Source organism: Hyperolius riggenbachi, chromosome 5 (assembly GCF_040937935.1).
Source record: "Hyperolius riggenbachi isolate aHypRig1 chromosome 5, aHypRig1.pri, whole genome shotgun sequence".
Classification (NCBI taxonomy): domain Eukaryota; kingdom Metazoa; phylum Chordata; class Amphibia; order Anura; family Hyperoliidae; genus Hyperolius; species Hyperolius riggenbachi.
This window is the reverse complement of record NC_090650.1, coordinates 139825474-139969652: the sequence shown is the minus strand read 5'-3', so window position 1 is coordinate 139969652 and position 144179 is coordinate 139825474.

Genomic DNA, 144179 nt, shown 5'->3' with positions numbered 1-144179 from the left:
CTGAATCTTGGGCCCAATACCTTGACTTTCCTAACAAAGGGTAGTCTCCAAAGTTCTAACCTAAAGGTTTCCATCCGTCTTCTTCACAGGGTATACTTGACCCCTCTTCAACTGAACTGTATTGATCCCACATGCTCCTCTAGTTGCTTCCGAGGCTGCCAGTTGCAAGGCTCATAGTATCACATTTGGTGGACATGCCCTTTTGTGGCGACTTTCTGGGATAAAGTCCATAATCTACTGTTGAATCTGCTGGGTGTGTCCTTCTTGAAGTTATTATACCTCCTTGGACATAAACCTAGTAGACTCACAAATCCTCAGTTTAAGCTTGCACAATGTCTTATTGTGGCCTCTAAGACCCTTATTGTGGCTAAATGGCATTCTGGCACTCTATCTTTCAATCAGTTCCTTTTAAAAGTAGACTTGTGAAAAAATGAATGCTTTGCTGAGGGATACTATCCCACAATTTCTAAAATGTATGACAGCCTTGGATAGACAGGAGAGCCCAGGAAGCAAGGTTACTTCAGGCTATAATCCCACTACTTATATAACACCTCTCTGTGCTCATTTTAAATTATTTTTCCTGGTATGGGTTTACTGACACCTCATACGTCTCTCTCTCTCTCTCTCTTTTTTAAAATCTCTTTTCACTATATAAGAGGATGACCACTGATTGTTCTGCCATATTATAGCTACTATGCCATATCTTTTTCGATTTTTCATTTTTTCTTTTACTTTGCTGCTGTTAATTTTCAATGTTGTATTCTTATTTTGTTTTTTAAGTATGCTGTAATCAATTTCTAGGCCCGAGGGCCATACTTTTTATGTACCAAAACTGTTGTTTAACTTTTGCCATTTTATGCTGAAAGCATTGCTTTCATCTGACAAGTCAATAAGTCTTTGAAACTAAAAAAGCCAGAAATGTGCTAAAATGCACATTGACAAAGGACAAGAGAGGGAAAACTAAAACTTTTTTGCACACATTACCACACATTACCTCAATCTCTACAGAGGGAAATGAAAAAAAGAGACTTTGAAATAATAGAACTCTGTGCTAACTGTGAAACATGGAGGAGGATCTAATTTGCTATATCTGTCATTGGGTGCATCCAGTCTGTGTAGGGAATAATTAAATATCAAGACTATCAAGAAATTCTGGAGCCTAATTTACAGCCCAGTGTCAGAAACATCTGTCTCAGTCTCTGGTCATGGATCCTTCACCAGAATATTGACCCAAAACTTACAAAAACACTCAAGTCAAGAATATCTAAGACTAAGATTTTAATCTTATCAAACACATTAAAAATAGAAAGAACTAAAATAGGCATCCTTTAAACTTAGCTGTCACCACTGAAGATTAGAAGTTCACTCAAGAAGAATGGGCCAAACTACCTGTTGACAGATACAGAAGTGTCAGTGGGAGCTACATGGATCCCTTGTTTGCAGTATATATATATATATATATATATATATATATATATATATATATATATATATATATATATTTATTTATTTTTTAAAGTTAGCCAATAAATTGTATCATCTTGATTCAAAACATCTTGTTTGCAGTAATTAGCTCTATAGGTTGTGCAATAGAGTAGTGTAAAGGATTGCGGAGATGCCGCCGTGCGGTCTGGTAGCGGGGTGGCTGTCTCCGCGTTCAGACTGGCGGTTTCCGCACAGCAGCATGCGTCTGGTTTGTCTGAGCCTTCTAGTACACACAGATGGAGAGCTACGCGCGCGCGCTGGGAGGCAGGACCTTTATGCCAGGAGGAGAGGGATCAGCTGATCAGGTTAGTCAGCTGATCCCAGAACGGACTGTCATTGGCTGAGTGGCGCTGGGTGGCGCTAAGTAGCGCTGCACTATATATAGAACTCGCCGCTCAGTCTCAAGTTGTCTGCCTTTGTAAATACATGCGTGTTAGCACTCAGACCATAGTCAGATCCCACAGTGTGTTGGAACCAGGTGGACCTGGGAATTCACACTGAGCCAGATTACTCTTGTGTTATTACTGTGTTATACTTTAGACCAGTTCCGGGGTGTTGTGACCAAGGACCACACATCCAAGCTTAGGGATACTGTGTCATTGATGTGTTATACTTTAGACCAGTTCAAGGGTGTTGTGACCAAGGACCTCACACCCAAGCTTAGGGATACTGTGTCATTACTGTGTTATACTTTAGACCAGTTCCAGGGTGTTGTGACCAAGGACCTTACAACCAAGCTTAGGGATACTGTGTCATTGCTGTGTATACCTTAGACCGTTCCGGGGTGTTGTGACCAAGGACCTCACACCCAAGCTTAGGGACTCTGTGTCTATACTGTGTTATACTCTAGACTAGTTACAGGGTGTCGAGATCAAGGAGCTCACACCCCAGTGTAGGATACTGTGATCAGGGCCGGTTTAAGCAACAATGGGGCCCCAGGGCAAAATAAACCTGGGGGGCCCCCCCAACATATACCCCGGAACAAAAATCGGCATTAGGGAACCTTTTTTGCAGCTGGTATAGTCAGGGTGTGAAATCCCAATCGGTCAGAGCTCCACATTCTGGCTATCCCAGCCTGCATGGGGTACAACGGGTTACAAAGTTTCAGGAGGGGGGACCCCACATAATTTAAAAAAAAAAAAAAAAATTCCCACACTCTAAACATAAAAAAAAATTGGGAAAATAGAAAAAAAATACCAGGGATCTTCATACAGCCATATGGCGGCTGTATAGCGATCCCTGGCCAAAGCACTGCGGCTGCGTATAGACCCCCTGGAAACCCCATCAGGAAATTTATTGCGCTTTCGTTTGATGCATGTAAAATTACACTACCGTTAGGTTAGCGACTAAAAGTGACATTTACCGCATTTAAAACTATACTTTTTTCCTTCTAAACTTTAAAATCGATTTTCTCAAAAACTATAAGGTCTTTTTGAAAAATTGTTTTTTCCTCTTATTCCTAATGATCTCCTTAACATATCCTGCAAATTTAGGATTTCTAGCATTTAAGGTGGATTTGCTATTAACCATTAAAGTCGGCAGGTTTTTAAATGTGTTTTTTTTCCCTTTGAAACTTTAAAATCGTTTTTCTCAAAAACTATAAGGCCGATTTGCAAAAAATGTTTTCCTCTTGTAGCCACTGGGGGCCCCTACAAGCTCTGGGGCCCTGGGGCAGCTGCCTCCTTTGCCTTAATGGTAGCGCCGGCCCTGACTGTGATACTGATATGTTATGATCTTTTGCTCTGTCGACCTTTCTCTTGCTTTCTGATTCGGTACCTTGCATATCTGTCTATCTGTTGCCAGACCCAGCCTGTACCTGGTTATCGAATCAGCCTTCTGTGTTTGTACCTTATCTGCTCGTGTGTTGCTGACCCGGCCTGAACGACCCTTCTGGCTGTCACTCTCCCCTTGAGTGTCAGTCTGTCTGTACTACCTGTGACACGACCTTGCTAGTGTCAGGTAGCTGCAGAGACCTCCTGTTACTCAGAGAGGTCTCTCTGCAGTCCAGCCAGGGGCTCTATCCCTTTGGAGTCCTTTGGCTGCAGTAAAGTCTGATTCCCAGTATTACAGGGAATTACTGGATAGCTAGTTATCTCTATCCCCTCTCCCAGTCCCTGCTCTCTCAGGGGCCACCTGCCCCTCAGGTGGTTTGTGCTCCTTTGTTATCATTATCTCCCGCCTCTCGGGAGACAGCTCGCTGTTGCACCAAACACTTACACTTTAACAGGTGTCCAGAGGTTAGTCATACTTGCATTATTGGTGATTCTGCAGATCATCAATAATCGGGTATATATCTGTATTGTTGGTAATACTGCAGATCACCAATAATCAGATTCTTTCTGGTTGCTGACACCTATCGTTACAACTAGGTTAAAAGAAACCGATCACCATTTTTATAAAACTTGTCAAATGAACTTCCCCCTAAGGGAGGTTCATAAACTGTATAAGATTTTTTGGGGGTGTTTGGGGGGGATATAGCAGGCATTCATTTACCTATGGAGGGCTGTTATATAATACCAATTTATATGGTCACTTCTATTTTCTATCCTTGTGCCACAGAGCCGCAGGTTCCCACAGTTTTGTCCTATGTCCCTGGCAGCCGCGATACATGCTGGAAAAGAGGGATGCATGCCAAGATATGTAGTTCCCAGTGATGTAATAAAATCTCTTGGGGCAGATGTAACCACATCAATGAACTACATCTCCTGGTATGCATGGTTCTTCCCCAGCATGCATTGCAGACAGGATATTGGCGTAGTAATTTTAACCTGTGGCACGGGTAGTAAAAAATGGAGGCATCCATTTAGACAAGAAACTACAGAGCAGCCCTCCTAGGTAAATAAATACCTTCTGCACTTCTCCAAAGCCCACACATTTTACAAACCTCACTTAGGGGAAGGTTTGTTTGATAGATTTTTAAGCCAGGCGCACCCAGTTTCTCATTGTGCTTTGAGGGTCTTGTCATTTTTGTTCATGTGATTTACATTCATGTTATCTAGTGAGATAGTCTCTTGTTTCCAAACTGTAAAGCAAAGTCTGATACTTACCCTGCAGATACTATCCGGCATCTACTGATATCCCTCCAGTGTACCGTTTGGCCTCTGCTCCTCTTCAAAGACAGCCAGTCAGCAGCCTCCATTCTAAAAATGGCAACAGCACTGGGAAAACTTCTGTGTCAGTGCTTCTACAGTGCCCAAATTCACGCTCCTGTGATGCCTGTTCATGAGCGGTATGATGTAACAAGATGTATTGGGCATGCATGGCACTAGGGCTCACACATTCTCAGTAATTTCTTGTATGTGCACCTATATAAATGGGAAGTCCCAATGCCAGAATCAAAAGTGCTTCTTTCCAGTTACCAGTTTTGTAGCATCTTTCCAGGTATATGTGACATAAATACAGTTTTAAACAGTTTTCCTCTCTAGCAGCAACCTTGTTTAAAGAGGAACTCCAGCCTAAACAAACATACTGTCATTAAGTTACATTAGTTATGTTAATTAAAATAGATAGGTAATATAATCTCTTACCCACACTGTTTTAAAAGAACAGGCAAATGTTTGATTTCATGATGGCAGCCATCTTTTTGGTTGTAAGGAGGTGACAGGGAGCATGAGACACAGTTCCAACTGTCCTGTGTCCTGATCACCTATCCCAGTTGCTAGGCAACGTGAATAACAACATAGGAAATCCCATCATGCTCTGCACGGCATCAGGGAAAAAAGCCCGGGCTTTTTTTCTTTGATGGGTGGAGCTTAGATAAAAATGCAGCTAAAAATGATGCTTTGGTAAGAAATACAAAGTTCTGATGCTGTGAAACTGTTAAAGAAACACCAAGCCTTTTCAGTTCTGCTGAGTAGATTTTTAGTCAGGAGGTTCACTTTAATGATGAACTACACAGATCCCACTAGCACTAACAGTAATGCTGCAGTTGATGACATGCAGGGCAGTGCAATACAGAGCCAAGTAATGAATTCTAGTTTTCTAATTATACAATCAAATTCCTCATAAATATGTACATTCATAGCCAATAAAAACAATTCTGCTACCTATTATCATGAATTTCTGTGTCTGAAATTCTGTTTCAAACATGTGACATATAGAGTTGGGCCGAACCTCCGATTTTAGGTTCGCGAACCTGGTTCGCGAACTTCCGCGGAAGGTTCGGTTCGCGTTAAAGTTCGCGAACCGCAATAGACTTCAATGGGGATGCGAACTTTGAAAAAAAAAAAAATTATGCTGGCCACAAAAGTGATGGAAAAGATGTTTCAAGGGGTCTAACACCTGGAGGGGGGCATGGCGGAGTGGGATACATGCCAAAAGTCCCGGGGAAAAATCTGGATTTGACGCAAAGCAGCGTTTTAAGGGCAGAAATCACATTGAATGCTAAATGACAGGCCTAAAGTGCTTTCAAACATCTTGCATGTGTATACATCAATCAGGTAGTGTAATTAAGGTACTGCTTCACACTGACACACCAAACTCACCGTGTAACGCACCGCAAACAGCTGTTTGTGTAGTGACGGCCGTGCTGGACTGGTGCGCACCATGGCGAGAGTGCAGGTTTTGGTGGCTTTACAGGTATGCAGTGGCAGTGGCTTTACAGGTATGCAGTGGCAGGTTCACTGAACACAACAGGTATGCAGTGGCGGGTTCACTGAACAGGTATACAGTGGCGGGTCCACTGAACAGAACAGGTATGCAGTGGCGGGTTCACTTAACAGAACAGGTATACAGTGGCGGGTTCACTAAACAGAACAGGTATACAGTGGCGGGTTCACAGAACAGGTATGCAGTGGCAGGTTCACTGAACACAACAGGTATGCAGTGGCGGGTTCACTGAACAGGTATACAGTGGCGGGTCCACTGAACAGAACAGGTATGCAGTGGCGGGTTCACTGAACAGGTATACAGTGGCGGGTCCACTGAACAGAACAGGTATGCAGTGGCGGGTTCACTGAACAGGTATGCAGTGGTGGGTTCACAGAACAGGTATGCAGTGGTGGGTTCACAGCACAGGTATGCAGTGGTGGGTTCAATGAACAGGTATACAGTGGCGGGTCCACTGAACAGAACAGGTATGCAGTGGCAGGTTCACTGAACAGGTATGCAGTGGTGGGTTCACAGCACAGGTATGCAGTGGTGGGTTCACAGAACAGGTATGCAGTGGTGGTATGCAGTGGTGGGTTCAATGAACAGGTATACAGTGGCGGGTCCACTGAACAGAACAGGTATGCAGTGGCAGGTTCACTGAACAGGTATACAGTGGTGGGTTCACAACACAGGTATGCAGTGGTGGGTTCACAGAACAGGTATGCAGTGGTGGGTTCACAGCACAGGTATGCAGTGGTGGGTTCAATGAACAGGTATACAGTGGCGGGTCCACTGAACAGAACAGGTATGCAGTGGCAGGTTCACTGAACAGGTATGCAGTGGTGGGTTCACAGCACAGGTATGCAGTGGTGGGTTCACTGAACAGGTATGCAGTGGTGGGTTCACAGCACAGGTATGCAGTGGTGGGTTCACAGCACAGGTATGCAGTGGTGTGTTCACAGCACAGGTATGCAGTTGTGGGTTCACAGCACAGGTATGCAGTGGGGGGTTCACAGAACAGGTATGCAGCCAGACAGGAACAAGTTAAGCCTAACTAATCTTTCCCTGAGAGACAGTCTGCAGCAGCTCACCCTACTCTCACTAACGCAGGCAGCACACGAGTGACCGTAATGGCCGCCGCTGCCTGCCTTATATAAGGGGGGGTGGGGCTCCAGGGGCTAGTGTAGCCTAATTGGCTACACTGGGCCTGCTGACTGTGATGTAGAGGGTCAAAGTTGACCCTCCATGTGCATTATGGGGCGAACCGAACTTCCGCAAAGGTTCGCCTGCGGGACGCGAACGCGAACCACTGAAGTTCGCATGGAACCGTTCGCAGGCGAACCGTTCGGCCCAACTCTAGTGACATACTGATGTCTAAATATTTGTTAAATATAGCTGAGAAAATGAGAATTAAATGGTATTGTTGTGACTTTTAGCAAATGAACAAGCAATATTTATCTGTATTGGATATTCAGTAAGTGATATCTCTAAAGAGCAGATAATTTCAGCAATCTATACTGCTTCCAGTATTTACTTTCTGACAACCAGAAATGGTATAACAATTCCCTGTAATTGGTATTTTTACTTTCAGTTTGTTTAGTACTGCTTGAGCTGCAAGTATGTATTTTATATAGATTTTGTAACAATTATCAGATGCCATAATCAAGCACTATTATAACACCAATTAAAATCCACTTTGGCTCTCTTAACTAAACTATTCTCATGAGATTTTGCCTTTTTTATATTTTTCTACCTAATGTACATTATGTTTCTTTGAAAAATTATAAAAGTAATATCAAACATTAGCTAAAGGTAATATCTATGAGTTTTGTTTTAAATATTATTTTCCCTCACCAACTGAGCAAACTAGAAATAGCAACATTTTTAAATTAATAGTAATAAACATTTAAAATGTGTTATACCATGAGCTCATGGTCACACAACCATGGGCTTCGCTAAGATGAACTATTGAGATCCAGGACCCTCTAGGACCTTGGCAGTCTGTGCCACACTCTTGGATGTGAGAGAATGGAAATGTGGGCCATGTTCTTTACCAAAAGGTGATTAAAGGGTAAGCTTTAAGTTGGATTTTCAGTTTTAATTCAGTTTTAATTCTAGGGCTTTAACCAAATTATTCTACAAGTGGTTTGAGAATCCCAGCCATTTTTAGGCATAGTTCCATTATTTTCTGGAGCACTGTAAGACCCAGTGGATCCACTGCCCTATATCAGTTTCTATTCCCCAATCTCCTCCACAGTCTTCACCCTGTGTGGTGTTTCCCCACTTAGCCAAGGGATGACAAGTACATTGTCCCAGCACTCAGTAACACCAAGGACTCACTAGGCAGAGACACAGGCAAAATCATAATCAACCAGTTTATACACAGATGACAGGCACACAGAGGGGTGTCCGATATCATAGTCTGCAAGCCAATCATGCACATACAGACAGAATTAGGTACAAAAGGGCAACGGTTGGTCCAGGTGGAAATCAAGGATAGTCAGGTATTCAGGCAAGAGTCAGACAAGGTAACAGGTAATGAGATTAAAGCTAGCTCTAGCAACTTAATGCTATTACAGGCAAGTTGCAAGTTGCAGATCTAAATACCACCAGCAGCCAGTCAGAGATATCTCCTGATTCTGAACTGGCAAACCAATTTAATGTTCAGCCTGCCTCCAGTGATTGATTCAGTGTGATCAGTCACTTCATGGTATCTAGACTGCGCTGGACAGCATACATCAAGCATCATTGTTGCTGGCAATGAAGCCCATCTGCGCTAATCCATTTGGCCCAAGAAGACGCCAACATCACATGGGAAGCCACGCATCCATCTGTGCTGGTTTCCGGAGACCACTGGGACATTGCTGGAGCCAGTCTGAGAAGAGATCATGAGAAGCTCAAAGGTAATTGGACACATTAGCATAATCATAAATACTATACCAATGAACATGTCAATACTTTGGTTACAATTATTTGCCTTAAATCACTGCCTAAAGTCTGGAAAACTGAAGCGAGAGATATATGCAGGCTGATGCAGGGCCGGTTTAAGCAACAATGGGGCCCCAGGGCAAAATAAACCTGGGGGCCCCCCCAACAGATACCCCGGAACAAAAATCGGCATTAAGGGACCTTTTTTGCAGCTATTATAGTCAGGGTGTGAAGCCCCAATCGGTCGGCGCTCCACATTCTGGCTACACCAGCCTGCATGGGGGACAAGGGGTTAAAAAGTTTCAGGAGGGGGGACCCCACATAATTTTTTTTAAAAAAAATTCCCACACTCTAAACATAAAAAAAAAAATTGGGAAAATAGGAAAAAATGCCAGGAATCTTCATACAGCCATATTGCGGCTGTATAGCAATCCCTGGTCAAAGCGCTGCGGCTGCGTATGGACCCCCTGGAAACCCTGTCAGGAAATGTATTGCCCTTTCTTTTGATGCATGTAAAATTACACTACGTTAGGTTTGCTACTAAAAGTGACATTTACCGCATTTAAAAGTATACTTTTTTCCTTCGAAAAACATTTTTTCTCAAAAACTATAAGGTCTTTTTGAAAAATTGTTTTTTCCTCTTATTCCCAATGATCTCCTTAATATATCCTGCAAATTTAGGGTTTCTAGCATTTAAGATGGATTTGCTATTAACCATTAAAGTCGGCAGGTTTTTAAATGTGTATTTTTTTTTCTTTGAAACTTTAAAATCGATTTTCTCAAAAACTATAAGGTCGATTTGAAAAACATTTTTTTCCTCTTGTAGCCACTGGGGGCCCCTACAAGCTCTGGGGCCCTGGGGCACTTGCCCCCTTTGCCTCTATGGTAGCGCCGGCCCTGGGCTTATGCCTTATTTATTTTCTTTTAAACAATACTAGTTTCCTGGAAGTCCTGCAGATCATTCTGGAATCAGTAGTGTCTGCATCACACATTAGTATGTAGCTAATCTTGTCAGATTTTTGTTAGAAACACCTGATCTGTGTACAGTATTTGTTCAGGGTCTATGGCTAGAAGTATTAGAGGCAGAGTACCTCCAGTAGGACAACCAGGCAATGTGTATTATTTAAAATTAAACAAATATGTCAGCCTCTATATCCTTCTCATTTCAGGTTCCCTTTAAATGAGCAGATCGTATATCCCCAAAATTAAAATGCATCTATCTGCTTCCTATCAGCATTACTGCTACCACATTGTTTCATAAATTACAGTGTAAGGATCCGCTCCTCTCGGCCGCAGTATGGTCTGAGGCGACGACTGAGGTGGAGTCAGCTGACACTTAGCAGGGGTTTTATTTAAATATATGAAATAATAGTTTCTGACCCTGCCTGGAATTGAACCCTGGTCTCCCACGTCAGAGGTGGTGAGCTTGACCACTGTGCCATGACTAATACTGTCAGAAAGGTTGCTGGGCAGTATTGGGTGGGTCAGCTGGCCTGTTGTGGTCATCTGTTTTAGCTGACCTCACTGTCAGCTGATTAATGCCTGCGTGTGATTGGCTATTGTGTGCATGTGGCCGGCCACTGATTGGTTGCTTGTAGTATATAAGCCTGCTGAGTGCTTCCTGTCATTGCCCGTGATAGCGTTAGCTTTGGCTAGTTGCTGGGTGCTGTTACACTGCTATGTTATTGGATTCCTGGATTTTGACCTTTGCCTGTACCTTGACCATTCTTGCCTGCTGCCTGCCTTGACTCGGATTGTTACTGGACTCTGTTATTGCCTGCCGCCTGCCCTGACTCAGATTGCTATTAGACTCTGCTATTGCCTACTGCTTTGTACCTTGCATATCTGATCTCACGTATATGACCCTGGACTGTTCTGGACTCGATATATTCTGTGTGTCTGGTTTGGCCTGGAGGTTTTATATGCTCACCCTGCATTCAGCTCCAATACTTTGCACACTTGGCCTGGGTGTAACCGAAGTCAGGTAAGTGTTACTTCCTCACCTCCTGTTCAAGCGGGGACGCGCCACATAGGCTGAAGCGTGTGGTGTTAGATTGGGGCATTGGAGCTGATTTGTGAGCAGGTACTCTGAAGGGCCTTACAGACAGGATATACTACAGACCATGAGATGCTTCTCCCCTAGAGATGGGCCGAACAGTTCGCCGGAGGACAGTATCTGGCGAATTTCAGCTGTTCACGTTCTCTGCAAACTGTGAACATATGGCATGTTTGACCCGCCCCATGTACATCATCATGGAGCCAAACTAAGACCCCTTACCTCACAGTCAGCAGACACATGGCAACCAATCAGCTAGCACCCCCTACTGGACACCCAACCCCTATCAAAAAGCAGTTGCGGTGGCTATATTGGATTCTTTCTCTGCTGACTGTTAGAGCAGGGTCAGACTTGCTGTAGATAGGTAGGAAAAGCATTAGCTAGGCCTGTGTTCTTGTTCCTTACTTGCTGTGAAAGCACCACACACAGCCCTTTTGAGGGCTAGCACATCGGTCTCCTGTGTTGTGTGTGTGTGTGTGTGTGTGTGTGTGTGTATGACACTCCACAGCCCACTGACACCCAGAGCTGTGCATAATACGATTTTTGCTCTTTAGGGATAAAAACCCGACTTTGCGTCAACTCCATAATTTTTGGTGGGACTTTTGGCATGGATCCTCCTCTGGCATGCCACAGTCCAGGTGTTAGACCCCTTGAAAGAACTTTTCCACCACTTTTGTGGCCAGAAACAGTCTTTGTAGGTTTTAAAATTCACCTTCCCATTGAAGTCTATGACGGTTTGCCGAGTCCGCCTGTTCGCAAACATTTTCGGATGTTCGCCGTTCGCGAATGGAAAATTCTGTGTTCACGAAGAATATTGCTGTAGAACTGAGCATTGTTTGAGCTCTGACTTCCACGTCCAAAACGCTGCTGCTGCGGTGCTGTGCGTGCACGCGCGCCTCGTTAGCCCGGAGATCAATGAATGGGAACATTGTTCCCATTCATTGATCTAAGTCCCGGGTAGAAAAACCAACGGCTTCTTTTCAGAGGCCGCGGTCTTTCTGAAAAAAAAAAATCACGTCCTCCTTGTAGTTCCTGTAAGCGAGCATGCTCGCTCACAGGATAGAAAAACAAAAAAATCACTGTGGCCATCTTGTGGCCAAATAGTAAAACTACATGCACAAACATTTTTATTACAAAAAGACAAAATAAATGACATTTAAAATTAACTATTTACCTCCCACACCCAAAAAATACCCAAATAAAATGTTTTACTAAAAAATACAAATTACAATAAAAAAAAATTACATAATTAGTTACCTAAGGGTATGAACTTTTTTAATATGCATGTGAAGAGGGTATACAACGAATATTTTTTAAATTATAAGCTTGTAAATAGTGATGGACGCAAAACTAAAAAATGCACCTTTATTTCCAAATAAAATATTGGCCCCAAACATTGTGATAGGGATATAATTTAAATGGTGTAATAACCGGGACAAATGGGCAAATAAAATACGTAGGTTTTATTTATGGTAGCGTGTATTATTTTAAAACTATAATGGCCGAAACCTGAGAAATAATGATTTTTTTTCCATTTTTTTCTTAATATTCCTGTTAAAATGCATTTTGAAAAAAATAATTCTTAGCAAAATGTACCACCCAAAGAAAGCCTAATTGGTGGTGGAAAAAAACAAGATATAGATCAATTCATTGTGATAATTAGTGATAAAGTTATTGGCGAATTAATGGGAGGTGAAATTTGCTCGGATGCATAAGGTGAAAAATGACTGAAGGCTGATGTGGTTAATTGCAATTTGTAGTAAATTACTATTCTCTTATACAGGTTTTGGTAAAGACACACCAACCTCCTAGAGAACAATCTTGACTAGATGCTGTGTTGTTCGCCATGGAAATAATTCTGTTATCATCCAACACAGTTGTCTTCTGTGGTGATCCAGGCAATTTGACATTGATCAGCTTACCAATAAGTTAGCTCACTTTAAAAAATGTATCAAATTTTTTATTTGACCACTCCTACTATTTCTGCTATAGCTAACTATTAGCATGTACAATAGTGGCTGGATAGCATACTGGTTAAGGGCTCTGCCTTTGACATGGGAGACCAGGGTTTAAATCCTGGCTAGAGTCAGTACCTATTCAGTAAGAAGTCCTTGGGCAAGGCTTCCTAACACTGCAGGGTGGCCCCTTGAGAACACACTTAGTGGCTTCAGCTCTTGAGCGCTTCAAGTCCAACAGGTGAAAAGTGCTATATGTAATAAACATGGAGGAAGCAGCTGCGGGCAGTCTGGCGTCTTCCGCAGCTGCCTCCATTTCTCTGCCTAGTGTGTCACCCGTGCCTCCAGCGTCTAGCACGCAGAGGACGGGTTTGTCAGCCGCGCATAGGGTTGCATTGTCGCGCGCGCGCACAGACAGGACCTTTATGCGGGGAGGAAGCATGTCAGCTGACCAGATGGTCAGCTGACGTCAGAGGAGATGTTCGCCGCTCCTCATTGGCTCAGAGGAGTGGGCGTGCCTATTGGGTCTCCTCTGCTTCTTAAGCCTCTCGGCTTCACTTGCATACTGTCTGCTGTTGCGAATACTACGTGTTAGCGCTCAGACCTTAGAAAGATCCGGTGTGCTTTGATCCGGGAGGAAACCGGGGATTTCAAACTAGATAGGAATATTATTGTTTGAATTACTCTCATTGATATCTGTGTATGACTCTGGCTAGATTCTGACCTCTCTCTCGTTTACTGTCTCTGTACTTCTGCCCATCTGATCCTGTTGCCGACTCAGCCTGTATAACCACCTTCCTATTGCTTTCTGATTCTGTACTGTTATTACCTGTCTGTTGCCGACCTTGCCTGTCTGACCTCGCCTCCCCACCAGAGAGCCCTGATCTTTGGTAAGGGCCTCTGTACTGATAGTACCCACCAGTTCCTCTGGTGAGGGCTCCTGTACTGATAGTACCCACCAGCTCCTCTGGTGAGGGCCTCTGAACTGATAGTACCCACTAGCTCCTCTGGTCAGTGGTGCTCACCGCCAGGTCGTGATCACGCTTACGCGTGGATTCACGACCATTTTGACGCATTTCGCCTCGGACACGAAATTATCTGTGTGTAGTGCAGGCAGGCAGGTTAGTGCAACTGCAGTGTTCACTTGCATATTCCAGTGACAGTTATACACTTGTACTATTTGCAGGCAGCCAGTCACACCGCCGGCGCTGCCACTCTCTGCCAGCGCTGTTCATTCATTCTGTCAGTGACCTTGTGCCATGCCCAGTGCCCACTGCTCGCTCACTGGCATATGAGCATCTCATTACACAGTGTGACATCCTTGTGTGCCCACTGCATCCTTCAGTGACCTAGTTGTATATCCAGTGCCCACTGCTGTGCCCACTGCATCCTTCAGTGACCTTGTACTGTGCCCACTGCATCCTTCAGTGACCTAGTTGTATATCCAGTGCCCACTGCTGTGCCCACTGCATCCTTCAGTGACCTTGTGCTGTGCCCACTGCATCCTTCAGTGACCTAGTTGTATATCCAGTGCCCACTGCTGTGCCCACTGCATCCTTCAGTGACCTTGTACTGTGCCCACTGCATCCTTCAGTGACCTAGTTGTATATCCAGTGCCCACTGCTGTGCCCACTGCATCCTTCAGTGACCTTGTACTGTGCCCACTGCATCCTTCAGTGACCTTGTACTGTGCCCACTGCATCCTTCAGTGACCTAGTTGTATATCCAGTGCCCACTGCTGTGCCCACTGCATCCTTCAGTGACCTTGTACTGTGCCTACTGCATCCTTCAGTGACCTAGTTGTATATCCCGTGCCCACTGCTGTGCCCACTGCATCCTTCAGTGACCTTGTACTGTGCCCACTGCATCCTTCAGTGACCTAGTTGTATATCCAGTGCCCACTGCTGTGCCCACTGCATCCTTCAGTGACCTTGTACTGTGCCCACTGCATCCTTCAGTGACCTTGTACTGTGTCCACTGCATCCTCCAGTGACCTAGTTGTATATCCAGTGCCCACTGCTGTGCCCACTGCATCCTTCAGTGACCTTGTACTGTGCCCACTGCATCCTTCAGTGACCTAGGTGTATATCCAGTGCCCACTGCTGTGCCCACTGCATCCTTCAGTGACCTTGTACTGTGCCCACTGCATCCTTCAGTGACCTAGTTGTATATCCAGTGCCCACTGCTGTGCCCACTGCATCCTTCAGTGACCTTGTGCTGTGCCCACTGCATCCTTCAGTGACCTAGTTGTATATCCAGTGCCCACTGCTGTGCCCACTTCATCCTTCAGTGACCTTGTACTGTGCCCACTGCATCCTTCAGTGACCTAGTTGTATATCCAGTGCCCACTGCTGTGCCCACTGCATCCTTCAGTGACCTTGTACTGTGCCTACTGCATCCTTCAGTGACCTAGTTGTATATCCCGTGCCCACTGCTGTGCCCACTGCATCCTTCAGTGACCTTGTACTGTGCCCACTGCATCCTTCAGTGACCTAGTTGTATATCCAGTGCCCACTGCTGTGCCCACTGCATCCTTCAGTGACCTTGTACTGTGCCCACTGCATCCTTCAGTGACCTAGTTGTATATCCAGTGCCCACTGCTGTGCCCACTGCATCCTTCAGTGACCTTGTACTGTGCCCACTGCATCCTTCAGTGACCTAGTTGTATATCCAGTGCCCACTGCTGTGCCCACTGCATCCTTCAGTGACCTTGTACTGTGCCCACTGCATCCTTCAGTGCCGTTGTACTGTGCCTGGTGCATCCTTCAGTGACCTTGTACTGTGCCCACTGCATCCAGTGATTCATTACTAGCAACATGTCTGGCAGGGTTTCGCGGGGTGAGAGGAAAGGGAGTTCAATTGCCTCAGCCACTTCTGGGACTGCTCCACGTCCAGGGAGAGGACACCCAGCTGTACGTGGTCGTGATGCAGCAGAAAGGGGGGCAGCAAAGCCTGGGCCGAGTCAGCGGACGCTATTGTCCAAATATTTTAAAGTTTCTGGTCCCCGTGTGGTGGTTGAGCAACTGGAACCTGACGTACTCATGGACATCATGACTTCCTCCCAGACCTCTACTGTGAGCACCACTCCAAGCAGCAGCAGCAGCCAACGTCCCACGCTTGTTGTGACATCCACCCCAGCACCCACTGGTCAGCAGCCCTCCCAGGATGACAGCGTTCTGTCCCTCAGTCCGGCTTCTGGGAACCTGCTGATGCAAGAAGCTCAGGACTTACTGGGGACTGATGTGGCAGAGATCGGGCCACAATCACAAGCGTTGTTGAGTTCTGGTGATGAAGAAGAGGGGTCTGTGTCTGGGGATGTAGGGACAGAAGAGGAGGCGGGGGAGTCAGAGGAAGAGCTGGATTATGATGATGCTGCTGATGATGACGACGTTGTGGACCCTAACTATGTGCAGCCTGCTGAGTCCGTGGAAGAATGGTCAGAGGCAGAGCAGGATGATGAGTCACCTCGGCCTAGGCAAGGATATCGCCATATGTCAGGCAGGGGCAGGGGCATCGGCAGCAGTGGGCGTGGAGGAAGTAGACAGGACACTGCTTCAGCCGGCACCACCACCATGCAACCCCCGGCAACTACTACCACACATTGTTCCGCTGCACCCTCTGCTAGTGGGGGCCGCAGTAAATTAAAGTCACCAGTGTGGGATTGCTTTGAGGAATGTACTAATGACAAAAGGTATGCGGTGTGCAGGTTATGCAGCAAAAGATTGAGCCGTTGGAAAAGTCTGAGCAAGATGGGTACCTCATCCCTCCAGGGCCACCTGAGAAGCCGCCACTGCCGCGAGTATGCGGACTTTAAGAGGAAGCAGGCACTGCTGGCAGGGGTTCCTGAGAGCAGAAGGCCCACCAGCGCAGCAGCATCATCCCTCCCTCAGGGTCGTGAATCCCCCACAGCAGCAGCAGTAGTAGCACGCAAGCGCTCTTCCACCTCGGCTACTCAGGACACAGACATTGAGGCTGGCAGCCAGTGTTCGTCTCTCTCCTCTGTCTCCCCTGCATCCCAGCGTCGTCAGACCCTGCTGAGCGACACCTTTCAGGGTCTGACCAAGCCTCTGCCTCCAAGCCACAGGCGGATCCGCAAACTAAATGGCTTGCTGGCCCGGGCCATGGCATCACAGCTGCTTCCCTACTCCCTGGTGCAGGAGGGGAGCGCCATGCGGACGCTGCTCCAATTTGGCATCCCCGAGTGGCAAGTCCCCAGTCGCCACTATTTCAGCAGGAGCGCGATCCCAGCACTCCACAAGTTTGCGGTGGAAAACGTGGCCGTTCCCTGGCCTACTCTGTGGGCAAGCGGGTCCACGTGACCATGGACTCGTGGAGTAGCAGATTTGGGACAGGTCGCTACCTGTCCTTTACGGCCCACTGGGTGACACTGATGGAAGGGAGGGAGGACAAGAGCGCATCAGCCCAGCTAGTGGTGCCACCACGCGGGATCAGGGGGGATGCAGAAGGGTCCTGTCACGACACTCCCTCTGCACCCGGAAAGCAAGCCCGCCTCGGCAGCAGCAGCGCCAAGCCTCGGCACTGCCAAGCCCTTTTAAAATTGGTGACCCTGGGGAAGGAGAGGCTTACGGCCACCAACGTCCTGGCCGCCCTCAGGAAGCAGGAGCGGAGGTGGCTGACCCCCAGAGGCCTGGAAGTGGGGTATGTGGCAGCCGATAACGGGGCCAACCTGGTGGCAGCAGTGCAGCAGGGAAACCTCCAGCACATCCCCTGCTTGGCCCACGTGCTCAATCTTGTGGTGCAGCGCTTCTTGCACACCTACCAGGGGATGAGCGAGCTGCTGCAGGATGCCCGGGCGGTGGTACGCTTTTTCCGCCTGTCAGCCACTGCCTCTGCACTCTTGTCCACCTTACAGCAGCAGTATGGAAGGCCACAACACCGGCTGATCATCGACATGCCAGTTCGCTGGAATTCGACTCTGGCCATGTTGGAGCGGCTGTGTCAGCACAGGCTGGCTCTTAGGGCCTACATGCTAGACCCAAGTGTCCCCAGCAACCAGCAAGTCCCCATGATTACTGCCACTCAGTGGACACTGATGCAGCAAGTATACCTGGTGCTGAGTCCCTTCCTGGAGGCAACCAAGATGGTCAGTGAGGAGCGGGCCTCTGTGTGCCAGTGGGTGCCCTTGGTTTGTCTACTGGAGCAGGCAATGGACAATTTAATTGAGCGTGGGGATGAAGCCCTGAGGCAGTTGGAAGAACAGGAGCAGATGGCAGCACAGTCCAGCTCAGAGGAGGGCTCACAGCAGGTAGTGGAAGAGTTGGAGGTCCCTAACCTGAATGAGGAGGAGCAGAGTGCAGCAGGCATTGTACGTGGATGGCGGTTTGAGGAGGACAACGACATGGCACAGGAAGAGGACAGGCATGCGTTATGGGACAATGGCGAGGACGAGGAAGATCTTGCTGGCAGGGCCCACTTATTTCCCATGGCTGTGCACATGTTGCGCTGCCTTCGCAGGGACCCCCGGGTGATCCAGATGCGTTCAAGGGAGGACATCTGGATTACCTTGATGCTTGATCCCCGTCTGAAGGGGAAGCTGGGAGACTTAATGACGCCATCCACCACCGAGCAACGCACAAGGGAGTTGAAGGAGGCCCTTGTGCGCAGACTACTGGAAGCATTCCCCCAGCCTTCCACCCCCACTGTAACTGCTCTGCCAAGCCAGCAAGAGGTGCCTGCCATTGCCACTAGCAGCACAACAACAACCACCAGCAGCAGCAGCAGCAACTGGCGCCCCGGAGATCTGAAGAGCCTAAGCAAGAGCCTGTATGCAGTGCAGCAGCCCAGAACAGAGGTGCCCGCCACAGCATCCACCACCAACCAGCACAAGCAACGACTGACCACCATGGTGTCTGACTATATGGGGTCATCCAGCGGGCTCAATGACACCGACAGCCCCGTGGACCCCTTGGAGTACTGGGTCAAGAGACTGGACATCTGGAGCGAGCTTTCCCAGTATGCCCTGGAACTCCTATCCTGCCCTCCTTCCAGTGTCCTCTCAGAGAGATGCTTTAGTGCGGCCGGTGGCGTGGTCACAGAGAAGCGCTCTCGGCTCTCCCACGCCTCTGTGGACAAACTCACCTTCCTGAAAATCAACCAGGCTTGGGTGGAAGGTGAGTTCCTGGCCCCTATTGTCGGACACAGGGGAACATGAAGTGGCTGCTGCATGTGCCGTTGTTAACTATGCCTGCCTTTATAAAGACAGTTACTACCTGCCTAGTGCCTACCTTGGTTAATTTTTTGGTGTAATGGTACTACTACCAGTAAGTTGCCATGGTCCTCCTTCTGAGCTGCTGAACTGTGACCGCCCGCTTTGTCCTCCTGACTCAGTCGCTACTACACTCTGCGTTCACACTGCCCGGGTCACTGGGTGCATTTAATTTTTTGGCCAGCACTATGACGCTGTGCTGTTACTGCTACTACTACCACCAGTATGTTGGCATGGTCCTTCTGTGCTGCTGCTGCTGAACTGACCGCCCGCATTGTCCTCCTCCTCCTGACTCAGTCGCTTCCCGCTGCTGCACTCTGCGTTCACACTGCCCGGCTCACCGGGTGCATTTAATCTTTTGGCCAGCACTATGACGCTGTGCTGCTACTACTACCCCCAGTATGTTGCCATGGTCCTTCTGTGCTGCTGCTGCTGCTGCTGAACTGAACGCCCGCTTTGTCCTCCTCCTCCTCCTGACTCAGTCGCTACCACGGTACCACCAATGCACTCTGTCTGCGTTATCACGGCCCAGGTCACCGGGTGCATTTAATTTTTTGGCCAACACTATGACACTGTGCTACTACTACTACTACCACCAGTATGTTGCCATGGTCCTTCTGTGCTGCTGCTGCTGATCTGACCGCCCGCATTGTCCTCCTCCTCCTGACTCAGTCGCTTCCACCAATGTACTCTGTCTGCGTTCACACTGCCCGGGTCACCGGGTGCATTTAATTTTTTGGCCAGCACTATGACGCTGTGCTGCTACTACTACCACCAGTATGTTGCCATGGTCCTTCTGTGCTGCTGAATTGACCGCCGGCATTGTCCTCCTCCTCCTGACTCACTCGCTTCCACCAATGTACTCTGTCTGCGTTCACACTGCCCGGGCCACCGGGTGCATTTAATTTTTTGGCCAGCACTATGACGCTTTGCTGCTACTACTACTACCAGTATGTTGCCGTGGTCCTTCTGTGCTGCTGAACTGACCGCCCGCATAGTCCTTCTCCTGACTCAGTCGCTACCACCACTGCACTCTGCGTTCACACTGCCCGTGTCCACTGACAACTCTGCTGCGATGTCATTGCTAATTGCTGCAAAAAAAAACAAAAAAAAAATTACAAAAACCTCTCTGGGGCCTTTTTGGCGTCAGCCACTCATCCTCCTCCAGCGGTACCTTCGCCGCCAAGTGCCATTGGAACTCGCCTTCACCTCTTTGACTGCTTAACGCGTATATCCCTTTTTAAAACCACTTATTACCAATTAATAGCCCCATTTAAAGTGTTGATTTCACTTTAAAATCCATTTTCTCTAGAAAAAAAAAAATTGGGGGAATTTTTTATGTTGAAGTTATGTTGCCCCTTATCACCTCGATAATCCATGCAATTTGGGGGATTGTAGCATGTATGGGGGCTTTGTTATTAACGTTAAAAGAAAATCCGCCTCCGAGCGGGAATCCACGCGTGATTACGCCATTCACGGCAGAAAATCCGCGTGGTTACGTGGACGCGGACGAAAATCCGCATGCGGCGGGGCCGAATGCGGATTTTTTTTTTTTTTTTTGCAACCACGCGGATTTCCGAATTTGTGGATGAGGCACATCCGAGCATCCCTGCCTCTGGTGAGGGCCTCTGAACTGATAGTACCCACCAGCTCCTCTGGTGAGGGCCTCTGAACTGATAGTACCAACCAGCTCCTCTGGTGAGGGCCTCTGAGCTGATAGTACCCACCAGCTCCTCTGGTGAGGGCTTCTGTGCTGATAGTACCCAAAAGCTCCTCTGGTGAGGGCTTCTGTGCTGATAGTACCCACCAGCTCCTCTGGTGAGGGCTTCTGTGCTGATAGTACCCACCAGCTCCTCTGGTGAGGTATAGCTATCTATCAAGTACTACTGTTGCACCAAGCACTATACATTGTATATCTTCTGTGTGTGGCTACACCTGTTACACCATCTGTATTTGTTGTCACGGCAGCTTCTGATATACCAGCATTATAGGTGATTTTGCAGATCACCTTATAATCAGGTATATTTCTGCATTATAGGTGATACTGCAGATCACCTAATAATCAGAATTCTGCCTCATGCTGACACAGATTGTTACACTATACAAATGTTTGGATTATTATAATAAGTCAACAAGCAGAACAAATTTAAAGGGACCTAAGCTCAAAACACACATGAAGCCAGTGGATAAAGATAACATCCCATTAAATAGAACTACAGGTGTCTGCGACCACCTGTGTCCGTGTGTGCCACTCAGTGCCATCATAAGCAAGTGCAGGGCTGCAGCTGTGCCCGGGTACAGGGGACTGTGTGCATGTGTGTGAACGTCGATGTATGAGCGTGTGGGGCAGTGAACGCGGCCACACGTGTGCGGCGGGAGGCCTCTTAGTACCTGTTAATGGAATGGGCAGAATTACTCGTCTCTAATAAGACAAAGAATGCTGGATCCAGATTTCCATACATAAGGACGAGTCACCGGGTTGTGACAAAGCCAATCTCATACTGTGATACCTAAGCTAATGGGGAACGCAAATGTATCCCACACAAACAATAGGTACATTCAGTAAAGGACATATATTTCAGGGTGGTATTCCCTATATATGTCTATAGAAGTGTCTATAGAAGAGTTTAGCAGACTGGAATCCCCCTATATATGCCTACAGAAGAGTCTGTGGCTGTGAACATAGAATCCCCCTATATATGCCTATGTATCTGCAAGACTTTTCCACATATACTAATGTGCTGAACAACCAGTGTTTTTCTGATTAAAATATGTATTTGATGCATATAATGCACATGTTTGTGTTTGACAAGCTAGTGTAAAACTTCCTGTAAATGTTCCTTTGGCTTTCTCTGAACAATTACAAGTACATAAATATCCTTTCTATGGGAATGATGGTGACATATACTCTGACTCATTCAAATAAACAGCTGCATATTGCAACAGTGTGCATTAAAACAGCAGTAGCTTCTTGGTTTCTTCATATTATCATGCAGGCATTTGTTGTTCTGGCAGAAAACACCTTGTACAACCTATAATCAAGCGGCAGATTCTCCCAGAATGTAATTACTGCTTACAGTAACTGCTGTGACTCAAGGTGAAGCTTCAGTGATGGCTGTGAATCTGTCTGCTGGTGTGCTTATAATTAGAATACAGTACCTTAATATTAGCTCTGGAAGGAGGCACACAGTATGATTTACAGTTACCGCTTCCAAAATTGCAATTTTAAAGTGACTTCATGAATTTAGAAGCTGGGAGAGAAGTAATTCCCTGCTGTGAGTCTCATCTGTTGCATGAAGCAGTTTGGGGCTTTTGTACCAGCTACACTATATTGCCAAAAGCATTGGGATGCCTGCCCTATACACACATATGAATATTAGTGACAACCCATTCTTAATCCACAGGCTTTAATATGGAGGTGTCCCACCCTTTGCAGCTATAACAGCTTCCTTTTTTCTGGGAAGGCTTTTTACAAGGTTTATATGTGTGTTTATGGACAACACTGGTTTTGGATAAAAAGGCCTGGCTAGCACTGCATTTATTTGTATGGGGTCTTTCCAGTGGTGGACATAGACCCATGCAGATTGTGTAGCCACAAAGGGGCCCTATGTCCCTTAGAGCCCATACAGCTGCTGTGCAGCCACACAGGGACCCCTTGTCCTCTAGGGCCCATGCAGCTGCACCCCAGTCAGGGCTAGATTATCCTAGGCTCTTCTCCTTGTCTGTAACCCCCTTTCCACATGGCTATTTCTTCCTCCTTGTATCACTTTCACTCTGTGTCACTAAACACCATATATCTGTCTCTTCCTCTGTCATTAACAGTCCCCTTCCACCTCCCTTGACTTTCAGTCTCACCATTTTTTAATATCCCCTATGTGGCTGTCTCTCTCTATAGGTCACACACATTAGATTTAAACAGCCAGACAGCCAGAGACATGACTGTGTAATCTGTAAAGTGCTGCAGAAGATTTAAGTGCTACATAAATACATAATAATATGGTTGGGCATTAGACTATGACTATGGTAGGATTAGATGGTGAGCTCCTCTGAGGACAGTCAATGACATGACTATGTGCTCTGTAAAGTGCTGCAGAAGACGTCAGTACTATATAAATACAAGAGCTGGGTTGTTATATAGAAGGAAGATGTAATCATTTAATTCACCAAATTGGTACAGAGAGGGTACGAATGTATGATGCAAAATGGTGTCGGAGTGAAAAAGATCTGGTACGTGTGGAGAGGCGGTGATCAATGAATTGTATCGATGTTTGTCGATTGTGAATGTAGCAGAGTAAATGAATAAATATATACACAAACTTGGCCACTAATAATTTAACAAAACAGTGTGCATTGGTTACACAAGCAATAATGTCATTCTCCAGAGATAGTAATAGTGTGGTCACTATGCTTTTTGTTGTTTTTTTTGATTATTCCCTGTTGGATCTTTGCTTATCTACAATAATACTGTAGTACCAAATTTGACCCACTACCCTCGTAAAAAAATGAAGTTAAAGAGACTCTGAAGTCTCATAAAATTCAGGTTTTTATTTTAAATCATCATTGCCCTAACTAAAACGCTGCATTTCCGCGGCTGAACACTAACTAAATCACCCCAAACTCCCCAGCAAAAATCCACGACTTTCTTGGTCATGGATTTTGCTGCTGGAGGAGGCAGAGCTTTCAGCTGCAGCTCTGCCTCCATCAATCCGCGCGTATCTCCGCCTCTCCCCTCTCAGTGAAAGAAGACTGAGAGGGGCGGGCAGAGGCGGCGATCCGAGCTGATGGACGCATGTAGAGGCAGCGCTGCAGCCGAAAGCTCTGCCTCTTCATGGAAGCGTTCCCCGCAATGTGCCCCGGGAAGTTTGGGGGGATTTAGTTAGTGTGCAGCCGTGGGGTTGCAGCGTTTTAGTTAGGGCAATGATGATAAAGAGATTTTTCAAATATTAAAAAGCTGAATTTTTTGAGACTTCAGAGTCTTTTTAGGAGCCTCTGTACCTATTGAATCTGCAGAAAGCTCTGTGTAATGAGCGCCTTAGTATTGACCCCACTAGCAGTTGACAGTGCAATACTAATTTCCTTGCCGGTTATCCCGAGCTCAGCTCAGGGTAACTTGCGTAGGAGGATTTCTCAGGCCCCGCTGGGCCGATATTGCAAAATAAATTTCCGTACACGCAGCTAGCACTTTGCTAGCTGCGTGTGGTACGCGATCGCCGCCGCTACCCGCCGATTCGCCGCTACCTGCCGCGCCGAGCCGCCCCCCCCTCCCCCAGACCCCTGCGCAGCCTGGCCAATCAGTGCCAGGCAGCGCTGAGGGGTGGATCGGGATTCCCTCTGACGTCCCGACGTCCATGACGTCGGTGACGTCCTCCCGCCCCGTCGCCATGGCGACTGGGGAAGCCCAGCAGGAAATCCCATTCTGTACGGGATTTCTTGCTTACTCTGATCGCCAGAGGCGATGGGAGTGGGTGGGGGGATGCCGCTGCTCAGCGGCTATCATGTAGCGAGCCCTGGGCTCGCTACATGATTTAAATTTTTTTTTTTAAAGCGCTCTGCTGCCCCCTTGCCACGGGAATTGGACCGGCAAGGGGGTTAAGTATCATGGAAAAATTCTGAATGGACCTATTGCACAGGTGGAATCCTACAATATCACAGTGACACCCTGGAATTCACTGAGCTCCCAAGAGCAATTTTTATTTTCCAATTATATTTTTATATGAAAACAGAGAAGCTGGTGGGCCCAATCCATACTAAATGATTGGATTAGCAATTATTTCCTTAAAGAGATGGTCGATTGTTGTGGTGGATTTTTCCATAAAAACGATAGTACCTAGTTTAAATATGGTTAAATTCTTTAAAGAACACCTGAGATAAGGAGGGGGGAAAATGTATACATACCTGGGGCTTCTTCCAGCCCCCTTGAGGCTTATTGCTCGCTCACCTTCCCCCTTTGCCTCCTTGTCCTTCTGAAATTGGCGATGGAAAGTCCTCTGATCTCGACGTACTGTGCATGCATGGCCCATACATGTGTGTGCCCACTGTCGCACTCCCGTGGCCAGGAGCATTCTGCACCTGCTAGCCAGTATCAGAGGATCCAGGAGGCGGAGGAGGATGGCAAGGGTACAATAAGCCTGGAGGGGGCCTGGTGGAAGCCCAGGTATGTATAATTTACACCCCTTCATCTCTGGTACACTTTAAGGCTGTGAATCGCTTAAATACGATTTTTTTCCTTTTGACCCAAATGATCTTAATAAATATATGTTCATTTGTTAAAAAGTGATGAAGCTTGTCGGCTGTTGCGCACGGGCAGTGGGCCTGCAATATTTACTTTCCCCGGTCCAGCGCAGGCACAGGGAAGCCTTATTATAATACAGAAACTTCCCCCTTCCAAGGTAAGTACTCCCCAGGGGAAGTTTTCTTTATTAAAAATTTGCGTTAATTCACAAATGTTTATAGAATTAGTCTGCAGGTGAGCAAGCGCCACACCGATGCGAAACGGCTGTTGTGCCATTCTGTCTTCCCCTGGTCACCGGTCTTCCACTCACCCTATCACCACCAACTAATGCAGGTTTGATGTATCTTGTATAGACTGTATGTGAAGCTGTTTATTATTACAAACTTGGTCTGAGCAACAGAATAAAAGTGGTTAAAGGGACAGTGCCTGAACTGCCTTTGTTTAAGCAGTTGAAATAGTATGTTTTCCACTTTTTCTACTGGATGTACGCCCCAACGCTAATGGCACAGACCTATGCACATGTGTGTAAGAGTAAAGAGTGGGTGAAAATACTAGTTTGGTAAACACGCAGGTAATACCATCCATCCCCCGCTGCTGGGTGCTGGGTATCCCTTACTCCAGTGTACTTTTTGGCTCTATTTTATCCACCTGTGGCCATGGAAGTGATTAGAACACCTGCATTTAATGATTTGAAGTTGGAGAGGAGTCTCAATACTTTTGGCAGCATAGTGTACTTGTTGTTTTACTCTGCTTATGGTAATTCATTTTCATATAAAAATGAAGTGTAAATACTATGGGACAAAAAATGGCATATACAACAATTCCAGGCAGTGGCATATCTGGGTAATATAGAGCCTATGGAAAACACTAAAACCGTGCCCCTTCCACCCATCAGAGCCCCCTTCCCCTCTAAAACAGTATCATTTCTTGCATGCATGTGTTATGGTTGACTGTGTTTTTTGGCTCAGGATATTGTTGAAGTTACTTTTTTGGAACTATCTCTTCTTATTTCCCTCTCTGTTCTAACACTAAGCCAAGAGCACCCTACATACATAAGTTAAGTAGCTATGTTCCCCAGATAACAGAATTAATCTGATATGAGGTCTGAGTGATGAGGAGGCATGGGGGCAGGCATGGCAGTGCAGCACAGGGGCAGTCATGGGGCCCTTGGTGCTGTGGCACCCATGGCACGAGCCATGCCTGTACCCCTCTAGATTTGCCTCTGATTCCAGAGCTGTCATGATATCAAGAGGCCCCTCTCACCCTGGCAACCGTTATCTTAATCTTCTCCCCTCAGGCTGCTGCTACAGGTCCTTAACCCACCAGGACCACTATACACAGAAACTCCTTCTTTCCCCAAGCCATTCAACTCCTTAACCTATCCTCCCCATCACACACCCCTTGATCTAATGTTCCCACCTGAGTAGATACCGATGCACATCACATCACATATACTTTGTCTCAACCTGTTGTATCACTGTCCTTCTGTACTACTATTGTATACATTGTTCTACTATTTTATATCTTGTCTGGTGTACTATTGAGTTTGTCTAATTCCATGTAGAAATATCTGTACTTGGCAAATAAACCTGATTCTAATTCCTTGAATAAAGGGTTAGAGCAGTATAAAATGTATCTTTAAACATCTTGAAGGCAGATAAAACTTTAGCATTGCATATTTTATAATATTAATGTAAAACACTGTTGTGAAATTAAATTTCTTTTGCATGCAAAATGATGGTTAATACCCTACATTGTGACTTCCCAGTAATATGTTGTGTTTCCTACCATTGATTTTTTTTCTGTTACATATACATGACACAGCTATGGTAATGTGGGATTTTAGTACTGCTGTTCTCAGGATATCAGTGTGAATCCCACTGGATGTACACTGTATTTCTTTTTCTACCCCATCAATGAGTTAATCAAAGCATGTATGGAGAACAGTTTCACATTTCTGATGGATTGGAAAGGTTTGGTAGATTTCTTATTGTCCTCTGAGGTTGGCTATGCCACCGCATCTGTCAACTCTAAGTAAATAATTAACAAAGTAAGAAAGGCTTTTCAGACTTGTATCAGAGAGCAGATGCTGATATGGATGAGTACAACATCTGGCAAGCAGAAAGTGAACTGTTGTCTGTGACTTTAGATTTAAGCTAGAGGTTCCAATCAATCGGATTATAGAAAGAGGTTTTTAGCAATGATGTGCAATTATTATGCACTCTCATATCCCACAAGTGTGCATGTGTATGTCAAGGCTTGGAGCTATGAGGCTACTGTTATCCCCTGTTAAAATTGGTGGTATCAACCAATTGACATCTAATCTCTAGACACATGTCTTCAATCAGAATATCTGCCTCTTCTACAAGTTTGTTCAAAAAACATGATGTCTAATATGCAGTAGTTCCATATAATAATTCATATTTCATCATACTGTTGAAATATTCACCAAAATGTATCTATTTTGGTTCTACACACAATTGGGCTTGATTCACTAAAGGGTGCTAACACAGTTAGCATGCCTAAAAGCTTTGCACGTGCAAACTAGGATGCTAAGTAGTTTGCATGGCACTGCTGTTACTGTTCTCGTGCTATTTTAGCGCGCGTAATGGTTTACGCGCACAACTTTGCGTGCAAAATCAGCTGCTTTGCGTGCAAAGTATGCTTTTCCCACTACTTAGCACGCGAAGTGGCTGATTTTGCATGTGAAGTAGTGCGCATAAAACTTTAGGCGCGCTAAACTTTATGCGTGCAGCAGTGCGCGAAGAGGCAGTTTGTATGTGATAAGCGGATTTTCACTGGCGTGCTAACACTTAGCACGCTTTTGTAAATCAAGCCCAATGTGAGTAGATAAGGTTAAATTTAAATTAAATATAAATTTTATTGGTGTGTTTTTGGTTTCATGTTAAAACAAATACTTACTCATGGATCTCCGAAAGTATCTATATATATCAGCCCTGTTTTCCACCAGCTCTTGAAGCCCCTTGTTTCTTCCAATAACTACAGTAGGACCACCTTCACCGCACCCTGTTATGGAAATACACAAGCACATGTGTGCTAGTGATTGCACTCTAGCAACTAAGGCGTTATACACATCTGTACACCCCACCACCACCACTTTTTATTTACACATGTCAAGTGATGATCCCAGGCTATCAGCTTAATAGAACTGATATTTCCAGGATTGTGCTGGAGGGTGGGATACAGCTATGCATATGGAGTGACAGCGTTCCCTGTCTGCTAATGCATAATAATCAGTATGCAAGCCCCCTGGTTCTGAAATTCTCAGCCATTCACAGAGGGAGGGGATATACTCCCTCCTCATTTGCCTTTGCATATCGACTCTGACCCCTTTGCAAGATCCTTATAATCAGCAATTCAGTCCACATATGTAGAATTCCAAGCAGGTGTTAATTTGGGTACAGGTATTTTCCAATTTCAAATCAGCCACTTTATGCTGCTTTGGCACCAATTGTTTGATTGACTATCAACACCAAAACCAAACATCTGGTAATAAGTAAAGGTGAGTGTCGGTTAAGGCTAAAATAGGAGTTAGGGGATATGGTTGTTTGGAGGTCATGTGTATCTGTTAGGGTTAAGAAGTTAGGTGTAAGGACGGTCTGTATGTTGGGGGAGGTTTGAGTGAGATTAGGTTTAGGGTACGACATCAGGAATTACAATCTTAAAGGGTACCTGAAATCTAAAAAAAAATGAAAAAAAAGCAAATTCCTGCAAAAAAAAAGCCTGACCTAACAGTAGACTCACCCAACACCAAAATTAACAGGAGTACAAATCTAACATACACTGCAGAGAAAGGGGGCAGTGTTGTGAGCTGCAGGATGCCTGCAGATATTCTGCTGTCTCAACTTGTGCCTGTCCCCAGACACGGCCACTTGTGCCCTTGTCTGAGGGGGATTCTTGGCAGCTGTATTCCCCCCTGCGTTTGCCTATGGGTGTTGTGGGAAGTGTGTGTGCATGAATTAGGAAGAATGAAAGGGGAGTAGGCAGGGGGAAGAGTGGTGGAGAGACAATTGATCACTGAATAGCTTGGAATTGCACTAATCAATGCAATAGTAGCACGTGCAGTGGGTCACCTGTTTTTTTTGTTTTCAGCTGAAAAGTGATTGATATTAATTGGCACAAGGTGGGAAATGTATTGATACGCTGGACAACTGCCAGTCAGTCAGCTATTGACATTAGCATTCCAGCATGTAAAGGGTTTCAGTCATATTACCAACTTTGTTTCTAACCCTCCTTCTTTCCTTGTTACAATTGACTTTGGATGGAGCAGCAGCGTGTGTACAGAGCATGGGGAGCTTAACAGAGTCAAGTATGAGCACAGCCCTGTGCCCTGCTGTGTGAACTTTCTCCTTCATTACCAATGTCAGCTGTCCTCATTATTATCTGTATCTAAACTGCTCCTGATCAATCCCGTTGTTGGTCGGTCGGACGGGAAATTGCATTATGTGTACCCAGCATGATGTCCTGCCATATACTACCATATACCATACTGTATTGTACATCGCTGAGGGAGACCTTTCAGGAATCCCCCCTTCCCCCCTTTAAAATCTTGGGTTTGCCTCTGACACCTGATTACACGTGACTGATAAATTGATTAGAAGTTCATCAATTGGGTTTGCAGGGTTAAACAGATCAATATGATTGAATCAGATAATTACCTGATCAAGTGTATGATGACTTCAGCACTGGGATGTTTACTTAGCTTTAAACACATGAATACTTTTCTGCAGCAGGATTTTAGTTTTTGCTCAGACTTCCACTGTAAGGTATTTAAAAGATTTTAGAGAAACGTTTATCGACTATGCACCATGGTAACTACAACAGCTCCATGGATAGAATGAAGGGCTATAAATGAAAGACAACATTGGAGGAAGGAATTACCCTTAACACACTCTTATATTTTTTCAATTCAATTTTCCTGTCTTTTTGTAGATGGGGCAACTTAGTTTTTTGTGTCTTATACAAATTTAGGACCTATCAAATTATATTTAAAGGACTCCTTGGTTCATTTAAAAGCTAAACATTCCTTTTAATTACTGCTGATTTTATCTCTTGAGGAAAGAGTTCTTGAATACTTGTGACAATGGGATGCCCTTGTGTCTCTGAGCATTAGCATTATAAGACTCACGGGTCATTGCTAATTTTTATATGCTGGAAACTTGAATAATGACGCGTGTCCCTTGTTTTATTTAGAATACTTTGCAGACTTTCTGAAACTAAAGACAATAACTGAGACTTTTAGCAGTTCATTATATACCGGCCCCCTGTAGAAGCATAGTGACATGTGCCGTACAATTTTATAGGCTTGTTTTCCAAAGTTAACAGCGACAGAAAGATTATTACAAGTGTTGTTGTTGTTGTTATTATTATTATTGATTTATAAAGCGCCAACATATTCTATGGCGCTGAATACCTGAATAACACACAGCTCATGCATACAACATGCTGAAATGTCTGTTTGCATGCTGAGTGGCATTGGCTAGAGTAGGAACTAGAGATGGCCAGTCAGATTTATATAGTTCTGAGTTGATTCAGAATTATACAAATTTTGTATGCAAATGTATGCAACTTGAAGTTGGACCAATCAAATTCAATTAAACAAGCAAACAGTTTACCAGCACCAAGGAAATAGAACATATGATCGCTGCCGAGAATGAACAACATCCAAAGCCCACAAAATTAGTATTAAGAAGTCAGCACAGAGTTCAGCCTCAACCAGCTGGTGTTCATCCAATTTTGTAAATCCACTAGACACGCATGTTTGTGATTTCATGGAGGCAGCCATCTTTTTCATGGGGACAGCCATCTTTTTGGTTAAAAGGAGGTAACAGGGAGCATAAGACACAGTTCCAACTGTCCTGTGTCCTGATCACCCCTCCCAGCTGTGCGCGCTGGGCTTCAAATCTCAAATTAAAAATAAAAATAATTGCACCAAAACAGCAGAACGAGAACAACAACATCAGAAATCCCATCTTGCTTTGCACAGCATCAGGGGAAAAATGCCTGGGCAGTTTTCTTCTGTGCAGCTAAAAATGAGACTTGGGAAAGAAAAACAAAGTTCTGATGCTGTGAAACTGTTAAAGAAACACACAGCCCTTTCAGTGCTGCTGAGTAGATTTTTAGTCTGGAGGTTCACTTTAACTATTTGACATTCCTGGACGTGAAACTCACATCCAGGAAGCCATGTGCGCTCCTGCGCGTTCCCGCGGCCGATCGCGCGCGTGCACGCGCGCTCCCGGCCCGCGGTTCGTTAGCCAACGAATCAGTGAATCGGGCCATGGTGCCCGATCACTGATTCCTCTCCCCCGCAGAAAAAGCGACAGCTTCTCTCGGAAGCTGCGCTTTTTCTGCTTCCTACGTCGCTCTAAGCGTACGTGTTACGCTTAGAGTGACGTCACTGTAAACAAACCCATGGCTGCCATCTTGTGGCCAAAAAGTAAACTACATCTAAATGTTAAATGAAAATATAAATACACATATAGTTACAAAAAAAATACAATTTCAATCCCACCCTCCCAAAAATACCCACATAAAATGTTTAATAAAAAAAAAAAAAACAAACCATTACAATAAAAAAAAAAACACAAATATTTACCTAAGGGTCTAAACTTTTTAAATATCTATGTAAAGATGAAATATTTCTATTTTTTTTTTATTATAAGCTTGTAAATAGTGATGAATGCAAAACGGAAAAAATGCACTTTTATTTCCAAATAAAATATTGTCGCCATACATTGTGATAGGGACATAATTTAAATGGTGTAATAACCGGGACAAATGGGCATATACAATACGTGGGTTTTAATTATGGAGGCATGTATTATTTTAAAACTATAATTGCCGAAAAGTGAGAAATGTTTTTTTTTCCGTTTTTTTCTTATTCTTCCTTTTAAAATGCATTTGCAGTAAAGTGGCTCTTAGTAAAATGTACCCCCCAAAGGAAGCCCAATTGGTGGCGGAAAAAACAAGATATAGATCAGTTCATTGTGATAAGTAGTAATAAAGTTATAGGCTAATGAATGGGAGGTGAACATAGCTCGGATGCATAAAGTGAAAAACGACTGAATGCGAACTGGTTAAACATGCAAATGCAGTGCAGATAGATAAAAAAGCACTCTGCAGTGCGGCACAGCCCTTAGAGGTTTTTTTTTTCTTTAAAAAACTACCTGTGGTACAGGTTGCTGTAAGCATGTAATTTTTGAGTGGAAAAGATTAATAATAACTTTATTTAGCCCCTTCCACAGCACCTGCCTTTATCTTTATGTTTTTTCAGGAGTGAGCACATTGCTCTAATGCTAGGTACACACTATGAGATTTTCTGGCAGATTTACTGTCAGATCTATTATTTACAACATATCCAATCTGATTTCAGACCAATTTCTGACCGTTTTCCGATTGATTTCTGATAGAAGTGAATGGCAAAAACTGTCGGAAATCGATCGGTAAATGATTGGAGAAAGAGAGAACCGAGAGCCCAATATAGTGTAGTAAGTATTGGTAAATAGATAAATGAAACAAGTATAGAAGTATACTCAGAAACCAGGGTTACCTCCAGGCAACCACTGTATAAGCAGGTGAGGAGATTATCCTGTCCCCACTCAGGAAGAAGAAATCGCTCTCTGTAGATAGGAGAAGAAAGGGGTATCCCCCTCCACCAGGGGTGGATTTTAATTATAACGTAATGAAGAACAGAGGCACCAAAAGGAAAAAATCAGTTCTTAAAAAGTTAAAAATGCTTAGGAGGCAGTGATGAAGCGGGTTTAGGCCTGCGAAACGCGTTGCGAATAACCCCCCTGGAGTGTACCAATAAATTTACCTTATCTTGAGTACACAGCTTGTTGTGTCTGCTTGGAGGAGGTAAGTCCACCACTGCCTCCTAAGCATTTTTAACTTTTTAAGAACTGATTTTACCCTTTCGGCGCCTTTGTTCTTCATTATGTGGTAAATGATTGGAAATTGATTGGAAATAAGATGGGTCATGTTGGAAATAATCAATCTGACAGTAAATCTGCCAGAAAATCTCATAGTGTGTACCCAGCATTACTCTACATCTTTGAAACAAAAATGTGACATTAACAGAAGTGATGAAGACATCTCTGCACAATTGCATCACTGGCCACTCTATTAAGCAGAGATCATTATTAATAATTGCCAAGAGCCTTTTTACAATCTACACAGTGATTTGGCATTACTGAGACACCTCCAGATATCTCCAGTTGTCACAAGTGGGGTTATGATAAGCAATACACCAAACCTGGACTGGATTTTTAACAGTTGTCTTCTGTTAGGTGCATAAACAGGAACATTTTAATACTTTCCTAACAGTAATTTCCCTTTCCTGGTTTTTCCCCATGTCAGCATACTAATAGGCAAAGTCCAGCCCCCTGTGTAGGACGTCCCCAGATGTTAAAAGCTCCCCCTTTCACCCTTAATGTCAGTCTAAGTTATTAGAATGAGCCAACAGCAATGGATGGGCCCATATGCTGCCATGGAGAAACACCACAAAAGGAAAATTACCATTAGGTAAGTATTACATTTTCCCTGTTTCCCTAGTTTTTCCTCATGACAACATACTAATGGGCAATGACTAGACAAACACAAAGGGTGGGAGTATGATGTAAAAAATAAAATTGAACGAAAAACACAAATATAACAGCAATCAAATGTCAGAGGAAACAGTGGAGGAATTGACTTTCTTTATGAATTCCACCAAAGTCAAAGCTGCTGGATCCACACAATAGTGTTTTATAAATGTGTGACCAGAAGCCCAATTTTCTGCTCTGCATACTGTTTATAGGGAAACCTTCCCCAAGGAGGCCCAAGAAGGAGAAACTTCCTGTAGAACATGCTCCTATATCCTGTGGAGGCTGTAAGCCTTTAGGTTTATACTCTTTTTGAATTCGATTCACAATCCACCTAGCCAGAGTCCTGGTAGATGCCACCTTCCCATTTCTATAGCCTGACGGCATAGTAAAAAGTTAATCCAAATCTCTAAATGGCTCTGTGGTTTGCAGATGATCTTTAACAGAGGTAAAATCGAACAGATGAAATACCGATGGTTTTTGTTGAAGACTGAGAGTAGGTAAAACCCAGTATTGATTGAGATGAAAGATTGTTATTAGAAGGACACTAACCCAAACAAACAGTCGCCAATGCGGATGAGACTGAGAGCAGGCAGATGCAGCAATATGCAGAACAGCTGCCCGCTAGAATGTCCTGCTAGGGCAAAGTGCGGAGGACTTAACCCATTAGTATGCTGCCATGCAAAACACCAGGGAAAGTGACCCATCAGTGAGAGGGATAGTGGAATATGGAGACTGTCTTAATTATTTATTTCCTTTTTAAATAATGCCAACTGCCTAGCTGTCCTGTTTATCCTCTGCCTTCAGTACTTTGAAGCTATGACTAAAGTTTGACCATACTAACTGCATGCTTGTTTCAGATTGTTTGTTGCAGGCAATACTGATGCCAGAAACATCAGCAGGAGAGCGTGACAGTTGACCTTGTTTAAAAGGAAATAAATATGGCAATTTCAATATACCTTCCTCTACAAGGTCACTTGGAACCCTTGCATGGATCCTATTGAAACATAATGAAGCTCCTCCTGAATGGTTTGCAATTTTGAAGAGGGTGCACACTGCTTAATTATGCTTTGCCGGAACATGATGCCTAATTGTGTTGCTTTGAGGGAACAAGCTGCCTTAATATGTTGCTTAGGGGCATTTGGTTCCTAATTCTGTTGTTGGGGGGGCATGTTTATTATTATTATTATTTTGGGAATATGTTTCCTAATTATGGTGTTTGGGGCATTGGGTGGAATATGTTGCCTAATCGTGTTGTTTTGGGGGCCATGCCACCTAATTATGTTGTTTGGGAGGGAACATGTAGCCTCATTGCTTGGGAGATATGCATGCTTAATTATGATATGAAGATCCTAGAAGTGGTTATTATGGAAAGCTGTACATGCACTGTCTATTTTTATTTTGTCTCATACACCTGTTTGTATGGTAGATATGGCTAAAGCTTAATAGGAGGGCAAAGTTTTGCTGGGAAAGGGAGTACCACTGATTTCCTGATTTCTTATTACAACTTATTACAACCCTGGTAGTTTCACATACTGTACATTATTTTACCATGCACACATTATCATCATCATGACCACTTTTTTCCATGATGTGCCCTGCTTACCGCACAATTTCCCTTCCATTGCTGCCCATAGATGTCCCAGATTTTGGGGAGATTCTAGCAACACCATGCCTGCAAGATTACCAGGTATTCCCTGTAATCCTATAAATTGAAGCTCTACTTTCTATAGTGCACCTAAAAGATATATAATACAATAAAAATCCTCAGCAGTCAGGCTTGCTATTCAGCTCTGTAAAATCCCTTTCCTATCACACTGATCACCTCCCTAGCTAGTTACAAACTGATGTAATCGCTTGTCATTTCCTATTTTTCATTGTTTCTCACATCAGTAACCAAGTGTAGAGATGCCACACAGTTCTGAGTTGTTAGTCGGTATCCAGCACACATCACCTGTAGCTTTTCCCAACATCTCCAACTTCACAATGTGCTGTACACCATTTCAAAACCACCTTGTATGTCACTTACAGTTATGCTCATCACAATAATATGGCAACCACATTTCTAATGCACTGCAGGAAAAGAAAGCAGAGTAAAGAAAAATATGCACTTAGTAGGAGCAACATTACAATTCAGTCACTATCACACATACATGGCCTGATGTAATTCCAAAAGATAAGAGGCTTGCATGCCTTTTATCAACCTGCATCACACACAAATTAATAGCAGATTTAATTGTTATCAATCAATGGACCAATGGGAAGACCCAGTGATATATTTAAAGATATTTTTACCAGGGCTGCCTATTATAACGATGCCCAGCAGTGTCAGCAGTGATGCCCAAATGAGTCTTCATCTTCAGTGCTATGACTGCAAACACATAAAATACATATTTAGATACTAGACATTGCTGTGCAAATTTGCAGCAAATATCTGTGAAAGTTTGACAGATAAAGAGCAAAGCATGCATCTATCAGAAATAATTAGAAAATAAAAAAGGAAAACGTCTTCAGAGTAGCATTTCCCTGTACAGTAACTTATTTCTACTTTATTATACATATATAAAAAAATCTTACTCTCACATTTTTTTAAGTTTAGCCTGGACTCAAGACAAAGCCCCATGATAATATTGATGAAGAAGGGGATTGGTCATTTAGGAGGCACAGGCCTTCAATGGTTGAACTCCAAGCTTTGACACTTGGACTGCATAACTGCCATTCAGTAAGTGCTTTTGAAAATATAGAAGAAACCTAAGAATCTCCCATCATGAGGAGATGGGCTCGTTCTAAACTGGTTTTTACAACCTACTGTAAGTGACAGTATTGCATTTTACTCTAGGAGAAATGTACGTTATGCATATGCTTACATATGCTTACACAAGTATTTTAAATTGTACAATTTTTTTTCGAGACAGTGATCCTTTAAGCTGGCAGAAACCAATCCAGTCTGTCACACGACATGTCTTTTATATCAGTACTCTGTCAGCAAGAATAATAACTATGCAGAAAATAGACTCTATAAAACACAGGACCAGTGCTTTCACAAGGTCAAACCGGGCAACTGCCCAAGCTCCTTAGGGGCCCCACAAGTCAGAGACCATAGTGGTCACAAGTTAACTGTCAGCACAGTATGGAAATAACAGGGGCCCATCATTGATTTTTGCCTAAGGCTTCCATTCACCTAAATTCGTCCCCCATGTCATCATGAAAATATATAAGCACAAGTAACATGAAAATTATATCAAATTTATTTCGCAGTGCATTTAAAAAATGATGCTAAATGTATAGCTAGTCAGAAAGAGCAATATGGTTTATTTTTAAAACTGATACAGAACAGTCGCAATGTTATGTAAAAACAGCTTTACCTATGACCACAATCATCATTTTTCAATCTCCATGATATACATGTTCTGGCAACAAGGCAAGAGAGGCAATTTCATTAAAATTAACTTTCAATCCTGCTGAAGCTATTATTTTGACATTTTGACAAAGCAAGACAATCCAGCTTCAATGACCCAATCAATATCACCATTCTCTGTCTTTAACAAGTGGCGGCTGTACCAATTACCTGCCTGCACTTTAATGTATTTTCATCTCTGTACGCAATTAAAAACTGGTGAATGGACAATGACATTTTGTTCCAATAGTGGCTGGATTTCAGGTGGCGTGCAATGCAGTCCTGAATGCAAATCATGCCTTAAGCAAATGGTGTGTTTTTCTAAACAGTTCTTCTATAATGAATGCTTCATGGGGAAATCTGAAAACACAAACTATGTGTTAACCACTTAAGTACCAGAAGTCTCTGCCCCCTTAAGGACCAGAGACCGCTGGTACAATAACGACGGAATCCCAATGAATGGCCGCATATACCCGTCGCAACCGCGGAGAGTGTCCTTTGGTGCAGGGACACTGCAAGTCATAGCACATCGCAAATCCACTCCTTGGGTGCTTGCTTAACACTGATATACCCGTCGCAACCGCCATCACCGCCGCACCCTGGGATCCTAAGGACATCCACTCTGCCGTCTCTTTGACGGCAGAGTCATGTGAGCCAGTCAGGAGTGGCTTTCATTGGCTCCTGACCGTGACTATCAATGTAAGCCTATAGGAGTTGCTTACATTGAGAGACACGGACAGGAACCAGTGAAATCGGCTCCTGACCGGCTCACAGGGCTCTGCCGTCATAGAGACAGGCAGAGCAAGTGAGCTGCAATGGGACACGGCGGGGATGCAGAGGTGAGATCGGTAGGAGTGATGAAAATGGCGGTTGTGCGCTGCGGCGGTGATTGAAATATACTCCCTGCCAGCCAGGTAACCAACAAAACAGGGCGTAGATTTCAATCACCTTGGTCCTAAAGTAGTTAATGTATCATTCAAATACAGATCATTTTAGGCAGGGCCGGGACAAGGTCCCCCACCAATAGAGGCTGGGCTGCCCAAGTGCCCCCTCCCAAGTGCGCCCTTCTTCCCCCGTTTAATGTCCTTCTGTGCCCATGACACATCAGTCGAGGTCCCTTTGGCCAGCAGTGGCGACCATCACAAAGCTGCTCCTGCACATGTGCGGCCCCAAGCCATGCTTACACTGCGCATGTGCACTAGCAATTTTCATAAATGGCAGATGGGGCAAATGCCCCCGGGAGTGCGTTGAGGAGGCCCGCTGCTAGCCAGAGAGTCTTGGACTGGCACCGTGGGCACAGCACAGAAGGACTCCAGGGGGCTGCAAGAAGCCCCAGGTAAGTTAAACTCAAATTTCCTTTAAAGTGGTTATCAGGCAAATATTAAATGAAAAGCTTTACTCACCTGGGTCTTTCTTCAACACCTAGCAGCCGACTGTCCCAAGCTGTCATCTCCACTCCCCGTCGCTGTCCTGGTCTCCATGTTCGGTGCAAACTGCCAAAGTCAATCAAGCCCATGTTGTACACGACTTACTGCGCAGGCGCAGAACTACTGTGCCTGAGCAGTAAGCCGCGTACAACATGGGCTTGATTGACAGCGGCGGCTCACGCATGCGCAGTGCGGATGACCTCGGGGTCGGCTTCCGCACCAAGCACAGAGACCGGGAGAGCGGAGGTGACAGCATAGAACAGTCGGCTGCTGGGGACTGGAAAATGCCCCAGGTGAGTATATCTTTTTTTTAAATATTTGCCTAATAACTACTTTAAGGCATGCAGCATAATTCTGGCCACATGTGTTTATAGGTGTAGAATGAATGATATACTACAGTGGGTTGCAAAAGTATTCAGCCCCCTTGAAGTTTTCCACATTTTGTCACATTACTGCCACAAACATGCATCAATTTTATTGGAATTTCATGTGAAAGACCAATACAAAGTGGTGTACATGTGAGAAGTGGATCGAAAATCATACATCATTCAAAACATGTTTTACAAATAAATAACTGCAAAGTGGGGTGTGCGTAATTATTCGGCCCCCTGAGTCAATACTTTGTAGAACCACCTTTTGCTGCAATTACAGCTGCCAGTCTTTTAGGGTATGTCTCTACCAGCTTTGCACATCTAGAGACTGAAATCCTTGCCCATTCTTCTTTGCAAAACAGCTCCAGCTCAGTCAGATTAGATGGACAGCGTTTGTGAACAGCAGTTTTCAGATCTTGCCACCGATTCTCGATTGGATTTAGATCTGGACTTTGAATGGGCCATTCTAACACATAGATATGTTTTGTTTTAAACCATTCCATTGTTGCCCTGGCTTTATGTTTAGGGTTATTGTCCTGCTGGAAGGTGAACCTCCGCCCCAGTCTCAAGTCTTTTGCAGTCTCCAAGAGGTTTTCTTCCAAGTTTGCCCTGTATTTGGCTCCATCCATCTTCCCATCAACTCTGACCAGCTTCCCTGTCCCTGCTGAAGAGATGCATGATGCTGCCACCACCATATTTGACAGTGGGGATGGTGTGTTCAGAGTGATGTGCAGTGTTAGTTTTCCGCCACACATAGCGTTTTGCATTTTGGCCAAAAAGTTCCATTTTGGTCTCATCTGACCAGAGCACCTTCTTCCACATGGTTGCTGTGTCCCCCACATGGCTTGTGGCAAACTGCAAGCGGGACGTCTTATGCTTTCTGTTAACAATGCCTTTCTTCTTGCCACTCTTCCATAAAGGCCAACTTTGTACAGTGCATGACTAATAGTTGTCCTATGGACAGAGTCTCCCACCTGAGCTTTAGATCTCTGCAGCTCGTCCAGAGTCACCATGGGCCTCTTGACTGCATTTCTGATCATCGCTCTCCTTGTTCGGCCTGTGAGTTTAGGTGGATGGCCTTGTCTTGGTAGGTTTACAGTTGTTCCATACTCCTTCCATTTCTGAATGATCGCTTGAACAGTGCTCCTTGGGATGTTCAAGGCTTTGGAAATCTTTTTGTAGCCTAAGCCTGCTTTAAATTTCTCAATAACTTGATACCTGACCTGTCTTGGACCTGTCTTGTGTGTTCTTTGGACTTCACGGTGTTGTTGCTCTCAATTTTCTCTTAGACAACCTCTGAGGCCCTCACAGAGCAGCTGTATTTGTACTGACATAAGATTACACACAGGTGCACTCTATTTAGTCATTAGCACGCATCAGGCAATGTTTATAGGCAACTGACTGCACTCAGATCAAAGGGGGCCGAATAATTATGCACACCCCACTTTGCACTTATTTATTTGTAAAAAATGTTTGGAATCATGTATGATTTTCGTTCCACTTCTCATGTGTACACCACTTTGTGTTGGTCTTTCATGTGGAATTGCAATAAAATTGATTCATGTTTGTGGCAGCAATATGACAAAATGTGGAAAACTTCAAGGGGGCCGAATACTTTTGCAACCCACTGTATATCCACAAACTCATTCTGCACCTATATACACAGGTGACAGACACTATGCTGCTTGCTCGCAGGCAGATCTCAGTAAACAACTCCCAGGCAGTCAGTCAAGATGGAATCAGGATACTATTCCTCACTCAGTCACTATCTATGTGACACAGACCCTGTAGCAAGCTTACTGTCTTCATTGTACTGACTCGTCTAACTTACTCACTTGATTATTATGGCCGCGGCTGCAGTCCATTCCCCACTATGCAGTCAACTCTGCCAGCCAGAGAAGACGCCTGCGAGGGACGTTACTGATGTCACGTGACCGTCGTGACGTGATGCCTGAGGAAGGGGGGCGGACTCAGCAAGCACAAGCAGACACTGTGACCACATCAAGTGAAGCATACCTCCCAACTTTTGAAGTCTGGAAAGAGGGACACTAAGACACGCCCCTGCATCACTTTTAACCACACCCTAATTTTACATATGCTGTGCCCCCTCACACCGCTATACTGTTCCCTGGTATCTAGTGGCCTCCCACCCCTTATACAAGTTCCTGGGGTTTAGAGATTCCCCTCACTCTCCTATACAGAGTTTCCTCCTTTCCTCCCACCCTCTCATAGGTCACAGGAGCAGGGACGCCACTACAATAAACCATGTGTGGTGCACTAAGGAAGGAATGAAGAAGCATACTGGCCTGACTAGAAAGTGGCATGGTTTGCTACATTGTCACATCACCAGGATTTACCTGTCTGGCAAGCTTGTCCCCTGGGTGACACCTGGTGAGGTGTCAATGCAGTAGACCATGCTACTTACCAATCTGGCCCAGGTGTGCCCCAGTGACAAATGGCAAGATGACGATGCAGCATAGACCATGCCACTGACTAACCAGTTTCTGGCCAGTGTGCTCCTTCCCTGCGTGACCTCTGGTGAGGTGGCAATGCTGCAGACCATGCCACTTACCTTTCTGGCCAGTGCACTTCTCCCCTCCCTGGGTGACACCTGCTGAAGTGACAATGAGTAAAGTGGCATGGTCTGCAGCATTGTCACCTCACCAGAAGTCACGTAGGGAAGGAGCACACGGGTCAGAAAGGTAGGTGGCATGGTCTGCAGCATTGTCACCTCACCAGAAGTCATGCAGGGAAGGAGCACACTGGCCAGAAAGGTAGGTGGCATGGTGTGCTGGATTGTCACCTGCAGTACAATGACCCCTCTCTCTTTCTGCTCCCCCTACTCTCAGAAACTCACAATAGCCTGAGTTTCAACTAATCCCTCTATTTTTATACCTTTGAGGAGGATAAATTAAAATATAACTTTAAAGCTATTTATATTAAAAGTTATATTTTAATTAGTCCTCCTAAAATGTCAAAAATAGTGTGTTAGCCCCTCACAGCAACAACACTGGCAGAGATTCCCAGTAAGCAGGCTGTACGTCAAACATCACGGAGCAGCCAGGGCCAGTGAAGCGCGTCTGTGACAGCACAGCCAGCCTGCTCTTGTCTGTCTGTCTGTCTGAGCAACTGTGCTATCCCTCGGAGGGGGAGGGAGAGGGATCCTCTCAGCCAATACCTTTATCTTGGGGAGAAGACCTGCTGGAATTCATCTGTCTCCCACATGTGCGTTCTTTCTTGAAGTCAGAAGCTGCTTGCTGCTCTCCCATTCAAACTGTGGCTGGTCGCACAGTGAGGGGGCGGGACGGAGTGGATTAAGGTGCAGTCTGTGCCTGTGTAATACACTTTCTAAGCGCCTGCTTCCAGCCCCCTCCACACCTACTATGGACCTTTCCCCACCACTCCACTACTCCTTAGCTTTTGTGTGAGCCGCTTCTCACCTCCTATGCAGTCGAATTAGCTTCTGCATATGGCTTAGCGCGGCTGCACATTACGAGGAGAGTTATGTTCCTAGGGGACTGAGGGGCGGGCTGCAGGCGGGACTCATGCGAGAGCCACGAAGCGTCAGCCACAGTAAGCATGGGCTTACGAGTGAGCTGCACGCTGGGTTGATATAAAGTAACATCATGCCTGGCATCGGCTCTTGAGAGCAGGGGGGGGGGGGGTGCGGGCAGCGTTATTGTAGCCATGGCAACTGTACACTCTCTCAGAGAGAGAGAGAGTGTACAGAGACAAATTCTCGCCACTGCCACCAGCGGCCGGTAAATTGCAGGGTGGGCAGGCCCTTCAGGAAGGATCCGAAGTGCGCTCATGATTTAATTGATTGACAGGCGCCCAGAGGCCGTAGCCTCGTCAGCCTATGTGTCGGCCCGGCTCTGATTTTAGGGTTGAAGCCATTTGGGGTTTAGGCTTCTAGCTAAAGATACTACCCCCTTTCTACAAAAGAACAAAACAAAAAAAACAAAACAAAGATAGCAACAAACACAAACTTGGTATATTTGTCCTTGGGCTTGCCCATGCTTACATTGGTTTTTTTTGCACAACCAGGAACGAAACTAAAGCACCATTTTTCTGTTTGTTAATTATATTATCATATATTATATTAAAAGATGTGATAAGAAAAAATATATAAAGCTCCTACCATCTAAATTTCCATTGTCTTGGTACTGATTCAATCAAAATCAGAAACTTCAGGTCAGTTAGCTGAAAGTTAGGTAATTAACCAGCAGCCAGAGGATTTAACTAATTGGATAAAGCCCCTCTCTGTGTCACTGGAGATTTGCATGATTTTGCTCATCACAATGTATAAAATGAGGGGGTCTACATGACGGCAGTTCAAAACAGAAGACGATGACAAGATCTGTAGTAGGCATTCCTCACAGAGGGAAACAATGTGGGGAATGCAGGAGCCTCTATTGCCTAGTATAGATGTAGAAGGCATGTTGCCCGTCAGGGATTGGGACTTGGTTTGAACTTGACATTGCAAGGCAAAGGCTGTACAGATGTGTCGCTAGCCTGAAGGCTAGCAATGCATTCTGTTGCTATGCAGAGTGGAGGAGGATGGCATGAGGTGGGTCACACAGCGGGTGAGGTGAGTGGGGAGAACAATGCGATCAGCTGAGTTGACCCACTGGGCTGATCGCTGGCCGAGGCATCAGGGGCTGCTGTGCACATGCTACATTCTCGGCAGAAGCAATTGCTGGCGACTGCCTCAGCCAAGTTTTGTCTAGATTGTGTGTGAGACTCATGCTAGGTACACACTATGAGATTTTCTGGCCAATTTACTGTCAGATCGATTATTTCCAACATGTCCGATTTGCTTTCCGATCGATTGCCGAGCATTTTCCGATCGATTTTCATGGGAAATTGATCGGAAAATGCTCAGAAATCAATCGGAAAGCAAATCGGACATGTTGGAAATAATCGATCTGACAGTAAAGGTGGTTGAATGTCCAGTCTGTTATTCTACTGAAGTGAGTTGCCCAGTAGTAATAATCATAGCTTCCAACTGTCCCTCTTTTGGAAGGACAGTCCCTCTTTGGAAGCCCTGTCCCTCTGTCCCTCTTTCCACCTCATTTGTCCCTCTTTCAGGACTTTGTCCCTATATATATATATATATATATATATATATATATATATATATATATATATATATATATATATATATCTACTAAAAAATGTGTTTGTTTGACTGTAAACTTTATTCACATCCTTTAAATTGATATATTACTAATTTTAAAATGTTAAAGCGGAATATAACCCTGCATTTCAACTTTGCTCTAAAACATTATTTACAGTATATTATATGCAACCAGCATTTTTTTTTTTACTAGACCAGCATTGGAAGGGTTACACAGGGCTTTAAAGTCCCTAGAGATTTCTGCAGACGCATCCGAACTTCAGTTAGATACTTTTTGTTTACAAATATGTATCTTTTAAGTGTTTATTGTGACTCATCTCTCTCACTGAGAAGGAGCTTGGAGGACAGCCAAAGAGTGTGTAACTGTTTATCAATAGATACATCTAACTAAACAGAATGTAACTATCTGAACGTCTGCACGGAACTTAAAACCTCTGTGTTTAACCCTTCCAATGCTGGTCTAGTAAAAAAAAAATGCTTTTTGCATATAATATGCTGTAAATAATGTTTTAGAGCAAAGTTGAAATGCAGGGTTATATTCCACTTTAATATGAAGGAAAATGAACCAGGATAGAAAGGACCAGTGTGGTGTGAATTATAAAACATATTTTTCTTATGAAATCTTTATGGTGTGCGTGACTAGGGGTGTGACGGGGGTGTGATCAGGGGTGTGACAGGGTCCCACTTTCTCATCTCAAAAAGTTGGGAGGTATGGTAATAATTTAAATCTGTCATTCCAAGATGACAGCTATCCTTTTTGTTATGTAGTCTTCTATTTTTTTTTTAACTTTCAAAAGATTGTTTATTGATTAACAAAGGTTATCTAGTAACACAAGTGAGCAATTAGTGAGGAAAAGAGAAGCAAGGCTACAGTGAAGCATTAGAACATTAAAACAGCTTAATAGAATAAAATAGGAAGATATAATAAAACCTATCTATAATTATTTCCTTTGAACTGCAGTACTCTAACCTGGGAATCCAACTGAAGGAAACCAATTAGTGCTGTTACATCATAGGTTATTGAAAGGGTGTTAAAGGGTAATCAAAGTTAACAAAGGTAGCAGGTCATAATATGTTATGCTTAGTGAATTACAGTATTTAGGAAGAAGTGTCCAAAATGAATCAGCGTGAATTCTGAGAGAATATATAAGAGTAGGGAGATTTAAGCTAAACTTTCCAAAGAAAGGATGGAGTGTTGCCCTGAATATAACTAGTAAGGTAGTCAGTTTGGCAAATGTAATTGGTATTTATTCACTACTTGATTCCATTTTAAATCTTCAGAAAGCCATTTAACCCCAACCAAGATTCTTTCAGCTGACATAATTTTTATAATTTAAGAAATGTATTCTGCTCAGGTGTTAAAGAATCAATTATTGCATTCAACAGAGCATTTTTGAGTTTAGCATGGATGGAGCAACTAAATAAAAAAAGCTTGCAGTTCTGTGCATTGTTGACTATATCCTTTTGACTTTTGGATATTTCCACCAAGTATGTCAAAAAGTGCCCATGACCTGACAGCCCCTGAAACAGCAAGAATTAATAAAGGGAGAGTATGTAGATATTCTGTCTCGGGTCAGTAAATGTGCAGTGGAAAACTATAATGGACATTTCCATCAGGCTTGTGTTGGCGGAGCATTTAATTGTGTTAGTCTGTATCTTGTTCCATTTATTCTGATTAAGTGACCTCTCCAAGCTGTCTGAGATTTACATTTTTATACAGTAATTGAGATTGTTAAACTACTATAGATGATCAACATGGCTTTATTGAGAAGAGTTTGGGAGATAAATTATTTCTCTAAATAATTCAAAGGTATTAGATTAGAGAGGAAATCTTTAACCTGGATAAAACTGTGTAAACAAATATTTAAGGAATCTCTGAAGGAAGGGAAAGATTTAATTCCCCTATTTATATCATGTCTGAGACTTTCATGATTTTTAAGAGATCGACCATAAATAAAAAATCCCTGAGGAAAAACCATTCCCTGGGGAAATTACCCCAAATTTAGTATAGGGTGGTGCAGGAAATACGTTCCCACTTGCCTGTCACATGCACAAGTATACAGGCAGACACTGGCTGTCAGGTCCCCGCGCACCTTTTACTCTATACCTGCATTGTGTGTCTTTTGAGCCTTATTGAAGCTTGTGTCCCCAACATGTGCTGTTGTATGAGAGTGTTGCTCAAATGTAGGGCTGTTTCTAGCCTTTTTGTTACTCCAAGCAAGAAGTCCTGTGTCACCCCTTCCCCCTCCCTCCCCCCATTTCTCAAAAAAAACTCCCACATGCTAAACAATACAAATCATGTGGTGAATAAAGTGGGGTGGATGTTTATTACAGGGAGTTCCCGAGATACAAACAACCCGCTGATTCTATTGCATTTCATTGCACACGCCCTTCCTGCACTCCCCCAGCTTAGTGTGTAAATGCAGAGTATAGTGCAGCAGAAGCTGTGCTCTCACCTCTCTACTGGAGTCCAGTGCTGTGCTTCTGCCTGTCTTCTCATCCTATTGCCCAGCATCTCCTACTGCTGGTAACACAATTACATGCGACATGATGGGAGTGAGGTGCCAGCACAAGAGGGAGCAGGAGACAAACAGGATGGTTGCACAGGCACAGCACTGGACTCCGATGGGGAAGTGAGAGCACAGCTTCTGCTGAGCTATACTCTGCATTTACACACTGGGCTGGGGGAGTGCAGGAGAGGTACAGGGATGGATAGTGGCAAAAGGGGACATAAGAAGGCACAGGGGGACAGAGGGGAGCACAAAGGGGGAAGAAGGGGCTTAGACACTGGGACAGAGAGATGCACAGGGTAGCATTGGTAGCACAAGAGGACAGAAGGAGTCACAAAGGGGGTCAAAAGGATGCACAAGGGGACTAAAGGAGGCACAGAGTGTGACAGAAGGAGGCACAAAGTGGGGATAGTAGGAGGCACAGGATGACAGAGGTGGCAGAGGGGGGCTGAAGAAGGCACATGGAGACAGAAGGAGACACACAGGGGTGCAAAAAAACACACTAGGGGACTAAAGGAGGCACAGAGGGTGACAGAAGGAGTCACAATGGGGCACAGAAGGAGGCACATGGGGACAGAGGTGGCAGAAGGGGACTGAAGGAGGCACATGGAGACAAAAGGAGGCACACAGGGGGGGGGGGGCAGAAGGAGGCACTGGAGGAAAGGAGGAGGGGGAGTGAGGGAGGATCAGAGGGGAGAGTTAGCACAAGGGGACAGAAGGAGGAACAAGGGGACAAAAGGAGGACAGAGGGAGCAGAGGTGGCACAGGGAGACTGAAGGAGGCATAGGGAAACAGAAGGAGGCACATGGGACAAAAGGAGGCACATGGAACAGAAGGAGGCACAGGGGGACAGAAGGAGGCAAAGGGGGACAGAAGGAGGCATAAGGGGACAGAGGTGGCATGGGGACAGGAGGTGGCAAAAAGGGCAAGAGAAGGAATTACAAATGGGGACAGAAGGAGGCACAGGGGAACAGAGGGATGCATGAGGAGGTGGACATGGAGGGACACAGTGGCGGCTGCCTGCAACTTACACTATCTAGAGGCACCAAAAGTAGGTGATAGAACCCCCATGAGGGCGTGGCTTAGTCCAGGGGAGAGCTTCATTTGGGGGTGTGGCCTAATCCAGGGCCATGGCTCCCCCCCAGGACCAATGGCACTCCAGGCAATGGCCTGTAATGCCTATGCCTAAAAACGGCCCAGCTCATATGGCAGCAAATGCAGAGGACGCAGGCTTCAATAAAGCTGGGGAGGACATAAACAGCAGGGATCGACTAAAAGGGGACTACTGACCAACCAGCGTCTGTCTGTATACTAGCACAGGCAGCCAGACTGGTCCTTCATACGCCACCCTGTATATGATACATTCAGGCTAAAATGTGTGGCTATCTTCAGAGTGAGTCACAACAATTCTACAGGGATACATTAGAAATATTGTGACATGGAAATGTAAAATAGAGACCTATATTGTGCATGAGAAAGGCCGGTTTCTAAAGATGGCCATACATGGTACAATTTTTCATTTTTTTTCGATTAGATAATTTAGTTTGATTATTCCGTTAGAACGAATATAAAGATTTTTCCAGCATGTCCAATCAGATTTTTCTCGAAAAAATGGGATAATCGTTCGAAATTCTTGATCGAAAAAAAAATATTTTCAATTTTCATTCGATGCGATCATTTAGATTAAATAAACGGGAAAATCGAACGGTTTTATTGTATCATGTATGGGCACCATAAGCCTCTATTCATTCTGAATTTTTCAGAAACATTCTTGATATTTTGTATTCAGTTAATGTTTCAAAACTAACAATGAGTTAATTCTGAAAATTGTTTGAATTATATGCCTTTCAATGTTTATTGAGTTTACATAACAATTTTCTGCCTCAGGAGTAGAATTCAAACACCTCTAGCCAAGATGTTTAATTTTGTGCATCACTACATCCCAGTTTTTAATCATCTACTTTAATACATTTTCCCTGCTGTCTGTTATGCACTTTGCAATTGGCAGTGAGGTTGAAGGTTAGTCTAGTAGGCAGCGGAACACTGTGAGTAGATAAGATGCCTCCTTTAATCATTATTTCTAAGGGCACTGAAGCCAGACTGGAGAGACTGTTGGATATGCTGCTCAGTAACTATAATGATTATATAGCAGTGAAATGGTTTAACTATCTGGTTTTGCAATAGACAAAATCAATAGAACATTTTAAAAAGATTAATTTATTATAGTATTATTTTAATGTAAAGATACTTACCGGTATATACGTTACTTCTCTGTATGAAGTAGAATGTCATATCTTTTGATCATTCTGCTGCACACTATTCTCATTTATATAACTTTCTTATTTTAAATTAAAAAATATAATGAAAACGATTTGGTGATCTTGCTATGTGCCTTATGCAAAAACTTCAAGAGCCCTCTTCCATTAGGCACATTGCGATCCAAAAATCGGGTCCCACACATTTTCCAACTTTCAGGAAATCGTAGGGGCACCATGATTAACACAGTAATCGTGGTGTCTTTTTTTCACCCTGTCAATTGTATGTGTTTTGCGATTTTAACCAAAGTATAATCTCCCTGCCTGCTGCCATTTTTGTGTGATTCTGCGTTGGTATAGTCTATGGGAGTGCATGAAAATCGCTTACCAAGTCTGAGTCTCATGGAATTTCCCTATGCAGCATAAAGCCTTGCCCTCTCACCTCCCCAAGGATGCAATTGGACCACACAAAAATGGGAAACATGAAAAATAACGATGCAATGTATGGGAAATGACATTTTCAAAGTGATCCAAATTGCGATTAGAATCACAGCATGATTCTAATCATGATTTGCAAAGAACAAAAGGGCTCTACCAGTTATTATCTCACAGCTTGCTCAGCCAGCCCGCTAGTTATACTGTTTTTTTTAGGCCTCTTTCCCACCAAGACGCTGCGTTTTAGGGGACGTTAAGGGCGCATAACGTGCCCCTAAGGCAACGCCTGGTGGTGTTGAAGTTGGACGTCAGATTGAGCCGCGTTATGTGGCTCTCAAAGCAGCCGCTCCAGGATAGTGATGGGAAGTTCGGATCTTTTTAAGGATTTGGATCATTCGAATCGGATCATTGAAAAGATCCGGATCTTTGAACCGAATCATTTGAATCATTTTACTAGGGAAGCAGACTGGGGGTGAAATGACTAGCAGGACACGCCTTTCCCTGCACTGTACATTCTGTATGTTCCTGTTTCTTCCAGACATCCACTGTGAACCGAACATTGTGATGATCCGACTCACAAAAAAGATCCGGATCAAATGAACGATTCGTTCATGATCCGGACGACACTACAGTCCCACCACAAGTCACCACAGTGCAGTGAATATTAATTAGCCATGTGGCTGGCCACGGAGGAGAAGAGGAGACCTCCAGGGGCGTAGCAATAGGGGTTGCAGAGGTTGCGACCGCATCGGGGCCCTTGGGCCAGAGGGGCCCCGGAGGGCCCTCCCTCAACTACAGTATTAGCTCTCTATCGGTCCTGTGCTCATAATAATCACTTCTATAGATACTTTGAATAGTAGTAATCATTAACAAACTGTTTGCCATCCCCTCCTTGCACCTCTGACACTGTAGTTGCCATTGGCAGGTTTTGGTGCCCCGTATCAATTATGTATAGAGTGCTTGGGGGGCCCCATTGTAAAACCTGCATCGGGGCCGACAGCTCCTTAGCTACGCCACTGGAGACCTCCTTCTCCAACATTACTGAGCATGTGCAAACAGTCTAACGCTGCTTAGCCCAGTATAGGTACAGCATGCAGCACTTTATTTAAACGTGCTGCGTTACTATGTAACGTAATGTGGGCACTGTGAACAGCACATTGATTTTACAGTGCTGTGAGTTAGGCTGCGTTACTTGCTGCTGTAATGTGGGACTTTAACGTCCCACTGTGAAACCAGCCTTAAAGGTCAAGTGAGGCAGAAGAGTTACAAGCTTTTTATTATATATTTATGTTGGATGTTGAGTTTCTTAGTATCCTATCCTAAATAATCTACAAGTCTTTCACAGATGTTACAACTTTTCTTGTTTGGTACCCTCGTGCAATAATATGGGTAAATTATGTAGAAAATACATCTAGGGAGAGTTTGGCGTCAAAATGTACTGATAACACTGTCAACTAGTGTTTAATGTTATTCTTGTGAATGTGCGAGTTTCCTCCAGGTGCTTGGGTGTACTCCCAAAAGTCAAGCAACATACTAGTAGGTTATTTGGTTTACTCTTAAACTTGCATTAAACTTTGGCAGGATGCTCTGTAAATGTTGTTCAATATGTTAGTGCTGTATACATACTGGAAGTAAAATAGTAAGAATCTCACTACGCCAAATGCAAAATTCATAATGCAAATATAACAGGTCAAGTTTCTACAAGTGCATATTAGAAGCAAGTAGTAATGGCGCCTATTAAAAATTATGCCTCATTCACATTAATGCAAATCTTTTCTCAATTGGTGCCAACAACTATATCGCATGTAAAAGGGCACCACGTAAATATAAAATAACTATATCGCTTGTTATCTGTACATTTCATTTCCATACTAGCTTTATCAATTACAGTAAGCCATTATTTAACCAATAATTGTTTCTAAAACTGTATACAGTAATTGTTCCTAAAACTGTCCCCTATGCTTTCTCTGAAAATATTGTTTACATTTCAACTTTTTGCACCACGAGAAGCTTTAATGATTCTCACCTATGTTACAAATTGTTACAAAAAGAACTTACTTCACTCATATACTAATTTGTATTATACAAACAAAAACAGGGGTTTAAGGTTAGGCACTCTCCAGAGGGGGTTAAGGTTAGGCACTCTCCAGAGGGGGTTAAGGTTAGGCACCACCAGAAGGGGCTTAAGGTTAGGCACCACCAGAAGGGGTTGAGGTTAGGCACCACCAGAAGGGGGTTAAGGTTAGGCACCACCAGAAGGGGGTTAAGGTTAGGCACCACCAGAAGGGGGTTAAGGTTAGGCACCACTAGAAGGGGGATAAGGTTAGGCACCACCAGAAGGGGGATAAGGTTAGGCACCACCAGAAGGGGGTTAAGGTTAGGCACCACCAGAAGGGGCTTAAGGTTAGGCACCACCAGAAGGGGTTGAGGTTAGGCACCACCAGAAGGGGGTTAAGGCTAGGCACCACCAGAAGGGGGTTAAGGTTAGGCACCACTAGAAGGGGGATAAGGTTAGGCACCACCAGAAGGGGGATAAGGTTAGGCACCACCAGAAGGGGGTTAAGGGTAGGCAACACCAGAAGGGGCTGAAGGTTAGGCACCACCAGAAGGGGGTTAAGGTCAGGCACCACAAGAAGGAGGTTAAGGGTAGGCAACACCAGAAGGGGGTTACATTTAGGAATTACCATGGGGTGTCATGGTTACGCACCACTGGGAGGGAGGGGTTAACAATAGGCACCACCAAGGCAGGTTAAGGTTAGAAACCAACAGAGGAAGGTTCTCTATGAGAGTAGGAAGAGGTTGAGTTATAGTAAAATATCAGTAAATACTGAAGATCTTTTATTATATGAATTAAGTACCGGTGTAAAGAAACGCGGAAGAGCCACCGCTATAAGTCAGCGGGAGGCGGCTCTTTCCGCGCATGGCATGGCGGGAAACACGGAAAAACCACCTCGTCTGACGCGGCGGTTGGCGCGCATGGGTCTGTTACGGACAATCTGACCCAGCGCGGGGAGGCCGCCGCTGGTGCTGAGGGCGGTGTGACCAACCCCGCGCCCGGGTCAGCAGGCACATTACAAGACAGTACTGGTGTGGCTGGGACTGATAGTCCACCAAGATTCAGGATGACGCGCGTGCGCGCAGAGAGGCAGAACTTATATGGCAGTCAGAAAAGGGTCAGCTGACCAAGCCGGTCAGCTGACAATCCTGCTTCATTTCATTGGTCCAGCACTTAGGGAGGGGCTGGTGAATGGTTTTGTATATATACTGCTGGCTGTTCAGTTGCTGGTTGTCTGGCGTTGCGATCACTATGTGGTAGCACTCAGACCTGAGTCAGATCCTAAAGTGTGCCGGGACCAGCTGGAGCTGTAATCCTACACTTAGCTAGATTCTGTTGATAGTCTAAAGTACTAGTTTGATTGTGATTATCTGTTATGACCTTCTTGCTTGTCTGACCACTCTTCTGAACTCTGATCCTGTACCTTGCTATTCTGATACTCTGTTGCCGAACCCTGGCTCGCCCTGAGATTCTGCCTCCTGATTCTGTACCCCGATATTTCTGATACTCTGTTGCCGAACCCTGCTTGTTTATTAGACCCCGCATCTGCCTTCTGAATCTGTACTGTATCTGTCTGTGTGGTTACGACCTGGTTTGTCCGACCTCGAGAACCGACCTTACTGTTAGAGGCGGTTCCCTATCCTGGTAGTGACACTCCCTCCTGAGTGTCACTCTCGGTTTGTCCTTCCTACTTTCAGCCTGTCTCCTACCCCCGGGAGTGTGCAGGTCTTTGGAAGGAATTTGTGCAGTATTCCCTACTGCTCTGAGGCCTAGTCCTCTAAGTATTACGGTTGCACCAAACACTCCTACTCTACTCAGGTGATCAGAGGTTAGCTTATATATCTGATTATCGGTGATACTGCAGATCATAAATAATCTGGTATATATCTGTATACCCAGTGATACTGCAGATCACCGGTAATCAGATCCTCTCTGTGTTACACCGATCGTTACAACCGGTAGTTCAATATCAGTAAACTGAAATTGTATCACTTTTACTGGTGCCCATTTTTCTAAATGTAAAAATAGAGGTTACAGTGGGGAATAGCAGTCTATAAGTATTATAAACTATATTTTATGACATATTCTGGTGGGCATTTTACTAAACGACTACTTGAATATTGTTCATATCTGGCGTCCTTTTTAACAGGAGTCTTTATTATATGCATGCTCAATATTACCTGTTTAATTCACACTATATGGAAAGTTCCAGAAGAGTTCTAAGACTACAACAAGGCTTTGTAAGACTTTGGGCCCATTTCCACTAGGAGTGGTGTGATGCGGCTACATAGCCGCATCGCACCGCGTGTATGCTGATACACGTGCACGCCAATAGAAGAGTTTCCACTGCGTGCATGTTGTGCAGAGCGGTGCGATCCGAGAATCTGCAGCATGCTGCAGATTCTCGCACGGCCGCATCCGCCCACAGCCGCGTCCTATCTCTTCAATTCACTTCCGCATCGGGAGATGCGGAAGTGACGCGGGCGGCGGCGGAATGCGATGCGGCTAGGAAGCCGCATTCGTATCACTTTAGTAGTGGAAAAATGACTTTACAACTGACTTTACAACTGATTTTAGCAACAACAACAAAAAATCAACCAGACAGAAGCATATACTGCTCATAAGTACATTGTGGTCATAGATATTTCTGTCCCTTTCCTCTACTACTCCCACCTCTCATAGAGGGCAATGTCAAAGAAAAAAATCTGGGGACACTCACTTAGATTGGTTTTATATTTGGACATCTGCAAAATCATTGCTTCTGTTGGCTGACATTATTGCTGCAGCCAAACGTTTTTAGTTTCGTTTTAACCATCAGTAACTGTACAGGAAAAGCCTTATTTGCACAGAAACAGGCTCAAACTTAACTCCTTGGAAAACTAAATGTGTCAAAGTAAATTATAGACATGATGCCTACCTTCACTCTGTTTTTCAGGAAAGATAATGAAGAAGGATGATATCACGCAAGCAACGTACATAAATAAATTACAGCAGTGACTGTGTTTATGGGATTATGTAATTGTATAGCTGATTCACAGTTCTAATGATTTTCAATGAGAGCACAATAGCAGATAATGCATGTAAAAATGTATTTAATTTCATACATTTCATTTAAAGAGAAACTGTGACCAAGAAATGAACTTCATCCCAATCAGTAGCTGATACTCCTGGGGGGCTCTGTATGGCTGATATTGTGGTGAAAACCCTCCTACATTGTGATGTCAGGTCCATGATCCTGGCAGTTTCTTGTCTGTGAACCTCATTGCATTGTGGGAAATAACAGCTTTTTACAGCTGGGTCCAACTGCCAAAAAAGCAAGCAGCATCTCCTTCCACTGACATCACCTGCCAGCAGCAAAAATGTCACCATGTGGTAAGTGTCAGAATGTAAATCAGGGAGAGGAAAGATTTTACAATGGAAAACACTGATTAAATCATTTATACATAATTATTGTAAAAATGAAGCACTTTTTTATTATATTATTTTCACTGGAGTTCCTGTACTCCATCACATAGTCTACAAAAAAATGGTACTATGTATACCTAAGACATATCAGAAATGTTATTTTTTAGCCTGAAAATCCATGGATCTGGAGTCTGAACCATGTGTCATGAGTTTGTATGGGATCTGGGTGAAGGAGTGAAGGATATGGCTCTTTTTTGAAAGGAGATGAAGGCTTGGGGCAGCTGCTGCTTATGTACCCAGCTTTCTCTTCATGGTCATCATGCTCCCATCTTTCTACGAGCATGGCCACATCGAGCTTCTCGCGCCCTGGGACAAAGCCATGCATTAGCGGCTCTATACTACTGCACAGGTGCAGGCAATCCATGTGCCTGTGCTGTGCAATCATGTTTGTATATGGAGGACCGCATGGCAAAGATCAATCTTCAACTTTAAAATGTCAGATTGTTTAGAAAGTCCCAGCACAGGAGGGGTGAAGGAAGACTGGGGAAGTCTCTGGACTATACAAAGGCTTATCCCTAATCTACCTTTTTTTAAATTACTTCAGGTTTACTTTCTTGATAAATGATTTTTACAAAGAAGCCCTCTGTTTAGGTACTAAAAGTGTTCTTTTGCTTTATCTGAAAGATCATCTGTTGGGGCTAAAGCAGGCCCAGTCCACCCATGATGCCAAGTGAGGCGACTTCCTCGGGTGGCAGAAGTCTGGGGGCAGCACCAGGCAGAAATGGGAAGTTAAGAGAATGCCTGGCCAACCTATACTGGGGGCAACTTTACCTGGAAAACCTATACTGGGGGCAACTGTACCTGGATAACCTTTACTGGGGGCAACTGTACCTAGCTACCAAAACTGGGAGCACCTATAACTGGCCACCTACCTATACTGAGTATGTTTTTTGGGGGGCTAACTGCAGCTATAACGTGCAGTGCAAGTGTGATCATTCCAATTCGGGGGTGGGGGCGCATCCTCACAAGTTTGCCTCAGGCAGCACAAAGTCTAGAACTGCCCCTGGGCTAAAGCACATACTCACCTCACCTGGAAGGCTGCTGCTGGTCCTCAGCTCTCTTCTTAATTGGCAGGAGAAATATCCCTGGAATAGCTATAAGGTGTTCAGTGAGTGCCACTGTACTTATTTACACAATGTAAAATGTAAACTGCATGTAAAAAGGCATGCTAAATTGCAAACACAATCATGAGTTCATGCATGTTTTTGCAAACATTTTATGCACAGGACAGTAACAACAAAGAATGGTGCTATGGAGTAATATATACCAAAATCACTCTTATAATACATTTCAGTAGAACCCCATTCACAACACCTCTGATGTGAACAGTGCCATTTGAATGCAATGTGTGCAATGGGAAATGTTTTGTTTGTAATAATGCATAAAATAAACATTAATTTAATTTAATATCACTTAGTGGGCGCAAACTACGGCACTAAGTAGTTTGTGCCCACACATCAGTCTTAGTACCGCTCACTGCGCGCACAGCGCGGGAGCGTCTATATTAGTGCACGCCCCTTGATAACGGCGCATCGGGTGCACCGGAAACGGCGCAGTAATGCGCCGCTTCAGGTTCACCCGATGCGCCCTTATCATTTAAGGGGCAGCAGGTGCGACGTTATCGTCACACCGCACACTAATATAGGTGCACCCACACTGTGCATGCAGTGAGCAGGGCTGCACGCAAAGCTACTTCGCGCGCAGCCCTGCTCACTGCACGCACAGCGCAGGTGCGCCTATATTAGAGTGCGGTGCGACGATAACTAGGGGCAAAAAATGGCTTTTCACACCGGCGCTAACACTTAGCAGTGGTTAGTGAATCAAGCCCATTATCTGTTAGGCAGATTTTGTGAAAAAATCTGATGTGAACAAACCAGAGGTGCATTCATATCATGGAAATATATGAAAAAAAGTGAGACAAAAAACAAAAATGGATGGGATGGAGGAGGAGGAGAGCGTCATGACGTAGGCACGCCTGCTCGCGCCCACCATCCCGCGCTTCCTGAATCAGCCCGTGTATGCTGGCATGGGGTGACTCCCTGGATGGAGGACTGCTGATGCTCCTATCTCTTGCGGAGGAACAGAGAGTCCCATGCGATTAAGCAGAGCAGCTGATGGCCGGAAGAAATAGGAAGAAGGGTGTGGAAAACATTGCCCCGGCATCACCTCAGCAGACACCGAGCACGGCCAAAGGTACGCAGCGCTCTGCGGCTGAATTCTTTTCCCCGGGGTCAGCGGCCACTACAGCTAAAATGACAGAGAAGAAGGCCCAGTAGGCAGGGGGCTCTCCAAAGCTTGCACCAGCAGACAAAGAGGGGCACAGTCTAGAGGAAAGTATGGGCTTACTTAAAAAACCTCCCCACAAAACAGGATCTATCAAAGCAGATGGACAGGATCCTTGCGACTACTACGCGAGAAGTCCAGTCCATCAGAGCAGAGATAGAGGAGATTAAGAATAAAGCAATGCAGATGGAAAAAGATCTTAAAAGTATTCAAGACGAGGTCGTGGACCTCCGGAAGGAGAAAGTAAAACAGAAAACGCTATCTGAGACACTATGTACTCAAGTTGAGGACTTACAAAACAGGTCCCACAGGAATAATATCAGAGTCGGTGGGCCCCAATGCACTGGTGGATACATTGCAGAAGGTATTTAACCATGCTTTGGGAAGGGGACCAGAGCAGCAAATCATGATGGACAGAAAGCACAGGGCATTAAAATTGCCATCCAGGAGCTCAGATCAGCCGAGGGACGTAATATGTCGCCTCCATTATTACTCAGATAAGGAAAGCATGATGGCCACGTCTCGTAAACAGAGACAGTTCTTGTACGAAGGCAAAGAGCTGATACTGTTCCAGGACCTGTCCCCGGTCACGCTGAGGCAGAGAAGGGCGTGGCGCCTGCTTATACAGGCACTACAAAAAGCCGAGGTGACATATAGATGGGGGTTTCCAGGGGTCGAGTCCTGCGTGAACGCGGGTGAACGGCGTCCACCCTGGCTTGTGTGGAGGGGGGCAGAGCAGGGAAGGCGAGCTATAGGGACAGTGGGGATGGGCGGACATCTCCCCCCCCTATCCCTCACCTTTGTGCTCCTCTTCCTGCCTCTCCCCTCCAGCGTTTTTAAGTGTCGGGTCGGCGGCGAAAGTGGGCGGAGACTTCCTGCGTTCCAGTCGCATGGGACGCTCCGCTCTGTGTGCGGCTAGTCTGGTCTTCTAGCCGCACACAGAGCGGAGCGTCCCATGCGACTGGAACGAGGTAAGTCTCCGCCCACTTTCGCCGCCGGGCCGACACTTAACAACGCTGGAGGGGAGAGAGGCAGGAAGGGGAGCACAAAGGTGAGGGATGGGGGGGGAGATGTCCGCCCATCCCCGCTGTCCCTATAGCTCGCCTTCCCTGCTCTGCTCCCTCCGGGTGGGGGGCTGGGGGCACACCTGGCTACCTGGGCACATATACACCTGCCTACATATACTGGGGACATATACACCTGCCTACATATACTGGGGACATATACACCTGCCTACATATACTGGGGACATATACACCTGCCTACATATACTGGGGACATATACACCTGCCTACATATACTGGGCATATATACCCCTGCCTACATATACTGGGGACATATACCCCTGCCTACATATACTGGGGACATATACCCCTGCCTACATATACTGGGGACATATACCCCTGCCTACATATACTGGGGACATATCCCACTGGCTATATATACTGGGCACATATACCCCTGGCTACAAATACTAGGCAACTATACCTCTGGCTACATATACTGGGGACTACTATACTCATGGCTACTTATACTGGGGACACCTATAGACCTGGCTACCTGGGGGTACCTATTTTGGGGGAACTGCTGTCAGATTATCTGCATTTTTTTGGAATTGCTGTTATGTATTATGGGGAACAGCTGCCAGATTATGTGTATGTTAGGGGAACGGCTGCTGCCAGATTACGTGTATTTTGGGGAACTGCTGCCAGATTGTGTATGTTTGGGGGACCACTACTGCCAGATTATGTCTTTTAGGTGTTACGTGTATTTTGGGTGATCCGCTGTCAGGTTTCGCGTATTTTGGGGAACTGCTTCCAAATTATGTGTATGTTGGTGGAACTGCTGCTGCCACATTGTCTATTTTGGGGGAACCACTTCCATATTATCTGTATTTTGGAGGAACTTTTACCAGATTATGTGTCTTTTGGGTGAAATGCTGTCAGATTACATCAATTTTTGGGGAATACACTACGGCAGAGCTCAAACTTCCTTGGCAGACCTTTTACATCACTGCTAAGGTCATGTATATTTGGCCCCACCCATGACCACGCCCACGGTGTGCTTGACCACGCCCATTTTTGGCGCGCCGCAGAGGTCCTCCAGGTGAGTCCACTCACTTCTTTTCCCAGGACTAGACCCCTGGGGGTTCCCCTTTTCTCTGATGGCTCGTATTTTTGGATAAAAAGAAGGGTGCACCTAGAGTTCTCTAATCCTTTAATAGTGGGACATTGGTGTGATGTAGGTGTTTTTTTTAATTACACCATAGGAGTGGATATGTGATGTTGCTCTGCTTTTTGATGTTCCTCTCTCCTTACAGGTTCTAAGGAATACCATGGTCTGATAGCCCTGTTTTTTTTTTGCTGGGCTTAGTCTCATAATTTTATCTGGCCCTTTCTCTTGGGACTTTTGCTCTCCTTTATGGATTGGAATGAGTATTCGAAATATATAGATTTGAGCATTGGGATTTGATGGGTGGGGGTACACTTGTTGATAAGTATTAATTACAGCTATGATAATGATAAGTAACCAAAACAATATGTACACATGGAATCACGATAAATATGTAAGGAATAATTATATAATTAGTTAGAAGACCCCCTGATCTGAAGAAGGGGAGTTGATGTAAAACAGGCTTTGGGTGGTTTGCACTCTAAATTGAAAGCTTTTTTTTTTTCTTGCCAAATATACTGTCAGTAGAGTTATATATTGATATTATAACTTTCACAATATAATAGGAAGGGTTAATATTATGTGCACCTTGATAGAGAAATGTAATGATAAATAATAGGTGTTTTTATTTTTATTTTTTTTGCTTCCCGCTTAGAATAATGTGATTTTGCAAATGACCTGATGACTGTGGGTTATTGATATATTTTCACATATAGTAGATAATTGTCAATACTTATATTTATGGAGCACTTATATTTATGGAAGAAAGGAACTATAATGTGTTATGAAGTTATAGATGGAGCTGTGTATAATAGGAGAGGAACACACTGGGATGTGGCTGGTGTGCCCTGGCTGGTGGTTTCTTGCCCGCTGTCTGGGGGGGTGCTGGCCTCTGCCAGAGCCCCACAGAGGTTGCCTGCTCCCCCCCTCCTTGGGGGGACGGGGGCCACTTCTTACCTGGGTTGATAAATTCATTGGATCCTGGTCGGTGGGTGGAGGTAGGGAGGAATATGAAGGGTTATGGGAGTGCACCCCGCGGAGTCCCTCCATCCTCCTGCTCCCGAGAATGTCGATGGTGGGCTGGCAGGGGGGCCCCTGGGGGCTCTGCATCTGCCGGGCATGCGGGATGGTTGTACCGGCCCGGGGTAGACGCACGCCGCCAGGGATCTGCCACCGGCTGCTGTCGATGAGGGTGGGGGGATGAGGGGAAATATTAAAAATGAGTTGGAGAGGCGGGTTCGGTTGGGGGGGGCGGGCGGCTGATTCATGTACACACTCTTACTCCTTGAAACCATTAAAATGGGTTATATAGGAGGACATAGATGCCCTCCTATGGAGAAACGGGTTCTCAAGAATCCCCATAGTGAACAGAGCGGATGTAATCTGCTAGGGTTTGTTTGTTGGCTTATGCCAATACATGGAATGAATGTGAAGTGGAGTGAATGTTATCTTGTTAAATTGTATTGTGTTTATATGACCAATGTGATCCAACCCCCAATGCTTGCATTGCTACCAAATATCTATGCTGAGATAAATGAGCCAACTTAAGATGATATCCCTAAATGTCTGTGGTCTGAATGTCCACGAAAAGAGAACGATGTTAATGCAGTATATGCATAAATTCCATGTACATATTGCATTCATCCAGGAGACACACTTGAAGGGCCAGGCACATCCAAAGCTGATCGATAAAAGATTTCCTTATGTTAATTATAGCAACTCCCAGGAATCTAAGATGAAAGGAGTAGCAATCCTGATTGCTAAAACAGTTAGGATTGAGAATATTGAGAGCTATGTGGATGGTGAGGGTAGAATATTATATATTAACCACTTGCCGACCGCGCACTCATAACGCACGTCGGCAAAGTGGCAGCTGCAGGACCAGCGACGCAGTACTGCGTCGCCAGCTGCAGGCTGATTAATCAGGAAGCAGCCACTCGCGCGAGCGGCTGCTTCCTGTCAATTCATGGCGGGGGGCTCCGTGAATAGCCTGCGGGCCGCCGATCGCGGCTCGCAGGCTAAATGTAAACACAAGCGGAAATAATCCGCTTTGTTTACATTGTACGGCGCTGCTGCGCAGCAGCGCCGTAAGGCAGATCGGCGATCCCCGGCCAATCAGCGGCCGGGGATCACCGCCATGTGACAGGGGACAGCCTGTCACTGGCTGCACAGGACGGATAGCGTCCTGTGCAGCCCCGATCTCCGGGAGGGAGCAGGTAGGAGAGGGAGGGGGGAGTTTCGCCGCGGAGGGGGGCTTTGAGGTGCCCCCCCGCCAGCCACACGCAGGCAGGAGAGATCGGACTCCCCCAGCACATCATCCCCCTAGTGGGGAAAAAAGGGGGGCAATCTGATCTCTCTGCCTGCTACCTGATCTGTGCTGGGGGCTGCAGAGCCCACCCAGCACAGATCACTAAACACAGCGCTGGTCCTTAAGGGGGGGTAAAGGGTGGGTCATCAAGTGGTTAAGGGAAGTTTTAATTCCCAGAAATTAACATTAGGAACTATTTATGCTCCGAATACAGCTCAAATCTCATTTATGGATAGGGCTTTGGAAGCATTGGATGGGTTTGCTGAGGGCTCTAAGATTATAGCGGGGGACATCAATTTAACTCTTGATCCGGGTTTGGATACTTCTACTGGAAGGTCTAGCCTCTCACTGGGAGCTGTGTGCAAAGGAAGACAGAGACTGATTAAATCTCAGTTTATACATATCTGGTGCATCCAGCATCTAAAAGAGAGAGACTACACCTTCTATTCAACTCCACATGGCACTTACTCGCGGTTGGATTCTTTTTTTATTTCACATAACTTGCTTTCTGAGAGAGTACATTCAGCAACAGGAGTGATCACTTTTGCGGATCATGCTCCAGTTTTCCTAGAATTGGGAAGCAGTGACTCGAAAAAAAAGCTATAATTGGAGACTCAATGTGTCCTTGTTGGGAAGGGAGAAAACAGCTAAAAGAATAGCAAAAGAGCTAAGGAAGTATTTTGAGTTTAACAGCCCCTCTGACACCTCCCCTACAGTTATATGGGAGGCACAAGAATGTGTCATTCAGGGAATATTGAATCAAGAGGGTAGTCGGGTGAAGAAAGAACGAGAGAAGGACATACTGGAAAGCATAGAATAACTAAATTAGAGGGTGAACATAAAAACACTGTGGGCTTGATTCACAAAGCGGTGCTAACAGTTAGCACGCTGGTGAAAAGCCCTTTATCACGCCTAAACTCAGTTTAGGTGTGATAAGTTTAGGTGTGATAAATTTAGGTGTGATAAGTTTAGGCGTGATATCTATAGCACCAACTGGGTTAGCACCGCAGTGCACAGCTGATCAAAAGTTTTGCGCTAGCAAAGTCTGGTGCACTTCACATAGGGCTCGATTCACAAAGCGGTGCTAAACCAGTTAGAGACTTTAGGCGTGATAACCATTACACCACGCTGGTCAAAAGACAGTTTAGGTGTGATAAGTTTAGGCACGATAAGTTTAGGCACGATAAGTTTAGATAAGTTTAGATCGCGCGCAAAGTCCCGCACGCAAAGCAGCGCCATTAAAATCTGCGGTGCTAACGCAGTTGGTGCTTAAACTTATCACGCCTAAACTTATCACACCTAAACTTATCATGCCTAAACTGAGTTTAGGCATGATAAAGGGCTTGTCACCAGCGTGCTAACTGTTAGCACCGCTTTGTGAATCAGGCCCATAGAGTTTAATGGCGCTGCTTTGCGTGCGGGACTTTGCGCGCAATCTAAACTTATCTAAACTTATCACGCCTAAACTGGCTTTTCACCAGCGTGGTGCAATGGTTATCACGCCTAAAGTCTCTAACTGGTTTAGCACCGCTTTGTGAATCGAGCCCTATGTCCTCTGAGATTTTGGGCAGTTTGACAGCAGAAAGAGAGAAATTGAAGTCTATGATGTTCGTAAAAGCAAGATATGCATCGCAGAGATGTGTGGAGACAAAGCAGGCAAGATGCTAGCTAGAGCTCTAAAAGATCAACAGACGGCAAATTATGTCCCGTATATATGCGACTCCAAGGGAGTAAAACATCATAGTAGTGAAGCCCAAGTCAAGGTATTTAAGTCATTTTATGAAAAACTATATAACTTAAAGACAAAGAAAGTTTGAGAAGAAGATTTGATGATATATATGAAGAAATCAGGTTTGAGAAAAATAGACAAAACTGAGATAGATAGAGGCCCCAATTACAGCTCTGGAATTAAGATTGGCCATACAGAGTATGGCTAGCGGCAAGGCCTCTGGACCAGACGGCTTTAGTTTAGAATATTATAAACAATTCAGTCAAGAACTAGAACCTTACTGGCTAGTAGCTTTGAATTCACTGGTTGAGCGAGGGGGAGGACAAAGTGGGGGAGGGATTCCTTGGAGTCGCATATAGTGGTGATACATAAACAGTGCAAGGATCCCTCCTTCTGCTCTAGCTTTCGGCCAATATCGTTGTTAAATGTCGACCTGAAGATATATGCAAAAATATTGGCAAATAGAATGATCCCCTGGCTGTATGAAATTATACATGCAGACCAGGTAGGTTTTGTTCCCAAAAGGGAGGCACGTGATAATATTATTAGCACATTGGATCTTGTGCAGTGGGCAAAGGCCTCAGCTGACCCTGTCATGCTGCTGTCAACAGATGCAGAAAAGGCTTTTGACAGCGTCAGCTGGGAATTTTTGAGAGAGGTTCTGCGGTATATTGGCCTGCGGGAGAGTATGAGGGCTTGGATCCTTGCCCTGTATGGGGGTCTATCGGCTAGGGTGCGGGTGAATGGCGTCCTCTCAGAATCTTTATCGATTCATAATGGAACACAACAGGGTGCCCACTATCACCAATGATCTTTGCCATTGTCTTGGAACCATTCCTGAACTCAGTCAGAAATAATATGGATATAATGGGGTTAAAAGTAGGACGAAAAGAACACCGGGTGGAAGCCTTCGCAGACGATTTATTATTTTATCTACGAAATCCACACATCTCGCTGCCAAATTTAATGCGAGAATTTAGAGAGTGTTGAGAACTCTCCAATTTCAAAATTAATTGGGAGAATTGCCAGGCTATGGGGATCAATTTACCATTTATAGAGGTTGATAATATAAAAGTAAACTTCCTGTTTAATTGGGTAGAAGAGGCACTTGTATACTTGGGGGTTAAATATCAGTGGAGATTCAAAAGATGTACCTGCTCAATTATTGCTCATTATTAGCTAACATAAGAAAATATTTATTAAGGTGGAGAAAGATCAAGCTAACAATGTTGGGGAGGATTAACATCCTAAAAATGAATGTTATGCCAAGGCTTCTATATGTTTTCCAAACATTGCCCATTCCAGTACCTATGAACTATTTTAGAGATTTGAGAACAGAGTTTACGAGATTTATTTGGATGGATAAACCACCAAGACAAAAGTTTACTAGAATAACACAACCCAAAAATAAGGGTGGTTTAGCAATCCGGATCCATATTTATATTACAATGCAGCAGTCCTGGTTAGGGCAGTTGATTGGCATGGGAACTCTGGAGAGAGAATGTGGATAGATATTGAACAGAACATAGTAGAATTCCCATTATATAATATATTATGGTTTAGATCTCCATATAAGAGTCAGCATCCAGCGAGCCTACTGGTGAACCATACAATGAAGGTATTTAATAAATTTAGAGATAAGAATCTGCTGGCACCAACTCCATCCCCCCTTATGCCAATTATAGACTTCCAACTAGGCTGTAATAGAGGTGGAAGAGCAGAATCTGGGGATAGACTTGAGATTAGAGCGGGTAGATTATTGAAGGGAGAGGAATGGAAATCAATTATGGAAATAAAGGAAGAATTCCCATCCCTCAATTTAGACTGGTGGAAATTGATGCAAATTCATTGTTTAGTAATATCAAAGGGGAAGAAAGGGGAGTTCTCCAGGAGTCTCAAGAATGGAGCAGATGTGTAGATCAACACAGAGAACTAATAAAGTGCTGACAAAAATTTATAGAGAACTACTGGACAGAGAAGAGCATACGATTCAGCTAAGACAAAAATGGCAAGCAGATCTGAACTGTTCTTTCACAGATGTGCAGTGGAGGAAAATATTAGAGCTATCATATAAAACTTCATCTAAGCAAGGATGCAGGAGTCTGGCTTTAAGGTACTCTCGAGATGGTATATGACGCCGGTTAAGTTAAATAAAATATATGTGGATGTAGATAAGACCTGTTGGAGATGTGGGTAAGCTGAATGTATCTTTTTTTCTTATTTTCTGGAACTGTTCAAGGATAAGAGGCTTCTGGATGGCTGTCAAAGAATATATTATTAAAATAACAGACACAACAATAACAGATGAGCCAGCCACTTTTTTAATACATTAAAATAAGCATAGTGTGAATAAATATAGGAAAACCTTATGTTGCCATATGATTAATGCGGCTAGAATATTTACATAGTTACACAGTTACATAGTTATTTTGGTTGAAAAAAGACATACGTCCATCGAGTTCAACCAGTACACAGTACAACTCCAGCCTGTTCCCTCACATATCCCTGTTGATCAGGAGGAAGGCGAAAAAACCCTTACAAGGCATGGTCCAATTAGCCCCAAAAGGGAAAAATGATTTCCCGACTCCAGATGGCAATCAGATAAAATCCCTGGACTAACATCATTAGGCATTACCTAGTAATTGTAGCCATGGATGTCTTTCAACGCAAGGAAAGCATCTAAGCCCCCTTTAAATGCAGGTATAGAGTTTGCTATAACAACTTCCTGTGGCAATGCATTCCACATCTTAATCACTCTTACTGTAAAGAACCCTTTCCTAAATAAATGGCTAAAACGTTTTTCCTCCATACGCAGAGCATGTCCTCTAGTCCTTTGAGAAGGCCTAGGGACAAAATGCTCATCCGCCAAGCTATTATATTGCCCTCTGATGTATTTATACATGTTAATTAGATCTCCTCTAAGGCGTCTTTTCTCTAGACTAAATAAACCCAGTTTATCTAACCTTTCTTGGTAAGCGAGACCTTCCATCCCACGTATCAATTTTGTTGCTCGTCTCTGCACCTGCTCTAAAACTGCAATATCTTTTTTGTAATGTGGTGCCCAGAACTGAATTCCATATTCCAGATGTGGCCTTACTAGAGAGTTAAACAAGGGCAATATTATGCTAGCATCTCGAGTTTTTATTTCCCTTTTAATGCATCCCAAAATTTTGTTAGCTTTAGCTGCAGCGGCTTGGCATTGAGTACGATTATTTAACTTGTTGTCGATGAGTACTCCTAAGTCCTTCTCCAAGTTTGATGTCCCCAACTGTTTCCCATTTATTTTGTATGGTGCTAGACCATTGGTACGACCAAAATGCATGACTTTACATTTTTCAACATTGAATTTCATCTGCCATTAATGTTGCTCACTACTGCATCTACTAGGTCATTCATAATGAAATTGAAGAGCACTGGACCCAGTACAGACCCCTGTGGGACCCCACTGCTAACAGTCTCCCATTTTGAGTACGATCCATTGACCACAACTCTTTGTTTTCTTTCGATTAGCCAGTTCCCTATCCATTCACACAGACTCTTCCCCAGTCCTTGCATCCTCAACTTTTGCACCAGACTTTTGTGGGGAACAATGTCGAAGGCCTTTGCAAAGTCCAAGTATATCACATCTACAGCATTCCTAAAATTCATATTAGCATTCACTACTTCATAAAAGCTGAGCATGTTAATCAAACAGGACCTGTCTTTAGTAAACCCATGTTGATGCTGAGAAATAAGATTATTTTCTACTATGAAGTCATGTATAGTATCTCTTAGTAACCCCTCAAATAGTTTGCATACAACTGATGTTAAGCTTACAGGTCTATAATTTCCTGGATCTGATTTTTGCCCTTCTTAAATAATGGGAAAACGTGGGCTGTACGCCAATCCACTGGGACTCTGCCAGTTGAAAGAGAGTCACAAAAGATAAGATAAAGGGGTTTATTTATAACTGAACTTAATTCCCTTAGGACCCGAGGATGCATGCCATCCGTGCCAGGTGCCTTGTCTATTTTTAATTTATTTAGTCTTGCCTTCACTTCTTCCTGCGTTAAGTATTTAATATTACAGTTAGAAGATTGTGACTCTTCTGCCTCTGTAATTTGCAACAGTGCTGTTTCCTTTGTGAAGACAGAAGAAAAGAAAGCATTTAATAACTATGCCTTACCTTGGTCATCCACCATTGAGTTCCCATCCTCATCCTTTAGGAGTCCTATACAGTCAACCTTTCTTTTTTTAGAGTTGATGTACTTGTAAAACTTTTTTGGGTTAGATTTGATATCCCTAGCGATTTGATTTTCAGCTTCGATCTTTGCCAGCCTAATTTCTTTTTTACAATTGTTATTGCACTCCTTATAATTGCTTAGTGCAGCCTCGGTCCCCTCTTGTTTTAGGACCTTATAGGCATTCTTTTTCCTCTTCATTTTATCCCTAACCTTTCTATTCATCCATAGAGGCCTTTTTTTATTCCTAGACATTTTGTTTCCATATGGGATACACATACTACAACATTGGTTGAGAATAAGTTTAAAAGCTTGCCATTTCCCTTCAGTGTCCTCCCCTTGTAGTACATTATCCCAGTTCACCAAACTTAGTGCCTGCCTAACTTGATTGAACTTTGCTTTTCTAAAACTCATAGTTTTAGTGGTCCCGCTGCCCCGTGGCCTATCAGTCACCAGATCAAACTTTATCATGTTGTGATCACTATTTCTCAAATGTTCTTGAACCTGCACATTTGATACATTATCTGGTCTATTAGAAATGATCAGATCCAGTAACGCATTCCCCCTAGTTGGTTCCGTTACCATTTGAGTCAAGTAATTGTCCTGTAGTGCTGCCAGAAATCTGCTGCTTTTACCAGAATGGGTAGCCTCAATACCCCAGTCAATGTCTGGAAAGTTGAAGTCGCCCATAACTATGACCTCACTTTTACTTGCAGCTTTTTCAATCTGTTCTAGTAATCGCAGTTCTGCAGCTTCATTAATTAGTGGTGGTCTGTAGCATACCCCAATGAGCAATTGGCAACTTTTATTTCCACCATGAATATTTACCCAAACGATTGGTAGAAATTGGAAGTCACATCTGGCACCCTCTTTGGTTGAATAGTTTCAGGAAATTCTCCATACTCAACGTATAGAAGGATTGACCTATTTGTTAAAGGGTAGAGAAGAACAATTTAAATCAATATGGGAAAATGGGAAGAATTTACGGAATCTGCTGAATATACTCTGGTAATGAGCTCTCTTTGATCACAGGCGAGAGGGATGGAAACATTTTGAATATATAACAGCATGGTTGTAGAAGGGGAATTGGATCTGGGTCGGAAAAGGTGAAGGAATACGGTAAATGTAGGAAGGTGTGTGTAACGAACGGTGAAGCACAGAGAGAATCTGATTACCGGTGATCTGCAGTATCACTGGGAATACAGATATATACCAGATTATAGATGATCTGCAGTATCACCAATAATCCGATATATTAGCTAACCTCTGGACACCTGAGTAGAGTGTAGTGTTTGGTGTAACTGTAACACTAAGAGGCCTAAGCCTCAAGGCAGTAAGGAGTACTGCACGGATTCCTTCCGAAGGCCTGAACTCTCCTAGGAGGGAGGAGTCAGGCTAAGATAGGAAGGACTCTCTGATAGTGACACTCAGGAGGAGGAGTCACTAACAGGACTGGGAACCGCCTCTAACAGTAAGGTCGGTTCTCGAGGTCGGACAAGCCAGGTCGTAAACACACAGACAGATAAAGTACAGTTTCAGAAGGCAGATGCGGAGTCTTAATAAACAGGCAGGGTTCGGCAACAGGGTATCAGAAATATCGAGGTACAGAATCTGGAGGCAGATGCAGAGTCTTAGGGCGAGCCGGGGTTCGGCAACAGAGTATCAGAAATATCGAGGTACAGGATCAGGAGGCAGGAGATAGTCAGGCAAGCCAAAAGGTCATAACAGATAATCACAATCAAACTAGTACTTTAAGCTATCAACAGAATCTAGCTAAGTGTAGGATTACAGCTCCAGCTGGTCCCGGCACACTTTAGGATCTGACTAAGGTCTGAGTGCTACCACGTTGTGTTCGCAACGCCAGACAACCAGCAACTGAACAACCGGCAGAATATATACACAGGCAAATCTCCAGCACCTCCCTAAGTGCTGGACCAATGAGAAGAGGCCTAGTCGTCAGCTGACCGAGCAGGTCAGCTGACCTTTTTCTGGCTGCCATATATGCTCTGCCTCTCCGCGTCACCCTGAATCTAGAGAGACTATGAGTCCCAGCCACACCAGCACCAGCGGTTTCTCCGCACTCCGCCATGCCCTTGAGGGAAGCAGCCGCCTCACGCTGAGTAGAGGCGACTGCTTTTCCCGCGATGCCTCACAGTGTGAATGGGAGGTTTGTGTGACTGGGTTTGTTCTGTTTTCTCTGTTGTTTTTTTTTTCTTTTTCTTTTTTTTTTCTTTTTTTGGGAACAAGTCGATGTATTATGTGAGGTGTAATATTAAACAGGCAAAGAAATGATGATAAAAGATGCCCAATTGATAATTAAAGTAATCACATCCATCAGATGTAAAATATTAGTATAATTGGAATTTAGTTGTTGGATGTGATATATGTTATAATGAAACGTATAGAATATGAGTACTGCCTGGAAGAGGTATTATATATGTCGGCTTAGTTAAGGGATGTTAGTTGGATATATTATTGTATGGAATTTTTTCTATGAGCTTTTTCTATATATGAATAAATAACGAATTTACAAAAAAAAAATGGATGGGAGGCAGCCCAAGAGACAAAGGCTAAAACAATATCTGTAATATAATATTATGCAAAGATCTAAATCAGACATAACATGTTAAGTATAGAAAGTGCAATATTCAAACATAATATGATAGGATGAAAGACCAAATATAATTTCTGGGTCATTTTATTATTACTTACATTTTCTTTTTGCTTTGCCTTCATTGGTTCATGTTCACTTGCCTGTGAAAAGCTCATAACTGATCACTAGAGATGTCCATTGACAAGCTAATATATCTGGCGTTTATGCAAATTTATACAGCTTGGATTTGGGCCATTCAAAAAGACTTCCTACTGTGTTTGATTGGTCAGATTCCAGACTGCTAGTATTTGCATTAATTGTGCATGCAAGCGGGCAATATTATGATCTCACTGACTAACTCTGTGAGTCACCATTAGTGAAGCGAGAACTGTTCACCAGGTGAACAGTTCCCATTTGCATCTAACACGAACTATACGGGCAGCTCACAACTTCTGTATTCTTTGCCATGGAGCCATTTTGGACCCTTCACCTTGAACTCACATGGGACAGGACGGCCAACCAGACTGGATCACTACCCAGGCCATGAAAATCCTGGCTGCCATGTTCACTCTGCCAGTAGTTAGTGTAGGGGGAGGAGCTGCTGCTGCAGATACAGGGACAGTGTTAGATAGGCTGTGTTTGTGATTTTGTGCTGTGTAGCTGCTTCCTACTTTCAAAATCTAATAGATACATTTTCAATGACACGCATTTCTGGTCTCTGCTAGAATGGCTGAAAATAATTTTTAGGCAGATAATCACGGTGGCCATTATAAAGACCTTTATTTGAAAAATCTAAAAAGTATATGTGATTTTGGCACTTACGCATGAAAAAAAAGCCTTTGTGTAAAATACGTAATTTTTGAAGAATGTTTTGCCCTTGATCCACCACCGCCATGCCACTGTCCAGGCTTTTGTGCACTTAGTACACCTTTTTTAAAAGAAATTGTGACTGCAAAGATGCCATGAAGGTTTCAGAAGTTCACCTGCAGTTAAAGTCAATGGTGCTTGCCGCAAACGTTTGGTTTGCAAAAGTTTGCGGTAATGCTTGTGAACCCAAAATCGCAAAAGTCACCATGACTCGATTTCACATCTTTATATGAAAGAGAACATTGATCATGCCCAAGAGAGTTTTTATGCCTGCATCTGGACTATCTCTTCACCCCTTCTCCCCAACATTACATTTAGGGATGGCATCTTGTCTCATATGTTAATTATGTGTCCTTTGTTATGCCCTTGTTTTGATTTATTTTCAATCTAACTGGCTTTTTTATGGAGTTAGATTATCTCTGGAATCCTGTACTATATTAAATATACATTTTATGATTTATTACATATCTGGATGTGTTAAAGGGACTCCGAGCACCTCTCATGAGCATGCCTTTAAGACAGACGGCTTCCAACAAAGTTGTGCTATGACCCCTCTGGAGAAGCATCTTGCAATGGCCATGCGTGTCACTTCCTCTTCCTGCGTCATTCAGTGATGCACTGATAACATGGCCAAGATGGCAGCTGCGATTTCTAAATTGAAATTGAATGAAAACTATTTGGTGTAGAATTCAAGCATCAAATGAAAGAGGAGAGCACAAGCTACAGAAAGGTATGCATCTTTATGCACTTTGCAGTTTATGTTGGAGTTGTGATGTGAATTTGCTTCCCATAGAATCAAATTCAGCATTTTCCCATAATTACGCATAATTGCAAAATAACAAAATTTTGCAATACATATTTTTGATATGTGTTTGCTTCCCCACCCTGTGAGCATCTCTCACACAGTTTACAAACTTGATTGAGTGAACTACCATTTTTCTTTTTGCCGGTCAGTAGAAAGCTTAGCCATCAAAGTGAACTTATTTGAAAATAATTTTGTTAAGCATGTTCCATTAGATAAATTTATTTGGAATTGCTCCCGCAATCAACAAAGCTTGTATGCTTCGTTCAAGCACCGTGAACCCTCATTCTCTTCAGTCAGGGTAAGACTAAGTGAAAATATATATTTTTTTAAATCCTCTGAACTGATGTATGGTTTGTATTAGAGTAAGCAGTGGTCTAATAAATCAGTCTGGCAAAAGAAGACTGGCAAATGGATTTCAGGAAAGTATGTAATAAATAATCCAGTGTTATAGGAGAATAAGGTAAGGGAATGTTATGTAGGCTGCCAGTCTGTGGTGATAGTTTTGCGTTGCCGATGATTCAGTCACAGTAATATAAGCTGTTTCTGCTGCAGTCCCAGAGGCTGCCCAACATTAAACTTCCCACTCCTGAGAGAGGTCGGGACCTGAGCCCCTGATATATTCTATAACTAGCCCCATGGCATAATTCCTCTCACAATGAATATGCCTTGTAGCCTACTGAACACCATCAAACACTGATAATATTCTTGGCTCTAAATGGTGCAATTAAAAGCTATTCAATAAGACACTTGTAAGGGCTTTAATATATTTAAGTATTATATATGATAAAACCCAGAGGAGGAATCATATAAAGGCTTGTAAATGATATATAACTACGAGTACCCCAGTATCTACTCTAAAAGAAATTAGCTTACTTTTCTCAACAGCACCTCATTTGACAGTAAGACTATAACAGAGATGTTTTTGATTTGTATGATGATGTGTATGTTTGGGATGTGTATGGGTGAGTATAATTTATACTGTATAACATGAGCTTGTAATATTTAAAAAACAAAAACAAATGTAATGTAAATATTTCAATTGTATATGTAAATATGTTATTATAAATAGTGGAAAGTATAAATTCCTGGGATGTGGATATGAAATTACTCAACAGTTAACCAAAAGTGTTCTGTGACAGCACTTTTTAGTCAATGTGAAGGCAATGTCCAGAGACAGCACTCTAGTTAATGTCACATATAAATCCACTAGACATGGATATAAAAATACTCAAGCAGTTATCTACTTAACCACTTTAGCTTTTTGGACATAGTTCCTATGTCCAAAAATGCATGCTGGACATAGGAGCCTCGTCCAAGAAAAAAACGGAGCAATGTGGGTGCGCTGGGCCGACCGCTAGCCCGGAGATCAATGAATGGGAACGCAGTTCCCATTCATTAATCTAAGTCCCCGTTAGAATGATCGCTGGCTTCTATGCAGAAGCCCAGATCATTCTGTTACACATCCCCTCTTCACATCCTGTAAGCATACATTGTAAGAAAAGGAAAAAGTTCAAAACGCTCAACCTCCTAGAGTCATACCAATGGGGGCAGGATTTGGTAAGCCACGCCAATCCACAGATATACACAGAAGGATCCGCAAACCAAGCAATGGTTGAAAACGCTGGTATTCTTTATTCAGTAAATATTATATGTATTTGTAATGTCTCCTTTAAGGTGAGGGCTGGTTGAGGTATAGGGTGGACTGGAGTTATTCTCCTCCCACCTACATAAAGCCTCCTCGTTGCAGGTTCATTCTGAACTATGACTTAGGGCAGATTGTAGGCCCGACACGCGTCAGTTGAACTTGTGGTTTTAATTGCACTTGTCATGTGGAATTCCTAAATAAAGAATACCAGCGTTTTCAACCATCGCTTGGTTTGCGGATCCTTCTGTGTATAAGCATACATTGTACACTTACAGGGAGCCCCCACAAAAAATGACTGAGGCCATCTTGTGGCCAAATAGTAAAACTACATCTACATACATTTTTTTTAATGACTACACACACACTTACATTTAAAATTAACTATTTACCTCCCACATACCCAAAAATACCCAAATAAAATGAATTTAACAAAAAAACGACAAACAAAACATAAATAGTTGCCTAAAGGTCTGAACTTTTTTAATATGCATGTCAAGAGGGTACATTACTATTATTTTTTTAATTATAAGCTTGTAAATAGTGATGGACGCAAAACTGAAAAATTGCACCTTTATTTTCAAATAAAATATTGGCACCATACTTTGTGATAGGGACATAATAAAAATGGTGCAATAACCGGGACAAATGGGCAAATAAAATATGTTGGTTTTAATTATGGTAGCATGTATTATTTTTAAGCTATAATGGGTAAAAACTGAGAAATAATGAATTTTTCCCATTTTCTCTTAATATTCCTGTTAAAATTGTAAAATATACCACCCAAAGAAAGCCTACTTGGTGGCAGAAAAAAACAAGATATAGATCAATTAATTGTGATAAGAAGTGATAAAGTTGAATCGAATTGAAGATCGAATGAATGGGAGGTAAAAATGGCTTGGATGCATATAGCGAAAAAACACTGAAGGCTGAAGTGGTTAAAAGTTAACCAAATTCTGTTTTGTAACCTCTGAGTGACAGTACTCTCTAGTCTGTGTCAAGGCAATGTCCAGTGACAGCACTCTCTAGTTAATATAAAGGCAGTGGTGTACCTAGGGCATTTGACACCCGGTGCTGATTATCAACGCTTTTGGGGAGGGGGGGAAGGTTGAGGGGTAGCACACTAAGCACATTGCAGAAAAAATTGGGGTGAAAATAAGCAAATGTGACTCGCTAAGCACCTTGCAGCAAAATTGGCTGTGGCTAAAACATGAAGCTTACTAGTGTAGCAGTGTAATCAAAGGCAGTGGGCCCAAGTTTTAAGGCATTTCTGCATCTGCAGGCAAAAAGGGGTCAAACTCAGTACTAGCCAGATGTACCTAATAAAATGGTAAGCAAAATATATAAATTTTCCTGTAATTGTATTTCTTTTAGTTCATGTATTAACATACCATTTAGTAATCATGAGCCCCCAAAATGTCAAATGCTGCAACAATCACCCCAAAATAATAAATGCAGCCATTTTGACCATTGAATAATAAGGGCTTGATTCACAAAACCATGATAACGCTTATCACGGTCGCGCTAGCGTCTATAACGCACGTAACGGTTTTCGCACGCAAACGCAAATTTGCACACGACATTGCGGCTGTTTTCACCCAAAAACGCTTGCATTTTTGCACACAAATTCGGGTTTGCGTGCAAAAAACATTACGCGCGCTATAATGCTATGTAAATCAAGCCCTAAATGTGACAAACATTACATCTGACACATGCAATACAGCAATTGTTGCTCTCTCTACCCCGAAGCAAGTGTGGGTTGTGTAAACACTTCACCCCACCCTCTTACCTACTGAGGACAGTATAGTAACCCTCTCCATGGGATATAATCCTCTATAATACAACCCCTGTGTCACTGTGTCACGCTGTCCCTGTGTATTTGGGTCAGTGCTTTTTGCTACTGCGTATGTGCGCAGCACAGACCCAGCCTCACCGACCGGGTGTGCAGCGGGTGCGCGCGGGTGCGAGCGAATGCGCAGTAACAGACGGCGGGCGGCGGCGAGAAAACACAGACCTAGAGCCCATTTTTAAACGGGCTTGGGTCTGCTAGTCCTATACAATAAAATGCACCTCTATGCAGACGATACACAACTGTACCTCTCTGCCCCAGACCTTAACTCCCTCCTTAAACGTGTTCCTGACTGCTTGTCTGCTATATCCTTCTTCATGTCCTCTCGCTTCCTAAAACTTAATATGAGTAAAACAGAACTAATAATTTTTCCACCGTCTCTGTCCACCTCCCTGCCTGAAGTTACAACAAATGTTAATAACACTCCCATAACTTCAGTTCCCAAAGCTCGGTGCTTGGGGGTGATATTCGACTCATCTCTCTCTTTTATTCCTCATGTTCACTCCATAACCAGCTCCTGCCATCTCCAACTCAAAAACATATCTCGCATCCGTCCCTTTCTCACTCAAGACACAACTAAAATGTTAATACATGCTCTCATAATTTCTCGTCTGGACTACTGCAACATACTACTTTGTGGACTACCCTCTAACAAACTGGCCCCGCTCCAGTCGGTACTGAACTCAGCTGCTCGTCTCATTCATCTTTCTTCTCGATCTTCCTCTGCCGACCCTCTTTGTCAAGCTCTTCACTGGCTGCAAATTAACCAGAGGATTCAGTTCAAACTCCTAACCCTAACCTACAAAGCTCTCCACAATCTCTCTCCCCAGTACATATCCTCACTAATCTCCAGATACAAACCCAATCGCAATCTCAGATCGGCACATGATCTTCTGTTGTCCTCCTCTAGAATCAACTCCTCACATTCACGTTTACAAGACTTTGCACGTGCTTCACCCCTCCTCTGGAATGCCCTCCCACAACACATCCGTCACTCGCCAACCTTTGTTACCTTTAAACGCTCTCTAAAAACAAACTTGTTCCGACAAGAATATGCTCTACCTTAGGCCACTTCCCTTTGTACTAAGACCAAATTGCACTCCTACTAGGTATCCTAAAACACAAAGCCTCTATATATTTGCTTCATACTACCCCTCCTCCTGTCCCCCCCCCCCCCCATTCCCTTTAGATTGTAAGCTCGCAAGGGCAGGGCTCTCTCCCCTTTTGTGTCTTGGTAACCACTATACATTTTATTCATCATGTTAATTTTATCACTGTCAATACCAATTCGATAATTTGTATTTTGTATCATTCTTTGTATTTTGTCACTAATTATGTATTTTGTATATTGGTGTACACCATTGTCTGTATTATTATGTACCCCATGTTTGTTTCTTACTTTGTACAGCGCCACAGAATATGTTGGTGCTTTATAATTCAATAATAATAATAATAACAATAATAATAAGTGTCCCTGCGTCATCAACTCACTGGTTGTGTGTCCCTGGCTTTTTTGTACTGAGCATGTGCGCAGCCAGGGCAGTTAGGACACAGGGCCGGACCTGACAGTTTGCTGTCTGTGGTTCACAGAGGTTTTCATTGCATTGCGGGAAATAACAGCTTTTTCCAACTGCCAAGCAAGCAGCTCCCAGTGTGCATATACATCAGACAGTAGTGGGGAACGAGCAAGTAGGACACGTATGTGCGCGCATTGCGGGGGGGGGGGGGGTAGCAACTGTGACCCAGTGCCCGTTTTTTAACAAGTGGGCCTTTTTTACTAGTACAATTATAATGAGCTAAAAAGGAGGATACATGGTAGACTTATCTACATAAAAGCCAGAACACTCAAGGTCTGGAAGAATAACCATACACATTTTATGACTGAATATTTGAAATGCAAACAGCTTCAGTTGGCTAGTTTGTAACCCCGTGCCGACCATGTAATGCCGATTGCCGTGAAGTCCTGGGGCAGGGTTTTGCAGGCACAACTCCGCTTGAATGATGGGCGATCGCCGTTAGGAGACTGTTAGACGTACTGTTGGTGGTACTTGAGGACAGGGTTGAAAAGCCCTAATCTATGGGTCCTATGGGAGAAAAGCACTTTACAAATGTTATTGCTGTTGTTGTATTGTTAACCCAGCTAACACAACTAATTATTATACCATATATACTATATATCCATTGGCTGTAAATAAACATAATACAATTTTCCTTATAGTTAAAAAAAATGAAATGTGTGATGATCAGTGCCATCAAACTGGTTGGTTAATAGTATCCTCGCCTTTTTGAAGACTGACCAGCATTAGATGTTCTCAGAATAATAGATTAAAACTGGGAAATAATTTTCCACTGACCTATTTTCTACAATCTCTAAATTCGGTGCAGCCTTCAACTGAGGGAGACTATTTTTTAACACAGTTGCAATGTTTGACTGTGTGTACCTCCCCCCCCCCCCCCCCATGCAAATTATTGCATTCTGTTTTTATTTAAATTTTACATGGTAATGTCCCAGCCCTTGGAACCAAGGCCGTGTATGTATGAGTCTTAATTCAGTATTTGGCACTCAACTGTTATAGCCATGGTTTATAAGTCCTGGTGGGAATGTAAATCTATTTATCAATGAGATTAGAAGAGACTTGATATCTGAAATTACAGCTTTTATGACCAGACGTTTAAAGATTTTTAATGTTGGCTTAATGCTTGGATGGAGCATTAGAAAATGTTGATTGACTCTGCATCAGGTCAAGTAGTAGAGGTTTGTTTTTTGTACAGCATTAAGGAGAAAAAAAGTATACATAATGGTAGTGAATTGAATAAATGGATTTATAGCTACAGTGTAAAGCCTTGTACACAAACTCAAGAGAAGTCATTTAAAACAAACTACAGATTTTGCCATTTTACAATTGTTTAAAAAAATATAATCAATTCACGATGACATGCTACCAATAATGAGTATTTGCCTGATCCATAGGGTACAGACTAACCAGCAAGCTCATGGTGAACCAGAACTCATTGGAGTGTGTGAGGGGCTACAATGGTCCTAAAAGCCCCCTAACTAAAATACTAAGGAAAACAAAAGTTTGCTTTCTTGAAACAGAAAGAATTTGCGATAATTCAGGTTGGAGTGAGCTTGAGAAGTCTGACAGATATTGGGCAGATATTGTGCAGTCGGCTGCATGTGTTCAATGTCGTATAAACGTCATTGTGTGTGTGTTGTGCATAGTGTCGCTTCAGTTTGCACATGCAGTATTTAAATGGGTTGGACATTTGCAATATGGGTTTGCAAACAACGTTGTCTTAAACGCTCTTTGTGTGTTTTTGTCGTCTGAAAAGTAGTTTCCAGAACGTTGATTGGTTGTTTCCAACTAATTTTGTTAAGGGTGTGCACAAAGCACTATGCGTCATTTCCAACTTCCCAATCAGTATTAGGGTCGAGTGGGTCCGGCCCTCAACCCATCTGTCTGTGTTAAGGTCTAATACTGGGAACACACAATGCAATTTCCCATCTGATCGGTTGATTGGATAGAAAGTTGTAGCATGTGTACATGTCCAAATTGCTCCCAATTGATGAAGGGATCGATTTTTCCAAAAATAACTTTGCAAAATCAGTCCCTTTCTCGATCGGAAACAGATTGGAGATGTCATAAATGATTGCACCATTCCCGACGATCGGATGGAAAATTGCATTGTGTGTTCCCATCATTACTCTTCAGATTCTCCTGTTAGATTGTCTAATAATTGGTTACAAGTTGGAATAATGAAATTATCTTTGTTTGTTTGTTTGTAGGGGGTGTTTGTTTGTTTCTACGACGCCTAATTAATTGTTTAGACAAAGTTAAAACCTAAACTACGTTAAGATTGATTACATTAAATTAAGTTAGAAAACAAGGTTTTCTATTTCGTTAGTCAACAGGATCTAATAACTTGGTCACTCTCGGACTCCAAACACAGAGACTTTGAAGGCAGGGCCTTTTATCATGCTGCACTTTGGAACTCGGTACCACACAAACAAGAGGGCTCCAACCCTGGAGGTGTTTACATTCAGATTAAAAAGCCAACTGTTTAGTCTGCATTTATGGGCAAACAGCTTTTTCCCTTTGTAGCACATTTCACTCTGCAACTTATTACTGGTCTGAGGGATATCTATGGCAGGGCTTTTCAATCCTGTCCTCAAGTACCACCAACAGTGCATGTTTTGTGGAAATCCACAGAGGCAGTTAATTAGCTTCGCTGAGATACTAATTACCGTTTCTCACCTGTGAATGTTTGTGGTTTTCTGCAAAACATGCACTGCTGGTGGTACTTGAGGACAGGGTTGAAAAGCCCTAATCTATGGGTCCTATGGGAGAAAAGCACTTTACAAATGTTATTGCGGTTGTTGTATTGTTATCCCAGCTAACACAATTCATTAGTATACCATATATACTATATATCCATTGGCTGTAAAACAACATAATACAATTTTCCTTATAGTTAAAAAAATAAATAATACAATGTGTGATGATCAGTGCCATCAAACTGGTTGGTTAATAGTATCCTCACCTTTTTGAAGACTGACCAGCATTAGATGTCCTCAGAATAATAGATTAAAACTGGTCATTTTAAAACTGGGTTTTCAATAGAAAGCATGCCATTGGAAATAATTTTCCACTGACCTATTTTCTACAATCTCAAAATTCTTTGCAGCTTTTAACTGAGGGAGATTATTTTTAAAACAGTTGCAATGCTTGCCTGTGTGTACCTCACCCCCCCCCCCCCCCCATGCAAATTATTGCATTCTGTTTTTATTTAAATTTTACATGGTAATGTCCCAGCCTTTGGAACCAAGGCCGTGTATGTACGAGTCTTACTTCAGTATTTGGCACTCAACAGTTATAGCCAAGGTTTATAAGTCCTGGTGGGAATGTAAATCTATTTATCAATGAGATTAGAAGAGACTTGATATCTGAAATTACAGCTTTTATGACCAGACGTTTAAAGATTTTTAATGTTGGCTTAATGCTTGGATGGAGCATTAGAAAATGTTGATTGAATCTGCATCAGGTCAAGTGGTAGAGGTTTGTTTTTTGTACAGCATTAAGGAGGAAAAAAAGTGTACATAATGGTAGTGAATTGAATAAATGGATTTATGGCTACAGTGTAAAGCCTTGTACACAAACTCAAGAGAAGTCATTTAAAACGTCCTACAAACTACAGATTTTGCCATATCAGATGACAATTGTGTAAAAAAATATAATCAATTCACGATGACATGCTACAAATAATGAGCATTTTCCTGATCCATCTGACATATATTGGGCAGATATTGTACAGTCGGCTGCATGTGTTCAATGTTGTTTAACCTCTTCACCTCAAAGGGTTTTTCCTCTTAAAAAACCAGAGCAATTTATAACCCATCAGCGCTCCTTCCATTCATTCACCTATAACCTTATTACTACTTATCACAACGAAACAATCTATATCTTTTTTTTTTCCGCCACTGATTAGGCTTTCTTTCAGTTTTAATTGCGCGAGAAAACCGTTACACGCGTTATAGCGCGTGCAAAACGCTAGCGCGACCGTGGTAAGAGTTATCACAGCTTTGTAAATCAAGCCCTATGTGTGCTTGCAAATGTGTACATTGCAATCTTTGAATTTGAATAGAAGAGGAACTGTAATTATATACAGTAGAACATTATAAATGATTCAGTACAACCATTTTTACCTTAAATATCCTGGTTTCAGTGTTAGAAATGCTTCTTATTGTCATACTGCTGTATATAGGTATGTAACAATGTGGGTGTCACCATTGGTACTAAGGTTAATTAGCAGAAACCGGGTGACCGGTACAATGTATTGGTAATATTACAATTTATCGTTAACATTATTGCTTATGTAGCGGGGGTGGTTAAGGTTAGAAGTCAGGAAGGGGGTTTGTGTCAGGGGGTTAAGGTTGGGCGTCAAGAAGAGGGTTTGTGCCAGGGGGGGGGGGGGGGGCAGTTAAGGTTAGGCATCAAGAAGAGGGTTTGCACCGAGGGTATTGGAGGTTAAAGGTTAGCCATCAGGTGGGGGGTTTAAAGGGTAGGCATCTAGGGGGGGGGGGGGGGGATTTGGGTTAGGCATTAGAGGAGGGTTCTGAGTGAGAGCAGGGCTGTTTAGCTGTAGTAAAATATCAGTAATATTCATTGATAATTTACAAATGAAAGTTAACACTCTAAGAGGTTGATTCACAAATCTTACTTATTTTTCACCTTAACTATAAGAAGAGCTAATGCTTTAGAGCGAGCTAAACAAATAAGGAGAAATCATTTATGAGATAAACAGATAAGGACAGATAAATCATGAGTTAAGTCCAATTAGGAGCGAAGAATCATGATTTAAGGAGAGAGAAATCATGACTGAAGTCATTTAAGGAGCGATAAATAGTGAGTTAATAGAGTAATAGTAATAGAGTAAGTAAGGTGAGTAAGCCACGACTGTACTTTATGTGCACATACAGTATGTACAGATAAATGGCAAAGTAAAATGCATACACATATCTTGGTTTATACAGCAGTAGGCATAAACACATTTAAATAATACATGTGGAGATGTAAAATGCAGCTGTTAGGATTGTGGAAATGCAGTCTGTCTTAATACTGTGAATACCAAATTAGTGCAATACAGAATGGTAATAGCCATTGGTGGAAAAGAAGAAAAAAAAATCAAACAACAGATAATGTAGGTATTTATAATTACAATTGCCCTAGAACTGGCATATCAGCTGCAGTGCTTATAAATGGCATGCATTAAAAGCTTCCCTGGGATAAATATTGTCGTAATATAAAACTAACATCTCAATAGATAATGACATTTTATAATATAAGGAAGCATCTTACAATATTATGTACCGATGAAGAATGAAAGATGCTGATGAACACTGTATGAAGCTCCCTCTTGAATGAATACTCTGCAATTTTTTTATAGCTGTACAACATTCAGAGATATCCAGCAGAGCATTACGTAGGCTGTAGCTATTTTGTTCAATGTAAACACCAATCTCAGGATTTGTTCTGTTCTCATTTTAAAGCAATTCTGTATCCTGTCAGGGATTATGCCAGCACAGATGCATGGTAAAGGCTTTGCCACCTGACTTTCCATGTCACTACTCCAAAACAGGGTTCATCTGAGGACTTCAAATCTGACAGAATGCCCACCCTACCACACAGGAATGTTCTGGTGCCTCTCAACTGGGGCAGAAGAGTCTGTATAACTATACAAAGAAGCCTAACAAACTTTAGGGATCCTGTTGGCATTAAAGGGACACTTAAGTCTGTGGAAAAAAATGAGTTTTACTCACCTGGGGCTTCCTGCAGCCCCCTGCAGCTGTATTGTGCCCACGCAGACTCCATCAGATGCTCCTGGCCCCGCCGGCAGCCACTTCCGGTTTTGGCGACAGGAGCCAACAGGCAGGGAACGCGAGTGATTCTTTGCGTTCCCAGCCACAATAGCGCTCTCTATGCTGCTATAGCATAGAGTATATATCATATATCAGCATAGATGCAGGGGGCTGCTGGAAGCCCCAGGTAAATAAAACTCATTTTTTTCCACAGACTTAAGTGTCCCATTAACCATTTCAGCCGCCCGGATGTGATGCTCACGTCCAGGCGGCTGCTCTGCTGCGGTGCCACGCTTCGGCGCACTCCTGTGCGCGATCGCAGGCGCGCCCCCGTGCCCCCATGCTGTCCCCCGGTAGCCCTGGGATCAGTAAATCGGGAACATGGTTCACGATCACCGATCCGTGTCCCCAGCAGAAAAACCGAAGCGCTCTTACTAGAGGCTTCAGTCTTTCTCCCAATAAAATTTTCCGTGTCCCCCTTGTGCTTCCGGTTAGCGAGAAGCACAAGGAGGAAAAAAAAACTCAGTGGCCATCTTGTTGCCAAATAGTAAAACTACATCTACATTACAATTTACACATATAATAGCATTAAAAATTAACTGTTTATTTCCCACACCAAAATATTACCCAAATGAAATTTTTAATGGAAAAAAAAAGTACAATTAAAAAAAAAACAAAAAAAAAACAAAACATAAATAGTTACCTAAGGGTCTGAACCTTTTAAATATGCACTTGAAGGTGGTACACTACGAACATTTTTTAAATTATAAGCTTGTAAATAGTGATGGACGCAAAATGAAAAAAATGCACCTTTATTTCCAAATAAAATATTGGCACCATACATTGTGATAGGGACAAAATGTAAATGGTGTCATAACCAAAACAAACGGGCAAATAAAATACATAGGTTTTAATTATGGTAGTGTCGATCATTTTAAAGCTATAATGGATGAAAACTGAGAAATAATGAATTTTTTAAATTTTTTCTTATTAATCCTGTTAACCACTTCCCGACCGCCGTATATACAATTGGCGGCCGGGAAGTGGACGCCGCAAGGACCGCCGTATTGACAATTGGTGGCGGTCCTTGTATGGGCATGGGCGGAGCGATCGCGTCATCTGTGACGCGATCCTCCGCCTCCGCCTGGCGCCGCTCACTCGCCGCAACATCCCGCCGGCCATACGGAAGCGCCGGCGGGATGTTAACCCGACGATCGCCGCATACAAAGTGTATAGTACACTTTGTAATGTTTACAAAGTGTATTATACAGGCTGCCTCCTGCCCTGGTGGTCCCAATGTCCGAGGGACCACCAGGGCAGGCTGCAGCCACCCTAGTCTGCACCAAGCACACTGATTTCCCCCCCCCCCCCTGCCCCAGATCGCCCACAGCACCCATCAGACCCCCCCCTGCCCACCCCCCAGACCCCTGTTTGCACCCAATCACCTCCCTAATCACCCATCAATCACTCCCTGTCACTATCTGTCAACGCTATTTTTTTTTTATCCCCCCCCTGCCCCCCGCTCCCTCCTGATCATCCCCCACCCCTCAGATTCTCCCCAGACCCCCCCCATGTACTGTATGCATCTATCCCCCCTGATCACCTGTCAATCACCTGTCCATCACCTGTCAATCACCCGTCAATCACCCGTCAATCACCCCCTGTCACTGCCACCCATCAATCAGCCCCTAACCTGCCCCTTGCGGGCAATCTGATCACCCCCCCACACCAATAGATCGCCCGCAGATCCGACATCAGATCACCTCCCAAATCCATTGTTTACATCTATTCTCTCCTCTAAACACCCACTAATTACCCATCAATCACCCATCAATCACCCCCTATCACCACCTGTCACTTTTACCTATCAGATCAGACCCTAATCTGCCCCTTGCGGGCACCCAATCACCCGCCCACACGCTCAGATTGCCCTCTGACCCCCCCTTATCAATTCACCAGTGCATTAATTACATCTGTTCTTCCCTGTAATAACCCACTGATCACCTGTCAATCACCTGCCAATCACCTATCACCCATCAATCACCCCCTGTCACTGCCACCCATCAATCAGCCCCTAACCTGCCCCTTGCGGGCAATCTGATCACCCACCCACACCATTAGATCGCCCGCAAACCCGCCGTCAGATTACCTCCCAAATGTATTGTTTACATCTGTTATCTTCTCTAAACACCCACTAATTACCCATCAATCACCCATCAATCACCCCCTATCACCAACCGTCACTGTTACCTATCAGATCAGACCCTAATCTGCCCCTTGCGGGCACCCAATCACCCGCCCACACGCTCAGATTGCCCTCAGACCCCCCCCCCCCCCCCCTTATAAATTCGCCAGTGCATTAATTACATCTGGCCTTCCCTGTAATAACCCACTGATCACCTGTCAATCACCTGCCAATCACCTATCACCCATCAATCACCCCCTGTCACTGCCACCCAACAATCAGCCCCTAACCTGCCCCTTACGGGCAAACTGATCACCCACCCACACCAATAGATCGCCCGCAGATCCGACATCAGATCACCACCCAAGCGCAGTGTTTCCATCTATTCTCTCCTCTAAACACCCACTAATTACCCATCAATCACCCATCAATCACCCCCTATCACCACCTGTCACTGTTATCCATCAGATCAGACCCTAATCTGCCCCTTGCGGGCACCCAATCGCCCGCCTACACGCTCAGATTGCCCTCAGACCCCCCCTTATCAATTCGCCAGTGCAATATTTACATCTGTTCTCCCCTGTAATAACCCACTGATTACCTGTCAATCACCTATCAATCACCCATCAATCACCCCCTGTCACTGCCACCCATCAATCACCCCCTGTCACTGCCGCCCATCAATCACCCGCTGTCACTGCCACCCATCAATCAGCCCCTAACCTGCCCCTTGCGGGCAATCTGATCACCCACCCACACCAATAGATCGCCCGCAGATCCGACGTCCGATCACCTCCCAAGTGCAGTGTTTACATCTGTTCTCTACCTTAAACACCCACTAATTACCCATCAATCACCTCCTGTCACTGCTACCTATCAGATTAGACCCCTATCTGCCCCTAGGGCACTCAATCACCCGCCCACACCCTCAGAATGCCCTCAGACCCCAGCCCTGATCACCTCGCCAGTGCATTGCTTGCATCTATTCCCCCCTCTAATCACACCTTGAGACACCCATCAATCACCTCCTGTCACCCCCTAGCACACCTACCCATCAGATCAGGCCCCAATTTGCCCCGTGTGGGCTCCTGATCACTCGGCCAAACCCTCAGATCCCCCTCAGACCCCCTTCCGATCACCTCCCCAGTGCATTGATCGCATCTATTTTCCCCTCTAACCACCCCCTGAGACACCCATCAATCACCTCCTGTCACCCCCCTAGCACTCCTATCCATCAGATCAGGCCCAATACAACCTGTCATCTAAAAGGCCACCCTGCTTATGACCGGTTCCACAAAATTCGCCCCCTCATAGACCACCTGTCATCAGAATTTGCAGATGCTTATACCCCTGAACAGTCATTTTGAGACATTTGGTTTCCAGACTACTCACGGTTTGGGCCTGTAAAATGCCAGGGCGGTATAGGAACCCCACAAGTGACCCCATTTTAGAAAAAAAGACACCCCAAGGTATTCTGTTAGGTGTATGACGAGTTCATAGAAGATTTTATTTTTTGTCAAAAGTTAGCGGAAATTGATTTTTATTGGGTTTTTTTCACAAAGTGTCATTTTTCACTAACTTGTGACAAAAAATAAAATCTTCTATGAACTCGCCATACACCTAACGGAATACCTTGGGGTGTCTTCTTTCTAAAATGGGGTCACTTGTGGGGTTCCTATACTGCCCTTGCATTTTAGGGGCCCTAAACCGCGAGGAGTAGTCTAGAAAACAAATGCCTCAAAATGACCTGTGAATAGGACGTTGGGCCCCTTAGCGCACCTAGGCTGCAAAAAAGTGTCACACATGTGGTACCGCCGTACTCAGGAAAAGTAGTATAATGTGTTTTGGGGTGTATTTTTACACATACCCATGCTGGGTGGGAGAAATTTCTATGTAAATGGACAATTGTGTGTAAAAAAATCAAACAATTGTCATTTACAGAGATATTTCTCCCACTTAGCATGGGTATGTGTAAAAATACACCCCAAAACGCATTATACTACTTCTCCTGAGTACGGCGGTACCACATGTGTGGCACTTTTTTTTACACCCTAAGTACGCTAAGGGGCCCAAAGTCCAATGAGTACCTTTAGGATTTCGCAGGTCATTTTGCGACAATTGGTTTCAAGACTACTCCTCACGGTTTAGGGCCCCTAAAATGCCAGGGCAGTATAGGAACCCCACAAATGACCCCATTCTAGAAAGAAGACACCCAAAGGTATTCCGTACGGAGTATGGTGAGTTCATAGAAGATTATATTTTTTGTCACAAGTTAGCGGAAAATGACACTTTGTGAAAAAAAAAAACAATTATAATCAATTTCCGCTAACTTGTGACAAAAAAATAAAAACTTCTATGAACTCACCATACTCCTAACGGAATACCTTGGGGTGTCTTCTTTCTAAAATGGGGTCATTAGTGGGGTTCCTATACTGCCCTGGCATTTAAGGGGCCCTAAACCGTGAGGAGTAGTCTTGAAACAAAAATGACCTGTGAAATCCTAAAGGTACTCATTGGACTTTGGGCTCCTTAGTGCAGTTAGGGTGCAAAAAAGTGCCACACATGTGGTATCGCCGTACTCGGGAGAAGTAGTATAATGTGTTTTGGGGTGTATTTTTACACATACCCATGCTGGGTGGGAGAAATACTTCTGTAAATGACAATCTTTTGATTTTTTTACACACAATTGTCCATTTACAGAGGTATTTCTCCCACCCAGCATGGGTATGTGTAAAAATACACCCCAAAACACATTGTACTACTTCTCCCGAGTATGGCGATACCACATGTGTGGCACTTTTTTGCACCCTAACTGCGCTAAAGGGCCCAAAGTCCAATGAGTACCTTTAGGATTTCACAGGTCATTTTGAGAAATTTCGTTTCAAGACTACTCCTCACGGTTTAGGGCCCCTAAAATGCCAGGGCAGTATAGGAACCCCACAAATGACCCCATTTTAGAAAGAAGACACCCCAAGGTATTCCGTTAGTAGTATGGCGAGTTCATAGAAGATTTTATTTTTTGTCACAAGTTAGCGGAAATTGATTTTAATTGTGTTTTTTCACAAAGTGTCATTTTCCGCTAACTTTTGACAAAAAATAAAATCTTCTATGAACTCACCATACTCCTAACGGAATACCTTGGGGTGTCTTCTTTCTAAAATGGGGTCATTTGTGGGGTTCCTATACTGCCCTGGCATTTTAGGGGCCCTAAACCGTGAGGAGTAGTCTTGAAACGAAATTTCTCAAAATGACCTGTGAAATCCTAAAGGTACTCATTGGACTTTGGGCCCTTTAGCGCAGTTAGGGTGCAAAAAAGTGCCACACATGTGGTATCGCCGTACTCAGGAGAAGTAGTATAATGTGTTTTGTGGTGTATTTTTACACATACCCATGCTGAGTGGGAGAAAGATCTCTGTAAATGGACAATTGTGTAAAAAAAAAATAAACAAATTGTCATTTACAGAGATATTTCTCCCACCCACTTGTGACAAAAAATAATATCTTCTATGAACTCACTATGCCTCTCAGTGAATACTTTGGGATGTCTTCTTTCCAAAATGGGGTAATTTGGGGGGTATTTATACTATCCTGGAATTCTAGCCCCTCATGAAACATGACAGGGGTCAGAAAAGTCATAGATGCTTGAAAATGAGAAAATTCACTTTTTGCACCATAGTTTGTAAACGCTATAACTTTTACCCAAACCAATAAATATACACTGAATGGGTTTTTTTTAATCAAAAACATGTTTGTCCACATTTTTCGCGCTGCATGTATACAGAAATTTTACTTTATTTGAGAAATGTCAGCACAGAAACTTAAAAAAATCATTTTTTTGCCAAAATTCATGTCTTTTTTGATGAATATAATAAAAAGTAAAAATCGCAGGAGCAATCAAATAGCACCAAAAGAAAGCTTTATTAGTGACAAGAAAAGGAGCCAAAATTCATTTAGGTGGTAGGCTGTATGAGCGAGCAATAAACCGTGAAAGCTGCAGTGGTCTGAATGGAAAAAAAGTGGCCGGTCCTTAAGGGGTAGAAAGCCCTAGGTCCTCAAGTGGTTAAAAATGCATTTATAAAAAATAATTCTTAGCAAAATGTACCACCCAAAGAAAGCCTAATTAGTGGCGGAAAAAACAAGAAATAGATCAATAAATTGTGATAATTAGTGATAAAGTTATTGGCGAATGAATGAGAGGTGAAAATTGCTCTGATGCATAAGGTGAAAATCCCCGCAGGCTGAAATGGTTAAAGAAAACCTGAACTGAAAATTAAAAGTCAAAATTGGCATACACAAGTCATACTTACCTTCCATGTAGTCTACTCCTCAGTGTCTTTCTCCTGTCCCGCATCCTGTTTTGTCCACTGTGATCAAGGAAATTTTCCGTCCTCCATTTTGAAAATAGCCATTACCCATAACAGCTTCCTGGCCAGCACACAGTTAAACTGTAAAATCGCCCACTTGAGCCATAGGGAAACATGGACATTACCTGGTACATCAGTTTTCCTCTCAGCTACAACTGACAGCAACTGATATTTTACAGACAGCAACTGATATATTTCAGATCTGACTAAATATTGTCAGAACTGGAAGGGGTTATTGTCAGAAGAAAATGGTGAGCTTCTGAAAGGAACTGATGGCAAGGTAACTATGTAAATGTTCATTTGAAGTTACCTCATGTGTTTATTTTAAATATTTTGACAGAGGCGTTCACACGCTTTATGGACCTGAACCAGTTTTATATGCTCCTGTACTGCCTGATGAAGTGGGATTGTTGTCCGCGAAACGCGTTGCGATTTTATGGAGCTGTGAATAAATTGTATATTTTTTTTACTCTGCATTTGAGTATATGTCCACTACCAGAGGGAGGTAAGTCCACCTCGACTTCCCTCTTTTTATCATTTTTAGAACATTGTTTTACTCTGCTTGGCGTCTCTGTTCGTACATATTACAGCACGATTAAGTCCACCCCTGGTGGAGGGGTTCTTTCCCATTTTCCTATCTACACAGAGCGACTTTTATACCTGAGTGGGGTCAGGTACTAATACTCGCCACCTGCCTGTCAAGTGGTTACCTGATGGTAACCCACCTTTGTGAGTATAAGAACCTTTGACTTTACATTATATATTGAGCTTACCAGACAATATTGCACTATTGGGCTCTTGGTGTCCTCTGTTTTGTTTTTACAAATTTTTACTCAGTACAGGTTCTCTTTAAGGTTGGCCTCATTTTATAGCACTGATAGTTATGGCAGTGTGATTAAGAAGACAGGGCTAGGCCGAGAGCAAAGGCGAGAGAGGCTCCAGCCTCAGGGTGCATTGTAGGAGGGGGCGCACAACTTACTCAGCTATCATTTTCCTATTGTGTTTGAAGCAGAGAGAAATAAGAAAAGGCTATACATGGCAGTGACTGCAAGCCAGATAATTAGAAATAAAGGTGTTGGGGGGGGGGGGGGGGGGCTCTGGGGCACCTCTTAGTCTAATAGCAATTAGTGTGTGACGGCTGGAGTGGGACGGAATGGAGGGGCTCACTTTGGTGTCTCTCAGCCTTGGGTGCTGGAGGACCTTGTCCCAGTTCTGTAAGAAGATGCATATTATGATCACTAATAGACTGTTTCTCGTGACTGTGCACCCTTCATCAAGTTCTCTACGCATTGCTGGATAAATAAGCTTGATAGAAAGTGCATAGGTACCCAAAAGAGCTGTTGCTGGTACCGGCCTCTTTTCTGGATTTGATTGCAGGATGTTAAATTTACTGTGATTTTGATTCTGGCTGGACTTTTTTGCAGTGTCATTTGGTATTGAATAAAGAATACCATAATTAGGATTTATACAATTTCCAGTGTAGAGTATAAGGGCCCTTTTCCACCTGCAATCGCTAGCGTTCATGCTGAACGCTAGCGATTGCTGAATCGCAAAACCGGCTATTCCCCCGACGTTTGCGGCCGCGATTTTGCTATGCTATGCACTGCATAGCAAAATCGCGGCAATTATCGCTCCGCCGCGCGTTTCGCGTTCCCGACAAAAGCGAATCGCGGTAGTGGAAATGACCCTACGCGCGATTCCTATGTTAAAAAGCAAACCGTAGCGATTGTAAAATCGCTAGCGGTTTGCGGTTTTGCGATTCAGGCCAGCGCAAACGCGCTGGTGGAAAAGGGCCCTAATTGCTTATGTAACTGAAATCAGATACAGTGTCAATGGAACTTATAGTCCCTCCGGGACTGAGATCAGTGAGGTTACATGATAAGAAATGGGGACACCTGCAGAAAGTAGATTGTCAAGCCTGGAGAGGTGATCTCCATCTTTAAACTCTACTCACATTATTCTGTATGGAGGCCACATCTGGCTACCTATATTAGGGGGACCTCTCCGGCTACCTATGCTAAGGGGCTACCTCTGGCTACCTATACTGATGGGCTACCTATAGGTAGGCTAGGTTTGGCTACCTATGCAGACAGTGGGGGCCAGTGGGCTACTTATGCCGAGGGGCTACCTATACTGGGGGGGGGCTACATCTGGCTATCTATACTGGGGGGTCTCTCTGACTTCCCATCCTGGGAGGTCACATCTGACTACCTATACTGGGGAGCCACCTATTTTTAGGGGAGCAATTTTTGCTTTCTATACTGGGGGACGTGTGGGGGAGGGGCTATTCTTTCCCATACTGGAGGTCACATCTGGCTACCTATAATGGGGGCTATCTAGACGGGGAGGGGGGCTACTTCTGGCTACCTATACTGGGGTGCCCCTCTGGCTACTTGTACTGAAGGGGCAACCTATATTGTGGTTATTCCTGGCTAGCTCTGGCTACCTATACAGGTGAATGTTACCTAATACTGAGGGCCCCTCTGGCTACCTATTCTGGGGGCTACTTCTGGCTGTCTATATGGAGGACTATGTCCACCTATACTGAGGGGGCTACATTTACTGGGGGGGGGGGGGGGGCTACATCTAGCTACCTACACTGTGGGGGGCCCTCTGGCTTCCTATACTGGGGGTTACATCTGGCTTCCTATTCTGGCAGGCTACCTATACTTGGCGGGAGCTACTTTTGTCTACCTTTTCTGCAGGTCACATCTGCTTCTCTGTACTGGGGGGGAGAGGGGCTATCAATACTAGGGTACTCATCAGTAGGGATGGGACGAATCCACAATTTCTTCGAATCCGAATCCGGATCCGAATCTAAAAAGGTTCTCGAATATCTCGAACCTTTCGAATCCCGAATCTAACTAATCCTGCACATAAAAATTGTGCGATCCGTGGTATAGTTGCCCGCAGTTATAGGTACCCAGGCATAGGTAGCGAGGTAAAGGTGCCTTCAGTATAGCTAGCTAGGTATGGGTGCCTTCAATATTGGTAGCTTTCAGTATAGGTAGCAAGGTATAGGGGCCTTCAGTATAGGTAGCAGGGTTTATGGGCCTTCAGTATAGGTAGCAGGGTATATGGGCCTTCAGTATAAGGTAGCAGGGTATATGGGCCTTCAGTATAGGGAAGCAGGGTATATGGGCCTTCAGTATAGGTAGCAGGGTATATGGGCCTTCAGTATAGGTAGCAGGGTATATGGGCCTTCAGTATAGGTAGCAGGGTATATGGGCCTTCAGTATAGGTAGCAGGGTATATGGGCCTTCAGTATAGGTAGCAGGGTACATGTGCCTTCAGTATCGGTAGCAAGGGTATAGGGGCCTTCAGTATAGATAGCACAGTACATGTGCTTTCAGTATTGGTAGGTAACTAGGTATAGGGGCCCTTCAGTATAGGTAGCAGGGTATATGTGCCTTCAGTATAGGTAGCAGGGTATATGTGCCTTCAGTATAGGTAGGTAGCTAGGTATAGGGGCCTTCAGTATAGGTAGTAAGGTACATGTGCCTTCAGTGTAGGTAGGTAGGTAAAGGGACCTTCAGTATAGGTAGCAGGGTATAGGGCCTTAAGTATAGGTAGGTAGGTATGTAGGTAGGTAGGTATAGGGGCCTTCAGTATAGGTAGCAAGGTATAGGGCCTTAAGTATAGGTAAGTATGTAGGTAGGCAGGTATAGGTGCCTTTAGGTAGGTAGGTACGTATAGGGGGCCTGTAGGTAGGTAGGTATTGAGGCCTGTAGGTAGGTATAGTGGCCTGTAGGTAGGTATAGGGGCCTTTAGGTAGGTAGGTAGGTATAGGGGCCTTTAGGTAGGTAGGTAGGTACGTATAGGGGGCATTTAGGTAGGTATAGGGGGCCTTTAGGTAGGTGGGTATAGCGGCCTGTAGGTAGGTAGGTAGGTAGGTATAGCAGCCTGTAGGTAGGTAAGGATAGTGGCCGGTAGGTAGGTATAGTGGCCTGTAGGTAGGTAGGTATAGGGGGCCTTTAGGTAGGTATAGGGGGCCTTTAGGTAGGTGGGTATAGCGGCCTGTAGGTAGGTAGGTAGGTAGGTATAGCAGCCTGTAGGTAGGTAAGGATAGTGGCCGGTAGGTAGGTAGGTAGGTATAGTGGCCTGTAGGTAGGTAGGTAGGTATAGCAGCCTGTAGGTAGGTAAGGATAGTGGCCGGTAGGTAGGTAGGTAGGTATAGTGGCCTGTAGGTAGGTATAGTTGCCTGTAGGTAGGTATAGTGTCCGGTAGGTAGGTAGGTATAAGTGCCTTTAGGTAGGTAGGTATGTATAGGGGGCCTGTAGGTAGGTGGGTAGGTAGGTAGGTAGGTATTGAGGCCTGTAGGTAGGTATAGTGGCCTGTAGGTAGGTATAGGGGCCATTAGGTAGGTAGGTAGGTATAGGGGCCTTTAGGTAGGTGTAGGGGCCTTTAGGTAGGCAGGTAGGTGCGTATAGGGGGCCTTTAGGTAGGTATAGGGGCCTGTAGGTAGGTAGGTTATAGCGGCCTGTAGGTAGGTAGGGATAGTGGTAGGTAGGTAGGTAGGTAGGTAGATAGAACCCCCCTCCCCCGCCAACCCCCCCACGGCCCCCTCCGTCCCCCGTGCCTCCTCCGCTCACCCCTGCATAATCTACTCACCTTTCCCGTGGAGCGCAGAGCGGCAGACCTCTTCGTTACTTCCCTGTTCCCTCTAGTGGCCGGACCGGCTCTTACTAATGACGTCATTGTAAGAGCCGGTCACTAGGGGGAACCAGGAAGTCGGCGAGAGGTCTGCCGCTCTGCGCTCCGCTATGGATAGGTGAGTGGATGCGGGCAGGGGGGGCGAGCGGAGGAGGCGCGGGGGGGTCGGAGGAGGACGAGTGCGAGCGGCGGATGCGCGGCGATGCGGCGTCGGGATTCGGCGGATTCGTATAGTGGAAAATGGCGTCGGGATTCGAATCCACGAATCTCGAATATTTCCTAATATTCGAGGGATTCGTGGATTCGCCGGATTCGTCGTCCCACCCCTACTCATCAGGCTACCTACACTGAAGGGGCTACCTATACTGAGGGGGCTACTTCTGGGTACCAATACTGAGGGTCACATCAGGTTAACAATACTGGGGGGCTACTTCTGGCTACCTACAATGGGGAATGCTACCTAATTTTGGGGCAGCATCTGGCTTCCTATACTGGGGGACACTTCTGGCTACCTAAATTGGGGAGCTACTTGGGGCTAACTAATACTGGGGGTTGCCTCTGGCTACTGATTCCGGAATGCTACTAAATATGGGGGAACCACTGGCTATCTAAAATTGTTGTGTGTTATTTTATTTTTTTGGGGGGTGGCGAAAAGGTGCCTTATATTTTTTGGGGGGAGGGGTGGGGCAACCACAATTCTGCATTGGGTCTTCGTGATTTATAGCTACACCTTAGACAAGGGTTCCCTCTAACATATACTAAGTTTAGCATGAAAACTCCCAAAGTCGTCCTGTTGAGCCTTGTAATTTTGGAGGTATATAGGCTGTATTATGTTTCCAATCAGGGGAGCATTGTGGTGACTATTATAGTAGTCAATTGATGTTGCATAACTGGGTATTTATTTAAGTGCCAGTGAGCTCTTTATTTTCTCCATAGGAGCTGCAGTTACCTTACAAACAACTACATGTATCCTCCTGACACATGCAGAGGAAAAAGCAAAAAGCTACTTTAGAGAAGTGAAAACAGAACCAGTACTTGGTCACAATAATAGTACATTAGAGCCCCCTCTGGTTGGAGATATAGTACATTGTAAATACCCCTATACATTACATTGTAAGACTAGTTTTGAAGTTTTTATATTTTGTGCATTTTAAATTAATGTTAAACATAATCATGTTCAGGGTATCATATTACAATAGTGATAAGTGTTTGTTTTTTTTCATTACAATCACAATTTTCCTTCAGATTAGTAGAATCTATCAGTTACTAGATGTTTGTATTCTACACCACTGACAGATGCTGTCTTGTGTGTTGAGATCACACTGCGGTTTCTAGTCACCAGTCCACTCTGCATTATTATGAAACAAGCAGTGTCTGCAAATAAACCTTTAGTGTTATCTCTACACAGAAGCCAGCAGCTGTCAGCAGTAGGAGACAGGGGCGCTGAGGAACCTGCCAGAATGCAGAATGTAAGAGTGGAGGTGGGTATATCAGATTCCCTGTATAAGGTTTATGTTCTTACCTGGAGATCTGCTTTAAAACAATCCTGTAGTGAAATGATAAAATCTTTATAGGTGATAAAGCTGAGCACTTTTCAGCCTTACCACCTCAGCAGTGCTTCACATTTGTAATTGAGTTCTGAGGAGGGGGGGGGGGGGGTCCCCATAGTTATAGTCAAATTCCACCATTGGCTGGACTCATGCACTATGTAACCCAGGCTTTCTCAACCAGGGTTCCCTGGAACCCCAGGCTTCCTTGAGTACTCTGCAGGGGTTCCTTGGCATTTTCCCACATCGTGGGGATGTATAATGGAGCTCACTATAATAGGTGGTACTGTAACAAGAAACACTAAATTAGGGGCTTAGGAGGCAGTATAATGAGTGGCAGTGTAATATGGGTAGTGAAATAAACAGCCACACATACTTTTAAAGACCATGCCTCCTGCAAAATAAATGCGGGGGTTCCTCGAGATCAAAAAATTGTTTGCAGGGATTCCTTGAGATCCAAAAGCTATTTACAGGGTTGCTCCAGGGTAAAACGTTTGAGAAAGGCTGATGTAACCACTGCAATTAGAAAAAAAAGAAAAGGTAAGAGGGAGGGATGAGGAACAAAGTAGAGTGGAAGAAGAGGCAGGACAAAGGATGAAGGGGAAAAGGAGAAAAGGAAAGGAACTAAGGTCTACCCTGAAGGTAGATTGATTGGGCAATACCATATCATAAAATCTTTTAATTACAGAAAAAATAAAAATACAAACATAACTTAGCTGCTCTTTTGTGTTAAGTTTATCAGCACCTTTGTATTTATTTTAATTACTGCCCCGATTCCATTTTCATAGATGTGTGGAAGAAGTGGGTATCAGAGTAATCAGTACAAAAACTGGTGGAGAGTGCATTTTCCAAGTATAATGTGATGACTGAAACCGATCAAGTAGATCACTACTTTAAAGCATTAAACAGCACACTAGCTGATAACTGTTGAAGCCTTGCTGAAGCCATGTTATCATGCATGGGTGGCACCGTGGTGTAGTGGATAGCACTCTTGCCTAGTGGTGTTGAGTGCCAGGTTAAATCCTAGCCAGGAAACTATCTGCAGGTAGTATGTATGCTGTTTCTTCTGGCTTTCCTCCAGCCACTCCGGTTACCTCCCACATCCCAAACACTTACACACAAGTAAATTGGCTTACCCCCTAAACTGGACTTAGACCAGCGCTGGACAATCTACGGCCCGTGGGCCGTATCCACTGTGCGCTGTAGATCCGTCCCGCTGCTAGACAGCCGGATTCCTCTACTCCCTCCCTGCAAAGTCACAAGTGGAAGAAAACCGAGGGTTAATACTCACCTACTCTCCGGTTCTTGCGTTGAGTCTCCATGGCCACAGGCACCGTCGCGTGAGTGCAGTATGCGTCCTGGGCTGTACAAGGTTTGCCCAGCCCAGACCTAAATTGTGATATACATATGACTATTATAGGGATTACATTGTGAACCCCTCTGAGGAACAGATAGTGACAAGACTATATTCTGTGCAAAGTGCTGCAGAAGCAGGGGTGTAGCAATAGGGGTTGCAGAGGTTGCAACCGCATCGGGGCTAGAGGTGTAGCGAACGGTTCGCCGGCGAACGGTTCCAGGCGAACATTGGTGGTTCGCGTTCGTCTGCGCCAGGCGAACTTTTACGGAAGTTCGATTCGCCCCATAATGCACTATGAGGGTCAACTTTGACCCTCTGCATCACAGTCAGCAGGCACATTGTAGCCATTCAGGCTACAGTAAGCCCTGGAGCCCCCCCCCCCCCCCCCCCTTATATAAGGCAGGCTCCGGCGGCCATTACACTCACTCGTGTGCCTGCTAGTGAGAGGAAAGGGACAGCTGCCGCAGACTTGTTCTTCTAGGGACAGATTAGTTAAGTTCTTGGCTGCTTAGTTTGCTCCTTGGCTGATTGTTATTGCTTTATAACACCCTAGCTTTTGTCAGAGCTCATCCTGTACTTTTTTTTTTTTTTTTACTGTGTGTCAAACTGACACTTTTGTTGCATGCACAGCCTTGCTAATTGATAGTGTGCGTGTGCCACTGCCAGCAGCCCAGCACATTCAGTGACTACCTGTGTGTGTGACAGGGAGCTGCACATTGTACTACCCAGTACTGCATATACCCCCAGTACCTGTTGTGTTTACTTAACCCACCTCATCACTGCACATAACTACCTGTAGTGTTGAGTGAACCCAGCTCACTGCATCCTACTACTACCTGTTGTGTTTACTTAACCCACCTTATCACTGCACATAACTACCTGTAGTGTTGAGTGAACCCAGCTCACTGCATATACCTACTACTACCTGTTGTGTTGAGTGAACCCCGCTCACTGCATCCTACTACTACCTGTTGTGTTTACTTAACCCACCTCATCACTGCACATAACTACCTGTAGTGTTGAGTGAACCCAGCTCACTGCATATACCTACTACTACCTGTTGTGTTGAGTGAACCCAGCTCACTGCATCCTACTACTACCTGTTGTGTTTACTTAACCCACCTCATCACTGCACATAACTACCTGTAGTGTTGAGTGAACCCAGCTCACTGCATATACCTACTACCTGTTGTGTTGAGTGAACCCAGCTCACTGCATCCTACTACTACCTGTTGTGTTTACTTAACCCACCTCATCACTGCACATAACTACCTGTAGTGTTGAGTGAACCCAGCTCACTGCATATACCTACTACCTGTTGTGTTTACTTAACCCAATTCATCACTGCACATAACTACCTGTAGTGTTGAGTGGACCCAGCTCACTGCATACACCTAATACCTGTTGTGTTTACTTAACCCACCTCATCATTGCACATAACTACCTGTAGTGTTGAGTGAACCCAGCTCACTGCATATATCTACTACCTGTTGTGTTGAGTGAACCCAGCTCACTGCATCCTACTACCTGTTGTGTTTACTTAACCCACCTCATCACTGCACATAACTACCTGTAGTGTTGAGTGAACCCAGCTCACTGCATCCTAGTGCCTTTACTGTTCAGTGAACCCAGCTCACTGCATCCTACTACCTGTTGTGTTGAGTGATCCCACCTCACTGCATCCTAGTACCTTTACTGTTCAGTGAACCCAGCTTACTGCATATACCTAGCATCCCCCCAGGATGGACAAAATGGACAAACCAGGTAGAGGAAGAGGTAGAGGCAGACCCAGAGGAAGGCCACTAGGCACCGGCAGGTCTGTGCGAGGTGGTGTTGCTGTGATTTCGTGCAGACCTGCCCCAAAATACAGTGCTCAGAAGAAGGCACGTGCCATCACTTCCCAAAATCGTGAGGAGGTGATTGAGTATTTAACACAGAACACCTCATCTCCCGCAGCCACCAGCACTACAACAAGCACCACATCCGCTGCATTTGACACTTCACAGGAGTTATTTGGTGGTGGTGGTGGTGAAATCACCGATTCACAGCCACTACTGCAACAACAAGAAGAAGGTGCAGGTACACCACCTCCTACGTTTGAGTTAGGTGGCGATAGTATGGACGTAACGTGTGTGGAGGGGGCTGATGAAACACCTGAAGTTGGTGCAGTTGAGGAGGTGTCTGAGGAAAGTGCAGCTGGCCAGGAGGATTATGATGACGATTATACGGATACCACATATGTTCCCGGTAGAGGAGATGACCAGGGGGACAGTTCAGAGGAGGAGTCAGAGAGGACTAGGAGGAGACGACTTCATGATAGAAGCAGAGGGAGCTCGTCCTCAGAAACAGCTGGGGGCAGTGTCCGGTGCCATGTATCGCCAGCTATGGCCAGACAGCCAACATGCCCTTCAACGTCAGCTGCTGATGCCACCGTAGCGCCATCACCCCAGGGGGGCTCAGCAGTTTGGAAATTTTTTAACGTGTGTGTCTCAGATCGGAGCAAAGCCATCTGTTGTCTCTGCCAGCAAAAATTGAGCCGTGGAAAGGTCAACTCTCACGTAGGGACAAGTGCCTTACGAAGGCACCTGGAGAAAAGGCACAAACAGCTATGGCAAGAACACCTGAGGAAAAGCAACACCCCTCAAAAGACAAGCCACCCTCCTTCTCCTCTTCCTCCTTCAGGTGCATCGTCTTCATCCACTTTCTCCCTTGCACCTTCACAGCCACCCTCTTCCACACCGCCTCTTCCCTTCAGCGGTTCCTTCTCCTCTGCCCACAGCAGTACCCAGCTGTCCGTAAAGGAAGTATTTGAGCGGAAGAAGCAAATGTCTGCCAGTCACCCTCTTGCCCGATGCCTGACAGCTGGCGTGGCGGAACTATTAGCTTGCCAGCTATTACCATACAAGCTGGTGGATTCGGAGGCTTTCCGTAAGTTTGTGGCCATTGGTACACCGCAGTGGAAGATCCCAGGCCGCAATTATTTTTCACAAAAGGCCATACCCAAACTCTAACGTGCAGTTGAGAGGCAAGTGGTGTCATCTCTGGCACACAGCGTTGGGTCAAGGGTCCACCTGACCACGGATGCCTGGTCTGCCAAGCACGGGCAGGGCAACTACATTACATACACAGCCCATTGGGTCAACCTGGTGACCGATGGCAGCAAGCAGGGAATACGTGGCTGCGCAGAGGACCGACTTGTCACACCTCCACGGCTTGCAGGCAGGCCTCCAGCCACCTCCTCTCCACCTGCTATCACCGCTTCACTGTCGTCATCCTCCTCCTCCTCCTCCTTGGCTGGTGCTGCCATCTCCTCTCCAGCTACACAGCCCCAGCACCCCAGGGCCTATGCTGCATGCCAGGTGCGATGGTGTCATGCAGTGTTAGACATGTCTTGCCTGAAAGCGGAGAGTCACACTGGAGCAGCTCTCCTGGCTGCTCTTAACAAACAGGTGGAGCAATGGCTGACCCCGCACAAGCTTGAGATCGGCAACGTGGTGTGTGACAACGGCAGCAATCTCCTTTCCGCTTTGAATTTGGGAAAGCTGACACACATACCCTGCATGGCACATGTGCTTAATCTGGTCGTGCAAAGATTTGTGTCCAAGTACCCAGGCTTAGAGGACGTCCTGAAGCAGGCCAGGAAGTTGTGTGGGCATTTCAGGCGCTCTTACAAGGCCATGGCACGCTTTGCGGAGATTCAGCGTAGAATCAACTTGCCGGTGAGACGCCTGATTTGCGATAGCCCGACTCGCTGGAATTCCACCCTGCTGATGTTCTCTCGCCAGCTAGACCAGGAGAAAGCCGTCACCCAGTACCTGTATCATTACAGTACAAGGACACAATCTGGGAGGATGGGGATGTTGTGGCCCAACAACTGGACACTGATGCGAAATGCATGCAGGGTCATGGAGCCCTTTGAGGAGGTGACCAAACTGGTGAGTCGCAATGAGGGCACCATCAGCGACTTGATCCCCTACGCCTACTTCCTGGAGCGTGCCGTGCATAGAGTGGTGGATACAGCTGTGGAGGAGCGTGAACAAGAAGAGTTAGGGCAGCAGGAGTCGTGGGAGCCATTTACACACGAACCCGATGTTTCCACAACACCAGCGGCAGCACAGAGGGGGGAGGAGGAGGAAGAAGAGGAGTCGCGTGGGGAAGGAGAGGAGTCAGACTCTGATGATGGTGATGATGAGGAAGGTGTTTCTGTGGAGGAGGAAGAGGCGGCGGAAGGAGAACAACCGCAGCAGCCATCACAGGGGGCTTCTGCTGCTCCACGTTCCCGTGGTATTGTTCGTGGCTGGGGGGAGGAAGAGGAGTTGCGTCCCATCACTGAGGAAGAGCAAGAGGAGATGGAGAGTACGTCTGCATCCAGCTTTGTGCAGATGTCCTCTTTCATGTTGTCCAGCCTGTTGAGGGATCCCCGTATCAAAAAACTCAAGACGAATGACCTGTACTGGGTGGCCACGCTACTAGACCCTCGGTACAGGCACAAAGTGGCCGACCTGTTACCAACTCAACAAAAGGCGGAAAGGATGCAGCACTTTCAGAACAAGCTGCCGATGATGCTTTACAATTCATTTAAGGGTGATGTGGCTGCACAACGCAATCAAGGTACCACTGGCAGTAACCCTCCTCCTCCCAAGTCCACGCAGGCAAGAACAGGATGCTCCAGCGATCTCAGGGTGATGTTGGACATGCGGACGTTCTTTAGTCCAACTCCTCACCATAGTCCTTCCGGATCCACCCTCCACCAACGCCTGGACCGGCAGGTAGCCGACTACCTGGCCTTGAGTGTGGATGTAGACTCTGCGAAAAGCGACGATGAACCCTTGGACTACTGGTTGCGCAGGCTTGACCTGTGGCCAGAGCTGTCCCAATTTGCCATACAACTTCTCTCTTGCCCTGCCGCAAGCGTCCTGTCAGAAAGGACCTTCAGTGCAGCTGGAGGCATAGTTACTGAGAAGAGAAGTCGCCTAAGTCACGACAGTGTTCAGTACCTGACCTTTATCAAAATGAATGAGGAATGGATCACGGAGGGCTACTGCACGACCGAAGACTAAGTCAGTCCCCACACACAGCATCTCTGCCTGCAGGCCGCTTGACTGCCTTCTCCGCCACCACCAACAGGGTCCAGGACTCTAGGCGGATACCTGAATTTTTAAGGCCGCTGCTAGCAGCGGCCGCTACACTAATTTTTCTGGTGCGTGTACATGTGCCCATCCCCCTTCGTGATCATTACCTTGCCGCGGTGAAGGTGCTTGCGCATCACAATGAAGCAATGACCGCCGGCTATTTGAGTGTCTCGGGTGGGGGTGGCACACAAAAGATAATAAGGTCGTTGCTTCATTGTGGTCAGACCAAATTTGATCAGCTGAACAGTCACTGTTCTGTCATTCAGCTACATCAGCCGGGCGAGCATATGGGCTGAAAAGCCACCATCACCTGCACTCTCGTCATGGTGCGCACCAGTCCAGCACGGCCGTCACTACACAAACGGCTGTTTGCAGTCACTGCATACCTTTCACTGCATCTGTGACTGCACATTATACCTGGCAGTCAGTGCATAACTTGCACTTGCATGGATACACTTTTAAACAATTTAAAAATACAACCATCTAAACTTGCAAACAATTTAAAAATACAACCATCTAAACTTTCAAACAATTTAAAAATACAACCATCTATCATTTTCAAACAATTTAAAAAAAAGGGCAAAAAAACTTGCCTTCCGTAAAACATTCTTGGCAAATGCTTTCGACTTGGTTTGTCTTCCACTGGCTCAAGGGTCCATCTGACCACAGATGCCTGGTCTGCAAAGCACGGTCAGGGCAGCTACAGCATGGGTCTCAGCAGGCTCCCACTTCGGGCCCGTAATCCAACCTTCATTCCCCGCGGTGACAATGGCAGACTTGCCCTCCATAACGGATTCCCGTTAAAGGATTTAAAGTTAATTCATTTCAAATACACAGCAGGGCCTCGAAAGTCCGCCTCCTGTATTGTTATTTTTGGTCACTACCTCGGGGCGGGCTTGCATGCCTGCCTGCTGCCCTCCTTGGATGTGTAGTGGTAGCCGTTTCTCAGGCTCCACACCGGATTCCATCCCTCATTCCCCGGCCATTACCCGGGGTCACAAATGGCAGACTTGCCCGCCTCCATATGATTCTCGTGAAAGGAATGTGGTGTCATCTTTGCCCGCCATAACTGGTTCTCGTTCAGGGACTTAAAGTACATTCATTTCAAATACACAGCAGGGCCTCGAAAGTCCGCCTCCTGTATTGTTATTTTTGGTCACTACCTCGGGGCGGGCTTGCATGCCTGCCTGCTGCCCTCCTTGGATGTGTAGTGGTAGCCGTTTCTCAGGCTCCACACCGGATTCCATCCCTCATTCCCCGGCCATTACCCGGGGTCACAAATGGCAGACTTGCCCGCCTCCATATGATTCTCGTGAAAGGAATGTGGTGTCATCTTTGCCCGCCATAACTGGTTCTCGTTCAGGGACTTAAAGTACATTTATTTCAAATACACAGCAGGGCCTCGAAAGTCCGCCTCCTGTATTGTTATTTTTGGTCACTACCTCGGGGCGGGCGGGCGGGCATGCATGCCTGCCCGCTGCCCTCCTTGGATGTGTAGTGGTAGCCGTTGCTCAGGCTTCACACCGGATTCAAACCCCTCATTCCCCGGCCATTACCCGGGGTCACAATGGCAGACTTGCCCGCCTCCACAGGATTCTCATTGTAGCGGTACTGAACAAGTACACAGCAAATAGAAAATGTAATTTAAAAACAAAACGTACGCTTTTTAACAATGCCATGGAAAGTTGAGAAGGAAGTCACACATTACCTGACATCACTGAGTGAGGAAGAGCAATCTCGCCATGTTGCGCAGTAGTCCAGCATGGCCGTCACTACACAAAGAGCTGTTTGCGGTGCTTTACACAGTGAGTTTGGTGTGTCAGTGTGAAGCAGTACTCTAATTACACTCACTGATTGATGTATACACATGCAAGATGTTTTTAGCATTCAATGTGATTTCTGACCTTAAAACGCTGCTTTGCGTCACATCCAGATTTTTCCCCGGGACTTTTGGCATGTATCCCACTCCGCCATGCCCCCGTCCAGGTGTTAGACCCCTTGAAACATCTTTTCCATCACTTTTGTGGCCAGCATAATTTTTTCTATTTTTCAAAGTTCGCCTCCCCATTGAAGTCTATTCCGGTTCGCGAACTTTTCCGCGAACCGAACCTTCCGCGGAAGTTCGCGAACGCGGTTCGCGAACCGAAAATTGGAGGTTTGCGACATCTCTAATCGGGGCACTTGGGCCAGAGGGGCCCTGAAGTGCCCTCCCTCAACTGCAGTATAAGCTCTCCATTGGTCCTGTGCTCATAATAATCACTTTTATAGATACTTTGAATAATGGTAATCATTAACAAACTGCTCCCCATTCCCTTTTTGCACCTCTGACACTGTAGTTGCCATTAGCAGGTTTTGGTGCGTCATATCAATTGTTATGTATAGAGGGTTTGGGGGGCCCAATGTAAAACTCGCATCGGGGTCCACAGCTCCTTAGCTATGCTACTGTGCAGAAGATAGCAGTACTATATAAACACTACAGAATAATCAAAATAAATGGTATAAATAAGTAGCCACTGACAGCAAGCAATAAATAGCAAAGTCATTTAATACCATATGCTTGAATTGTAAGAGCAAACCTTGTAATTGCCCAGAGTGGAAGCATTAAGGAAACACAACAATACATATGTGGTATGTAGTAAATGCTCAGCAATCCAATTGGATTGCAGCCCCTGTAGTTGATATCCAAATGAGCATAATGGATCACAGAGCCAGGTACACCGCAGTCATTCCTGAAGAACAAAATTAGGGATCTACCCAGATCTGCAAAGTGGAAATAAAGAACACATGTTCATACAGCATAAAGCCTAGTCCGCAGATATGTCAAGGTTAGAGTGCTGACAAAATCCTGAAGTGAAATTGCTTTCAAGTGGCTGACATTGAAGCTGCAGACAATGATCACATACTGACAGCGAACTTCCACCAGACATGGCATTTCTCTAGTCAATCTACCTTTAGTGTTGTGCTTAAACCCTTTCCATGTTGCCTTTTCCCTTTCTTCCCTTTTCCCATCTCTGGTTCCTCCCCAACATTCCTACACATGTAGGTCTTTAAATTGCTTTGACTGTTGTTTAGTAGAGATGGCCCGAACCTCCAATTTTCAGTTCGCGAACTTCCGCAAAAAGTTCGGTTCGCGCGAACTTCCACGAACCACAATAGACTTCAATGGGGAGGCGACCTTGGAAAACTAGAAAAAATTATGCTGGCCACAAAAGTGATGGAAAAGACGTTTCAAGGGGTCTAACACCTGGAGGGGGCATGGCGGAGTGGGATACATGGCAAACGTCCCAGGAGAAAATCTGGATTTAACGCAAAGCAGCGTTTTAAGGGCAGAAATCACACTGAATGCTAAATTGCAGGCCTAAAGTAGGCGTTGGACTAAAGAATGTCCGCATGTCCGACATCACCATGAGATCGCTGGAGAATCCTACCCTTGCCTGCGTGGACATGGGAGAAGGATTACTGGCAGTGGTACCTTTATTGCGTTGTGCTGTGACATCACCCTTATATGCATTGTAAAGCATACTTACCAGCTTGTTCTGCATGTACTGCATCCTTTCTGCCTTCAGGTGAGATGGTAACATGTCCATCACTTTGTGCCTATACCGAGGGTCTAGTAGCGTGGCCATGGATAAATTATATAAAGTAAACTGACTCTTGGGTGCATGCAACAATATTTTTATATATAGATTGATATGAAACACACACAAATACATACATATAGAACCATAATATCAAAAAAGTGTAAACCCCATAGCTAACAGGATCAAAGCCTGTAGAAAAATAGACATTAAAAAACCCAGGGAGTTTGAACAAAGAGGCTGCAGTCCTCCAGACCAAAAAAACACGCTGCAATAAAATTATAGTACTGAAAGGGGCAGAGTTAATTGTACTGCCATGATGGTAAACAATTGTCTTAGTTGCTGGCACCTAATTTGAACGGCAAATGTCCTAGTTGCCGGGACCTAAATTGAATGTAAAAGATGTAGCACCAAGCAAATGGTGGCATGCCTTTTAGCAATGAAAAGGTTTTGTATTCCAGCGTTGAAACCTTGGACCCACTCGCAGTCCAGATATGCGTATGTGCTGGCAACAGCTGGCATATAGATGAAATGATTCCCGCAGGGCTTTAGGTATCAAGCCAGGAGTGATTCCCGCAGGATTCTAGATAGCCAGCCAGCTACAATAGGGCAATCATATATGAATCAATGTCCAGCCACTTTGTTATGATGCATAGAAGCATATTCTTAAGTAGCAAGCATCGCATAAAAAGTCCATAGCTGATATATGCAGTTCATTAGTAGCAAAGCTTAGCATATAAGATCTTGGTTAGTGCTTGAAAGAAGTCCATGCAGAGAACATTCAGTATTCCATAAGCAGCAATGCATTGCAGGCATTATATAGTTACCATCCCCTCCACAGAGGTCAGCGTGAAAAAAAAGTCACTTTGGTCTCAACAAGTCCCTGGGTTAAAGTCCATGTGTTAGACGCCTTTAATCAACATGTTTCGCCGTTTCCAATGACGGCCTCTTCATAGATAGCGTCCATGACCAGTGTTTGTCAACATCTTATGAGCGCGGGCATTATAAAGGAAAGATGATGACCCACACACCCGCCCGGTACCCGCCCCCATCTCCCAACCCACCACTCACATCATTGGCCGCAAAGCGGCAGAGCCTGACGCATGGCGCTATGCACCGCCCCACGCACAGCGTGGGGACAGGCCTATGCACGTCATGCGTACCACAGTGGAGCGCAAATAGGAAGTTCAGCGCTCCACTGTCGGCACGAGATGGGGAGGGAGGGAGAGGGGGGAGAAGGATTACTGGCAGTGGTACCTTTATTGCGTTGTGCTGTGACATCACCCTTATACGCATTGTAAAGCATACTTACCAGCTTGTTCTGCATGTACTGCATCCTTTCTGCCTTCAGGTGAGATGGTAACATGTCCGCCACTTTGTGCCTATACCGAGGGTCTAGTAGCGTGGCCACCCAGTACAGCTCATTCCCCTTGAGTTTTTTTATACGGGGGTCCCTCAACAGGCTGGACAGCATGAAAGATGCCATCTGCACAAAGTTGGATCCAGATGTACTCTCCATCTCCTCTTGCTCTTCCTCAGTGATGTCAGGTAAGTCCTCCTCCTCCCCCCAGCCACGAACAATACCACGGGAACGTTGAGCAGCACAAGCCCCCTGCGACGCCTGCTGCGGTTATTCTGCCACCGCCTCCTCCTCCTCCAAAGAAACACCTTCCTCATCATCCGAGTCTGACTCCTCTTCCCGACACGACTCTTCCTCCTCCTCCCCCTTCTGTGCTGCCGCAGGTGTTGAGGAAACATCTGGTTCTAATGAAAATTGCTCCCACAACTGTTCCTGCCGTAACTGTTCCTCTTCACGCTCCTCCACAGCTTGATCCACCACTCTACGCACGGCACGCGCTAGGTAGCAAGCGTACGGGATCAAGTCGCTGATGGTGCCTTCACTGGGACTTACCAGGTTGGTCACCACCTCAAACGGCCACATGAGCCTGCATGCATTTTGCATCAGTGTCCAGTTGTTGGGCCACAACATCCCCATCTCCCCAGATTGTGTCTACTGTAATTGTACAGGTACTGGGTGATGGGTTTCTCCTGTTCTAGCAGGCGAAAGAACATGAACAGGGTCGAATTCAAGCGAGTCGGGCTATCACATATCAAGCTTCTCCCTGGCAAGTTGTTTCCCTGCTGAATGTCCACAAAGCATGCCATGGCCGTGTAAGACTGCCTGAAATGCCCACACAACTTCCTGGCCTGCTTCAGGACGTCCTCTAAGCCTGGGTACTTTGACACAAATCTTTGAATGACTAGATTCAGCACATGTGCCATGCAGGGTACATGTGTCAGTTTTCCCAAATTCAAAGCGGAAAGGAGATTGCTGCCGTTGTCACACACCACGTTGCCGATCTCCAGCTGGTGCGGGGTCAGCCACTGATCCACCTGTTTGTTAAGAGCAGTCAGGAGAGCTGGTCCAGTGTGACTCTCCGCTTTGAGGCAAGACATGTCGTACCTGGCATGCAGCATAGGCCCTGGGGAGATGGGGCTGTGTAGCTAGAGAGGAGATCGCAGCACCAGTCGAGGAGGAGGAGGATGATGACAGTGAAGAGGATGTAGCAGGCGGAGAGGAGGTGGCAGCAGGACTGCCTGCAAGCTGTGGAGGTGTCACAAGTTGGTACGCTGCACAGCCACGTACTCCCTGCTTGTCAGCGGTCACCAGGTTGACCCAATGGGCTATGTAAGTAATGTAGTGGCCCTGACCGTGCTTGGCAGACCAGGCATCCGTGGTCAGGTGGACCCTTGACCCACCGGTGTGTGCCAGAGATGACACCACTTACCTCTCCACTTCACGGTGCAGTTTGGGTATCGTCTTTTTAGAGAAATAATTGCGGCCTGGTATCTTCCACTGCGGTGTCCCAATGGCCACAAATTTAGGCCTCAGAGTCCACCAGCTTGTATGGTAACAGCTGGCGAGCTAACAGTTCCGCCAAACCAGCTGTCAGACGCCGGGTAAGGGGGTGACTGGCAGAAATTGGCTTCTTCTGCTCAAAGATTTCTTTCACAGACACCTGGCTGCTGTGGGCAGAGGAGCAGGAACCGCTCAAGGGCAGAGGCGGAGTGGAGGAGGGTGGCTGTGAAGGTGTAAGGGAGAAAGTGGCTGAAGATGCTGCACCTGAAGGAGGAAGAGGAGAAGGAGGGTGGCTTTTCTTTTGTGTGCTAACTTTTCTCAGGTGCTCTTTCCATTTCAGTTTGTGCCTTTTCTCCATGTGCCTTCGCTGAGCTCCCCTGGGGTGATGGCACTATGGTGGCATCAGCAGCTGAAGTTGAAGGGCATGTTGGCTGGCTGTACATAGGTGGCGATACATGTCGATGGACACTGCCACCAGCTGTTTCTGACGACGAGCTCCCCCTGCTTCTTTCAGGAACTCGTCTCCTCCTACTCCTCTCTGACTCCCCCTCTGAGCTGTCCCCTTGGTCATCTTGTCTCTTAGGTACCCATGTGGAATCCGTATCATCATAATCATCATAATCATCCTGCCCAGCTTCGCTTGCCTCAGACACTGCACCAACAGCAGGTACTTCATCATCCTCCTCCTCACACATTACGTCCATACGGTCGCCTAACTCAGACATATGAGTGATTTCACCACCAAATAACTCCTGCGAAGTGTCAAATGCAGCGGATGTGGTGCTTGTAGTAGCGCTGGTGGCTGCGGAAGATGAGGCGCTCTGTGTTGAATAGTCAACCACGTTCTGACTCCTGACAATCTTGGGAGTTGATGGCATTTGCCTTATTCTGAACCCTGTACTTTGGGCCAGGGTCGCACGAAATCACATCAACACGACCTCGCGCAGACCTGCTGGGTGGCCTTCCTCTAGGTCTGCCTCTATCTCTTCCTCTACCTGTTTTGTCCATATCGGGGGGATGAAGTGAAAAGTATGCACTGACTTGACTAATACAATGTGCAGTCACACAGGTTCAGTTAACAGGTATGCACGGAGTGGTATATCACACTGCGTGCACTCACGTAGGTAGGTGTATATCACACTGCGTGCACTCTCGTAGGTAGGTGGGTGCACAAAAGGTAGGTATATGCAGTGATGAGGTGGGTTCACTGAACACAACAGGTAGGTATATGCAGTGATGAGGTGGGTGCACTGAACACAACAGGTAGGTATATGCACTGATGATGTGGGTCCACTGAACACAACAGGTATGTATATGCAGTGATGAGGTGGGTGCACTGAACACATCAGGTAGGTATATGCAGTGATTAGGTGGGTTCACTGAAGACAACAGGTAGGTATATGCAGTGATGAGGTGGGTGCACTCAACACAACAGGTAAGTATATGCAGTGATGAGGTGGGTGCACTCAACACAACAGGTAGGTATATGCAGTGATGAGGTGGGTGCACTCAACACAACAGGTAGGTATATGCAGTGATGAGGTGGGTTCACTGAACAGAACAGGTAGGTATATACAGTACTGGGTATTACAATGTGCACCTGTCACACACACAGGTAGTCACTGAATGTGCTGGGCCTGGCTGACAGTGGCACACACACAGTATGAATTAGCAAGGCTGTCTATGCAACACAAGTGGGAGACACAGAAAAAATAATAGAGCACAAGAACAAGATTAGCTCTCAAAAGAGCTGTTGTGGGGTACTATTTTAGCAATAAGAATCAGTAAGGAGCAAGCTAACAAGCCTACAAGAGCCTAACTAATCTTTCCCTATGAGAGAGTCTGATGCAGCTGTCCCTTCTCTAATTAATGCAGGCACACGAGTGAGTGTAATGGCCGGCGGGGCCTGCCTTTTATAAGGGGGGAGTGGCTCCAGGAGAGAGTGTAGCCTGATTGGCTACAATGTGCCTGCTGACTATGATGTAGAGGGTCAAAGTTGACCCTAATGGTGCACTATGGGGGCGAACCGAACTCCCAGAAAAGTTCGCCTTAGATGGCGAACGCGAACCACCGGAAGTTCGCCGGGAACCGTTCGAGCTATCTCTATTGTTTAGCTAAGTGACCACTGCCAGTTCCTTGCATTGGTGCAGAATCCATACAGTCTATGATAAGGTCTAGTAGTGTCAGGGCTAGGGCAGATTGGTTGGGGCTTTGGTGAGTGTGTGTAGCTTGACCCCCATTACTGAGAGCTACTCTGCATTTCAGACCTTCTGTGGCTCAGGAGTGTCCCTTTAGTGAGAGCAGGTGATGTGCTGAGATGGTAAGGCTGCATAATATACCGTCTAATCACCAGTTGAGATTAGAGTGATCCACTTCAGTGTTGCTTGCGAATTTTCACCAAAGTAATTTTTGCATTTTTGAGAAAATATTAGCAAAAACACATTGTTTTTTTGCATTATGGTCAAAGAAAACTGATATTTCTTTCCAATCTGAAAATTCACGAAAACGGAAAAAAAATCATTAATTTTAGCGCTAAAATTCACGAAAAATGAAAAAAATCCTTATCTTAGTACAAAGTGATTTTCAATAGCATTTTTGCTGGAAAGTCAAATTTTACATTATTTTCGCAAAAAATGAATGCAAAAAGAATATCGGCATTTTCGCTCATGGCTGAACCTTTAACCCACACCTTTGCAGACATCTGTTCAAAAGGCATCATTTCCAGTAAATACAAAATGGGCTGATAAAGCAAAGTACACAGAAGAGCAATGAAATGATTTTATATTCACTTCAAACATCCAATCATCTGCATAGATGTTTCTCTTTGTTTTAATTCCCTCCATCTGTTGCCAGTTAGACACAAACAGAGCTTCATTTCACTGCCCTTCACTGTACATTTCCTTTTGTAAATCACCCTCTCTACTGTGTTTATATTCCATCACAAGAAAATGTGAACAGATCAGTGTGCCATACTGAACACTATTATTGCCCATACAAACTTTAAAACGGAAGATACAGTAGGCAATATAGACTATTAACACAGTATGTGATTTCAATGTCCTGCTTTACAGGATCCAATTTGCAAGAGAAGTGAAGCTGGACTTTCAAACTGCCCCCTATAAACAGAATGTATTGCAATGCCTGATGCACAATTCAAAGATCTCTTCTCTTAATTTACATGTAAATTGATGCTGCTGAAATACCCGCCTTGCCACTGTTGCAATCACACAAAAACAAAATGCTAATGTTATTGAGCCTGAAACATTGATTTTCTGGATGTTCTAACAATTCACAGTTTATAGAAGCACAGTTTATAGAAGCTAGGTTGATTAAGGAGAACTCCGCTAAACACTATTTGAATCTATGTGAACAACAAACCCAGTCGGACACTTCATATACAGAAAAAACTATGATTATTTGTTGTAAACACTCTTTCAGTCATGAGAAAAAGAAAGTACGCCCTCTTTTAATTCTAAGATCTTGTTTATCCAAACATAATTGAAAAAGATTGACTTGTCCTCATTGGGTCTTAAAATAAGGTGTATGGAAACTCAGATGGGCAAAGACATATGACACACGCCCATTATTTATTTAACAAAGACTAAGTCTAAGTACACCCTTACCACTTCTATAGGAATTAAGACGATAAGTAGAAGCTTGATGACATCAGAGACATTGCCACGCCCACCAGGAAGTCTGCTCAGTGGTTCATATGCAGCAAAAAATAATATGAACATTGGATAAGCGCACATCATATATAGCACTCTTGTTCTATTATAGGGATTATATATCAACTAGTACTTTTTTTTTATCACTGCAGCGCTTTCAAAATTGTGTGTTTCATATGCAGCAAAACACTGAGCTTTTAGGGGATATGTAAGGGACCCCCGTCTTGATATTTACCTATCTCCGAGGAAGCAGAGGGGTCTGCGATACGCGTGAGATCCCGTAGGGGCAGACATCAAGTGTCAGTAGCTTCGAATCTTGTGGATAAGCCCCCCTTTTTTTCTTCATAGATTTCACCTATTAAGAAGAATAAGATTCATTCTATATTTTTTTACTTTATCATTTCAGCACTTCTTTTTTGGTTGACCGCCTGATAATACAGAAGTTTGGTCTGGTCCTATAATGGGTTTGATCATTAGTGTGCTGCTCATTGTATTACAACTGATACGTTGATTTTTTGCACTTTTGATCATTATATGAGTCGCTGTACACACACATTATATTATATTATACTATCCTAGACACTGGATGTTACCTGGTGCAGTTTTGTAATAGTTTTTATACAGGCATAAATCCCTAATAAACTTTGTTTCTACATTGGATATTAATTTGAGAACATTTTTGATTTCTATATGGATGCCTCTTCATTGATTCCACCTCCCATTCCATCAGCATCCATATGAAATAGCCAGTGAGGAGCTGGGAGGAGGAGGAGGCACCAGCTAGTCCCTCACTGTGCACATAGCTAGCCTTACCCACCTTCTCTGTGCTGCTCAGACAAATAAACTCTTTTTGTAGAGGCACGATAGCATTTCAGCTCTGCATCACTATCTAGCTACATCCTGTTCCTGCTCAGTGTAAAAGAAATAATTTAGTCATTGCTAACTAACGCCTATTTACTATCTTAAAAAATGGTTTGCTGAATTTCATTTTTGCTGCATTTTTGTTAAATAAAGTAAATAAATAATGACATGGTGAAATTTTAACCATTCTTTCTCTCCTTTTGTATCATTGGTTCCATTTATCTAAGACATAATAAAATTGTACTCTAGAGTTTGGTGCATTGCTTTCTTTTTTCTTCTTGCAATTATTGTTGCATGGAAAGGTAATGCACATTCTCTGTGTCAGGGTCGGCTCTTCCATAGGGGCAAAGGGGGCAATTGCTCCAGGGCCCCAGAGCCTCAGATCAGACGCTATTAACAGTTCCTTAGTCGTCAGTGCTTAACCACTTCCCGACCGCCTAACGCACAGGGGCGGCCGGGAAGTGGAGCCCGCAAGGACCAGCTCACCCACAGAGGCAGCAGTCCTTGTAAGGGCATGGGCGGAGCGATCGCGTCATCCGTGACGCGAACCTCCGCCGGCGCCTGTCTCCGCATACCCGCCGCAACATCCCGCCGCCCATACGGAAGCGCCGGCGGGATGTTAACCCGACGATCGCCGCATACAAAGTGTATAATACACTTTGTAATGTTTACAAAGTGTATTATACAGGCTGCCTCCTGCCCTGGTGGTCCCAGTGTCCGAGGGACCACCAGGGCAGGCTGCAGCCACCCTATGTCACACCCAAGCACACTGATTTCTCCCCCCCCTGCCCCAGATCGCCCACAGCACCCCTCAGACCCCCCCCCCTGCCCACCCCCCAGACCCCTGTTTGCACCCAATCACCCCCCTAATCACCCATCAATCAATCCCTGTCACTATCTGTCAACGCTATTTTTTTTTACCCCTGCCCCCTCCTGATCACCCCCCACCCCTCAGATTCTCCCCAGACCCCCCCCCCCCTGTGTACTGTATGCATCTATCCCCCCTGATCACCTGTCAATCACCTGTCAATCACCTGTCAATCACCCATCAATCACCCCCTGTCACTGCCACCCATCAATCAGCCCCTAACCTGCCCCTTGCGGGCAATCTGATCACCCACCCACACCAATAGATCGCCCGCAGATCCGACATCAGATCACCACCCAAACGCAGTGTTTACATCTATTCTCTCCTCTAAACACCCACTAATTACCCATCAATCACCCATCAATCACCCCCTATCACCACCTGTCACTGTTACCCATCAGATCAGACCCTAATCTGCCCCTTGCGGGCACCCAATCACCCGCCTACACGCTCAGATTGCCCTCAGACCCCCCCCTTATCAATTCGCCAGGGCATTATTTACATCTGTCCTTCCCTGTAATAACCCACTGATCACCTGTCAATCACCTGTCAATCACCCATCAATCACCCCCTGTCACTGCCACCCATCAATCACCCCCTGTCACTGCCACCCATCAATCAGCCCCTAACCTGCCCCTTGCGGGCAATCTGATCACCCACCCACACCAATAGATCGCCCGCAGATCCGACATCAGATCACCACCGAAGCGCAGTGTTTACATCTATTCTCTCCTCTAAACACCCACTAATTACCCATCAATCACCCATCAATCACCCCCTATCACCACCTGTCACTGTTACCCATCAGATCAGACCCTAATCTGCCCCTTGCAGGCACCCAATCACCCGCCTACACGCTCACATTGCCCTCAGACCCCCCCCTTATCAATTCGCCAGGGCATTATTTACATCTGTCCTTCCCTGTAATAACCCACTGATCACCTGTCAATCACCTGTCAATCACCCATTAATCACCCCCTGTCACTGCCACCCATCAATCAGCCCCTAACCTGCCCCTTGCGGGCAATCTGATCACCCACCCACATCAATAGATCACCCGCAGATCCGACATCAGATCACCACCCAAGGCAGTGTTTACATCTATTCTCTCCTCTAAACACCCACTAATTACCCATCAATCACCCCCTATCACCACCTGTCACTGTTACCCATCAGATCAGACCCTAATCTGCCCCTTGCGGGCACCCAATCACCCGCCTACACGCTCAGATTGCCCTCAGAACCCCCTTTATCAATTCGCCAGGGCATTATTTACATCTGTCCTTCCCTGTAATAACCCACTGATCACCTGTCAATCACCCATCAATCACCCCCTATCACTGCCACCCATCAATCACCCCCTGTCACTGCCACCCATCAATCAGCCCCTAACCTGCCCCTTGCGGGCAATCTGATCACCCACCCACACCAATAGATCGCCCGCAGATCCGACATCAGATCACCTCCCAAGTGCAGTGTTTACATCTGTTCTCTCCTCCAAACATCCACTAATTACCCATCAATCACCCCCTGTCACTGCTACCCATCAGATTAGACCCCTATCTGCCCCTAGGGCACTCAATCACCCGCCCATACCCTCAGAACGCCCTCAGACCCCAGCCCTGATCACCTCGCCAGTGCATTGCTTGCATCTATTCCCCCCTCTAATCACACCTTGCGACACCCATCAATCACCTCCTGTCACACCCTAGCACACCTACCCATCAGATCAGGCCCTAATTTGCCCCGTGTGGGCTCCTGATCACTCGGCCAAACCCTCAGATCCCCCTCAGACCCCCTTCCGATCACCTCCACAGTGCATTGATTGCATCTATTTTCCCCTCTAACCACCCCCTGAGACACCCATCAATCACCTCCTGTCACCCCCTAGCACTCCTATCCATCAGATCAGGCCCAATACAACCTGTCATCTAAAAGGCCACCCTGCTTATGACCGGTTCCACAAAATTCACCCCCTCATAGACCACCTGTCATCAAAATTTGCAGATGCTTATACCCCTGAACAGTCATTTTGAGACATTTGGTTTCCAGACCACTCACGGTTTTGGGCCCGTAAGATGCCAGGGCGGTATAGGAAGCCCACAAGTGACCCCATTTTAGAAAAAAAGACACCTCAAGGTATTCTGTTAGGTGTATGACAAGTTCATAGAAGATTTTATTTTTTGTCAAAAGTTAGCGGAAATTGATTTTTATTGTTCTTTTTCACAAAGTGTCATTTTTCACTAACTTGTGACAAAAAATAAAATCTTCTATGAACTCACCATACTCCTAACGGAATACCTTGGGGTGTCTTCTTTATAAAATGGGGACACTTGTGGGGTTCCTATACTGCCCTGGCATTTTAGGGGCCCTAAACCGTGAGGAGTAGTCTACAAAACAAATGCCTCAAAATGACCTGTGAATAGGACGTTGGGCCCCTTAGCGCACCTAGGCTGCAAAAAAGTGTCACACATGTGGTATCGCCGTACTCAGGAGAAGTAGTATAATGTGTTTTGGGGTGTATTTTTACACATACCAATGCTGGGTGGGAGAAATCTCTCTGTAAATGGACAATTGTGTGTAAAAAACAATCAAAAGATTGCCATTTACAGAGATATTTCTCTAACCCAGCATGGGTATTTGTAAAAATACACCACAAAACACATTATACTACTTTTCCTGAGTACGGCGGTACCACATGTGTGGCACTTTTTTACACCCTAAGTGCGCTAAGGGGCCCAAAGTCCAATGAGTACCTTTAGGATTTCACAGGTCATTTTGCGACATTGTTGGTTTCAAGACTACTCCTCACGGTTTAGGGCCCCTAAAATGCCAGGGCAGTATAGGAACCCCACAAATGACCCCATTCTAGAAAGAAGACACCCAAAGGTATTCCGTTAGGAGTATGGTGAGTTCATAGAAGATTTTATTTTTTGTCACAAGTTAGCGGAAAGTGACACTTTGTGAAAAAAAGCCAATTAAAATCAATTTCCGCTAACTTGTGACAAAAATAAAATCTTCTATGAAAAATGGGGTCATTAGTGGGGTTCCTATACTGCCCTGGCATGTCAGGGGCCCTAAACCGTGAGGAGTAGTCTTGAAACAAAAATGACCTGTGAAATCCTAAAGGTACTCATTGGACTTTGGGCCCCTTAGCGCAGTTAAAGTGCAAAAAAGTGCCACACATGTGGTATCGCCGTACTCGGGAGAAGTAGTACAATGTGTTTTGGGGTGTATTTTTACACATACCCATGCTGGGTGGGAGAAATATCTCTGTAAATGGACAATTGTGTGTAAAAAGAATCAAAAGATTGTCATTTACAGAGATATTTCTCCCACCCAGCATGGGTATGTGTAAAAATACACCCCAAAACATATTATACTACTTCTCCCGAGTACAGCGATACCACATGTATGGCACTTTTTTGCACCCTAACTGCGCTAAGGGGCCCAAAGTCCAATGAGTACCTTTAGGATTTCACAGGTCATTTTGCGGCATTTGATTTCCAGACTACTCCTTATGGTTTAGGGCCCCTAAAATGCCAGGGCAGTATAGGAACCCCACAAATGACCCCATTTTAGAAAGAAGACACCCCAAGGTATTCTGTTAGGACTATGGTGAGTTCATAGAAGATTTTATTTTTGTCACAAGTTAGCGGAAAGTGACACTTTGTGAAAAAAAACAATACAAATCAATTTCCGCTAACTTGTGACAAAAAATAAAATCTTCTATGAACTCACCATACTCCTAACGGAATACCTTGGGGTGTCTTCTTTCTAAAATGGGGTCATTTGCAGGGTTCCTATACTGCCCTGGTATTTTAGGGGCCCTAAACCGTGAGGAGTAGTCTGGAAATCAAATTCCGCAAGATGACCTGTGAAATCCTAAAGGTACTCATTGGACTTTGGGCCCCTTAGCACAGTTAGGGTGCAAAAAAGTGCCACACATGTGGTATCGTCGTACTCGGGAGAAGTAGTACAATGTGTTTTGGGGTGTATTTTTACACATACCCATGCTGCATGGGTATGTGTAAAAATACACCTCAAAACACATTGTACTACTTCTCCTGAGTACGGCAATACCACATGTGTGCCACTTTTTTGCAGCCTAACTGCGCTAAGGGGTCCAAAGTCCAATGAGCACCTTTAGGCTTTACAGGGGTGCTTACAATTAGGCACCCCCCAAAATGCCAGGACAGTAAACACACCCCACAAATGACCCCATTTTGGAAAGTAGACACTTCAAGGTATTCAGAGAGGGGCATGGTGAGTCCGTGGCAGATTTCATTTTTTTTGTCGCAAAATGGAAACTTTTTTTTTTTTTGTCACAAAGTGTCATTTTCCGCTTACTTGTGACAAAAAATAATATCTTCTATGAACTCACTATGCCTCTCAGTGAATACTTTGGGATGTCTTCTTTCCAAAATGGGGTCATTTTGGGGGTATTTATACTATCCTGGAATTCTAGCCCCTCATGAAACATGACAGGGGGTCAGAAAAGTCATAGATGCTTGAAAATGGGAAAATTCACTTTTTGCACCATAGTTTGTAAATGCTATAACTTTTACCCAAACCAATAAATATAGGCTGAATGTGTTTTTTTTTTCATCAAAAACATGTTTGTCCACATTTTTCGCGCTGCATGTATACAGAAATTTTACTTTATTTGAAAAATGTCAGCACAGAAAGTTAAAAAAGTCATTTTTTTGCCAAAATTCATGTCTTTTTTGATGAATATAATAAAAAGTAAAAATCTCAGCAGCAATCAAATAGCACCAAAAGAAAGCTTTATTAGTGACAAGAAAAGGAGCCAAAATTCATTTAGGTGGTAGGTTGTATGAGCGAGCAATAAACCGTGAAAGCTGCAGTGGTCTGAAGGGAAAAAAAGTGCCTGGTCCTTAAAGGGACACTTAAGTCAAACAAAAAAAATGAGTTTTACTCACCTAGGGCTTCCAATAGCCCCTTGAAGCTGTCCGGTACCCTCGCCGTCTCCCTCCGATCCTCCTGGCCCCGCCGGCAGCCACTTCCTGTTTCGGTGACAGGAGCTGACAGGCTGGGGACGCGAGTGATTCTTCGCGTTCCCAGACACATTAGCACCCTCTATGCTGCTATATGGTATATGATATATGCTATAGCAGCATAGATGGCGCTATTGTGGCCAGGAACGCGAAGAATCACTCGCGTCCCCAGCCTGTCAGGTCCTGTCACCGAAATAAGAAGTGGCTGCCGGCGGGGCCAGGAGGATCGGAGGGAGACGGCGAGAGCACCGGACAGCTGCAGGGGGCTATTGGAAGCCCCAGGTGAGTAAAACTCATTTTTTTTTGTTTGACTTAAGTGTCCCTTTAAGGGGGTTAAAGCCCAGGGTCCTCAAGTGGTTAATCCTCAATAGATAGGATAAAAGGTGCTTTCCCAATATCATACACAGTTTATTCCTATATTATAACTTGTAATATATAGCAGTCACACAAGATATATCTATACTAAAGCCACTTGCGGATCTCATAGGAATGAACTGTGTATGATATTGGAAAAGCACCTTTTATCTTATGTATTAAGGTTTAAGCACGGACGACTAAGGAACTGTTAATAGCATCTGAGAGGATTTTTACAGTACACTATACAATTTTTTGCCACTATGCATTTTTTTGTTCTATGAACATTGTTACCTTTTTGAATATTGCCAGATGTCCATGGATGCTTGGTGTATGTATCATTGGTTATATGACATTTTATATGCATTAACTTACATACAATATCTATAGTCATTAAAGGAATTGTGTGTTATTCTTAACTTCATTGAAGTACACTTCACATTGATGTATGTATCTTCATTTTTATTCTTTTTATACAATAAATTGTGAAACGACTGTATATTCCTAGTTCTACTTCACATTTTATCATAATATTCTGCAGCTAGTGGAGGTGATCAATGGGTGTCCTCCCTGTTGAAGGAGCAGCAAGGGTGAAAGATTATTAGATGAAGTGTTTCCATAGAGGGACTATCTAGAGTTCTCTATTTGTATGGAATAATGAGGTCCCCAACAATGTTTTTGGGGAACATTAGATGAGCACCTAATGATTTTAATGATTTTGTGTGGCTGGGAGTGTAGTGGGGTGGGTCCTGAGAGATGGTTCTGGGTCTGTAAGGGGAGGGGGGAGTGGCATTACTTTTGCTCTAGGGCTCCATTGTAGCTTGAACCAGCCCTGCCCTGCCCTGCCCTGTGCACGTACATTATTATGCTGGTGCTTAATCACAAATCTTTTTTGAAGGGTTTTACACCTGAAGTTAATTTTAATAATTTTACAGCCTGCTAAGGATCAGGAGGCTTTGTATCTGAAAGAGGGTGTAATTTATTTTTCTCATAAATGTACATCTCCATTGTGCATTCATAAAGTACAGAGTACCCTCTTCTAAAGTTTTCTTCTGAAGATTAGCATTCCTATTAATGCCAAGGAACTTTTGTGATGACATTTTAACCAGTATAAGGTGGCTTGATAATAAGAAGTCAAGAGTATAGCACACAAGGAAAATTATTGTGGCAAGAAACTCACAATGTAAAACTCTTGCATGTATTGGTAGCTTTAAGAGTATCTGCTTAAAGCAGATCCAAGATGAAACACTAACTATAGCAAGTAACTTGTCTATATATCTTAACTAAAGTTTAGATGGTTTACACAGAAAACATAGCTGTAAACAGCTTCAACGGTATATGATTAATTCTTCCTGTGCTACAATGAGAGCAGCCATATTATGCTTGTCATCATTCCGCAGGCAAGCTGCTCTGCATCTCCTCCCCTCAGCCTGTGAAAACTCCATTCCCCTCTCCTCCTCTCTCCTCCCTTCTCCGCCCCCTTGCCTCTGAAATCTCTGCCTCCTCCTCCCCAGGCTGAACTCCCATGAGCACTTGCAGCATGGGACATAGAATTCCTTGGCGCTGGAGGCGCTGGGTGTGGATAGATTAATTTACATGCAATTAGGTAAAAAATACAATTTAAAAAAGCATTTGGGGAGAAGAGTGTGCAATAAACTATATGTAAAGGGCAGAAAAATGAAGGCAGCAAAAGTTTGTCTCGGATCCACTTTAACATAATTTCCACTTTTTTTTTTATATATCTGTACAGATATATACATATAATTTCCTGGTTGATCCTCCAGTACTGTGCCAGCGGAAAGTTTTATGCAGAAAGAAGCTCTGTATGGCACTCCTCCTTACTTCCTCCCTCATATTGATCAAAAAAACAGTTGATGCATCACTCATACATGGACCCAAACAGTGCGGCTTTTACTCACCTAAGCACTCTGTTAGTCACTGTGATTTCACAACAAAGGAGGAGGTAGGCAGGAGTGTGAGTGTGACATGCAAAAACTTTCTTCTTCATGGTACTTTCTGCTAGCATAGCACTGGAGGATCAACTAGGGTATTAAAAAAAAAAAAAAATATATATATATATATATATATACACAGTACATATATATATATATATATATATATATATATATGTGTGTGTGTGTTACGGCCAGAACCCGAAGTCTGGCCACTTCGGGTTCTGGCTGGTCAAAACTAGAAGCGGCCGTCACACTGCGGCCAGTACCCGAAATGAAATGATTCCTGGCGGCTCAGTATTTTGTTACAGCTCTGGCTCCTCACCTTGGAAACTATAGTAAGCTAATACTTTTTTAAGGGTTTCATGCTGCTTTAAAGTTTTTCAAGAATGGTTGCAGCTTGAATATATCACTTTATGGACTAATGTCTGCGTCGATCTACTTTTTGAAATAAAACTATTTTATAAATCACAAAGTAATGCGAGATCATCAATTTCTGATTAACTTTGGACATAATATATTAAGGTTAGTTAGCTCAGCAATCAGAGGATACCCAGCAATGGGCTCAGCCTCTTTAGGATCATCTCATTTACAAGATTTAGAAGCATAATTATTATTATTAACGTGAAGAAATTACATTATTTGCAAGCCCAGGTTTAGAAATATAAATTACCAAGGTAACTAAACTTTCTCATATTTCTAAATATTATCATCTTGAATTGCATTTATTTTTTAACTAACATGGAGTGATTTATTATGGATAAAGTATCCTTAAAGTGAATGTTTACCGGTAAAAAAAAGAAAAAGTCAGATACTCACCTAAGGAGAGGGAAGGCTCGGTCCTAATGAGCCTGCCCTCTCCTCTCCCGGTGCCCGGTCCCGCGCAGGATCCCCCGTGGCAGTATTCGACCAGTTCGGTCAAATACTGCCACTTCCGCATGCCTTCGGGAGCTTTTGGAAGCCTTCGGGAGCACTCTGGCTCCCGATGACGCGGCCGCTCCATACTACGCTTGCGCGAGGGCCCTCTATGACACGCTCGCGCGTACGTAGTATGGAGCGGTCCGTCTTCGGAAGCCCGAGTGCTGCCGAAGACCTCCGAAGTCCCTGCGGCGGCGGACGCGAACGGGGGAGCCAGCGCAGCACCGAGGGCACCGGGAGAGGAGAGGGAAGGCTCATTAGGACCAAGCCTTCCCTCTCCTTAGGTGAGTATCTGACTTTTTCTTTTTTTTACCGGTACCCATTGGCTTTAATGCATAAACTCCTTTTTCCAATTTCCAGCAACATATAATCTAGCAGACATAGTAATAAATGGAGTCAGTTTATGAGCAGGGGACCCAATTTTAATGTAGAGAGGAAATATTGAAACGTTTTTACATATATTTTTGGTAAGGTGGAGGACATTACTTTGTACAGCTTTAATCAAGTGCTGATAAACAAATAGATCCACCATGTATGAAGAGGAGTACCTTATATTTTGTATTCCTGGTAGGAATCTGATGTTGGCTATTTTGAATTCAGGTAGAAAAGATATTTGATCGATTATAAGGCCCCCAGTTGTCATCATGAGGCAACATGTAGCCCCAAATAACATTATGAAGCCCATACTGTATATACTGTCAAATAACATAAAAAAGCTTGCACATACCCCCGAATCAGATCACGAGGCAGCATGTACCCCCACATAATGTAACAAGGCCTGCATGCACTGCCTAGTAACATCTTAAAGGGAACCTGAGATAGGGAAAATCTACATGCCTGGGGCTTCCTACAGCCTCTTCCAGGCCAAACTGCGCTTGTGCCGACAGGCCCCCACTGACAGCCATGACACTTTTAGAATACTATTAATCAGCACGGAATCTGGACTGTCAATAGCTGCCACAGGTGGACATCTCAAGCTTCTGGACGCTTGTCAACTGCGGAGTGGTGAGATACTGTGGAACTAGGTATTGACAGCCCATACTATGGTGTGATGCATGGCTTATATGGATATGCTAAGCTATATTTCTGCATATTAACCCACTGCTGGCTTACTGCTTTGCTACTTTGCTTTCTTTGGACGCTTATTTGATGGTTTAGCCTGGGACTGTCCTCTCAGATTGTGACCTCACACAGATATCTCATCTGGCCAGTAGTGTGTATTGGTGGTATGTGTGGTGAGTCTGCATGAGGAGGTGGCCATCTCATAGACTTTTTAAAGTTGTTTTTAGATTTTGTTCCAATAAAATTTTTTATTTTTATAGATCTCTTGTGGTAGTTTCCATTGTTTTTGAGTATTACTGTAAGCACCTGTAGAATTAAGTTCCTTCTCCATTACACTGTGTATATGGCCCCCACTGAAGGACTTTCGGGACTGAATTGCGGAGAATCCAGGTGTCGCAGGAGGACGGTGAGGGAGCGATCAGCCTGGAGCGAGCTGGAGATATGTATAATTTTTTTAATTCCCCCATCTCAGGTGAACTTTAAGGCTGATGTACCATAGATTTAACCTTAAATTTAATTAAATCAGCATGTATCTCCAAATTAGACCAGGCAGCAGAATCTACCCCTAAATAATATAATTAGTCTGCCTGTATCTTAAAAATTACGCCTGCTCATTTTTCATTATGTCCTCCTTTCCTATTTCATTATGTGCTCTTTCACCCACTCACAGATAATTTGACTTTGCATGACAGGCCTCTCATGCTATTTGATCAAAAACCATGGGATGGACTTAAAGTGCACCATATCCTATGCAATAAAAGAGAGTGGAAACTATTCAAAAATAAAGAACAAAATCATTAAATATTCTACTTTATTACAAATTTCACAAAGGGCCTACAACATATACAGTTAGGTTCAAAGCAATTAAAAAATATGTATATGGGGTAGCCGCCTTTGCAGATTACTCAATTAGCCGTATTGGTTCCAAAATACATACTGGCTTCGTATATTATCACAAAATATATGTACCTCAGTGCCTCACAATGTACATACTTAAAGAGCAATGCCAGTGAAAATAATGTAATAAAAAAGTGCTTAATTTTTACAATAATTATGTATAAATGATTTAGACAGTTTTTGCCCATTGTAAAATCTTTCCTCTCCCTGATTTACATTCTGACATTTATCACATGGTGACATTTTTACTACTGGCAGGCGATGTTAGAAGAAGATGCTGCTCGCTTTTTGGCAGTTGGAAACAGCTATTTCCCGCAATGCAATGAGTTTCTCAGACAGACCATGGTCCTGACATCACATTGTGGGAGGGGTTTCACCACAATATCAGCCATACAGAGCTTCCTGATGATCCGTTTGAGAAGAGAGGAAGATTTTTCATGGGAAAGGGAGTATAAGCTACTGATTAGGATGAAGTTCAATTCTTAATTACGGTTTCTCTGTAAGTAGCTGCTAATCGTGTAATCTATAAAAGTCAAAGCAAAACAGAATGTAAGCAAATGAATAAGCAAAAAAATAAAGAACCAAACAAATGATTATACATGAATCACAAAGGGAGGAAACTATAATCTGTACTCTTACTACCCACAGACTGACCCCACAGCAGCACTTCTGGTGGAGACAGAGCCCCCAGGTCTTCCGTATATTGCGGTTACTATCATTTTATTAGATGCTTCTGATAAAGACACTTCTCTGCTGCTAAAGCTGTGTGTACTAAATGTTAGTGATCATTTCAGTAATTATTGCTGTACAGACACGCTGCTCAGCTGTAACCTATTTACCTCATAAATAAATATGTGCTAGGTCTTATTTTTCCTTCTTCTTCTAGCTAATATTCTCTTCACTCATTACCTTTCCCCATACATGATTACATGATTTCTCAAAAACAGCTCCTTTTCTCTGGGACTGTTTTCCTTTTCCTGTCAGAAAAGGTGTTTGCAAGTGGAAATCACAATACTAAGAAATTGTGTTCATTAACCACATGATTGCAAATAATTTGTGTAGCCCCGGGCTAAAGCATACATAATATATATTATATGATCAAATCTACAGTACTTTTAGTTTATGACAATATCTAACTATACGGCAATCATTCCTAGTTGAATACATTCATATCTTCTATCATGTCAGATTCTGTATAAAAATAAGATTTTTAATGTTTGCAGATTAACCACTTGAGGACCCACCCTTTACCCCCCCTTAAGGACCAGCGCTGTTTTAGCTGATCTGTGCTGGGTGGGCTCTGCAGCCCCCAGCACAGATCAGGGTGCAGGCAGAGCGACCAGATTGCCCCCTTTTTTTCCCCACTAGGGGGATGATGTCCTGGGGGGGTCTGATCGCTCCTGCCTGCCGGGTGTTGCGGGGGGGGGGGCACCTCAAAGCCCCCCTCCGCGGCGAAATCCCCCCCTCCCTCTCCTACCTGCCCCCCCCTGGTGAACCGGGCTGCACAGGACGCTATCTGTCCTGTGCAGCCAGTGACAGGCTGTCCCCTGTCACATGGCGGCGATCCCCGGCCGCTCATTGACCGGGGATCGCCGATCTGCCTTACGGCGCTGCTGCGCAGCAGCGCCGTACAATGTAAACAAAGCAGATTATTTCCGCTTGTGTTTACATTTAGCCTGCGAGCCGCCATCGGCGGCCCGCAGGCTATTCACGGAGCCCCCCGCCGTGAATTGACAGGAAGCAGCCGCTCGCGCGAGCGGCTGCTACCTGGTTAATCAGCCTGCAGCTGGCGACGCAATACTGCGTCGCTGGTCCTGCAGCTGCCACTTTGCCGACGCACGGTATAAGCGTGCGGTCGGCAAGTGGTTAAGATCTTTACGCCAAAGTGATTTTTCTCAACTATACATGAAAAAGCAAAGCCTTAAGTGCTTCATTGAAGGAAATGACCTGTAAAGTTCTTTCTTCCCCTGTAGCAAAACTTCCATGCGTTAAATGGAAAGTTTAAAAAGAAAAACATTTCACTTGTGTAAAGCTGATTTTTGCTGGTTAATCTCCCAGAAAACTGCCTGGCATTTTGTCTTCCAATTGCTATCAGTGTTCGACAGTATAACCCACATCTGACTTTAGCTATATTAGCTTCTGCCTCCTTGAATTCCCCCAGAGCCGCCCTGTGTGATTACTGGCGCACACAGATGTATACTTCAATTTCTTTATATCTTCCACTGTGACGTGTATTCTTCACCTCACCATTAACCATTCACAGGGGAACAGAGGTTTCATTGCAGTGTTCCAGTATTAAAGAAAGCTGGGGTTTCTGTCTTTTTATTACACCAATGAAATATTTATATATTGTTTATATGTTATAGTTTCTATACAGGTTTTAGCTGGTACCTGTTCTTACAGCGGAAACGCTTGTCACTGCAGGATAACCACTGTATACATTAAAGGCTGGGGCCCACTAGATATTGCAAATCGCTATCAAATTTCCTTATCTACTTCTGTAGCAATTTTTTTCAGTGCTTTCCAGAGCGATTTCTGCTGATTTTGAGTATTTTTTAAATTTAGTCCTATCAGTTGTGATTTTCAATACCCATTAGCACAAGGCTTTTTAGGTAAAAGTGCAGCAAAACCACTTTGCACAGCGATTGAAAAGCAATTTTGCAGTGATCCCATACTTTGTATTGAAACGTAAATGCTCCATAAATGCTGACTGCGATTTTGGGAAATTTGCTGAAAGTGCTCTAGTCGGCCCCAGGCCTAAATATGCATTTACATTTACAGTTGTGTTCAAAATTATTCAACTCCCAATGAAATTGAGTGTTTTGGCCAGTTTGACATTGATTTTGATCATTTCAGTCATTGTTTACAATTAAATCAATGAGGCACTTGTAAGTCAGACAAATATAACATAAAATTTATAATGAAATCACCACAAATGTCTTTTCTGTGCTCACATCATTATCAGTTTTATTCAACCCCCAAGTGACATTCATTCTTAGTACTTAGTACAACATCCTTTTCCAGTTAAACAGCTTTTAAACGTGAAGCATAGCTTGACACAAGTGTCTTGCAGCAATCTACGGGTATCTTAGCACATTCTTCATGGGCAGTCATTAATAGTTTTCAAATGAAGAAGGCAGGAAGAAAGAAGAATGGGAACTTAGCATCACAGTTACAGATATTTGGGCTGAAAAAAGACATTAAGTCCATTAAATTCAAACAGAAAATAAAGTGCAAACTAGCCTGCACCCTAACAAGAATGTAAAAAGCCCTTACGAGGCATGGCCCAATTAGCACCAAAAGGGGAAAAAATCCTTTCCAACTCTAGAGGGCAGTCAGATAAAACCCCTGGTTCAATACCACTGGGAATCACCTAGTAATTATAGACATGGATGTCCTTCAACACAAGGAAAGCATCTAAACCCCTCCTCCCTCTTAAACACAGATATGTAATTTGCCATAACTATTTTCTGTGGTAAAACATTCCACATTTTAATCACTCTTATCGTAAAGAACCCTTTCCTAAAAAAAATGGCTAAAACTTTTTCCTTCATGCGCAGATCATGTCCCCTAGTCCTTTGCACAAGAATATGGACAAAAAGCACATCTGCCAAGCTTTTATATTGCACTCTGATGTATTTATATATGTTTGTTAATAAGATCTTGTTAAAGGCTTCTTTTCTCCAGACTAAATAAGCCCAGTGTGTCTAATCTTTCTTGGTAAGTGAAACCTTCCATCCCTCGTATCAGTTTTGTTGCTCACATCTGCTCCTGCTCTAAAACTGCAATGTCCCTCCTGTAATGTGGTGCCCAGAGCTGAATTCCATATTCCAGATGCGGCATACCATTTGGTACGACCAAAATGGATGACATTTCAACATTAAATTTCATTTGCCGTATATATGTGCCCATATAGCCATCCTATCTAGATCCTATTGCAATATGTAACTATCTTCCTGAGAGTTGATAATTCTGCACAATTTTGTATCATCTGTGAAAATAGCAACGTTACTTTCTACTTCATCTACTACGTCATTAATAAATAAATTGAAGAGTAATGGACCTGGTACCGACCCCGTGGGACCTCACTGGTAACAGTCACCCATTTTGAATATGATCCATTGACCACAACTCTTTGTTTTCTGTCCATTAGCCAGATCCCTATCCATGCACACAGTCCACAAGTCTCACCAGCACACCACAAGTTAAAGCACACCATTTATTGTGCCAGTTTCCACAGTATTCCTGTGTACTGTGGAAACTGGCACAATAAATGGTGTGCTTTAACTTGTGGTGTGCTGGTGAGACTTGTGGACTGATTTGATGTGTGGTACTGCCTATACCACTTCACCAAGCACCCCGGAAATTTGATGGTGGATTGTGTGCCTGCTTCATCTGGAAAATACTATCCATGCACACAGACTCTTACCCAGTCCTTGCATCCTCAACTTTTGCACCAGACTATTATGGATAACAGTATCAAAGGCCTTTGCAAAGTCCAAGTATATCACATCTACAGCATTCCCAATATCCATACTAGCGTTCATTACCTCATAAAAGCTGAGCATGTTAATCAAACAAGACCTGTTCTTAGTAAACCCATGCTGTTGCTGAGAAATTAGATTATCTGCTATGAAGTCTTATAAAGCATCTCTTAGAAACTCCTCAAATAGTTTGCACACAACTGATGTTAAGTTTACAGGTCTATAATTCCTGGATCTGATTTTTTGTTCTTCTTAAATAATCAGAAAATGTGGTCTGTACACCAACCTATTTGAATTATCCCACTTGAAAGACAGTCACAAAAGGATAAGATAAAGGGGTTTGTAACTGAACTGAATTCCCTTAGCACTCGAGGATGTATGCCATCCCAGCCAGGAGCCTTATCAGTTTTGATTTTATTTAATCTCGCCTTTGCTCCTTCCTGCATTAACTAATTAATTTATTTATTTATTTATTTATTGTATTTATAAAGTGCCAACATATTACGCAGCGCTGGACATTAGTTTAGGTTACAGACAATATTTAGGGGTGACATACAGCAATACGACAATACAGGAATACAAGAAAAACCAGATCACGCAGCACAGTATGAGTACAAGGTAATGCTTAGTCAATCACTGGATGGAGCATGGAGATTAGGCAAGTTGAGTTCACTCAAATCCATAGCATGGGTGCACAGTAATGCAGGTGAATGATCAGGTAGTAGGACACAAAAGGAGGAGGACCCTACCCTAAGGCTTACAATCTAGAGGGAGAGGTAGGGACACGAAAGGTAGGGGACCACAGTTCAGCTGCGGGTTTAGAGCATTTGTGAAGGGTGGTAGGCCAGAGTGAAAAGGTGAGTTTTGAGGGCCTTCTTGAAAATGTTGAAGGAGGGGGCTGCCCTAATAGGTGGAGGTAGGAAGTTCCATAGTGTTGGAGCAGCTCTTGAGAAAACCTTGAGGCGTGCATGGGACTGGGTGATGTGGGGGGCGGTCAGGCGAAGTTCATTGGAGGAGCGGAGTGAGCGGCTAGGTGTGTACCTCTGAGTAAGACCGGAAATGTAGGTTGGACAGGTTTTGTGGACAGATTTGTAGGTCAGACACAATATCTTGAATCTGGACTGGATAGGAAGTAAGTGGAGGGATTCACAGAAGGGAGCTGCCGTGGTGGAGCGATGGGAGGATAATTCTGGCTGCCGAATTCATGATGGACTGCAGCGGGGCTATTCGGGTCATAGGGAGACCAGACAGAAGGGCACTGCAGTAGACAAGGCGGGAAATTATGAGGGCATGGATAAGCAGTTTGGTGGTAGCAGAGGTCAGGAAAGGGCAGATCTTGCAGATGTTACGGAGGTGGAAGTTGCAGGACATTGTGAGGTTTTGGATGTGGAAAATGAAGGAGAGTGTGGAGTCCAGGGTGACACCCAGACAGCGGGCTTGAGAGGTAGGGCAAATGGTAGTGTGGTTAATAGTGGCATGCACATCTGGGAAGTTCAGGGATGGCCGAGGTGGGAAGATCATACATTTCGTTTTGTCTAGATTTAGTTTCAGGAACCTTGCAGACATTCAGTAGGAGATGGCTGATAGGCAGGAAAAGACCTTGTCCATGGTAGTGGTGGATATGTCAGGGGTGTGGAGGTTGATCTGGGTGTCATCTGAATTACAGATGACACCCAGATTCAAATTAAAATTGGAAGATTGGGACCTTTCCGCATCTGTAATACGCAACAATACTGTTTCTCTTGTGAAGACAGAAGCAAAGCGAAACTCAATATCCCTACAATATGCCCTTTCTTGGCAGGTTTGTTGTGATACAGTAAAATGTTCTTTCCATTTGAAAATTATGAATTTGATGGTGCTCCAGGGAATATTTAAAGCTTTGGATTTTTTTTTTATAACCCAACCTTGACTTGTTCCTGTACTTCACAACAACTTTGTCCCTTATTTAAAGAGCTCCTTTTTTTAATATAATTTATTGAAGAAGTAAGAATATTTCCAGCTCTCATATCAATTCCAATACAACATATCATCATATTCTCTTCCTCAATTTTTTAAAATTACAAAATACAAAATAAACAAAACCCATAAAGAAACCCCACCCCTACTCTCACCAATCTTCAAATCTACAACTCGTAAAGAATTCAACATTATTAGAATTTCTTCTCTAAAGATCCCCTCCACCAATTACCATCCAACGTACTACATAAAATATATTATAATCATTTCTAATTACAGGAAGCTCCTTCCCCTACATCTCCAGCATATCTCCATACTCCTTAGTATCTTGAAATTCACTCAATTTTCCCCATTTAACATTAAATGCTTCCAATCCATCCTGCTGCAAAGCAATCTGATTCTCCATATTCTTCACCATATCAACCCTCTCAACCCATTCTTGAAGGGTTGGAGAACCCTGGCATCTCCACTTAACTGGGATTAAACTTTTAGCCGCAATCAGGAGCTGAGGAACAAAAGATATTTTATATTTACCAATATACATAGATGTTCCATGCAGCAATACCTTTACTGGGTCCCAATCTCCACAATCTTCCCATAATTTCTTAATACAGTCCAACACACCCTTTCAAAATCCCAATATTACTGGGCACTCCCACACTAAATGTATTAAAGACCCCTTTGTTCCACACCCCCTCCAGCATCTATCACTCACCCCCTGGAACATTGTAGCCAACCTATCCGGTGTTCTATACCATCTAGTCAATAATTTAAAGTTAATTTCCTTCATTCTAGAACTAACTGATGTAGCATGAGCCAAAATGCATATTTTCCTTTTCAACTTGTCATCTAAAGAGATGCCAGCGTCCTCCTCCCATCTACTCAAATATTTAGGAAATTCTCCCTCCCTCAATTTATTCAATTCTTTATATAAAAATGATATCAGATGCGTGGGAGGAGCCTCCTTCACAGATAATTCCTTAAATTCTGATAATTCAATACAAATGGAAAGATTTCTCCCCTTCTCCGCCAAAAAATGTATGTCTCCAAAAATCTAATGGAATTTGACCATATTCCTCATGCAACCGGATTAAAGTTTTAATTTCTCCATTATTCACAATATCTCTTAAGATTACTCCTCCCCTCTAACCCCATGATCCAAAAAAAAAACCCTTTCTTTCCCCGGCAGAAAAAAAGAGAATCCCCCCAAAGGAGTCATCAAAACAAATTCCCTCAGACCCCCCCCCCCCCCCTTTTTATTAAATATTAATTTAATAAAATGAATTCCATATTCCAAAACCCAAAAATCCCAAACCATAAATACATTTTTAACCCTTGAGGGTATCCATCTTGGTAGATCTCTAAATCTTCCCGGGAGCCCAAAAACTTTTGCCAAATCTAATCCAACCAATTCCTTTTCAATATCTACCCACCTCTTAACTCCACCCCCATACGCCCAATCGAAAAGTCTTACCATTACACATGCTCTATAATAAAGCTTCAGATCCGGAAGCCCTAACCCCCCTTTTTCTTTAGGACGGACCAAAATCTCAAATGCTAATCTTGAGAGCTTCTTCTGCCAAACAAACCTAATAAGGATTGATTTAAAGGGATACTGTAGGGGGGGTCAGTGGAAAATGAGCTGAACTTACCCGGGGCTTTTAATGGTCCCCCGCAGACATCCTGTTTTGGCGCAGCCACTCCCCAATGCTCCAGCCCCGCCTCCGGTTCACTTCTGGAATTTCTGACTTTAAAGTCAGAAAAACAATGCGCCTGCGTTGCCGTGTCCTCACTCCCGCTGATGACACCAGGAGTGTACTGCGCAGACATAGACCATACTGGGCCTGCGCTGTGCGCTCTTGATGACATCAGCGGGATCGAGGACACGGCAACGCAGTCGCAGTGGTTTTCTGACTTTAAAGTCAGAAATTCCAGAAGTGAACCGGAGGCGGGGCCGGAGCATCGGTGAGTGGCTGCGCGGGCACAGGATGTCTGCGGGGGACCATTAGAAGCACCGGGTAAGTTCAGCTCATTTTCCCCCGACGCCCCTACAGTATCCCTTTAAGGGATCAGAGAAAAAGCTGCAGGAACACAAATTGGGATCATGGACATACAAAACACCAGCCTAGGCAAAATATTCATTTTAACAATATCTATACACCCAAACCATGAAAAACCTCTTCCACTCCATCCCTCCAAGTCTTTTTTAATTGAACCTAATAATGGAAGATAATTCAGGGAATATAATTTCGTCAGATCACTAGGTAACATTATTCCTAAATATTTAATTGACTCTTTTCTAAAAGGAAATGAAAAGTTACTTTCTACGAAATTCAAAACTCCTGGTGCTTCAGATTTAGTCATATTAATCTTAAAATTTGAAAAATTGCCATATCTCTCAATTCGGCAGAGACATCAGAGGTTCCGAAATATAAAATAAAATATAATCTGCGGACGCCGATATCTTATGCCCCTCACCTCCAGCTCTAACCCCATGGATATTCCCAGACCTCCTAACAGTGCACAAAAAAACTTCCAAAGTCAAAATAAAAATAATCGGTGACCAGGGACATCCCTGTCTTGTTCCATTCAACAAGAAAAAGGCATCCGACAGGGCACCATTCGCTCTAACCCTTGCAGTTGGACCAGAGTAAAGTGTACCCACCCATTTTAACATATTCTCTCCCAATCCCACAAATCTTAAAGCAGACATAATAAGATCCCAATTCACCCTGTCGAATGCCTTCTCCACATCCGTCAACAATACCATCATAGGAACCCCCTTCACTGAAGACCACTTAAATAATGCTATCGTCCTTGCCACATTATCCCTCCCCTACCTCCCTGGCACAAAACCCACCTAATCACCTTTAACTACTAATCCCAACCATGGCTTAATTCTCTCAACTAAAATGTTTTCAAAAACCTTTATATCTAAATTCAATAATGATATAGGCCTGTAACTTTGACACAAAGCCGGATCTTTTCCACTCTTATGTATAACTGTTATACGGGCCTCTAACACATCCTTGGGCATTACTTTACCCTCTTTAAGGGAATTAATGAATCTACACATAGGTGACACTAATACATCGCTGAAACTGGCAAAATATTATTTTGAAAAACTGTCGGGACCTGGTGACTAACCCACCTTCTTGGCCTTTATCATAGCTAAGACCTCCTCCTCACTTATCTCCTTTTCCATTATATCTCTATTTTCTTGTAATATTTTGCCCATTCCAGATTCCTCTAAATATTTCCACATCCCCTTATCAAGATCCTTCAATCCATTTTTTGGAAGGCCAACCAATGAAGAATATTACTCTTTAAAAACATTCGCTATTTTATGTGCCTGCAGCTCCACAAACACCCCCCCCCCCATCCTTAATCTTAGGGATATACATACTTTCTCTTTGTCCTTTTAGTGCCCTTGCCAACCACTTCCCACTGTTGTTTCCATGTTCAAACCATTCGGCAGAATAAATTCTATTTTTCTCCCTCAATCTACCCTCCAATAGCTCTGACAATTTGACCCTTGCACTATTCAGATTATCTAGGGTCTTCTGATCTAATGAACCCTTATGTTTTAATACCAACTTTCCTATTTCTATTATAACAATTTTGTAATTTTACCATTCTATTCTTTCTTTTTTTTGACTCCCAAGGAAATAAAGACCCCCCTTACCACCGCCTTATGGGCCACCCATATTATGCTCTTGGCCATACCATCCAGCTCATTATCCTCAAAATACTCCACCAATGTTTTTTTTTATCTTATCTTAAATTTCTATATCATCTAGAAGATTGCAATTGAGTCTCCAATGCCAGTCACACTTATTTCTAACCATCAAATCCAAATCTAATTACACAGGGGCATGATCTGAAATAGTTATATTCCCTATTCCTGCCCCTTTTACTCTATCCAAAAAATATTGCTCCAAGAACATCATATCTATCCGTATATTATAAGAAGGACATCCTAAAAAATCTTGTTAATAGATTTATTAGCTACTGCCGTAATACTCCTAGAACCCGATGATACATCCATTTTAGGCTCAGAGACCCAATTACAATCTCCTCCAAAAACTATACATCCCTCCCTGAACTCCTCAAGTTGTTCAAGCACCAATCTAAAGGAAGTAGCCTGTGATTCATTAGGTGCATATATGTTAACAAAAGTATAAACTTGCCCCATTAATTGACCCTTCAAAAAAAAAAAAACCTACCCATCTCATCACTCTTTTTATCCAAGAATACAAACGGACATGACGTACTCACCGCTATCGCAACCCCTTTAGCTTTTTAATTGCAGAATTCGAGAAATACCACCTATCAAATATGGACAAGGGCATACCAGGCATCTTATCCCCACAAAAATGAGTTTCCTGCAAAAAAAGGATCTGGGGTTTAAGTCTATGCAACTCCATCCACAATTTTCCCCTCTTAACTGGAGAGCCAAGACCCTTAACATTGTAAGAGAGAATCCTCAAAGTGTCACCCTTCTGAGACATCTAACACATATTCCCTTAATTGCTTAGAGGAGGCTAGAAGGTAAAGAAAAAAAAACAAAAAACAACACAACATAAAAACAAAAAGAAATAAAATAAATAATAAAAAAACACACAAAAAGAAAAAAATAACCCAATTGTCCACTCAGGACACCCCCCCCCCCCACACACACACCAGAGAACCCCATTCTCTTTATCTCCATCCCCTTAGAGATCCCTCCGGGAGATTTGAAAAGGCTCAGCAGCACCCCCCTCCCCCCACCCCCACCAGGAAAACTTCCTTTCTAATTAACCATACTCTTATTTACACACCCTTTATAATTCTACAATATTACAAATCATTCATTTTTTCTTCTCCCATCTATCCTGCTGAGAAAAGGTTCCATTAAAGCCAGAACTTCTCCAATCTTCAAAATCTACTAATGGTATCCCCAAAGTTTCATATAACTTTTTTACATCATCCTTAGATTTCAAAACTGAAGATTTTCCATTCAAACTTGCATTGAGACTAAAAGGGAACCCCCACTTATATTTTGCTCCTGCTTTCCTTAATTCCTCCAACAAAGTCCTTCTGATCGATAAAGTTCTCCAAGATAAATCTGGATATAAATCAATTAGGCTTCCATCAAAATCAATTAAACCCTTTTCTCTGGCTTTAAAGCGGATCCAAGATGAAAAAGTAACTATAACAAGTAACTTGTCTATATATCTTAGATTTAGCAAATCTAGCTGCAAACAGCTTTAAAAGTTTATGATTATTTATTGCTGTGATACAATGAGGGCAGTCATGTTCTGTTTGTCACACTACACTGAGGCAAGCTGATAGCATCTCCAGCCCTCAGCTCAATCCCCTCTCCTCCTCCCTCCTCCCCTCTGCCTCTGAAATCAATGTCTATTAACCTCCTCCTCCTCAATAGGTCTGTCACTATTCAAAAGAATATAAATACTTCAGTACTGACTCTTTCAAATCAGCTTCATTGGCATTCTCAGATAACCCTTTTATTCTGATATTTTGTCTTCGATTCCGATTCTCATAATCATCCAGTTGGGACAACATCTCATCAAACTTTTTATTATGCAGATTAATCTAGGAAGAAAGTTCAGACACAGTTTGTTCCACCTTTTCTGCCCTACCCTCCACAGCTGCTACTCTCTGACCAATACTCATCACTTCATTTTTAATCTCCATCATTTCCATATGGAACAATTTTTCTAAACGTTCAATCAAACCGTCCATATCAGATAAAGTTGGAATAGACCTCACTCCATCCCTCCAACTTTCCTCCTCCTCTTCCAACTCAGCACCAGAGTTTTCCTCTTCCTTGCAGGGCTTTTGGTAGATACACACTCATTCCCAGTTCCACCATCTTCCCCAGGGGATTCACTATGAGTCTCTTGCATTCTTTCTCTGTTTCCATCAGATTTTTTAGATTTTACCTCCATATAACCACTGAATGTCCCCTGTTTGTGAACAGCTGTCAGTCTTCCCTTTCTGTTTCCCACGTGTCATGATAACAAAAGCTTCTGGCCAAACGCACCAGGATACATGCACAATCTGCTGTTACCAGTTCCTTGCGGCCACCAATATGTAGCTATTTGCAGCATGTATCGTATAGGACAAAAACTTCTGGCGAATCGCACCGGGGTACATACACAGTCTTCTGCTATCAATTTCAGACGATCACCAATACAGTGGTTTGCAAAAATATTCGGCCCCCTTGAAGTTTTCCACATTTTGTCATATTACTGCCACAAACATTAATCAATTTTATTGGAAATCCACGTGAAAGACCAATACAAAGTGGTGGACATGTGAGAAGTGGAACAAAAATCATACATGATTCCAAAACTTCAAAGTGGGGTGTGTGTAAATGTTCAGCGGCAGCCCCCTGAGTCAATACTTTGTAGAACTACCTTTTGCTGCAACTACAGCTGCCAGTCTTCTAGGCTATGTCTCTGCCAGCTTTGCACATCTAGAGACTGAAATCCTTGCCCATTCTGCTATGCAAAACTGCTCCAGCTCAGTAAGATTAGATGAACAAGGTTTGTGAACAGCAGTTTTCAGATCTTGCCACAGATTCTCGATTGGATTTAGATCTGGACTTCGACTGGGCCATTCTAACACATGGATATGTTTTGTTTTAAACCATTCCTTTGTTGCCCTGGCTTTATGTTTATGGTGTCGTTGTCCTGCTGGAAGGTGAACCTCCGCCCCAGTCTCAAGTCTTTTGTAGACTCCAAGAGGTTTTCTTCCAAGATTGCCCTGTATTTGGCTCCATCCATCTTCCCATCAACTCTGACCAGCTCCCCTGTCCCTGCTGAAGAGAAGCACCCCCAGAGCATAATGCTGCCACCACCATATTTGACAGTGGGGATGGTGTGTTCAGAGTAATGTGCAGTGTTAGTTTTCTGCCACACATAGCGTCTTGCATTTTTGCCAAAAAGTTCCATTTTGGTCTTACCTGACCAGAGCACCTTCTTCCACATGATTGCTGTGTCCCCCACATGGCTTGTGGCAAACTGCAAACAGTAATTCTCATGCTTTTCTGTTAACAATGGCTTTCTTCTTGCCACTCTTCCATAAAGGCCAACTTTGTGCAGTGCACGACTAATAGTTGTCCTATGGACAGATTCCCCCAGCTGCGCTGTAGATCTCTGCAGCTCGTCCAGAGTCACCATGGGCCTCTTGACTGCATTTCTGATCATTGCTCTCCTTGTTCGGCCTGTGAGTTTATGTGGACGGCCTTGTCTTGGTAGGTTTACAGTTATGCCATACTCCTTCCATTTCTGAATGATCGCTTGAACAGTGCTCCGTGGGATGTTCAAGGCTTTGGAAATCTTTTTGTAGCCTAAGCCTGCTTTAAATTTCTCAATAACTTTATCCCTGACCTGTCTGGTGTGTTCTTTGGACTTCATGGTGTTGTTGCTCCCAATATTCTCTTAGACAACCTCTGAGGCCGTCACAGAGCAGCTGTACTTGTACTGACATTAGATTACACACAGTTGCACTCTATTTAGTCATTAGCACTCATCAGGCAATGTCTATGTTTAATTTAATTACGCACACCCCACTTTGCAGTTATTTATTTGTAAAAAAATGTTTGGAATCATGTATGATTTTCATTCCACTTCTCACGTGTACACCACTTTGTATTGGTCTTACACGTGGAATTCCAATAAAATTGATTAATGTTTGTGGCAGCAATATGACAAAATGTGGAAAACTTCAAGGGGGCCGAATACTTTTGCAAACCACTGTATCAGCTTGCAGCACTCAACATATAATGCGGATTTTCTGGCCAATCGCACCAGGCTGCATACACAGTCTGCTGCAGTAAATTTCTGATGACTACCAATATGCTGATATTTGCAGGCTCACCACTAGAGATGGCCTGAACCTACAATTTTAGGTTTGCGAACCTCCGCAAACGTTCGCGAACCGCAATAGACTTCAATGGGGAGGCGAACTTTGAAAACTAGAAACATTTATGCTGGCCACAAAAGTGATGTAAAAGATGTTTCAAGGGGTCTAACATCTGACTTTTTGCATGGATGAGTGGGATAGACGCCAAAAGTCCCGGGGAAAAATCTGGATTTGACGCAAAGCAGCGTTTTAAGGGCAGAAATCACATTGCATGCTAAATTGGAGGCCTAAAGTGCTTAAAAACATTGTGCATGAGTATACATCAATCAGGTAGTGTAATTAGAGTACTGCTTCACACTGACACACCAAACTCACTGTGTAATGCACTGCAAACAGCTGTTTGTGTTGTGACGGCCGTGCTGGACTGGTGCGCACCATGGCGAGAGTTCAGGCGATAGCGGTTTTCAAGCCAATATGGTCGCCAGGTTGAGGTAGCTCAATGACAGAACAACAGTGACTGTCCAGCTGATCATAATTTGGTCTGTCCACAATGAAGCAACAACCTTATTATCTTTGGTGTGCCACCCCCCGAGACACTTATATAGCCGGCGGTCATTGCTTCATTGTGATATGCAAGCCCCTTCACTGCGGCAAGGTAGCGATCACAAAGGGGAATTGACACATGTACATGCCTTTTGTTTTGTTGTTGCAGCCACAGTACAGCCAGAAAAATTAGGCAGGCATGTACACGCACCAGAAAAATTATTATAGTGGCCGCTGCTAGCGGCTAGCTAGCTGCCGCCTGGAGTCCTGGACCCGGTTGGTGGTGGCAGAGAAGGCAGTCAAGTGGCCTGCAGGCAGAGATGCTGTGTGGGAAATGACTTAGTCTTGGGGCAGGCAGCCAGTCCCATGGCGTGCATGCAGAGATGCTGTGTGTGGGGACTGACTTAGTCTTCGAGCGGGCAGTAGCCCTCCGGGATCCATGCCTCATTCATTTTGATAAAGGTGAGGTACTGAACACTTTTGTAACATCACCATGAGATCACTGGAGCATCCTGTCCTTGCCTGCATGGACATGGGAGAAGGATTACTGGCAGTGGTACCTTTATTGCGTTGTGCTGAGACATCACCCTTAAACACATTGTAAAGCATAGTTGCCAGCTTGTTTTGCATGTGCTGCATCCTTTCTGCCTTCAGGTGAGTTGGTAACATCTCCGCCACTTTGTGCCTATACCGAGGCTCTAGTAGCATGGCCACCCAGTACAGCTCATTCCCCTTGAGTTTTTTATACTCGGGTCCCTCAACAGGCTGGACAGCATGAAAGACGCCACCTGCACGAAGTTGTATGCATAAGTACTATCCATCTCCTGTTGCTCTTCCTCACTGATGTCAGCTAAGTTTTCCTCCTCCCCCCAGCCATGAACAATATCACGGGAAAGTTGAGCAGCACAAGCCCCCTGCGATGCCTGCTGCAGTTCTTCCGCCTCATCCTCCTCCTCCAAAACAACACCTTCCTCATCATCTGACTCCTCTTCCCCACACGACTCTTCCTCCTCCTTCCCCCTCTATGCTGCCGCAGGTGTTAAGGAATCATCTGTTTCTGCTGAGAATTGATCCCACAACTCTTCCTCCTGTTCCTGTTCCTGGTCATGCTCCTCCACAGCTTGATCCAGCACTCTACGCACGGCACGCTCCAGTAAGAAGGCATACGGGATCAAGTCGCTTCACTGTGACTCACCAGGTTTGTCACCTCCTCAAACGGCCGCATGAGCCTGCAGGCATTTTACATCAGTGTTCAGTACTTCGGCCAGAACATCCCCATCTCCCCAGACTGTGTGCTTTGACTATAGTTGTACAGATACTGTTTGACGGCTTTCTCCTGTTGTAGCAGGCAGTCCAGCATCAGGAGGGTCGAATTCCAGCGAGTCGGGCTATCACAAATCAGGCGTCTCACCGGCAAGTTGTTTCTCTGCTGTATATTGGTCAAGCATGCTATGGCCGTGTAAGACCACCTGAAATGCCCACACACCTTCCTGGACTGCTTTAGGACATCCTGTAAGCCTGGGTACTTAGACACAAATCTCTGAATTATGAGATTCAGCACATGTGCCATGCAGGCTACATGTGTCAACTTTCCCAAATTCAAAGCAGAAATGAGATTGCTGCAATTGTCACACACCATGTTGCCGATCTCCAGTTGGTGCAGGGTCAGCCACTGATCCACCTGTTTGTTCAGAGCAGCCAGGAGAGCTTCTCCAGTGTGGCTCTCCGCTTTGAGGCAAGACATGTCTAAGATGGCGTGACACCGCCGTACCTGGCATGCAGCATAGGTCCTGGGGAGCTGGGTCTGTGTAGCTGGAGAGAAGATCGCAGCACCAGTAGAGTTGAACTGCCACTCAGCCAAGGAGGAGGACGACAATGAAGAGGATGTAGCAGGAGGAGAGGAGGTGGCAGCAGACCTGCCTGCAAGCCGTGGAGGTGTCACTAGGTCCGCTGCACAGCCATGTACTCCCTGCTTGCCAGCGGTCACCAGGTTGACCCAATGGGCTGTGTAAGTAATGTTTTGCAAAAAGGGTGTGTGCATCAATCACCAAGTGAACCCTTAAATAACTGGCTTAGCAGATGAGGCCTAATTAGCTTATTAAATGAGGCATAGCTCCAGCAAATCTGCATTCGCTTTCACATGCCAGGATTTGCAGGGTTTTGCCAACTAATTCACTGCAAAATGTTTGCCCTGCGGGGGATTAGTTTGCGCAGCATTTAGCACTTATCCAGGATCACCACGTGGAGGCCCCCCCAGGATCCCAGGAAAAGGGGGGCCAACAGGGCACTCCAAGCACCCTCACTGCTCAGAGACCCTGCAGCCGTCCCCCCCGGGGGGAGGCTGAGAAGCGCGTCCCCCCCCCCCCCCAAGTGCTGCCACCGCCAGAGAGAGCCACCCCCACCCGCCTCCCAAAGGATAGGACCTACCTTATTTCGTACTGCGTCCAAGTGCATTATTATGCCACGCCAAATGTGCACAACTTGGGAGCACTACGAAAGGGGGGAGTGGAACAGAGGTCACCCCAAGCCAGGTAAAGCTCAGGGGTGACTCTACAGCTCCACACCCCAATGGGGAAGCAGGCTGCAGACAGCCCTTAGAGAGGGTCATCCACCACCTGCCTCCAGAAGTAAGAAACAAACAACATTTTGCAAAAAGGGTGTGTGCATGAATTACTAGGTGAACCCTTAAATACCTGGCTTAGCAGATGAGGCCTAATTAGCTTATTAAATGAGGCATAGCTCCAGCAAATCTGTATTCGCTTTCACATGCCAGGATTTGCAGGGTTTTGCCAACTAATTCACCGCAAAATTTTTGCCCTGGGGGGGATTAGTTTGCGCAGCATTTAGCACTTATCCAGGATTGCCACGTGCAGCCCCCCCCCCCAGGATCCCAGGAAAAGGGGGGCCAACAGGGCACTCCAAGCACCCTCACTGTTTAGAGACCCTCCAGCCGCCCCCCCGGGGGGGGAGGCTGAGAAGCGCGGGCGCCCCCCCCCCAAGTGCTGCCACCGCTAGAGAGAGACGCCCACACCCACCTCCCAAAGGATAGGATCATCTGCTAAGCCATGTATTTAAGGGTTCACTTGGTGATTGATGCGCACACCCTTTTTGCAAAATGTTGTTTGTTTCTTTCTTCTGGAGGCAGGTGGTGGATGACCCTCTCTAAGGGCTGTCTGCAGCCTGCTTCTCCATTGGGGTGTGGAGCTGTAGAGTCACCCCTGAGCTTTACCTGGCTTGGGGTGACCTCTGTTCCACTCCCCCCCCTTTCGTAGTGCTCCCAAGTTGCGCACATTTGGACTGGCATAATAATGCACTTGGACGCAGTATGAAATAAGGTAGGTCCTATCCTTTGGGAGGCGGGTGGGGGCGTCTCTCTCTGGCGGTGGAAGCACTTGGGGGGGCCGCCCGCGCTTCTCAACCTCCCCCCCCCCCCCCCCCGGGGGGGGCGGCTGCAGGGTCTCTGAGCAGTGAGGGTGCTTGGAGTGCCCTGTTGGCCCAGCTTTTCTTGGGATCCTGGGGGGGGCCTCCACGTGGCGATCCTGGATAAGTGCTAAATGCTGCGCAAACTAATCCCCCGCAGGGCAAAAATTTTGCGGTGAATTAGTTGGCAAAACCCTGCAAATCCTGGCATGTGAAAGCGAATGCAGATTTGCTGGAGCTATGCCTCATTTAATAAGCTAATTAGGCCTCATCTGCTAAGCCAGGTATTTAAGGGTTCACTTGGTGATTGATGCACACACCCTTTTTGCAAAATGTGTAAGTAATGTACCTGCCCTGACCATGCTTGGCAGACCAGGCATCCGTGTTCAGATGGACCCTTGACCCAACGCTGTGTGCCAGAGATGACACCACTTGCCTCTCAACTTCATGGTACAGTTTGGGTATCACCTTTTTTGAGAAATAATTGCGGCCTGGTATCTTCCACTGCGGTGTCCCAATGACCACACATTTTCGGAAGGCCTCAGAGTCCACCAGCTGGTATGGTAACAGCTGGCGAGCTAACAGTTCCGCCAAGCCAGCTGTCAGATGCTGGGCAAGGGGGTGACTGGCAGACATTGGCTTCTTCCGCTCAAAGATTTCCCTCACGGACACCTGGCTGCTGCTGTGGGCAGAGGAGCAGGAACCGCTCAAGGTGAGAGGCGGAGTGGAGGAGGGAGGCTGTGGTTTTGAAGGTGCAATGGAGAAAGCGGCTGAAGATGATGCACTTGAAGGTCGAAAAAGGAGAAGGAGGGAGGCTTTGCTTTTGTGTGCTGCTTTTCCTCAGGTGATCTTCCCATTGCAATTTGTGCCTTTTCTGCAGGTGCCTTCGTAAGGCAGTTGTCCCTACGTGGGTGTTGGCCTTTCCACGGCTCAATTTTTGGTGGCAGACAGTGCTGATGGCATTGCTCTGATCTTTGGCATACACATTAAAAAATATCCTCACCGCTGAGCCCCCCTGGGGTGATTGCATTATGGTGGCCTCAGCAGCTAATGTTGAAGGGCATGTTGGCTGGCTGTCCATAGGTGGAGATACATGGCACTGCACACTGCCACCAGCTGTTTCTGACGACGAGCTCCCCCTGCTTCTTTCAGGAACTCGTTTCTTCCTACTCCTTTCTGACTCCCCCTTAGGACTGTCCCCTTGTTCATCTCCTCTATTGGGAACCCACGTGGCATCCGTATCATCACAATCATCATAATCATCCTCCCCAGCTTCGCTTGCCTCAGACACCTCATAAACTGCACCAACAGCAGGTACTTCATCATCCTCCTCCTCACACCTTACGTCCATAGTGTCGCCTAACTCAGACATATGAGGTGGTGTAACTTGCTTAGCGCCTTCATATTGTTGTAACAATAATGGCTGTTCATCAGTGATTTTCCCACCAAATAACTCCTGCAAAGTGTCAGATGCAGCGGATGTGGTGCTAGTAGTAGTGCTGGTGGCTGCAGAAGATGAGGTGTTCTGTGTTAAATAGTCAACCACGTCCTGACAATCTTGGGAGTTGATGGGACGTGCCTTCTTCTGAGCACTGTACTTTGGGCCAGGGTCGCATGAAATCACATCAGCACAATCTCGAACAGACCTGCCGGATGGCCTGCCTATGGGTCTGC